The following is a 144179-nucleotide window of genomic DNA, read 5'->3' as shown; positions in this document are numbered from 1 at the left end:
AATATTTTGTCGATGAAGAAAATTAAATTATGTCACTTCTGAAATGAGTTTGTCGATAACGTAACTTATTCTGACGGTAAAGAAACGCGAATTCGATCACTACTCTGTTACGGGCTGTATTTTTGTGTTTATTGTTTTAAACAGAATCGTGCTTACATGGTATACAATGTTGCACCTTCTTTTTCATTTTTCCATATTTCTAATTTACTTTGGGCAACATTGACATGGACTCCGACATATCAAAACATTATAGAACACTTTTGTTTTCGTTCCTCCTTCAAAACCTCTATCATAATGTAATGATACTTTCAAAGAATCTTAATCATATGATGCAATTGTGACCTCCTATTCTGTTTAATTTCCCTACAAATACACGGCCTTTGTTTCATTTAATGATACCTTCTGCATCCGCAACTCGTCCTTTAATTATCCCTTGTTACCAATTATTGAAACTTTCTCATACTCTTAAATATATGATGCTATTGTGACCTCAATTTTTTTCTTTGTTATACAACTATTTATTTTGTTTTCCGGGGGTATGGGTGCCTTATCGTTGCAAGGGCTTTGTCATTGCTGTATTAGTATAAACCCATTTTGTTTTTTAAGTCTACCTTTACTTCTGGAAAAAAATAATTTCTGACCTCCACCTTCACTGTTTATTGATATTGTGATTTTTTTATTTTCCTTCATGACCATAATTATTATTGTGGTTTCCCTTACCAAAGCATGGTCTGTGTCATTCGTCGATATCAAAAATGACATTTCTTTTTACAAAATAGTCCAATCAATGCAAACTCAAGGTGTCAATGTTCAGGGTCGAAAGTCAGTATTGTTCACCAGTGAATCTTAGGTTATAAAGTCCGTGTCGAGAGTAAGTATCGTTCACCTGTGAACTCTAGGTTTCAATAGTCCGTGTCGAGAGTCAGTATCGTTCACCTGCGAACTCTAGGTTTTGATAGTCTGTGACGAGACTAAGTATCGTTCACCTGTGAACTCTCGGTTTAGTTTAAACATATTTATTTAAAGTGGATTAGGAAACAAGTTTTGCAACTTATATTAATCCCTTTCCACTTTGCGGGTGCGAGTGCTGCATTGTAGCGGCATTAGCCTACTCTTTTTCGAAATCTACAAGGGTGTCTTTAACGTGCAAGAGATTTGTCTCTCTCTTAACACGGTCAGCCATTTATCGTCCCCTTCCGACGGACTATCATCGTTTCAATAGTCGGTGTCGAAAGTGAGTATTGTTCCCCTGTTACAGTTTCATGTTTTTGCAATACAAATGATTTTGCCATCGTTTTCAGTATAATTTAATCTGTGTACTGTACGTTACCTATTGCATATGTAATATCGATAGCCGATAATAGGTAGTATACATAGTTTGAAAACTATTTTGTTTATCAATCGATACTAATATTCAAATCAATTCAGGATAGTACTGTCTCCTTGTCACATTCCGTCTTTGTTCTCTAGCGTCATGTTGCGAAAGTCTATTGACTAAAGTTTAAATTGTCAATTAAATTTATATTAAGTGTAACTACTACTAATAAATTAATCATTTAAACAAATTTTAAATACATTTATTATATAAATATATTAAGCTATCTGATAAACAAATATACCTTTGTTCCGCAATATCAATAAACTATCAAATCATACAACTGACAATTTCAAATAAGCCATAAATCGCGTGCAGATGACTTCCGTTTCGCGCGCAGGTGATTTTACCACTTCACCTTAAACCTTATCAAATTTAATACGTTTAAAAATCATACGCTTGGTTTAATTAATTTAAAACGATGGATTATAAATAATTACAGTTTTGTTCAAAGTAAAAATTCAATTCATTGCAAGATATATCAGGTTAAATGATCAACCCGTATTTGTAACATGGTTTCACACTATTGTAAAGTAAAATGTCAAATATCTAAACTTTGAGGTGGTGATCCGGAAAAATAGGCACAACCTGGACATGTGTTGGACCCAGTTGATCTGTATAACTTGTGTAAATCATTCTTTTAATTAGTTGATGGAGACAAGGCAGAATTTTGCATTGTTTATTCAAAATGAAAGGGACAACAGTTACTGCTCATGTTAAAAACACTCATATTCTATCAATTTTCATACAATATCACAATTTACATTTTACTTTGAGAAATATTTCACTTATTACAAGGAATGGGAAATCCATTTCTATAGATAAAACAAGGGTGTTTCAAATCCAATTGAATAGAAAAAAAAATGCATAGAAACTCTACAACACACTAATATCGTGTATGCTTCGTAGTTATTAAGTGTAGTCATAGAATGATAAATCTTCCAACTCGAAAGGTTTCTTGATTAACCTTAAACAGATACGCAACAGCTGCAATCACTCAGACAAATTTAACAAAACTTTGCCACAATCATTATTATGGTATCTAGTTTAAAAAAAAATATAGCCGATGACCCATAGCCAACCAACATGGGTGACATGGCAAACAATAGTACATACGGGTAAAATGCAGTATACATCTTAAACTAAGCTTAAGCATTTTGGGCAAATCTGACAAGGTAAAAATGTTCATCCGGTTAAGATTCTCTATTTGCTCTGAATGATCAGACAAATCAGACTACCCGCTGTTTGGGTTGTTGCCCCTGTGTTGGTTATTTTAAAGAAATTTGCATGTTTTTGTTATTATCTCAAATATAATAATCGATAGAGATAAACTGTAAACCGCAATAATATTCAGAAAAGTACGATCTACAAATCAACCCTTTGTTTGAATATTCACACAATAAAATCTTAAATTTGAATTGAATTGACTTATTGCCCTTTTTAGTCGATCTTTTACAATTTTTCTGAAATTTTTGTATTCTTTTACAAAAATCTTCTCAACTTGATCTACTGGGCCAAATAGAATTAATTTTTGCCACAATTTTCAATAAAGTATTTTGTATGCTACAGGTGAGCGACACGGGCTCTTGAGAGGTCGGTTGTTGATTGATACAGGTGAGCGACAAGGGCTCTTGAGAGGTCGCTTGTTGATTGATACAGGTGAGCGACACGGACTCTTAAGAGGTCGGTTGTTGATTGATCCAGGTGAGCGACACGGGCTCTTGAGAGGTCGGTTGTTGATTGATACAGGGGAGCGACACGGGCTCTTGAGAGGTTGGTTGTTGATTGATACAGGTGAGCGACACGGGCTCTTGAGAGGTTTGTTGTTGATTGATACAGGTGAGCGACACGAGGTCTTGAGAGGTCCGTTGTTGATTGATACAGGTGAGCGACACGGGCTCTTGAGAGGTCGGTTGTTGATTGATACAGGTAAGCGACACGGGCTCTTGATAGGTTGGTTGTTGATTGATACAGGTGAGCGACACGGGCTCTTAAGAGGTCGGTTGTTGATTGATACAGGTGAGCGACACGGGATCATGAGAGGTCGGTTGTTGATTGATACAGGTGAGCGACACGGGCTCTTGAGAGGTTGGTTTTTGATTGATCCAGGTGAGCGACACTAGGTCTTGAGAGGTCGGTTGTTGATTGGACCAGGTGAGCGACACGGGCTCTTGAGAGGTTTGTTGTTGATTGATACTGGTGAGCGACACGGGCTCTTGAGAGGTTGGTTGTTGATTGACAAAGTATGGGAAGAAGCAATGATATACTGTTGATGCGGGGTTTTCTTATTGCAACTATATTTATCCTTGAACTTTTGCTTTATTTCGCTCTTACGTTTTATTTAGATGTACTGGCAATCAATATAAACTTAAATTCTAATTAATCACAAAATAACTTCATAAATTATTCTCTTTAAGAAATATGAACTATCATTTATCACTAAAATGCATCTAGATATCTCCTGCTTATCTAAGATAAGTAAATCCGACAGTTTAACCCATACGGCGCATATTGCGTCAAACGCCTTAGCGAATACAGCAATGTGTGATATTGTAAGTTTCTTATTAGCTGTCAAAATAATACAATGCTGATATCTTTTATCTCTTATATTGGGATAGAAATCAATCACATTGAACAATTATATCGGACAAAACTTGATGACGTATTTCATTCGGTTATCAATTCATATTGGGAAAAAAATGTATCTTGTATAAGAAAAATGTCTAATTCTAAAAACACAGGTAATATTGGGATAAACAGCATACCGATGGACAGTACAGATGGACAATTACGGCCCGGAAGTCTAGTTTCATATAATTTCCTTCTACTTAAATGGGCATGCCTTTTTATCATTTTTTTGTTTTACATGAAAACGTGTGATATTTAGTTTGATATGTGATGAAAGACGAGGGTCGTGTTCAATATCGTAGCGGCTACGTAGCTGCTAACAAGATCTATGTAGCAGCTAGGCTAGATACACGTTCAATAGTCATAAATCTACGTAGCCCTGTGTAGCCGCTACGATATTAAACGCAACCCTGGAATGTACTAATGTTTTAATTTGTTGTTTGTACATGAATGCTAGCTACTTGAATGCCCACTTGAATTTTTTTTTTACTTATTTCAGTTTTCACTTAATTATTGATTCGGATATTGATATTACAAGAATATATATTACATAATTCAAAGTTCCTTGAATTTTTATATTAATGTTCTTCGACGGCCTAGAATGATGCGGTATTATAACTGAATACTCTAAAATGTATATAAAATGAATAAAATAAATGATGAGTATTTGTAACGGGACATCAAACCAACGACTTAAAAAGTCACAAGTACTTTACCAATGGTTCCTTTATGGTAGAATTATTAAAGGATAATTTAGTATGGTAGAGACTCTTTTCTCGAATTGCTTCTCGAGTCCCTTGACAAAATGAATTCATAACACTCCGGTATTCAAATTTCTAATCATCTGGTCAAATTGAAATCTGTTACTATAATATTGAGACATGCATAGAAACTGCTATATGTTGCAGTTATGCGTTTAGAAGAATAGTTAAAAGGACATGATGATTGTTTTGCTGGAAGTTCTTGCATTTGCCATCAAAACAGATGCCTGCATTTTTGTATGACAATCTGAATGGCCGGTCTCGTATTCTACAAAAAGTATCAAAAGAACTGACAGCAAACTATATGTATATAGTCCCGGCGTTTGTTTGGCATTGTACATCTTACTACATAAGTAGTGGTAAATAAAATGTTTGTGATAGTAATAGATTAACAACCAGTTGTACTTTCCCTATAATGTTTCTCATGTTTTATGGCCACCTGTTTGGATAAAGATCATCTTAATTGCTACATGTTAACTGTCAGTTTTATTAATATTTTAATCTTCTAATTAAATGATGATTTCTTTCATGACTCATGCATCTCTTCTACCAATTAATTGTTTTAATTGTTCAATTATTAAAACATCAACATTCTATTGATAAAAGATTCAACTATGGTTTAATTGATATACTATAATAGTATATATGAAGGAGTCGGAGATGCGTTGTGAACGCTGAAGTGCGACGTTCCGTGCCGCAGTGAGATGGTCTGCGCCGAAGGGAGATGGTCTGCGCCGAAGTGCGGTGTTCCTTTCGGCTGATGTGCAATGGTCTATGAGATGCATGATGGCTAGTTAAAAATTCACAAACTTCCAACCATTAGCATTATTAGAGCATGCATTTTTTATAATATAAAAAAGAAGATGTGGTATGATTGCCAAAAAGACAACTCTCCACAATATTGAATGACTGAATGAATAAATAATTCATAATTTGAGACCAAGTTACACAGAAATTAACAACTATAGTTCATACGTTTCTTTATAAATATCATAAGTTCAATATTTTCTCCAGTTGCAGTAAAATTCAATGATACATCAATGATCTATCTTTTTTAGAGCAACGTATATATTTTTTCGTGTGTTTTGTATGACTTGCCAATAGGTATTTGCTGCACAAAGATATACGACATGTTTTCAGTCATTGCAATTGGTACCGGTTTTAAAGAGATAGTCCCTGAATGTTGCTTCTATTTCTGAACAATTGTATGAACGATTTTTGTTGTTGTTAAAGCTATTTACTGAAAATGCAATGACTTTTTATCATGACTGTGAAAATAAAGCGATATATTGAAAAAGCAATGACTTTTTATCATAGATTTAGGAAGATGAGGTGTGAGTGCATGACTGTTCTGAATTAAACTGGATATACTATCAACATTTTACATTTAAAACATTTTTTTTTACTTCTAACAAACAAATTGACTCAGATTCGAATATACAGACACGAAAAACAATGAAAATGTGATGTTTGTAATTCATTCAGCGTAACCACCATCTCACTTCAGCACAAAACCATCGCCCTTCAGGATAAAACCATCGCACGACAACGTGACATTCGTGATTCGGAGTACTATCGCGGTTCAGAGTCCTACCCGCTTTAAAAGTGGTGCATAGGGATTAGGTATCCGTTCGTTCGTCTCTCTGTCGAGCTTTTGTATCCGCTACTGCTCGTATCTCGCTCAGTAGAATTTTGTTAAACTGTTACATAATTTTTCTCACATAATTAACTTATGCACCTTTTGTATGAGATCATAATGGCTTTGTAAAAACTCCTTGAATTTGACGTAATGCTGCAAAAACTGCATAGTGAGCTACAGCCTCAATTATAGATTTTGTCATTTATAATGAGATATATAATGTATGAGCCACGCCCATACCCGAGATAAGTTTATATTTTAACATGGTTTTATAAAAAAACATAGTACAGAAATGCTATTTCAATTTAATAGCTTAACATAAATGTGTGCATGACTATTAATTCATAAATGCAAATTGATCTGCGAAAAGAAACCGACAGCTTTTATCTTATTGAAAATTAACAGTTCAGTAATGTTGACACGAAACACACAAAATGGCAGTAGGGCGCTGGTTTGATGTAAAACAGTTATTAGAAGGTGGGTGTTTTACTCGACAATAACAAAACTTATCATATCATACAATTTTAGAAGTGTAAATAGATTGATAGTACCAATGAAGCTACCCAATGGTGTATCTATTCATTTATCTATCTGGATTTTTCTGCTGTATTTTAATTGTTTCGAATATTAATACAAATTATCTTGAGAAAGGAAATGCTAAGTGTTAACAGGCTTTCTGAACATTGCGTACAAGTATACAGAACAAATAATTATGTTCAAATTGTATTAAAGATAGTTTTAATGTTTCGATTTTCATTCATATGAATACCACAAACAAACAGATTCATTTCAAAATGCCACATAGCGACTATATGTTAATATTTTACCTTATAACTAAGGTACAGACAACCGGTCAGATTTCAACAACCACTAACTTATTGCCTTTCTATTATATTTCAATATATTCAACAAATGATAAAGATGGTTACTATATATGGATGTATGTACATTGTATGTGCCTGTCCCAAGTCAGGAGCCTGTCATTCAGTGGTTGCGGTTTGTTTACGTGTTACATTCTTGTGTTTCGTTCATTTTTTTTGTATACAAATTAAACCGTTAGTTTTCTCGTTGAATTATTTAACATTGACATTTCGGGGCCTTTTATAGCTGAATATGCAGTATGGGCTTTGTTCATTGTTGAAGGCCGTACGGTGACCAATAATTGCTAATTTCTGTGTCATTTGGTCTCTTATGGAGAGTTGTCCCATTGGTAATCATACCACATCTTCTTTTTTTATAGTTAAAATTTGAAAGTTTGAAAAAATAAACGAATTATTCAGAAACAAGCAATCTTAATTTTCATTTAAAAATCTCAACTTAAAGCTTTCGGAAATCCTTCAATTCTACTTTATTATATTATTTTACGTAATTATAAGTGCACGTAACCTTTGGCAGCAGTGTTGGCAAAGAATAAAAACCTCGTGCCAACAGGATGCATGGCTTTATATATTGTAGGAGGAATGATAGTGGATGGATATATCATTCTAATCTAATCTATAATTATACAGTGATTATCAATTCAACAATTTGAAAAATTAGTTTTGACGATGATTTGTGAACATTGCATCCGATGAGCACATCTGCACCAAGATAGCGTTGTAATCATTTCATTTCTGAATAAAAACTGTTCGCACACCCTTATTTGATATCAAATAAAACTACGTGTTTAACAAATTGCATTCGTCCGAAGCGCTTTCCTGAATATGACAAAAATAGTTACACGAAAAGAATAGCCAACATCATTTAATTCAAATTTGACTTACTAACAGCCCACCAGCAACGGTATCGACCTAGTTCTAATAAATGAAAATAACCCTCATCGGGGCCTTTTATAGCTGACTATGCGGTATGGGCGTTGCTCATTGTTTTGTGGATAGTTGTCTCATTGGCAATCATACCACATCTTCTTTTTTTTATACTTTATAAATTTCATGCGTGTGAATCCTTCTTGTTTATGTACTAAAGATATCACATAGAGCATTTGATATGGTAGAATAAAAAAAAGATTGTTGCATACATACAAATATAACAGTGACATTTTTCTTTTTGATACTGACTAGTGCTTGAGATTAAAACATTGGGCGCCAAGGATGTAAAGCATGGAAGTGGAGAAGTTGAGCCTACAGCTTAATATATATTTGTACAGCGCTATAGGTAACAAGTCCAGCACTGAATATGCAAACCCCATCGCTGCAGATGTAAAGTCTGGCGCTTTGTAAATGTTAAAAATCAAACCCTAGTGATACAATGTCGAATGTGACAATATTCGGCAGACATTTATAGTTGATGATGATTTTATATGGGAACCAACCGTGGCTGTGATCTTCTTGTCGACTTGTTCCTTAATTCATATGAGGTTGACTTTATAGAAAAAAGAAAAGAATTTAGCAGTATCCATTAACTTTACTTTCTGCTACAAAGATAATGTTCTCCCGATTAATAACTCAAAATTTGGTGACTATGCAGGACGGTCTATCCCACCGAACGTGAGATAAAGGATACAACCGATACAGTTTAACTTTGCCTCATATCTTGACCCACATCTAGAAATTAACAATGAGGGCCGGTTGAAAACAAAACTTTAAAACAAAAGTGATTTAACAGTTTCTCAATTGTGAACTTTCCGTTTCTATGTAGCAATATTCCAGCAGTGCCTACATTCGGAACATATATCTCCCAGTTGAAACGATATTACAGAGCTTGTTTTTCCTGTCATGATTTGTGGTGAAGTTGAAGTCATTCCTTCGTATTTTTTACGGTCGCCATCACGAATAGGTTCACCGAAATTGAATATCCGTATCACAGATAATAGCGGATATGTGCGCCATGGTTACATGTTAAAGACCGTGCTTTGACCTATAAATTATTGTTTACTTTTACAAATTGTAACTTGGATGGAGAGTTGTCTCATTGGCACTCATACCCCATCTTCTGATGTCGATGTTTCACATGTCGATACTGCAGTTCCGTACTCCTTTCAAGGAAGCATACTTATATGGCAAGTACTCATGGCAAGGATTATATTGACCAATTCTAAACGAGTAACATTTCTGACTTATTACTCTGGTCGAAAAGCTGTGTGTCAAAGCAAAGTTTGCGACTGTAAAAAGATAGAAAAGTTTCTTCCATAGAAATATTTAAAACAGCTGTATTAGAAAAATTAATAAAAACCATTATAAATAAAATAAAAAAGGTCACAAGAATACGTTTTATTCCTGGACTTCATACTTAGGGGCAGACCCAAACAAAACACACGAGACCAAAAATAATTACACCCAGTCTCATATCTATACCGCCCAGACCTAATTATAAATAAGAAAAATATAAACAAAACGTTATCTTATCATTCTTTTCGATTAATGTATTGGCACTGCAGAAATATGAATTACTGAAGGATGCACTACACGCACCCTACAATATGCTTATACGTGTTGAAAAATCACTTAATTCAAATATTTTAGATTGCATATTTCAGTAATAAAGATTTTGTGAAATTTACACTCTCAAATTTATGGTATTTCTCTATCAAGCTTAAAAAAGAATGATGCTTCTGTTTTGGGAAGTTTGTGTTTATGAGGGGCATTTGAATGCTAAACTGTTGTGAGTTTGTGAAGGTTAATTTCTGTTTATGAGTGTTGTTTTAATGCTTGACCGAATGGCGATTTCATAGTGGTTATTTTTAGTTGCCGAGTGTTGTTTGAATGCTGCTTCCTGGTGAATACACAGTAATTCCTTTTATTTGTTACATGTATATGTAGAAAGTGCAGTTGTAAAATAAACATTTTATCTGATACAAAAATCACGTGAAAGAGATTGTCTATTAAGTCCTTTTGATTTTTTCTATATACAATACATTTATTCTAAAAACCAGATTTTGGCATTATACGGGTTATGTTCTACTCACGTATGTCATGATTTTCATATGAAGATAGACATATTGATTTAATCAGTTAACTGAATTGGTGCCCTGAGCTGGCATGTCAGTAACTGCTAGTAGTCATTTGTGTATATGTGTATCATGGTCAGCATGTCAGAAACTGCTAGTAGTCGTTTGTGTATATGTATCATTGTTAGTTTGCTTAGTTTTTTTCTATTTTTACATTTGAATTGTACTTCGTATAACCTGAGTTTTACTTTGTGTTTTGTTGTGTTTGTTTGTTCTATATTGGCTAGAGGTATAGGGGGAGGGTTGATAGCTCACAAAACATGTTTATTGCTGCCGCATTTTTGTACCTGTACCCAGTCATCATGCCTCTGACCTATGTATTTATTTTAATCTTTTTTATTTATATATGTTACGGAGTTAAATGTGACGTCATTAGTACACATTTGTGTTTAGGGAGCCAATATTATTATATGAGTTGTAGACTGTGAAATTATTTCAAATCTTACTATCATACAAATATGAACTAAATGCAAAAGTTTAAGTGTTGAACGCACGCGCAAGTTGTGATTTCAAACACTACCATATCTTATCATCACTTTTTATAATAACACTTAAATTGCAACATCGTTTCTTGTGGATTTGAAGGAAATAAACCAATTATTTAAAAAAATATCCAAACTTTGAAATGCGTTCTTTTATCAGACCAATCGGAAACGGGCAGCATTCAAGGGTTCAACCTTCTTGTTAGTGCTTTCGTCGGCATGGCGTTTGGGAGCTGCACATTAACACATTAAAGTTCTTTCGTTGACACAAAAAATTGACATGTAATTTTACCACCCAATGACACAAGCTTATCTATTTGAAGTGCTTGACACCTTGAGCTGAAAAAATGTATGCTGAATTGCTTTTGACATTTCTAATACCTGTTTGATTAAGTCAATGCCTATTTAATAATTTCTAGATAAACTTTCGACCGCCAGGTTCTATTTATCTTCAGATTACGTAAAAGATAACTTTACTTATAATTCAACAATCATAAATTTAACAGAAAATCGTACAGAGATAAGTGGGAAGATCAATGTTAACAAACTTTTAATAGTAGAATCTATTTATCGCAGCAAGTCTTCCATCCAAAATAGAATATTTGAAATAAAATAAGAATTTGAAAAAATTGTTTATCTGTATTCAAACGATGTGTGATTAAGTATGTTTCTTCTTTTACTGGAATTTTCAGCTCTATTTTTGTTTTCAACAGTTTTTCTTAATTGAAAAAAAAAGAAGAACGTGAGTGAACTTAATATACATACGAAACAAATACGGGTTTGCCTTAGTTTCCGTGAAGTTCGAATGTCTATAGCTTATTTAGATTTACACAAAGAATGTCTTCCTTTTTATGAATGACTTACTTGATACACTATTTATGAATGGCATAATTCGATTAACTTTAATACAATGCAGAAACATTTCTTAATTGACTCGTATCTTTTATCTACATATTTTTTTCTTCGGAAAAGAACACTGAATGAAAAAATAATAATCTAGATAAAAGAGCCTGTATTGCATATCTTAAAACGTATTCATAACGTTGTACTTTAAATGTAAAATGTTATATTTCATGGACGTATCAAATATTATCAGAGTGTATAAACGATTCTTTGTTAAATCTGACTTCATACGCACTCTGTCTTCTATTCTAGTGACTATAGGTCAAGCTATTTGTCAGTCAACTTCCATAAAGGGGCCTACCTTTACCGCGGTGGGTGTAGGCCAATCTTTAACTTAAAGCTTACTCGCTTGGATAATTTTAATATAAATGAATCTGCGTTTTATCTGCAATTGACAATGGTTCGAGTGTTTGGAATAGGATGTTTAAACGTAAAGAGAAAAGTATTTGACTAATAAGCTATCTATTGGCTGCGTTAAGATCCACCCTCTTTTCTATTGAAGATGAGATCATTAATTGAGTGTTCTTATCATTATCATGAGGATTAAGAATCAATAGATTTAAAATTGAAATTAAGTGTAATTACGATGGAGACAAATAACGTTGATGATATTTCTACAACAAATTGTGAACAGTTGGAAGTATTACTTATTTAATGCGAAATGAAATAGTTTTGAAGTGGAATTTGGGGAAAAAATACTGTGAATTCGTTAGTTTAGTACCACCATGTAGAATAGGAAATTTAGCTATTTATTTCATAGATATAAAATTCAGTGTGTTTTTGCTATGTGAGACGATGGAATATGTTGCAAATTACTTACTAACTACTACCAGTAAAAGAAAACAAGCCGCATTGTGTTTAAAATAGTTACATTTATTTGAAATCCTGTCAACTGAGAAAAAGGGAGGACAAGAAATGCACTATAGTCACTTAAAAGTTATATTTGACCTCATAATCAATTTCTGACAAATATTACAAAAGTAAAGATGTTATCATGGAGTAAATATGAAGCTCTACAGCATTATTTTATATACATATAGAGATTTATATTTTGAAATATGACCGTCTAATTTATTTCATATCAGTTTTAAATGGTGTAGTTTTGAATAGAATTATTTAAAGTTTAAATCAGATTTGATCAATTTTTCTGATATGGTGGGAATTGAAGCATTTTTAAAATGTTTGATAGTATCTGTGTTGCCGTGTGTAATATCAGGATGCATATATCTGCTGAACGGGTGGACACCAGTTTCCGTATATGATAGAACTGCACTTGCAGAAATAGTGGTTTCCGGTACCGTCTTACAAACATTCAAAGATATTAGAACAAAATCAGAAACATATGAATCAAAAATAAAAATAAAGCAAGTATACAAGGGTAAAAACCTGTTAGAAACAGCAACTAGTATAGATGATTTAAGTACATTTATGATAGGGAATTTTGGGGACAAGAAAATGTGCTATTCTGATGTCTCCACAGGTGAAAGTTACATTTTCTTCCTGACCGTCTACAAAAATCGTCTTTCGGCAAAGTATGATGATTTCTTTGGTGCCGTTGTGGAAGATACTTGGTACACTGAAGACGAAGTTTATAAGCAAATAGGTAAGACTCATAAGAATGATGATAGGTATACGAACAACTTACCCCCTCCCCCCCCGAACAACAACAACAAATAATCTAAATGTATAACAAAATTTATTATTTTTTTTAGTTTAACCGTTTTACTTGTGTGTGTTCTTCAATTTCGATATGACTTTATCGTCATTCTCACCCAAAATGTATACACTTATTGTTATTTTAAAATATTACACTGATGCATTCAAAAATTAATGGAAAAATGTGTATTTTATGAACTTCTGAATAAAAGCATTATTATTAATAAAAACGTAAACGCGTATGTATAAAAACTGCCACATTAAGATTTTTTTAATATTATATATGATGATCATGTCTACAACTATGGGTGTATTCCTTCAAAATTGAATAAGAAGGGTATTCTAAAACAAAATTCTATCAGAAGTAAAATTATGACTTTATAGTGTATTTAAATTTTAATACAGATAACTTCATTTTGGTCTTCGGTGATGTTTTCGATGTAAATTATCCAAATGCAAGTAAAATTTGTAATATTATCAAAACTGCATGTCCACAACAACAATGTAAAATATCTGGATATTTATGAAACCAGTGAAATATTTTTAAACAAATCACTGAGTCACTTTCAGATTCAAATTCCAAAAATTTTCTACAACTTTTTGATTCTAAGCCTGTGAATGAAACAAGTACGGGGGAAATAGACCTTGCCTCTTTAGCTCTGAATCCTGACTGTCCTTGATATGGAAAGTGGCGGGTGAATGAAGATTCATAAGGCTTCCAATTGTCTATGAAAACTAAGGCCGTACGGTGACCTATAATTGTTAATGTTTGTGTCATTTTGGTCTTTTGTGGATAGTTTTCTCATAGGCTATCATACCACATCTTCTTTTTTTATAGTTGCAAGTATAAACACATAACAAATATAAAAAGCCTGCAATTATTCAGAATACACATCTCTATACTTTTAGGGTTCATTTATTGCTCTTATATTACATTACCCTTGACTGTCTAGGTTTACAGCGATTAAAAAAGGGAAAAATAATGTTTAAAGTCACCAGTAAAAAATGAATTGAAATAAGAGTAGAAAACTGATAAGGTATTATTTTTATAATATATCTCGAAAATATGAGATACATATAAATAACTGTAAAATTGTGATTTGTGTGTGCAACAATTTAATTTTTTTTTTATAAGTTCAAGAAATAACAAAAAAATGTCAGAAAGAAACCAGTTTACAGTTCAAACAGGACTTTCGGATATATTGTGTTTATTTCTTTTGTTATCATCAAGATCTGTCTGACATGCTAGTTTAATTCAATAAAACATCTATAAAAATTATGTGGACGTTGATTGGTGTTGAAATATCTTTTTATATAATTGGGTATGCATCGATCGCTAAACTGTAAACGTAAAGTTTATCACATCAATGAAGATCCATAACCTTCCGGCTATTATCGGCAATGTCAAGGTCTTTCAATTATTCAATATAATTAAAAATGAGTTTTAGTCCAAAGAAGCATTTTAAAATATGAAGGGATGCTTTTTGTATATTTAAAAAATCAACAAAAATGTATCTTTAAATTAAAAAGGGAACTCATTTAGACACATATCTTGTAAAACCTTCAATAATCTTTGATTAAGCTTATTTATTAATTGATGTTTGCCTTGTGTCCAGTAGCAAATATTACGTGCAGAATAATTGGACGTGAATACATATTAAAACTGTTAACACAGTAATGCTCTCTAAATATTAGCAATCGGAATGTAGAGTTAGTTAATCTGGATTCCACTTGAATAAAAAAATAAAAAAATGTGCATTATGTTATCCACTTTGCGACATGCGATATTTCAAAGTTTTAAAATGCAAAAAAAGTTGATCTCAATGACAAGCATATATATCATTTTTAGAAAATCATTTAAATTTTATCATTTTATATTTCATGGTTTTCGTGTGCTTTCAATTAATGTAATTTTCTCAAGTTTAAAAAAAATGTTTTATGGCAAAAAAAAAAGAGTTAACTGACAGCAAGATATATCATTTAAATTGAAGAAACATCGTTTAGATTTTTGTTACTGCGTGGTTTTTTGTATGTTTTGAATTTCTATTTTGCTCTTTTTCCAAGTTTAAATGTAGTTAATAAACCTTTTAATAGAACAAAAATTGTAGGTAAGAAGCAAATTAAAAATTAATCTGTGACTAGAAATTAGTTTTTTTTTTATATATTGTGTATTAATTTATATTTAGTGAAATTAACTAAATTTAATGATATAAATGTAATTTAAAGCTAGAACAAAGCTTCGTATCCCTCTTTTATTTGGTTGAAAGCATTTCATAAATATTCAGAATAGGATTATATTAACAAAAACGCCAAACAGGCTTTGCAAAATGGGTCTGTCAAGAACAGGGCCAGTAATTTTAACAGCTAGAGTAACATGGGGACATAAGAAAGGCAATAAACCCTAATCTTGCAAGTGTCTTTTATAGTTCAGTGTGAAACTTCCCTACTTAAAAACTGAATTATTGGGAGTACACACCATTCCAAACGGACGTGTATATATTCGTTTAGAAGGGACTGGAATTGGTCAGAACGCAGCATATACGTAGCCAAACAATTTGTATTAACTTCATTACGAAATTAACAATGTACGTATAAGCGCCGACATCCAATTCATGTCATATCAAACTTCATATTTCCTTGATTTAAGAACAAGTTAGGACCAAATTGAAACAAAAAAGGGGTGACTAAATATCTATGTTATTATTTCAATTCCTTAATATACCAAAACCCACAAACGACAATCGCCGGGGAAACTCTTCATAGTAATATGCACATTTTGGAAATGTTTTATATTTTCGTACGTATAAATTAATGATATGAATTTTAAGGAGAAAAAGATTTGTTTATCGAGATGTTAAAATATGCTAAAGAAATTTTGTAGATATTTTTCTTTTTCACAGTAAAGATGATATTACGCCCAAAGTTCTGAATCACAGAAAAAAAATGTAAACAAGCGATCTGATCATATAGCAAAAATCATATCTATAATCAGTTAAATAAGTCCAAAGTATTTCATTCAGTAATTGTAAGAATGAGAAATAGTATACTGAAGAGCATAAACAAAACATGAATGAACATTTCAACACGTTTTAAAACATCAATTGGTTAAATACTAGGCCTGCCATTAAGGTTAAAGGCTATAATTAGTTGTTGACACTGGTCAGATTTTATCACTGGGGTGTAATGTATACTTTTGTAGTCCCATTTAAGAGTGCACATGAATTGCTTCTCGACCATTTATTTTTATTTTTTGGCTTGTGTTGTGGTTCTTGGACCTGAATTTGCAATCTTGATAGAACAAAATAGTATCCGTTGATAACCTGTACATTTTCATCGTTATAAATGAGACCGTTAGTTTTTTCGTTTGAATTGTTTCCAATAATTCGTGATGGGGTTTTTATAGATAAAGACGACTTTACAATATGAAATTTTTCATTGATGAGAGCCATCTGGTGGCCTATTATTGCTTACCACCACTTCGTTTTAACTCTAGTGGATTTCTGTATTTTTGGGAATCACAACATCTCTTCGATTCATATAGTTTACAGTTTCGTCTAGGCAACCTTATTATGTATTTATACGAATTTTCTTTTTTTATCGTCCTGATTTTCAAAAAGTACAAGATTTAGTACTATAGTATAATATCCATATTAAATTTGAAAATAAAAGCTAGGTGAATGCATACAAAATTATACTTTGAATTTCCTTCCTTTTGCTTCTTTCTTTTTTATTTTGATTATTTTACTTCTAAAATGTATTAATTTTACAGTTAGTTTAATATGAACAAAGTTATACGCTACATTTTGCTCTATCTGTACGATGGAAATTTAGAATCGTGAACGGGGAAGCATGGGTTGACTCTTTATTGATACAAGTAATACTTGTTAAAATTCTGAAAGAAGTATTGAAAAAGAAGAAAATAACATAAACGAATTGTATTATTTTTAATAAAAATACGTATAAACGGAGGACAATTATTTATTGTTATTTTATAATAGCATTTGAAACTTAGGTACATGTAAATATTTACTTAGATTTTTGGGCGTAATGATATGATACAAAAAATTCCATGCAATAATTAATGGAATTTTATTAGCAAAAAGAGCTATTTTCATGTACATTTGATAAATCATACAAAGAAATGTTACTCGACATGACTGAAAAAGTCTTTATTGCATTACAAATTACGCCTGGGTGTAAATTCTTGGTTTTTTTTTAATCATTAACAAATATGAAAGTGTCGTCCTTCTTTTCTAATTTGTACTTTTCTCTATTTGGGCATCTGACAGTTAGGGGCGAAGCGATGTAATGTATCGAAAGCTTGTTCATAAAGCGACATTTATTATGCATTTTTCTAAAGACAGTCTTTAAAAAATGTTCTATGGCGCAAAAATTGTCAAAACAATGAACATTTGGTCAGTAATGTCTCAAAATACAGTAACTGTCTTCATCCGCAATGTACCAGTGCTGCAGACCATTTTTTTTTTTTTTTTATCGTAAAAAGTATAATTGTTCGAAATTTGTTTTAGCATGTTAAATAAACCACGAACGAAATGCAAATATGATATAAAGAAATAAACGACATCCACTGAATATCAGGCTCCTGAATTGGGAAAGACACAGATATATTGTGTCGGGGTTGATAATGTAAGCGGGGGTACAACTCTATCCATAATCTGGGACAGTGGTGTAGCAGTACAACATATGCAGGAACTTAAAAAATCAAGCTTGAATGTTGTGTTCATACCTGTCAACACTGTTTAGGGTTCGTTCTCTGCAGTCGTATCAAGATGCGCCCTGCATTTTTTTAAAATTTGTATTCATTATAATTTAGTCTTTTTCAAATCCAATGTAACAATTGGCTACCAAATATGTAAAGCTTAAACATTAATTATATGTTATTCTTTCAATCTGTTAAGTTATACAAAAGGTTGAATAAACATATTAAGCTAATATTGATACTCGAAAAGAACACGAGATAACCCAAAATGGACTCCCTTGGAAAACACTTTTATCTTCTATTTTTTTGTCTGCATTTCTGAGGAATTCTAAAACATAAAAATAAGATACCCAAGGGTGGAACGCGCGACAATTTAAGACGATTTCTTCGTGATTTAAAATTCCACGGAACAATTTATGTTTGATATAATAACATATGATTTTATAAAAGCGGTAGTTACTGAACGATTTTTATTTGAAATAAATTGGAAATAAATCGCCTGGGTGTAATTAATTGCTGGTATTGGACGTCCTTTTTTGTTCGATAAAGTGTCTAACTATGAAAACTTTTATAAAAAAATTCTTCGGGAAAATAGTATTTTGAATAATGCACAACAAAGGACCGCAGTTAATAACCATGTTCTGCGGTTAATACCAATAGTCCGCAGTTAATAACTATCCTAGAGTTACGGAGTAATTATAGGGCGGTGTTAAATCGACTATACATCTCCACTTTAACAATCCTTACCCGTCTATTCCATCACAGTTTCACGCCGTGTTTTGTCTTCATTTGACTTTAATAGGCTGTATCAACTATAAAAGTTTCCAATTTGTCAAAATGAATGCTCAAGTATCCCCAACAATGCATTTCGATGGAGATTAATTTACTCCCTTTCATTCCACAGTGATGAGTGTCAAGACTTCAAACCCCCTTTCTGTTTTTGTTTACAAAATATAATTGATCAATTCAGTGTTATTTCAGAAGATGGATTCAATTATATTTTGAAATTATATTAGAGTACAATTCGTTGATATCAATTTTTCAGTAACTGGTAGTTGTGTCTGACATAAATGTATAGGCAAACTATAATTTGATACACTTCTTTACGCAGACGACAATCGTAGCCGTTTCATCTCCGAACCTGTTTACCACATTTATTGTTCATTCTTTTTACTGTAACAAGGGTCTAGTTAAGGGAGCTCGCTTCTCAGTTTCAAAGTAATTAACTTTTCAAAACACTAGTTTATATTGATAAGGAATGAATAAAGAAATCCAAAAAGCTAAAAAAATATATAGGTCACCGTGCTTGTTTTCGAGATATGAGCCATTGAAATTTTGGCGGGAAAGTACTCTCTTGACTTTTCATAACTTTATCATTGACAAGTTAAAGTTCTCAAAAACTGTTGAAAAGTAATTAAAATTTAATAAGACTTTCACAGATGGCTTATCATTATACATGTTAAAGAATTTCAAAAAGAAAAATGTGGGTCACCAGGCAATTTTTTTTCAAGACAGTTAAATGGATAAAACCAGAGGATTCCGAAAATCTGACAAAAATATCCTTCTATGTCATGCTATTTCTCCACGATAGTCATGTCAAGATTTGATTAGATCAAACACCGATAACTTTTGGTATTAACGTTGACATGACAATCCCCATAGTAACGACCGAAGAAATTTTTTATAGAGTTGCTCTGAATTAACAATTCGTCTGAATAGGATGGGACTATGCTTGATATATGTAACAAGTATATTTGTTATTTGAAAATATGGAAAATTATATGTATCCTGATTAAATTAACTTTTACATGGGTCAGGTATTATCAGTAGTACCAATTGGAATACCGTAAACCAAGTAACATTTTTTATTCAGCATACAGACATCCATTTTTAGGGAATGATGATGTAAAAAAATGAAAAATATAACAATTTATACCAAAATAAGACTAAACATTTGAACAAAAAGACACCTTGGTCCAAAGTACGGTAGAATTTTGTAAATAATATCTTATTTAATTATGAAATAAATCTTTTACATATACAAGACTCTTTGAAAGTTCAGGAGATCACATTTTTGAAATTCACACCAATATGTGAATCATAACAGATTGATTCTGGAACATCCCGAGTACACAAAATATTCTTTGATCTCCATGACAGGACAGCAGTAAATCCTACTGTCGTCTGCGGAGTAATGCTCCCTTATTGATTTAAGTTCTGTAAATATTTAAACAATATCATAACTATAATTCGAGACAAGTTGTCATTTGTAAACAAATATTTATGTAAAGATTGGATTATTAAACAATCCTTCTGTAATATTTGACGTTCGATCACTTCCGAGATCTCGATACAGAGGTATTTCACAATTCTACAGGACTTACTATGGTAACATTATGTAAATGGTTGAATTAATTAACATTGGAAGGTGCTTTTTTTTTAACCAAATCAATAGTTTTGGGGTTACCTTCTAAAAATACCAGCAAGAATACCGGCGTTATGTTCTCAAGTAGTCAATGGACACATAAACGTCGCAACAAACTTTATAATCCTTACGTATCATTAAGCATTACAGCCTGTGAGCAGGCCTACTGCTCGACATTATCTGGCGATGAAGTATTAGATTTGGTCAGGATGCCAGGCTACAAGCATGTAAAGTAAATAGGAATTGTATTCCCACCTTTAGTTGGTTTAATATCATTATTCGGAAGAAGTCTATAGAATTGTATTTTAAAAAGGGTATCATGTGGACCAACATGTATACGAAGAAAGAACTGTTCGTGTACATGTATGACCATCCATTATAGCTCTATTAAACTATCATAAATATATATTTTAATAATATAAAGCTAACAATTTTGACAAATGTTATTGATTAGAAGAGTGATGTTATTATAAAGTTTCTTAATAAAGGCCTAGGAGAAGTCTGATCGAAATCAATAAGACAGCAAACTCAATCAAAACAAATATGTTTACGGTGGGTTAAAAAGGAAAAGAAAATTAGTTCTATACGTTGGCAGATCCAGAAATTTTCATAAGTAGGGGACCCACTATCTGCCCGCTCTAGTCATGCTTCATTGGTTCCCAATAAAAGCAACCGCAAATATTTCCCCCAAAAAGGCCCACTGCAGCCCTTAAATCCGCCTCTGACAGAAACGGTTATGTTTTAGGACTTTTCATTATAGACTTAATTTCATATAAATTATATTTTGCGATAGTCTAACAATATTGAAGTAAAATTGTCTATTTACATATACCCATTAAAAGTCCACTTCCCATAATGCATTTGTTGCAAGTACTGTATAGATTCGGGGGCTCTTGTCATATCTAATATGTTTTACCATTGTTCGTTTTCCGGATCTAACTCGGCGTCATGTTTAACTGTCGTATTATTGACTCTTTCAGTGTATGATTAATCATCTTCAGTTTTATTTATCTTTCCTTCGGATTAAACCGTAACATAGATTAAAAGGTGATGAAATATGGTAAATATTAATCAAAAATCAAAACCGTCATTTAATTTTATAAAGTACTTAACTCTTGCGAAGTGATTCACAATCAATAAACGTTCATGTATTAATTAGAATTCACGACAGACGCGTGTCGAATTACTGTTAAGCAAACTATTGCTACGGTCTTCTTTGATGTATTCATCCGCCAACTGCAAGAGTCTTCTTACATTTTTCACGCTTTCATTTATGTGTAAATAAATATAGCCAAACAATTTATCTAAATCTTATATAATTCAAATCTAATATCAAATTAAAAATGATCAAAGAAAACACTTCGAGTTATCTTCAGAAAAATGTAGACATGCTTAACAATTTATTTCTAATTTGCATAAATTTAAACAAGCGAGAATTTGAAGTGAAAATTGATAAATAAAACCGGCAGACCAGACAAAAACTTTGAATGATGTGAGACGGTCATTGATAGAAATCAATCATAGCACAGTAATGATACAAATATTTCATACGTTTTTATAAGATTTAAATCGAGGCTATTTAACTATATAAACTTCCTTAATGAAACAGCTTGACAGTGTAATAGGGGAATTCATGATAAAAAGAAAATCCATTCAGAGCAATAACTGAAAATATTTAGTCAAGTTAAAACCATCCTTCTCCGAAAAGTCATTCGCGTTTCTTAGTAAGATTTAGAAAATGGGATAGCTGTAAAACTGGAAAATATGTAGCGGTTTTCTTTAAAGGAAAGTGTTCATGATAATCCTGAAACGTGTTAAGTAAACCATAAAAAGACTATGACACCGATGGAAAACCAAGTCGTTACCTCCAAACTGTAGAAATACAAATTTTTTTATACGACGGCAAAAATTAAAAATTGCTTGGTCGTATATTGGTATCACGTCGTCGTCGTCAACGCCTTACGAAGACGGGTGAATTTCGGATAATAACTTTAGTATAAGTAAATAGAAATCGATTGAATTTTAACACAAGGTAAATAACCACTAATATAACAGGAAGTTTGGGATTGATTTTGGTGTTTTGGTCCCAACAGTTTAGGAATAAGGGGCCAAAAGGGTCTTTAATTTAACTTTCAAATTGTTTGATTTCATCAAAAAATGACTTTTTGGGGCTCTTTGATTTCCCGAATCTAACCATGTATTTCTTTATATCTTAAAATTGGTCTACAATTCTTGGGGTTCTTTGATATACTGAATCTGAACCTGTACTTAAATTTTTGATTATGGGTCCAGTTTTCAAGTTGATCCAAATCGGGGTCCAAAATTAAACTTTATTTGATTTCAACAAACATTGAATATATGGGATTCTTTGATATGCTGAATCTAACAATATATTACATTTTTGATAGTTGGGCCCCGTTATCAAATATGTCAACATTGAGGTCTAAAGGGTCCAAAATTCAACTTTATTTGATTTCATCAAAAATTGAATTATTAGGGTTCTCTGATATGCTGAATCTAACCATGTATTTAGATTTTGGATATTTGACAATAAAAGGTAAATGTCCAATTTTTAAATTCTTATACCACATTCATTCTGAGTCAGAAAGCTATGCTGCTGTGTCAACTATTTAATCACAATTCAAATTCAGAGCTGTATCAAGCTTGAATGTTGTGTCCATACTTGCCCCAACTATTCATGGTTCGACCTCTGTGCTCGTATCAAGCTCCGCCCTGTATAGCATTTAATTTCTATATTTATATTACTAGTATCTGTAATCTTAAATCTTGATCGCAAACATCCAATACTAACATGCTTACAAGTTTCAAACCGTGAAAAGGTAGAAATGCATTTGGAACAGCAATATCAACAGGATATCACCAGACAAATGTATGAGATGGACGGTGTTTTTGCCGTTGTTCATCATATTGAAATGTCTGGAAAATGAAGAACGAAGTTTTCTAGCTATCGGATCTTAACATCATTTTGTACGTAACTGCACGATACTCATTGGATCTTAACATCATCTTGTACGTTACTGCACGATACTCATTGGATCTTAACATCATATTCTACGCAACTGCACAATACTCATTGGTAACTATGTCATGTCTTAAAAGGCATATGTATTTAACAAAACAACTGTGGTTTGATTTATTTCACCATAGTTAAAAATCCGCATATTTAGATACTTTTGACTGATCTCTAAGCTTTGCTTCAGGTAATGTACCAAAATATAATATCATAACGCGGACATATTTTTGGTTTTTCGTAATGCCTAATTTACTACGTTTAATCCCTTCCCAGACTAGCTTAACACTAAATATTAATAATAGTTTAGTTCATGTAATATTACTCTTAATAATCTATCAGACGAATTTAATAAGATGGTGGTGTGAATTGGCGACAAAATTATGATTGAGAGAATGAAAGCGCTGCAAGCCAACGTATTACGTTAAAGGCCCACCCGTCAGTTGGTATCGTTATGAACGCATCATCGATCTTTTCGAATGGAGGCGAGAAAAGTCATAAGGATATATGATTTTCTTTTTATATAGGCTTACACAGCATGAATAAAACTCTTAAGTATACTTAAATATAATGGATTGTTTAGTGTTATTTTTTATGCGGTGATAAGAGTTAAATTGGAAAATGTATTAGCGTTTTGAAAAGATTTCTTTTGAGTTAAATGACAATCTTATCAATTCAATAAAAATGTTGAAGATCTTCCGACAGTTTTCTCAATTGGTAAATATTTGAATGAGGACAAAAATTAATACAGTCCTATTTAACGGTATTCAAACAATTTCAAAGGTTATCGATAAAATTGTTCTTTTTAGAAGTTTGTTTATCTACCGATAGCTTTTCTTGTTGAAATTACTTTTTAAAACACTTTATGTAACAGAAAAGTGGAATTAAGTGCACACTTAAAAGACTGTCATACTGCACTCCGAACAATAACTCTGAACTGCATTAATTTCCTTTAAATAATAAGTTAACCAAAAACCATCATCGGAGTATATCAATGTTCACTTATTGAACAGAAATTAAAGTTAACATTTTCTTTGTTTCTTAAATAAAGAGTTTAGATATACAACCGTGTCTTTATTTCCCTTTGACGTGTTAGCTTCGAATTCACGCCGTACGGTTAACCGTGAAATGATGTGAATCCGAAACACGTACTGACACGATACCCAAATTAAAGTATAACTATAGTCATTTGGCCCGACTATGGACTCTTGTAAATAGTTGTCTTATTGGCTATCATACCACAACATATACACGATAAAGTTCGTTTCGTTTTAGTTATTTAAGGTAAAATTCACTACTTGTAAAAAAATAAGTAAAATTCCAGCATCTTTTTTCAAACTTGCCTTCGCGTGAAAACAACTATTAGAAACTGAATCTTGTTGTACTATAATGTTGATTTCCCACGATAAAGATGTCATGAGTTTTCTTCAACTGACAAAAATGCACAATAACAATAGGATGAGTGTAGAATTTCTACATATTGAAACAAAACCCAGTACCGAACAGACCTCCAGTGACGAGTTTGTCAGGTTTAGTGTTCATCGTCTATATATAAATGTCGTTTACCTATTGACTCAGGTTTATATTCAGTATTATTAAACTATCATATTAATGAGAGGGGCGTCATTAAGGGTTCTTATGTCAAAGCTATCATACAAAATAAATAACCGTATCATTTAGTAAGTACTAAATCAATCAACCTCAACTTCTTCTTTGAGGGGCAACGAAGTTTCTTGGTCTTGTTCTAAACATAATCATGATATCAACTGTCCCCACATCAAATATAGGTGCTAGAACATGAGTAGGTGGAAGGTCGAGATGGTATGTTATAGGGACTCACTGTTTTGTCTCCAACTTTTCATGCCACTTATCCACCTAAGTTAGAAATCACGTGACTTTGGTGACGCAGGAGAACCGCCATTTTGTATTGTATTAGCCTGATTGTTTTAACTTCCATGATACTTTTAAAATCCATTTTAATTGAATTAGAATCATTAAAAAAGGGACGTATCAAATAGAAGATATATTCTGGTTGCATGTTCACTTTTGTTGTTTACTCTCCCCAAATCGCCTTTCTGTATTGTAGATTTAATTTGTAGTTATTTATACAAAATTTAAAAAATGCCAACTTTTATCTACAAACTTTGAACCTAACCACATTGAATCGCTACTCTTTGTCCTCTCAGCTTGATTGATTCAAATCCTTCACAAAACATAGACATCACAGGCAAAATTGTGAGTTTGAGAAAAAGCTTTCTTCCAAAATAATGTTAAGGTTTTGGAAAATTTCCTCGAAGATCCATGGTCAAGGAATCATGATAGCTTCACTAGCCAACGAAACAGTTTTTGAACTTTCAGAACTCGTATAAATTAGGTCTTATGACTCGCGAACGTACATTAATATTAATAATATTTTCCCGTTACAAAAGTCGCATTTTATAATATTCAAATTTATATGAAATAAATGATAATATGACATGGATGTTTGATAGCAGTTTTGCTCTTTGTCAGAAATTAAATAAGCATCTCAAATTTGTATCGCTATTAACATTTATAAATCGTTATCGGAGTCAAGAAGAGTTCTTTATCTCTTGAGGAATCTTAATTCTTTCTACCCGAGCAATATTTTACATCGTAAAAAATATTTTTAAAGAAATTTTTCTTTAAAAGGTATTAATTTTCACTGCACTTTTTCCGCAAGTGTTCTATAATTGTAATTTATTAGAAGGATAATTTCACTTGCAAGTTGAACTTTATGTGAAATAAAATGTATGAAAACGATGAAATTTCGGAATAATTGCTGCAATTTAACATGTAAATAAATCAGGACGAGACGGTTGTTTGCACAAATGTAATTTAAATGATAAACAGAAATTTAGGTTTTTAATGATTTAGCCGTTTTGTCAATATTTAATGAAATAAAACAGGATGGCGGTGACGAATTGAAAATAAGAAAAAAATAAATTAGTCAAATGTAGTTTAGGGTGAAGAATAAACAACATATAGAGGAAATGCCAAATCTAAGTTAATGTTTTATGTAATTGGTTGATTGTAAAAGTGAAATATATAATCGAATCCATATTCAAGGTTATAGAAGGAGGAGGCGTACTGCACTTCAATAGTTCAAAAAGTAAAATCACAAAAATACTGAACTCCGAGAAAAATTCAAATCGAAACTGCCTAATCAAATGGCAAAATCAAATGATAAAACATTTCAAACGAATGGACAACAACTGTTATATTCCTGACTTGGTACATGCATTTCCTTATGTGGAAAATGGTGGACAGAGACTCTGTCTGGTTTTATAGCTAGCTTAACCTCTTACTTGTACGACAGACGCATTCAATTCCATTATATTGACAATTATGTGTGAATAAAACTAACAGACATCAAAGGTAAAAATGTCAAAAAATTGGGGTAAAGCAGTCAGCATTGTGTATAATTTTAATCACTATAAAAACTAAAAAATATGTAACAAAGAAACACAAAAAGGTATATAGACAAAGCACAATAGTGAAAATGACAGACAAGAATACAAGAATATACCATATGCACAGTAACACAATGACGGGATGAACATACGTACAGAGCCACGTGATATGCAACAAGAAACACAAAAAAGGCATAAACGCAAAAAGTCTGTACAGAAATATGACTTTTATGTCTTTTACTTTACGATGATTAACAATTGTTCAGTCTCATGTACGATCTTTTTCATGTAAGGGAGCTACCATTTGATTTTTAAGGGGGGGGGGGGGGGGGGGGGGGGGGAGGGGGCTTGGATGAAAAATTTGTCCTGCTTTTTTTTAGCTGTAATCTCTGTCCTGCCTTTTTATTTTTCACTCTGTTTGGTCCTGCCTTTTTTTTCTTTTTTTTTTTAGTTTAACCTGACTTTTTTTTTACCTAAATCGTCGTCCTGACTATTTTTTATTTGCAAGTGTCTCATCCTGCCTTTTTTTTTTACTCAAAACTCCTGTCCTGCCTATTTTTTTCAAATTTCATCCTAAAGCGTGGGTATCATAATAAAGCAATAGCTCATAGAACAACTTGTTAATTTAGAATTATTCAGTTACAAAAAATACATTCAATATGTCGCTCTCAATGATAGCAAATTTATCAAACTCGTCTGAGAATAAAACAAATGACGTTTCCTTTCGGTTTTTTGAATTACAGGAGTTAAATTTGAGATTTTTTAAATGTTTAAAGATACAACCTTATAATCGCAAGTGATATAAATGCAAAAGACAAAACATATTCATATTTCTAGGTAAAATTCAAGTATTAACTGCACGTTGATATGATATGGTTTTCTAAGTTATATGATACGCCAAAAGATAAATGAGAAATGAATGTTATACATACATAAAAGTTAAATATACTATGTTTGTATGTGGGTAGATGTCAAGAAATTATACCTCATTCCTATCAAAATCCGTATAAATAGTGTTGACTGATGAAATTAATCCCTCGGTACATTGTAGCGACAGAAAAGTACATTAGTTAAAACCTTATGTTTCTTATATTAAATTTTACACGAAAAAAACCATGAAAACAATGGCTCCCTTGAAAAAGTTTAACTAAGGTTTTTCACCCTACAATGTGATATACCAACCCATGTCAATTTACGCATACTTTACCCTTCTATCCGATGTACCAATCCATGTCAATTTACGCATGCCTAATCCTACTATCCGATGTACCAACCCATGTCAATTGACGAAGGACTTACCCTACTATCCGATGTACCAATCCATGTCAATTGACGAAGGACTTACCCTACTATCCGATGTACCAATCCATGTCAATTGACGAAGGATTAATCCTACATTGTAATAACAGTCCATGTCAATTGACGAGGGCCTCATCCTACAATGTGATTACCATTCCATGTCACCATACGAAGACCTGATCCTTAAACTATACCAATCCGTGTCAATTGACGAATGCCTAATCATACATTGTGATTACAATTCCATGTCAACTGACGAATGCTTATCCTTAAATTTGATATACCAGTCCGTGTCAATTGACGAAGGCCTAATCTCAAATTGTAATGTACCAATCAGTGTCAATTGTCAAAGTCCCAATCATACAATGGGACATATCAATTCTTGTTAAGTGACGTAGGCATAAGCTTTATATATATATGTACTATCCCTTTCAATAGTATGATATATGAATGCCTAATCTTACTAAGAGACGTACCAATCCGTATCAATTGACGAGGGCCAAACCCTACAATCTGATGTAACAACCAGAATCAATTGACGAAGGCCTAGTCCTACAATATGACGTACCAATTCTTGTCAAATGACAGAGGCAGACTCCTACAATGAAACAATGTGTGTCAATTGAAGAAGCACTAATTAAGCATACGATGTGATGTGCTTATCTAATCCGTGTCAATAAACAGATACAAGAACAAACAAAATTCTTAAAGACAATGAATGTCCTGACATACTTAGTATTTTTTGCAAAAGTAATAAAAAGTAGACACTTAATTTCTATTCTCAACTTTACTTGAACTTACACTTAGTAATGAATTAATTAGAAACAGTAGGCATTTAAACTCTTATAGAGAAATGTATTATTTGATAATTCACCATGACATGATGGATCTCATATATTTTTATCAGATTAAGATTGTACCTAAATAATATAAACTGACACCCGTATTAAAGCACCCCATTGACATTCGGTATGGAAGGCGATTGTGGTTAGGTAAATAAGAAGTATGGTGGCTATTATACTTATACATAGTCATGATAGTCGCATTTCGTGAAATAACTATTATTTTACACAATGCACCTTACATAACTTAAAGTTTTTTCATTTTTACAAATAATGGTGTACATTTTTCACTTCTTTTTTTACATGAACTTTATTTAAGTGATTATTTTAACTGCATATTATTTGAAAAAAGTAAAAATACAAAAATACAGAACTCCGAGGAAAATTCAAAACGGAAAGTTCCTAATCAAATGGCAAAATCAAAAGCTTAAACAAATCTAACAAATAGATAACAACTGTAATATTCCTGACTTGGTGCAGGTATTCTTATGTAGAAAATGGTGGATCAAATCTGATTTTATAGCTACCAAAACCTCTAACTTATATGACAGTAGCATCAAATACCATTCTATTGAAAACGATGTGTAAACTTAACAAACAGACATAATAGGTTAAATTGTCAAAATAGCAGCCAACATTGTTATATTATCTTATACCATAGTAAATAAAAAAAATAGGGCGATATTAGACGATGGCCAAATGACACAAATATTCACAACAGACCAAAGGGCGATAATTTTATTAATATAAAGTCAGCATAATTATTTTGTTACTCCTTTTTAAATATCAAAAAATGCATCGGTTGATTTAAAAGAAAATATCTTCTCAGCTGGCATCGCAATCATTCGATACATATGTAACTACCCTTGCATGAACCTAGCATGACACTCAGACCAATGCAAAGTTTATTCTTTTAAATAGTGTACTGTTATGATACGAACTACAATATTAAAGTGCATTACATTTCGACATTTTTAGTTCATTAAACTTAGAAATACAATAGATTTGGAAACACAGTTATGTACATCTTTAAAAAGTTTATAAAATTGTGTTGAGAAAGTTCGATAGACCTAGATAGATAAAAATTAATTTAAAGTAGAGCTTTTCGCTTCAGATATATATATATAAAACTGATGAAATCGTGAAAATACTGCGGTAAACATTACACATATTTTGTGTTAGTCAACATTAAAAAAATCAAATGAACTAAATTGTTTTTTCATGCTTCATGCCAATCTGTTCAGTCATTTCTGATTTATTTCTACAGTTTTTATACGACCGCAAATTTTGAAAAAATTTTCGTCGTATATTGCTATCACGTTGGCGTCGTCGTCGTCGTCGTCGTCGTCGTCGTCCGAATACTTTTAGTTTTCGCACTCTAACTTTAGTAAAAGTGAATATAAATCTATAAAATTTTATCACAAGGTTTATGACCACAAACGGAAGGTTGGTATTGATTTTGGGGGTTTTGGTCCCAACATTTTAGGAATTAGGGGCCAAAAAGGCCCCAAATAAGCATTTTCTTGGTTTTCGCACTATAACTTTAGTTTAAGTTAATAGAAATCTATGAAATTTTGACACAATGTTTATGACCACAAAAGAAAGCTTGGGATTGATTTTGGGAGTTTTGGTTTCAACAGTGTAGGAATTAGGGGCCACAAAAGGGCCCAAATAAGCATTATTCTTGGTTTTCCCACAATTACTTTAGTTTAAGTAAAAAGATAATAATGAAATTTAAACACAATGTTTATGACCACAAAAGGAAGGTTGATATTGATTTTGGGAGTTTAGGTCACAACAGTTTAGGAATTAGGGGCCAAAAAGGGACCCAAATAAGCATTTTTCTTGGTTTTCGCACCATAACTTTAGTATAAGTAAATAGAAATCTATGAAATTTAAACACAAGGTTTATGACCATAAAAGGAAGGTTGGTAATGATTTTGGGAGTTTTGGTCCCAACAGTTTAGGAATAAGGGGCCCAAAGGGTCCAAAATTAAACTTTGTTTGATTTCATCAAAATTGAATAATTGGGGTTCTTTGATATGCCGAATCTAACTGTGTATGTAGATTTTTAACTTTCGTCCCTTTTTCAAATTTGGTCTACATTAAGGTCCAAAGGGTCCAAAATTAAACTTCGTTTGATTTTGACAAAATATTAATCGTTTGGGTTCTTTGATATGCTGAATCTAAAAATGTACTTAGATTCTTGATTTTCGGCCCAGTTTTCAAGTTGGTCCAAATCGGGGTCCAAAATTAAACTTTGTTTGATTTCATCAAAAATTGAATAAATGGGGTTCTTTGATATGCCAAATCTAACTGTGTATGTAGATTCCTCATTTTTGGTCTTGTTTTCAAATTGGTCTACATTAAAGTCTAAAGGGTAAAAAATTAAACTTAGTTTGATTTTAACAAAAATTGAAATCTTGGGGTTCTTTGATATGCCGAATCCAAACATGTACTTAGATTTTTGATTATGGGCCCAGTTTTCAAGTTGGTCCAAATCAGGATCTAAAATTATTATATTAAGTTTTGTGCAATAGCAAGTCTTTTCAATTGCACAGTATTGCGCAATGGCAAGAAATATCTTATTGCAAAATATTGTGAAATAGCAATTTTGTTTTTAATTAGAGTTATCTTTCTTTGTCCAGAATAGTAAACAAGAAATATCTAATTGTAAGAATTTTTTTATTTGGAGTTATCTTTCTTTGTCCAGAATCAACTTAAATCTTTGTTACATATACAATATACAATGTATATTCACTTTTTACTACCAACTGGTAATTGAAATAATCTTTACCATTCAGTGATAACAAGCAGTTTTTTTACATCTTAATATTTTATGCTGTATTTAAATGAGTAGTTATTGTCGCAAACTCCATTAGAAATTTTAATTGAGATTAGTTTTGGAATAAGGGAAAGGGGGATGTGATTAAAAAAAATGGGTTCAATTTTCTCATTTGAAATTTCATTTTTGAGAGGATTAAAATTCAACAGCATAGTGAATTGCTCGAAGAGAAAACAAAAATTTTAAGTTCATTAGAACACATTCATTCTGTGTCAGAAACCTATGCTGTGTCAACTATTTAATCACAATCCAAATTTAGAGCTGAATCCAGCTTGAATGTTGTGTCCATACTTGCCCCAACTGTTCAGGGTTCAACCTCTGCGGTCGTATAAAGCTACGCCCTGCGGAGCATCTGGTTTCTTATGTTGTACTGTTGTACCACTGTCCCATAGTAATTGAGGTTGAACTCGGCTTTGATACAAACATGTTTAAACCCCGTCACATTATTTATTGCATGTTCGAAATCAGGCTCTGTAATATAGTTGCTGGCATATGATATGAGATCTGCTCATGGGTGATGGTCGTACTGTGACCAGTACCCATATTTTTTTTAATTTATTATGTCTGTTTAGTTCAAGCATCATTGTAAATATAACATAATTTGATGAGACTGTCGTACAAAGTGAGAGGTTTAGCGCTATAAAACCAGGTTAAATCCACCATTTTCTTCATTCGAAAATGCCTGTACCAAGTCAGGAATATGACATTTGTTGTCCATTCGTTTTTGATGTGTTTTTGGCATTTGATTTTGCCATGAGACTTTCAGATTGATTTTCCTCAGAGTTTAGTATTTTTGTGATTTTACTTTTTTAGTATTTTGTTGCATCCACATCAGTCAAACTTAGATAGTAATCTTATTGGCAATGATATCACATCGCCTTATTTTATATTTACAAAATTTATTTACTTCCAGGATGGAATGAATGGTCAGAGTGGTCATCCTGCAGTAAATCCTGTAACACTGGTCAACAAGAGCGAAAGCGTGCATGTTCTAAGAAAGAGAGCTCTTGTGATGGCACAAATGTGGATACAAGGCAGTGCAATACTTTTCCATGTTCAGGTATTGAATCATTTTAAGACTCACAGGACACAATACTTTCAAGTTCATTGGAATTTTCAAAATAAAGAAACGTAAAATACATAAATCTATAATTAAACTAAAATCTGAAGAGAAAAAAAAACTGTCGACTGATTAAACAAACATTGGTTATCAAATGTTATCGCATACATTTGTACTTTTTTTTATTTCGTGAGTAATGAACTAATTTATATATTGACAGTAATGGCTTCCTTTTTCAGAAAATAAAGTTTGGTTCCATAAAACACCAAGCCCCGTTGTCAGTGAAATAAACAAAAATGAGTACAATCAGTTTTAACATTTCACTTTCAAATTAAAGTGGTTTACTGTTTATATATGCAATACCCTGATTTATAAATAACCAATGTGAAGAGATACTCGATGTAATAGTAGCGCAGCGTTTCTTTAAAAAAATAAAAATGCTGAACAGATATTGGCTGCACTCATAGCATACAGTGACGATCCAGATAATTTGGAGAAGATATATAAATGTCGAGACAAATAAACACGCTCTGTATTATTGCATATATATTCAAAATTTATACAGTTTTAATAATACTCTATCATTTATTTTACAGGGATTACAGATTTTTTGGAGATATTTGGAGTTTATAAACTACCTCTAGGAGTAACAATTGACTCAGAGCGGCATACCGCTTACAACATTACAACAATAGCTAATCTATACTCACCTCTTTCATCAGTCTTTCATTTAGATTTTCCAAAAGACTTTTCCATTTTGTTTTATTTAAAAATTAATAAAGGATTATCAGGATATTTATTGACGCTTAGTGACATCATGGGTAATCAAAAACTTGCTATCAGATATGGCGACCAAACACTTTTCCAGTATTCCGATCAAAATGATCTTCCGGGTGAGAAATCACCATTATTCGACATTCCAATAGCTGATGGAAAATGGCACCAAGTAGCTTTTAGTGTAAAAAGGAGACATATTACTTTATATTTCGACTGTGATAGTGTGTTCGAACAAAATCTCAGCAGATCAAAGCATTCTAAATTAGGAAATAACCTCATGTTTGCGATAGGACCATATTTTGCCAGGCATGGCACACCGTTTGAGGTAATATCACTTAAAGTAATAAAAATATAATGTATGTTATAAGCAATTTGTTTTGTTTTTGGCAATCAATTTAATTCGACCGGTTTTTTCTTCAATTTCGTCACTGCAATGATGAGAAGATCTTTATGTAATATTATATTTAAATACATTTCTTACCTACTTAAGAAACAATCTTCTATCAAATTTTAAACATGATGATTGTTGGGTTTTTTTAACGCCCAAAGAATCATATTTAATACTTATTTAGAGCGAGACACAATCAATCGTATGGCGCAAAATTTGAAATTGCAACTAGAAAATGAGTTAAAATGGATATGTGCAGGAATTGTGCCTTGTGACATACAACCGACACGGACCAATCGCAGAGTTTTTGTAGATAATTTTCTAAGTTAACATACATGGAGTGGTACTTTTCCTACACAAGTCTTCATTCCACACGGACTTATCTTGCATTTTTACAACATCTCTGTATTAAAGAATTATTAGAAAGTTGGTCCGGAACTTAACAGTCTTGTTTTTAATAGTTGTCTTATGGAAGCCATATTTGCAGATCTGTCTTGACAGTCACTTCATTTGCGACAACTGATTGAATTCGAACTATAACCACTAAGCACATAATTTTTCGATAGTGGTTATAAAAGTCGATATATAACATCTTGTTGAATATCCATTTGTCCGTCGCAAGCTGAAACTGTTTGAATGTATGTTTCGTTTTGTTTCAGGGTAATTTGGAGCAAGCACTTATCATTCCAGATCCAGAAGCAGCAAAGCAGCAATGTCACAACCAAAACAAATCAAAAGACGATGTCTTTAATCAGGTATAATACAATGAAAAGAATTTACATTTATATATTCAAAACTTGGTAAAAAAAACCTTTTTTTGGTTATTTACTGGCACAGGATTGATAATCTTACTGATGTACCTACGGGTATCACCAGATCAGTTGTTAGTGTAACGCTACTCACATGATTTATAAACAACTTTTTGTAAATTCGCCGCATATTTAGAATGCCAAGAAACTAAGGTTTATAAATTTAACTTTTCTATTATACCTTGTTTTTACATGATATTTTTGGTTTTTAGCCTTATACAAGCCTTTGCTTTCGTAAGTCAAGTGATGTCATTTCTGATCGGTTCCATTAAAGCTTGTATACAAATGCTGAACAATTTTTTAAATGTTTGCCAGACGAATCGATGTTTACCAAAATTGTTGGAGACAAGTTCCTTATATCTTTGAAGTCCCAATTCCTGTTTTAATTGTTTAATTTATTCAATAATCATCTGTATATGTTCGTATACTCTTTCAGGAAAAGGCAATAAAGGATCAGGCAAACAAAGACGGAGACGACGATAACAAGACCAGGAGAAAAAGAAAAAGGAAGGATAAGGCTCTAAAAGACAAAACAAAAATTAAAGGTTATTTTTCAGATTTATACTCTTTCAAATTGTATGTATTTTTGAATATCTTGTTATTTGTTATCAAGGTAAAAATTAACTTTATTTTATAAATGCTGATTAAGCTTATTAGATTCTGACTTCAGTCTTTTTTCTCACTTTTACTGTTGAAAAGTACAGCGTATCAAAGATGTAATATTTTTGTACAAGTGGTATAATTAAAGTAATTGCATTCAATCATTGTTCTGACATGTACAATTTCTTTTTCATTAACAGTTTTACCTGCTGACTGGTCGTCATGGTCGCCATGCACAGTAACATGTGGAACTGGCACCCAGTCAAGATCACGTTACTGCAGAAACAACGAAATCGAGGTGGAAGAATGTCTTCCCGATCATTCCCAAGTTGTTCAGAATAGACTTTGCTACCTTGATAAATGTAAAGGTAAATATTCATTTATATCATGTCGCCTACAGTCTTTAAATGATTTAAGAACGCAACGGAAATACAAAAGAAACAATAAATCGCAATGTAAAGAGTTTGAACTTGCAAATAATTAATTTAGCATGTTCGGGGCTACAGCAAGATACTTAGTTGTAATATTCTGTTTTATTAAACTCAATGATTTATCCATTAAAATGTTACAAATTAAAGTCTACATGACTCTACGGCTCTCTAAACATGTGCATCTTGAAACAAAGATTAAATTGATTGGTAGGTGTAATCTTCTAGTTAAAAATTACTTGTAAGATGCAATTCATGAGACAATTTCATACATCTCTCCCATATTGTAATTTTGTTTTATTTCAGAAGAATGTTTCCAGTCTTGTTTAAATGGAGGGAGCTGTAATACTAATGGTTCATGTGATTGTGTGACGGGATATATTGGAAAGAGCTGTGAAAAGGGTTTGTATATAATTGTTTTGTTTGTTTGTAAAGGATTAAAGAATCAGTGAAAATGCCATATTACCTTATTATATTTTCCTTATAATCAGCATTTATGTGTCTAATATATGAATTAATTATAACTTGTTCTATATTTGGAAACCTGTCGACTCAGTATTGAAGTCACATTGTGTTTTACTTAACTGAAATGAGATGACATACATAAAAATATATATTGCAGTTGAGTGTAAAGAAATCTGTAGGAATGGAGGAAAGTGTCTATCACCAGGGGTCTGCTTCTGTCCTTCCGGATACTATGGACAATACTGTGAAAATGGTTTGTATTTGTGTTTTTTTATAAAAATTTGTCTTTATAGATATAATCAGCATGATCTTTTATTTGAGAACATCCTAAAGGTGGAGCATGTAAAGAGGAATGGCCACGTTGCCCTTTTTCGACTAGCAATAAGAAACAATGCTTGTTCGTTATATCAAAATACACTATCGTATCCAGTTGAAAAAAAATGGTAAGATATTAAAAAAAAACTCCTAGGAAAACTCAAAACGGATGTCCGTAATCAAACGGCAATCTCAAAAGCTCAAACACCTCAAACGAATGGATAACAACTGTTATATTCCTGACTTGGTGCAAACTAAATCCCATGCTGCAAGTTTAGTAAGTGGAACACTACCTTCCATCAGAAACACTTACATCTCTTTCATTCTTATCGACTAACTTGACAGACATTTTCCATTTGGAAAACGTTGATGTTCATTTGATCTTAACATTGAATAATGAGAATGAAATATTTTTAAAGAATACTCAACTATCATGAGAGAAAAAAATCCCCTTCCCTCCAGCAATCGTTTTTTCGCAGTTGATTATTATACCTGATTAAGACAGAGCACCTGCGACTCCCTCAGGTTTTGGTGGGGGTTCGTGTTGCGCAATAATTCGTTTTCTGTTTTGTTTTTGTGTGTGTACGATGTAATGACATTGTCAATTCGTTTTCGACTTGTAAGTTTGAAAATCTCTTTGGTATCTTTTCATTTTTGCAATTCAGTGCAATTGACATTATTAGTTCCCTCTTGTTTTTGTTCATGTTATAAACTAATATATAACATATCTTATTTACAGCAATTTGTGATCCGCCTTGTTTAAATGGTGGCGAATGCGGAAAACCTGGAATCTGCAGTTGTCCTTCCGGTTTCTCCGAACCTTTTTGTACTCGTAAGTAAAACGTGGCAATTTACAAGAAACAAAAATAAATCATCATGTTAAATGTAAATTAATAAAATCAACATCAGTATACCGGTTTTCAAAAGTAAAAAATCAATTGAGGGAAAACGGTTTACTACTATTTTCTTGGTACTGGATAATTTTGAAATAAAAAAGTGGGTTGAAAATGGTTTTTGTGGCTAAGCAAACATCCCGCTAATATGACAATGTTAAAACATTTATCGCTAAAATGACATCAATACGTGACGTAAATACATCACAAACACACGCAAAAACACTCATCATGGAGAAACGCACAAACAAATTATAGAATAGTCGAACATGAGACCTGCAGAACAACAACGAACATGTGACACTTCATACACTTAAAATTACATTTGATTTATTTGCAATAAATATTTATACGTAAACTTTTAATTTAATGCCTATTTCATATATATTACAGCATCATGTGATATCACATGCCATAATGGAGGAAAGTGTATCCGTCACAACACGTGTAAATGTAAACGAGGATATACTGGAAATTATTGTTCCCAACGTAAGTGAAACAGTTTTGATGGCAAATACTCATTTTTGTTTTTAATTTATTTCGTTTTCTATGGAGAAAAAAATTAACACTTGACAATCACGTCCACTTTTTTTCAAATATAAAGGGAGTCAGTCTATCGGGTGTAAGTACAAGTCCATCAAGACCTGATGGAAAGTAGACAAAAGAAAAAAGAAAAATACCTATATTTACTCCAATAGGAGTAAGAACATCTTGTTAACAGCAAAGCTCTATGACAAAAAATCATAATATGATAGGCAATCCCAGGAATATGGTATCAAAATGGCTACTACTCCATATGCAGCCGCTGATGAAAAATTTCGACTCAGAAATGCAAAGTCTACCATTCGAAAACTTTATATATTTTCGTAAAATTTATTTAGAAAAAGACCATCATGGTCAACTCGTAGTCGAAAGTCAAGATATGAAGGAGTCTTCACTTTCTGGGTAACCTTCATTTCAAATTATATAAGATAGATGGGTTGCAATCAAAAGGAAACTTGTTTTATGTTCGGAGTCTTATGATGAAAAAGACACTTATGGACAAAATGAGTAACGTTAAATGCTGTCGAGGCTTATCGGAGTATTATTATTAAAAAAATTCGTTGTTATTGTTTGCTACATTTACGTTTTCAAATAATCATTTAGTGACGATTTTGTGTTTATAGCTGTGTGCAGAAAAGGATGTGAAAATGGAGGGAAATGTGTTTCTAAGAATAAATGCTCTTGTCCTCAGGGATTTCGTGGAAGACGATGTCATAAAGGTATGTATACTAAACATGCTAAATATAATAGAATATAATGCAATTATAGAAAACGTCTACATGGTGACGAAAGTTGACAAAGTATGTACATAAATTATATCATTCAAGACTTTCAAACATAACTTCTGTGAATCAAAACAAATATTCCATTTTTTTTTAAATTAACAGCTATGTTTGAAAACTTACAGTTTGATTTTTAACCACACTTTCCTATTCCCTAATCAAATTATTAAACTATTTGCCCAAAATATGCCAAATGAATATCGAGATTGGAAATTTAAAACAAAGTAAAGTGTAATATGAACTTAATATGAATCTCGTTCCTGAATATGAATAGGAATATGACAGTGCTTATCCATTCTTTTGATTTGTTTGAGCTTTTAATTTTGCCATAAGTTAATACTTAAGGGACTTTGAATTTTCCTCGGATTTCGGTAATTTTTTTATTTAACTTTTTGCAAACATAACACATGTTTTGTGGAAATCGACAATTTAGATAGAATTATATGATTATATATTTTCAGCTATATGTAGACCGAAATGCAAGCATGGATCCTGTATTTTACCTAATACATGTAAATGTAATCGAGGATACTTTGGTAAAAAATGTGAAGATTGTAAGTCATTTTCTTTAATAATGTTTTCATTCAATGAGAGTAAAAAAAAATGATTGAACTTGAAAATATGTATATATAAACTTATAACTTGTACAGACATGTACAGACCATATAACTTGGCGTGAATTATAATCCTAGTACCTTTGATAACTATTGACACAATCGTCACCCCCAAATTTTTTGTGGGGTTCCTGTTACTTCGTCTTCAGTTTTTTATGTTGTGTTTTGTGTACTATTATTTGTCTGTTTGTCGTCTTTTTAGCCATGGCATTGGCAGTTTATTTTCGACTTTCGAGTTTGAATGTCCCTCTGATATCTTTTACTTCTCTTTTTTTTTGACACAACACGATGGCCTCTTAATTTAGTTTGTAATTTACCATATAACGCTCAGTGTAAAATATTGACAAATATAATGCCTACCCATGTTAAAATGAGCACAGAGCATGACATGAAGGAATTATTTCTTAAATAAAGTTATGTATGCTATACAAGTCAACAAAAAAGCCCGATACAAGGCAATGTACTCTCCATATGAAATGAAATAAGACACACGCGATGCAAATACTAGTACTTGTTTTTCTTTTGTGCACTTTTTGTTATATAAAAAATCGTATTTTCACCAAAAAAAAAAGAAATCGATATTAAACCTTTAAACATAAAAATGGTCTGCATAACATTTTAGTGACATTGCAGATATTTAAATACTTAATTCTCATCTCTGAAATTAAGTGCCGACTTATGTCATCATTTTCCGCAAAATAAAATTCACCACAGTGTTCAATAACACGATGTTTTTTCACTTTCCAATAATTCTGCATAAATTGCTTTACTTATTAACGTTGTTATTGGATACTATAACAGTTTTTCCTATTTGTTATTTATTATGATAATTTAGAGTTCAAACTTGTGTTTCATTACTTCTGTTAACTTATATCCTATCTATTCTCATATCAGTTTGCACATGTTAAGGTCGAATGGTTTAAATAAAAATGATTAATAAAAAAAAAATAAGGTAAGACAGTTTTTTTGGGTTTTTTTTTTTTAAATTTTAGCTCAATTTACTTTGAAATGTTTAATAAACATCAACTGACTCTTTATACTTATTTACAGTTAAATGTAAGAGAACCTGTAAAAATGGAGGATCCTGCATTGGTCCTAATAAATGCAAATGTCAACAAGGATATTCAGGAAAATGGTGTCATATTGGTAAGTAGAATATTAATCATTCAGATAAAATGTGTCTCATTTGTAGACGAAACGCGCGTCTGGCGTATAAACAAATTTTAGTCCTGGTATCTATGATGAGTGTATTTAATACCACTGGTTCGATGCCACTCCTGGTGAAGATTTATTTCCCCGAGGGTATCACAAGCCCAGTAGTCAGCACTTTTGTGCTGACATGAATTGTCATTGATATGGTTATATTTATAAATTTACTGTTTACAAAATTTAGAATATTTTGAAATACTAAGGCTTTTCTACCTCAGGCATAGATTACCTTAGCTGTATTTGGCAACACTTTTAGGAATGTTGGTCTTCAAAGCTCTTCAACTTCTTACTTTTCTGGCCTTTTTATTATTTTTTTTGGATTTGAGCGTCACTGATGAGTCTTTTGTAGACGAAACGCGCGTCTGTCGTATAAACAAATTTTAGTCCTGGTATCTATGATGAGTGTATTTCCTTCTGAACGCGTTTTTATTGAACTACGTGGTTATTTATTTTGCTGATTCATACAAAGCTTAACAGTTCTTGATATGATACATTTTGAAACATAAATTTTCCTTTTTTTGTAAAAAAAAATGACATGTAAAATTGGAAAAGGCGTTTTTAAATTGACACCCTACAGAGATAGTACGCTTCTTATTTAGTACGCCAGACGTTCAACACAGATAATATTAAGAACTTGACGACACTGAAAGATGCTCTTGTTCGTTTTTATTACAATTTTTTTTATGAAAAAATATTCTACATGCAATTGCAACAGGTGTTAATTGAAATTACTAACTTTACATATATAAAGATTCTAAGCTACAACTGCCAAAATATTTCTTTAGTTTGGGGTATTATTTTGAATAATCTCATCATAGATACCAGAATCGAACAATATTGTGGCTGAACATTTATATTTTTCAGTAATGTTCATTTTTCTGACAATAATTCCGTTTTCTATTTTTCCAAATCGGACGGTATTATGATTGGAAATTTTAAAGCCATTAACTTAATCGGTTTTCCTATCGGTTTGAAAAAGGAAAATAAAGATTTATGGGAATATATAAATTTCTTCATGCATCTGTATTATTTGTCTTTCTTGATATGCAATATGTTTTATGTAATTTTTATCTCTACTCATCAGACATATCATGTAATAAACAATAACATAGTATTTAATCTTGGTTTTATAATTGTAGGTCGTTGTGAACAACCTTGCATGAATGGAGGCAAATGTAGAAAGGACAAATGTCGTTGTCCGAAGGGTTATAGAGGAAGCAGATGTGAAATAAGGTAAAATGTATTTTCTGTAGAAGTCGTGGGCAAAAGTGAGCGTGTTAACGATGCTGAAGGCCATATAGTGTCAACATTCAAATATTTATTAATTTCCGTTCATTAATATCCTGTTCATAAATTCCTTCAATGTTATTGTTTACTTGCTTTAGCTTTAAAACAAAGCGGCCGTAGAATATGGACCGTTGACCTGAAATACATGCATCATTATCATCATGTTCACTTCTTTGATATATTGTGTAATTGTCTGTTTTATTTGAATCATAGCTTGTTAAAGCCTATAGATGTTGCCTCTTGTAAAACATGGTTTGATATGTCCTTGATTTGCTGTCTTATGATAAAAAAAAATCCTATGACGTATCAGCTGAAATGTCCTATTGCATTCTGAAGTTTTAGCCTCAAGTTAGTTGTTTTCTGGTAACGAATAATAAAAACTTCATTTATTTATACCATTTAAGCTCATTTAAAATTCAATTTGTAATAATCTTTATGCATGTGTCCATCATAATGTGTACATATCTGTGTTAAGAAAGGAAGAGTTAAGACTGAATTAAATAATGTCTTGTCTTGTCTTGTCTTGTCTTGTCTTGTCTTATCATAAATACCAATACTTCAACAGCACAAGCTTCGGGATTATAAGATTGCGTTACCCATTTGTCTTCTTTATAATTCAGCACTCCATCAACATACTGATGATAACGTGCCGGGCATATGTCTGCATTACATAACTACACAAAGTTTATTTCTTAAAATGAATCTAAGATATATTTATTTTAATTACAAAAATAATAAGAAACATTATAATCGTACAGCATTAAACATCGTTCTGTCATATAAATTATAAGCCTTGTATCTTTGATGACTTTTTATTACCTTTTTTTCTTCTTTCTGGAACATGCACGTATTACATGTTAGGTGTATGCATTCCTAAGATAAGACAAAGTATTAGCAGAATTTCTTATGTATATTTTTTTTTATAGATACATACATTAACATATTGCAATCCTTTTGCACTTGAAAGAGGGACGAAAGATACCACAGGGACAGTCAAACTCATAAATCTAAAACAAACTGACAACGCCATGGCTAAAAATGAAAAAGACAAACAGAAAAACAACAGTACACATGACACAACATAGAAAACTAAAGAATAAACAACACGAACCCCACCAAAAACTAGGGGTGATCTCAGGTGCTCCGGAAGGGTAAGCAGATCCTGCTCCACATGTGGCACACGTCGTGTTTCTTATGTGATTACAAATCCGGTATATAGTCTAATTCGGTAGGTCACATTCATGAAAGGGAAGGGGATTGTAGTTACGACGTAAGGAACATATCCGAAATCATTTGTGAAACGGTTATTCCATAACGGTCAAGCAACTCGTGATGGCGTCCGTAAAATTTACGAAGGGATGATTTCAACTTCGAAATTACATTCCATTCTTCCTACAATATTATTCAAAATGCCAATCGTTCTTTTTCCAACAAAAACTTAATCATTTTGCCAAACAAAAAGCACAATATTCGTACTGCTGTTTCTTTAAATTTTAAAATCTATATCATCATTGCTTTCTTTCAGAAATTGCAAATATGAGAAACATAATATGCCATATGAACAGACATATAAAACGCTTGTTCGTGAAGAATATACAACGGAATGTGGAACATGGAGATGGAAAACTTGTGTAAAAACCAGGTAATTCAAAATGTTTGATTAGAGTGAATACACAATAACAAGTTCTATTCAACTATTAACTAATATCAACATAGTTTTAATTGAATTTATATTCTGCAACAGAAGATGAGGTTACTACGTATTAACTGTCTATTCATTTCTTTAATATATTTTTGCTTTTTTTGCTTTGTTCGTTCCATTCCTTTATTATTTTGGTAGCTTGTTTTGGTTTTCCGATGATTAAATTCATTAGCGACGACATTTTTTTGGGTTGATCATAGCAAATCATTGATTTTATTGTATCTAAAATAAAAGAATGAATATATTGTATCTTTAACACCTCCTGAAGCAATATTACAAACTGTTATTAGATATTGCTTACATATTGTTATTGTGCATTCTTTATGACTAATTCATACAAATAATTTAGAGACATTTCATTGAACAAAACATCGTGATCATATCTTTCAGAATCGAGAAGCGTTTATATAAAATTATGAGATTAGCTCAGTTTTTCTGGTATATATTAACTTTCATCCTGGTATATATGATGAGTTTATTTCTTGTCAGTTGTAAAAAGTAAAATAACAAAAAAATCCAAACAGCAACGAAAATGCAAATAGGAAAGTTCCTTAGGGTGCTATAAACAGTTTCGTATAAAAAAAACTAGAGGTTATTCCCCGACTAAAAATAGACATGGAGAGAAGTCTCTTTTTATCAACATAATTGGTGAAAAAGTATCATGTTTTTGGTATTTGATTGTAAAAATAAGTTAATTAGCTTCAATTAAAATAGGTTGAATGATTAAAATAATTTAAAAAAATTAGATTAAATACATGTTTTGAGGGGAGACAAACTGTAAACATCCTGTTTTTTTGTCAGTGAAAAGTGCAAAATTTATTTGCACCCACTGTAGCTCTTTCCGAAGCAGGCGAACGTACCCTGAAGCATAAATTTTTAGAAAGACCAGGTAAAAACCTATGAAATTCATACAGTTTTGATTATGAAAAAATGTGCATGTATCATGTCTTCATGAGTGTGCACATGGCCTGATTTCATGTTTTTTATGCATAGATTAGGCAATGTTTTTCACAATTTCTCTTGATAAAACCTTTTTTATACTATTAAGAGTACACTTTTTTTTATTCCATTATAAACTATAGAGCATCCTGATTCCAGTGATATCTAGTTTTATACAAGTATCTTTATTAATCAGTCCACCACTAAGGGTCGCTTATACATGGTCCCTCAAAATATGATGTTGTAGAAAAAATTTGTAGATTGCACCCTTATCAAATGACAAAATTTTAATCTCAAGTACACCAAACGATAAGAAACCAACTGACATATTCCTAGCTATCTAAAGCTTTGAATTGTGTGACAGTCGCATAAAAGTTTCCAATATATTGAAAACAACGTTAGAACAAACAAACAGACCAAATACGTAAAAATGTCAAAAATATGGGTAGACGATTCATTATACTATACTTTTTCAGTTAATGCCCATTAGTTAGACACATGTCATTTATTTATACTAGTTAAATCAATTTATTTGGTCCTTGTAGGTTGAGATACGAATTGGTGACTAAAACTATGTACCGGACAGCATACAGATGCGTATAAGTTGTAATATGAATTCTTATGGTTGCCAAACGTTCCAACAAAGAAAGTAGTCATCATCTGCCCTCCATGAAGATGATCCACGGTATAAACTGTACTGTAACGAAGAAACAAGAGCCGCTTCCGTGATTTCACAGTTTATTCGTTTGTGAATACATGTATCACACACAGATAATATAAACTGGACACTGGGCATCAATCATTATTCATTTTTGTATTTGAATATTTAACATAGTATTCTACATCATTGTATAGGACCTGTCTTGTACATGATATGTAAAGAAGCAAACAAAAGAAGGGCATCACTTACTTGCTAGAAATTGATTTTATTTGATATATGATAAAAAAAAAAAACGCATATTTTCATCTAGATACATTTTTGTCAATGTCCGTTATTTACGAATTCTTTCTTTTATGGAGAAAGGGAGATAACTTAATTTCCTTTTTTACAGGTGAAGTATAATACTCAAACATTTTGCATATATGATATATAATATGACATTGTTTTTGTTATTTTTTTTAATAAAAGACATTAAAATATGTTCTTGCATGCAGTTGTTTTCGATAAGAGTATCGTATTTTATAACTTGCATTATCTCTGTATAAATTACTGCCGATAAAATTTACAAGACTAAATTTATTAACAAGCGTTTACTTGCAAAAGACACTAGAGTAGTACATTTTTTCTACTTCACTTTGGTACATGCTTACTCAACAAATCAGTTATTTGAAACCAATTTTACAACCTTTATAGCTAAATTTTAAATGCAGATTTAAAATTCTAAATCGATTGAAGAGTATTAAACATCGGTAAACTACTGTTGTCTTGCTTTAACCTAATGGTACACCAGTGTCTTGACGGTGTTTTTTTGTGTATTTGTTTGATACTGTTCTTTGTATTTTAATCGTTTTTTATTTGTTTATGTCTGTTATAGTAAGTTTTCTGATTTACTACTGTCCCTCTTTATCTTCTCTCTCTTTCTACATCCTCAGGTATAGGTTATAAAAATTCCGTCTTTCTTAACTTTGGTATCAAAATAATTTGCTGATGAAAGTTTCCCAAAACTTTATGAAGTTTGGATCCTATGCTCACTAATTTCATACTTCAATAAGCCTTTTAACCTTTGTATCTATGATGAGTATATTCCTTATCGTGGAATCCAAAACTGAAATGAAATCAACTTATTTTTACACGATAAAAATGCGATCTCCTGTAGTTAAACATAAACGGTATCAAACTTCTACACTTGATGCCTATTTTCCCAAAAGATGTTCCTCTACATAATCTCTTAATCGATATTTGTACAACAAAAATGACTTCAACAATATTATGACTACGTTGAACACCCAGCTGTGTTAATCATATGTGGTTCCTTACAAATTGCAAAGTTCTAATTCAAGCACTATACCGTCATAATTTTTAGTAATAATTAACAAAGATTTTGATATTAAACATACTAAACAATTAAATATCGACTTTTTTTAATATAAATTAGGCCGTTAGTTTCTCGATTGAATTGTTTTACATTGTCATATCGGGGCCTTTTATAGCTGACTATGCGGTATGGGCTTTGCTCATTGTTGAAGGCCGTACGGTGACATATGGTTGTTAATTTCTGTGTCATATTGGTCTCTTGTGGACAGTTGTCTCATTTGTAATCATACCACATCTTCTTTTTTTATATTTGTCTTCTTATTAAACAGTATTAGTTCTACCAAAATATGATTGGTAAATTCACAATATTTATGTAAGGTGATGCGCATTCTTACTTAATGAAGCAGTTCACTGATACCAACAACAAATACCCCGATGACGCTATCTACTTCCAAATGCTGGACCTTTTGAACGAAAATGCATTAGTAGAGTTTGCTATGCTTATAGTTTAACCAACAATGGTATTAAGATGGTTACTAATTGCTCATCCCTACAGATACAAACATTTTAGCGATTTACATCTAATATGTTAATGTGAACTGTGCTTCTTTTCTAAATATTTTATTCAAAATTAACTAAAACTCCGATCTGTGACAAACATGAGGTTTTCAGTTGTCCTATTGTCATTTTACCATTTCGTAGTGGTTACATTCACTCTCCCCCGTAGTACCGTGCTTGCATAATTAATTTGATATGTTATTGACATGTATGTTCAAATTTTGCAGAACTAATGAAAAAGGTATGTTCTTTTAGCAACCAATCCCTGAACATGAAGAACAACCTACATTTTCAATTAAAAATTTGTAAGAGTTCCGCGAAAGCCAGTGTCTCGCCTACTTTTGCTTTTAATCCCAGACTCAACAAAAATGATCAATAAAAATATTCCTCTCGATACTATCGTTTGATTGTAATATGCTTCTGTCCAAGTTTGGTGAAAATCCAGGATTTATGAATTTAAGAAATGTTTTAAAACCTTGAACTGCAGATTGTATGTAATGTTAACTAGTTCATTTATAAGTAACATGCGGAAAAAATAATCAACAAATTCTTTAATCAGAATTTCAGAATATAAATCATGCCTACACTAAAACTCATAACCCTAAACGATTTTGAAATATGAAATGATAATTTTTTGTTTTCATCTCTCGAATTTGTATTTTTTTTTTAAATAATACACTACGAAAATCTGCTTCAAATCAAAATATGTTCAGAAGGATTTCAAAACGATAAAACGGTTATCATAAACTTTATATTTCGCAATAAACCATGTCAGTAGGCTTCTGAAATTCAAAGCAATAAAATTTATAAAGATGATTATGGTGAAAATTGCAGCGATAGCAGGTATAGATGATTACTGCTTCATTTGTGAAACTCATCTTCTTTTCTATATATCACAACTGATTCTCCAAAATTGTTTGCAACGAGTAAGTTTTTTCTCTCACTATCGTAAAAAACGGCGTACGGATTATTGACACCATCTTGTTTTGTGAGCACCAATCGGTGATGTCTTCCGGTCGGACTGATCATATGGATACTCTCTGAAGCTTTGCTTCCTTCGTGACTTATAATACTGGAGCTAGGAGACTGAACGCCAACTTCGTAAACAAATCCTTCGTCGTCGACTGTTGTTCCTAATGGGTGTTCAATACTTAATGTCGTAAAAGTTTTGACTAAACGTCTGCGTATGTTACAACTTATAATCTGATTGGATCCGCATGAATTACAATATACATTACCGTCGTGGCCAATGTAAAGACAACCGTCACCACGAACTTCTGGTATAACTGCAAACACGTCGCCATTCATATCCATAGCCTTAATTCCTGTTTTCCCGCAATTAAGAATAAGGTGCTCTGGAGTAAACACTAAACCAAAACAAGTGATAACAATTTCTCGGAAGATTTGTCGCTTGAAAATATCAACCATTATAACTTTTCCATTATCATATAGAGAGACTGCAGCTGTGTCATCGGGAGCAATTGCCAGACAATATGGTTTGCCTGGAAGTCTAAATTCGTTTTGTTTTATGCCATCGATTTCAGAACTCAGTATCCGGTTATTGTTGCCATCTATCATGACAACGTGTTCATTGCTGAGAACTTTTAAATCTTTGATAACAGATGTTTTGTCACCCTTGAGAATTTCAATTGTACGAAAATACTTAAATTTTACCGAATCCATCTTGGCTTTCATATCGATATCATCGGAAATAAAATCAATTGGATCGGATTCAGTAAGAGTTTCTCCTGTTGTTGAATCTTCTGGTTGTGTGTTATTTTTTTTAATTTTCTATTATAAAAGAAAGAATGTGTTGTTAAAATAGTATGCAATTTTAGATGTTTATATGGTAAGACATTGTGAGGGTATGTTTGTTGTTTGTTCGTATGTTCCTTGTTTTTGGTCGGTGGGTTTTCATTAAGCTTTCAAGTTAAAATAACAATATCACTATATTAGTGAATAATAGATTTTTAAGTATTCATCAAAGATAATTAAGTGCATCAAACTCACGATTCATCTAAAAATGTTCGCTACTGATGCGCGAATTAAAGAGGCTATAAAAAGGTCAGATAAAGTATGAAGTTGAAGAGCATTGATGATCAAAAATTCCGAACAGCTCTGTCAAATACAGCTAAGATAATCTATTCCTAGGGTAGAATATTTTAGTATTTCGAACAATGCAAAGATTTTGTTTCTATTTTTTTTTTTATTTGATCATACCAATGACAATTAATATCAGCACAAAAGTGCTGACAAAAGGGTTGTTGATACCTTCAGGATGGAATCAACCACATTGTTGTAAAACTATCATTAAAGAAACCAGGCTTACAAATGTGACATAAGACATGCGTTATACACACGTAAGACTCAGCAATGACGCTAGATTCAAGTTATTAAAAAGGTCAAATGAAGTGCAAAATGAAGAGCAATAATGTCCTTAAATTTCGATAGGGTTCTCCAAGCTAAATTATATTAAAATAACAAACCCATGCATTGCTATGATATGATTGCACAAATATCAATTATTGTAAACATAATTTAATAAAAAAAAAAAAAGAAAAAGAAAAGGTAAATGATAAATAACTAAGAAAATACAAAAACAAGTCCATCAATTTGATATGCATAACAAGTGGTAGAGCACAATTTTAAACGCTTAAAGGAGTTGATAACATTTTTTGAAATTTCTCTCTGATTAATACTTTAAACATGCTAAATCACTTGTCTTGTCGTTGTTTATAGTAGGGAAGCATTTAGAGCTTGAATAATAAAATCCTGCCGGTTTGATATAAAAATAATAATGAGTACTAAGTACCTGTTTCTGCTGATGTTCCTTGATTTGCATTTTCTCCATCTTTTGTGTTAATTGTCCAGTAGTTATCTTTGCTTGGAATGCTCTCATGCTGATGACGTGGTGATACCGCGTTAGTTTCAGTGAATCATGGTGTTTATGACAGTTACTACACAAACCCACCTGGCATTCTGTACACCAAGCTGTCGCCACTATCTTTTTCTTCTGGTCTGCGCATGGTTGGCATTTATGTCGTTTAATGACATTCCTAATTATTTGTTTTCCAGCCATTTTCCTCAAATCTGAAATTTATATCAACCGGTTGGAAATTGGTCAACTATTCAGAAAATGAAATGATCTCAAACCACTCAGCTAAAAACGAACTCAAATAGTGCACACAGAAAGTCGTAGATATTTTTGCTGATTTCTGGTATCATTTGTTTATATTCAGACTTTTCTACATATAAGGTGTAGGAGGTTTCGCTTTTGATTGGAAGACTATGACTGATTTGTTGTTGTTTGGTCGAGTGGAGAATATGCTATGTATATCAGTAAGGACGCGGTCTATAAAGTGCAAAGATCATGACGCTATCTCTACATGGAGTATCCAATTTAACATCCTAATTATTATCGCACGTGTAGGGATACACGCCGAAAAAGTGTTTGTCTTTCAATATAAATAATATCTCTGAATAGGAGTGTTTCATATTCTTACATTTTGAACATTAAGGAGAAAGCCCTTAATTTGGAAACAGAATGCAAACGTTATAAAATTAACTATACAAAAAGAACAATCCTACCCATAAGAAAAAAATTCATAAGGGTTCCACGGAACCCAGTGTCTCGCCTACTTTTTCTGTAACTCCCAGGCTCAACAAAAATGAGGAAAACAATCAATAAAAATATTCCTCTTGATACTATCTTTTGATTGTAAGAAGCTTCTGTCCAAGTTTGGTAAAAATTTTAGGATAGTTGATGAATCGAATAAATGTTTTAAAAACTTTAACTGTAGACTGTATGTAATGTTAACTGGAAGTCCACTTATAAGTAAAATACAGATACACAGGTACAAAATATAAACAAAATTTCCTTTCTAGATACTAGCTTTTGATCATAAACAAGCTTCTGTCTAAGTTTGGTACACATTTAAAATAGTATAAGAAAGTTATCAAATTTTTAAAAAATCTAACCAGAGTGAATGTGTTGTTTCTTGGCAGAAAACCTTAGTCTATTTAAAAGTAAAATACGGATAAAATGGATTTATTTTTTTACAAAATTTACTTCTGAATACTATCTTGTGATCATAAACAAGCTTCTATCCAAGTTTGGTGCAAACCCAGGATAGTTATAGAAAGTTATCAAAATTTTAAAAACTTAAGGGTGAATGTAGTGTTTCCCCACAGAAAAACTAAGTCCATTTATAAGTAAAAAAACAGAAAAAAATGGAATTTTATTTTTGCAAACTTTACTTCTGGATACTATCTTATGATCATAAACAATCTTCTGTCCAAGTTTGGTAGAAATCCAGTATAGTTTAAGAAAGTTATTCAAATTTTAAAAACTTTAACCACAGAGTGAATGTAATGTTTCCCCGCAGAAAAACTAAGTCTATTTATAAATAAAATACAGAAAAAATGGAATTTTATTTTTACAAAATTTACTTCTGGATACTATCTAATGATCATAAACAAGCTTCTGTCCAAGTATGGTAGAAATCCAATATAGTTTAAGAAAGTTATTAAATTTTCAAAAACTTTAACCACAGAGTGAATATTTGTTGACGCCGCCGACGACGCCGACGCCGACGGAATGTAGGATCGCTTAGTCTCGCTTTTTCGACTAAAGTCGAAGGCTCGACAAAAAGCACGCAAACTATTAAAATTAGAAATGGAAAAAGTATAACATCTATAATACTAAAATTACGAGGTCCAATTTGTCAGCCGTCATCACGTAAAAACGACGAATCAAAGAATTCAACTTTATATATAACTCATATAGTACAAAGGTGTAGATTAAAAATTACACCACTCCAGTCCCTTTTGTTTTCCACGTAATTAATATTGCCAATAATTAAGAAGTTCCGGGTCGAGTCCGATACCGATACCAATAGTATATTCACCTGATACCTATTACCTTATATCTGTACGTTCCGCATCTGACAGGCGCACCACCAAATGGTGAATTCAGGATTAATATGCTATATACACGGGTCATAATCACGGGGTTGACACTAATAAATTGTCAAATTGTTACCTATTGTAGTATTTTAACCAGTAAGACTTTCTAAGATAACAATACGTATACTAAAAATCTGGACTAGAAATAAGGCGTACAGGTGCAGTTTTCAATTTGTAAGCGGGCATGACGTAAAACAGCTAATCAAAGAATTCAACTTTATTTATAGCTGTTGTTTAAACAATACTCAATTCCAGGACCTTTTGTTTTCCAAATAATTAATATTACCAATAGTTGATAAGTTCCAGTTCGACGGGTTCAAACAGAAAGATTTCAAAGCAGAGAAAACTGTGTATCTTATAATCAGATAATCGGCATGCCTTTATCAGATGACAATACTTATACTAAAATAAGACTTTCGCATAGTTGTATATACTTTAATTCAGTCACGGACCCGCGATATCACGGGTGTGTTCTAGTAATGTTTATGATCACAGATCACAGTCACATAATTTTTTTTTCCTGATAATGTGTGATTGTATTTGGGGTTGTCAATGTCGTTTAATATTCCTTAGTAAATACAAATTAGTATATTTACCAGCCGGGGTTCATTATTCAGCATTTCAAAAAAGTAAAAATGATATTGATATAAGAAGATGTGGTGTGAGTGCCAATGAGACAACTCTCCATCCAAGTAACAATTTAAAAAGTAAACCATTATAGGTTAAAGTACGGTCTTCAACACGGAGCCTTGGCTCACATTTCTTTACTTACCAAAATATTCTCTTTTCAAATTTATAGTCTTTTTTTTTAAATTACAGATCTACGATATCATTTTAAGCAATATTAAAAAGAACAATCTAAGATAGCAGCTCTTAATTGTGTTATTACAAGTTATATAAACATGATTTATAATATTTTTAACATTCAAGAAATAATCAAGATTTTAAAACTATTCCAACTTACCATGAATACTTTTAACTTTGTATAACAGATTAAATTTAGAAAAAATTCCAAATGCATATAAAGAGTTAACAATGGACTATATAGAACTAATGAAATGGTTAATGATTAAGAAAGGAACGCAGTTCAGATTACAGTTAGAATAGATATTCAACGATCATTATGCATACTAGCTTAATCTGTACATGCTATATTTTTGCATTAATTTTTTGTGTTGTCGAAAAACTCTTTTCTATATTCCTTTTTCTGTCTTGTTTTTCCTTTATAATGGTATCCTCACTTTTGATTCTCATAAATTGTATCCCTGCATGTGCCTTTATTTAATGTCTATAAAAATGTCTGTCTGTCTGTTCCTCGATTTTAGATGTAAACTTTCTTTTGTCATTGTCATTCTCTTAGAAATCAATACATTTTACTTACAAGATGTTTATATCATTTTGTAGTTGCATATGATACATTTACTTTGAGTAGTGTGATATCCTTTTAAACCGAGCAAATCCAAAGACTTTAATATCTGTTCTTAATCGTCCACATTATTTTCAGCTTTTGAGTGCAAGTTTGCCTAAAATAGTGGAAGTTTTAGGAGCTTGCAAAGAAAACTCCTTAATTATTCTTGATCTTAGATTTAAATTCGTCAGATGTAGAAGTAGAATCAGGTTTAAAATGTCAGACTAAAGATAAAAGTTAGAAGAACCCCATGCTTAAGACAACTAATGTTTGGATTGGCGGATGTTTAATACGCAAAGACCTCCTGTCGGACAGGGAAATGGTTTATGCATTTTGAAAATCTGTGCAGCAAGTCTTTGAACGGTCATAAGATGGCCTGTTGCAAAATTTACTATCATATCCGATTATGCTCAGCACATTATTAATTTCCAGTAACATTCGAAGTTACCGCCCGTCATTACACTGTAGACGAATTTATCTTTTTGATTTATTATCAATCAAGCAATTTCCGTACAAAATTATTAGAAAAACATTTCCAAAAATAGAATTTCTTTCCTTGTTCAGTCCTTACATATTTTTATTTGCAAAGGTAAGAAAATAATAAGGGATCGAGAATATCAGGATTATAATTCAATACGCCAAACGCGCGTTTCGTCTACATAATACTCATCAGTGACTATCAAAAAATAGTTAGAAAGTCAAACAAGTGCGAAGTTAAAGAGCATTGAGGAACAAAAATTCCAAAAAGTTGTGCCAAATACGGCTACGGTAATCTATTCCTGGAATAAGAATATCCGTTTTTCGAAATATTCAAAGTTTTGTAATAAAAATGACCATATAATTGATTCCATGTCAACACCGAAGTGCTAAATACTGGGTTGGTGATACCATCGGGCACGAAACGTCCACCAGCAGAGACATCGACCCAGTGGTGTAAATAGTTATCAAAGGTACCAGGATTATAATTTACCGATATGTAAAACGTAGAACTCAATGCAATTTATGTATTTGCATACAGTACTATGTTACGTTTGCGAATTCTTATCCATGTCCATATGTTTTACAGGTGTGTAGATGGTACAACTTTGTTTTGATGAGAGAACCACCAGTATTGGTAGCTTTACAACATAAAGTAAACAAAACACAGTTGTGTCATCTTCTGACCATTTTGATTTTTTGAAATCAAACTGTTCAACTGGGCAGAAGTTTTAACCAACTGTTTAAAGAAAACCAGCCAAGTCATCATCGACCAAGTGCAAAGTGATGAAATAAATGATGATTTTAAATCCGATGAGCCTTGTATAATGCAACGCTCTCTACACGAAAAGAACCATTTGATGAACTCTATGAAGGGTCCGAATGTGGCTTTTCGCACCCGTCATATAATTGTTTTTTCGCCCCTTTGCTGCAGTTCTTTTTGTAAGTTGTAGAGAGGAAGGAGTATGCGAGTACCTACATTGTAACTTTATTTCTGATCAAGACCTTATAAAAATTCAATGGACACCTTCACCGTGTTTCAGTACTATAAAATGTTGGAACTAATTCAATGACGTACTCGCAGGTTTAACTGCATGTCGATCATATTTTGGACAGTATACAATAACTTGAAAAAGTTAAAGCGATTTTAAGTGACCTTGTGTTACGGTGTTGCGATGCAACTCTATGGTAAGTATGAATGATCTTGCCTTTAATGGACATTGGGTTAATTGTTCATACTATTACAGAACCCATATGCGTAAAAAATGCATTTATATAACTTAAAATATGTCAATAAAACCATCTCATAGATCTTAAACTGAGCAGATCAAGATCAATAATTTTACAAAGTTTGAAGGGAATCAATCAATGAATCAATCAGTTTGTTTAAACAAACAGATGGACAGACGGCTGATATTAAAATCTAAAGAAACATATTTCCTTAACCAGTTGCTTCGCAGGGCGCAGCATTATACGACCGCAGATGTAGAACCCTGAACAGATGGGACAAGTATGGACACAACTTTTAAGTTTGATACAGCTTTAAATGTGGATTGTGATTAAATAGTTGACACAACATAGGTTTATGTCACATTATGATTTGGACCCTTTGGACCTTAATGTAGACCAATTTGAAAACTGGACCAAAAATTAAGAATCTACATACACAGTTAGATTTGGAATATCAAAGAACCCCATTTATTCAATTTTTGATGAAATCAAACAAAGTTTAATTTTGGACCCGATTTGGACCAACTTGAAAACTGGGCCAATAATTAAAAATCTAAGTACATTTTTAGATTCAGCATATTAAAAGCACCCCAAGGATTCAATTTTTGTCAAAATCAAACAAAGTTTAAGTTTGGACCCTTTGGACCTTAATGTAAACCATTTGAAAACGGGACCAAAAATTAAGAATCTACATACACAGTTAGATTTGGCATATCAAAGAACCCCAATTATTCATTTTTTTTATGAAATCAAACAAAGTTTAATTTTGGACCTTTTGGGCCCCAAATTCCTAAACTGTTGGGACCAAAACTCCCAAGTGAAAAAATCAATACCAACCTTCTTTTTATGGTCATAAACCTTGTGTTTAAATTTCATAGATTTCTATTCACTTATACTAAAGTTATAATGTGAAGACCAAGAAAAATGTTTATTTGGGCCCCTTTTTGGCCCCAAATCCTAAACTGTTGGGATCTCAACTCCCCAAATCAATACCAACCTTACTTTTGTGGTCATAAACCCTGTGTTTAAATTTCATAGATTTCTATTTACCTAAACTAAAGTTATTGTGCAAAAACCAAGAATAATGCTTATTTGGGCCCTTTTTTGGCCCCTAATTCCTTAACTATTTAAACCAAAACTCCCAAAATCAATCCCAACCTTCCTTTTGTGGTCATAAACCTTGTGTCAAAATTTCATAGATTTCTATTTACTTGGAACTAAAGTTACTGTGCGAAAACCAAGAAAATGCTTATTTGGGCCCTTTTTGGGCCCTAATTCCTAAACTGTTGAAACCAAAACTCCCAAAATCAATCCCAACCTTCCTTTTGTGGTCATAAACCTTGTGTTACAATTTCATAGATTTCTATTCACTTTTACTAAAGTAAGAGTGCAAAAACTAAAAGTATTCGGACGACGACGACGACGCATACGACGACGCCAACGTGATAGCAATATACGACGATTTTTTTTTTCAAATTTTGCGGTCGTATACAAATCATTGGATTTCAATGATTTCTTAACACTAAAATATTGCTGATATAAACCCTAGCTGTAAATGCCACTGCTCAGGTTTGGTACCATTAAAACTTTTAATCCCGCTTCACATGTTTGCACCTGTGCTAAGTCAGGAATCTGATGCACAGTGGTTCTCGTCCGTTTATGTAGTGCATACGTGTTTCTCGTTTTTATGTAGATTAGACCTTTGGTTTTCCCGTTTGAATGGTTTTACACTAGAAATATTTGGGGTCCTTTATAGTTTGCTGTTCGGTGGGCAAAGGCTTTGTGTTCAAGGCCGTACCTTAACCTATACAGTCCATGATCTAAGCCCAAGAATTTGCATCAAAATGATGTTGAATAAAAAGTGAACTTATCTCCTGCACCACTTAGAAAACACCATATTTTTAAAATTAAACTGTCACATCAATTATATTTTGTTAGTTCACAGATACCACATGGTTTCTCACTCAATTTATAGGTGAACATTGTTGCAAGAAGGGATAAAAATGAAATACACAATACCAATCAAGAATAGTATCTTTTTTTTTTCATTATATATATATATACAAATGTATGTGATTTCGATTTTTTTAACCAAAAAAAATATTCTTTCAAAAATTACAAGATAAGAATAATTCAAAAACCATCTACAAAAATACTTTTTAGTTTTCAAATAAACCTTTAAAATTATAATTAACAATCTCAAAAAATATTTCCCCCAAATATATTTTTTTTTAATTTAAAAAAAGGGGGAGGCTTTTCAACCCATATGTGTCTGTGCATTTTCCTAAAACTTTCAAAATGTTACAATTTTGTGTTTAAACATCTGTTTGTTAAGTAATATTATCAGTCGCCTTATCAGTATGAAATGACAGATTTATAGCACTACTTAACCATTTTATAATTGAGAGAAGATATGAAATTTTTACTTTCTTGTGCATGGATTTAGGACTGTATAATGGTTTACTTTTATAAACTGGTACTTGGATGGAGTTTTTCATTGACACTCATACCACATTTTCCTGTATCTACTGATTTGTAAAATCATTCCAAGGCATTAATAATATAAATATTTTTTTCGTGATAATCCTTCTAAAAATTTATTCTATAGACTTACAATGCAATTTTCAAAATAATATTTTAATTGGACATTGGTCCTGTAAAAATAGTTGTTGGCACTGATTTCCCAACATGTCCGTGATATTTGATGATATAAACCCTTCATAAAAATTTCATTAAAATCTGGCAAGAATTGTACATACGGGATTCCCTTAATACTGGGCTGTACAGAGGGACATTTGTAACTTCTGTTTAATCCTGATCCTTGGGGAAACGGTGATGTTATAAAGTCTTCTTGTAAGTTTTAAACAAATCTTGCAAGCCAAATTTGTTTTCATTATTTCAACCAGATGCTCCGCAGGGCGTAGCTTTATACGACCGCAGAGGTTGAACCCTGAACGGTTGGGGCAAGTATGGACACAACATTCAAACTGGATTCAGCTCTAAATTTGGATTGTGATTTAATAGTTGACACAGCATAGGTTTCTGACACAGAATGAATGTGTTCTAATGAACTTAAACTTTTGTTTTCTCTTAGAGCAATTCACTATGCTGTTGAATATTAATCCTCTCAAAAAAATGTTTGAAGAAATTTTCTTTTTATTTATGAAATTTCAAATGAGAAAAATTGAACCCAATTTTTAATCACATCCCTCTTTCCCTTATTCCAAAACTAATCTCAATTAAAATATTCTAATGGAGTTTGCAACAATAACTACTCATTTAAATACATCATAAAATATTAAGATGTAAAAAAAACTGCTTGTTATCACTGAATGGTAAAGATTATTTAAATTTATCAGTTGGTAGTAAAAAGTGAATATACATTGAATATTGTATATAACAAAGATTTAAGTTGATGCTGGACAAAGAAAGATAACTCTAATTAAAAAAAATTCTTGCAATAAGATATTTCTTGCTTCCTATTCTGGACAAAGAAAGATAACTCTAATTAAAAAAAATTTTGCTATTTCACAATATTGTGAAATTAGATATTTCTTGCCATTGCACAATACTGTGCAATTGAAAAGACTTGCTATTGCACAATACTTAATATAATAATTTAAGATCCTGATTTGGACCAACTTGAAAACTGGGCCCATAATCAAAAATCTAAGTACATGTTTAAATTCAGCATATCAAAGAGGCCCAAGAATTTAATTTTTGTCAAAATCAAACTTAGTTTAATTTTGGACCCTTTGGACCTTAATGTAGGCCAATTTGAAAACTGGGCCAATAATCAAGAATCTAAGTACATTTTAGATTCAACATATCAAAGAACCCAACTGATTCATTTTTTGTCAAAATCAAACTAAGTTTAATTTTGGACCCTTTGGACCTTAATGTAGACCAATTTGAAAACATGACCAAAAGTTAAGAATCTACATACACAGTAAGATTCGGCATATCAAAGAACCCCAATTATTCAATTTTTATGAAATCAAACAAAGTTTAATTTTGGACCCTTTGGGCCCCTTTTTCCTAAACTGTTGGGACCAAAACTCCAAAAATCAATACAATCCTTCCTTTGATGGTCATAAACCTTGTGTTTAAATTTCATAGATTTCTATTTACTTATACTAACGTTATGTTGCGAAAACCAAGAAAAATGCTTATTTGGGTCCCTTTTTGGCCCCTTATTCCAAAACTGTTGGGACCTTAACTCCCAAAATCAATACCAATCTTCCTTTTGTGGTCATAAACATTGTGTTTAAATTTCATTGATTTCTATTTACTTAACCTAAAGTTATTGTGCAAAAACCAAGAATAATGCTTATTTGGGCCCTTTTTTGGCCCCTAATTCCTAAACTGTTGAAACCAAAACTCCCAAAATCAATCCCAACCTTTCTTTTGTGGTCATAAACCTTGTGTCAAAATTTCATAGATTTCTATTAACTTAAACTTAAGTTATAGTACGAAAACCAAGAAAATGCTTATTTGAGCCCTTTTTGGCCCCTAATTTCTAAAATGTTGGGACCAAAACTCCCAAAATCAATACCAGCCTTCCTTTTATGGTCATAAACCTTGTGTAAAATTTCAAAGATTTCTATTCACTTTTACTAAAGTTAGAGTGCGAAAACTAAAAGTATTTGGACGACGACGACGACGACGAAGCAGACGACGACGCCAACGTGATAGCAATATACGACGAATTTTTTTTCAAAATTTGCGGTCGTATAAAAAGGAATCTAATTGATAATATTCGGAGAGATTTTAAAATTAATGCCAAATATAAACACATTGCTTTTCCTATTAAGCTATAAAAGTTCACTACGTACTTTGACATTGACCCTAGACCAGACTAACATATAACAGACGTGTAATTAATTATTCATCCTAAATATCAATGAAATATTCAAAATTCAAATGTTAACCCAAAATAATCAATAAACCTCTTAATTAGTGCATGAATAAAATATATTCCGAAATTATGCAAATACATGTAACTTGTTGCAGAGATAGGTTCATCTCATTGATGTTGTTGTAGATAAAAACAGTTCATCTAAATCTCACCTATTATGTCTGTTTGTTTTGTTCACCCATCCTTGTCAATATAATGGAATTTGATGCGACTGCCATACAAGTAAAAGGTAAATAAGCTAGCTATAAAACCAGGTTTAATCCACAATTGTCCACACGAAAATGCCTGTACCAAGTCAGGAATATAACAGTTGTTATCCAATTGTTTGATGTATTTGAGCTTTTGATTTGTCATTTGATTAGGAACTTTCCATTTTGAATTTTCCTCGGAGTTCAGTATTTTTGTGATTTTACTTTTTGTAGCAGAAGAGGCATCAACAATTAATCACTATGACTAAACAAATGACTTCAAACAGGATAAAAGAGATAATGTATCATATTTATGTTTATTTTACTCCTTTATACTCCATACTAGGAGAACAGTCTTCACATTCCTTACAGGTCAACAAACAAATTATAATTATTAACAAATTAAAATACATTATTCATACCACAATCACACGAATCATTAATAGCTGAACCATGCTGTTTTATCACTTTAACTTAAGCAGATTTTCTATAGGAATCAAATGAAGAGTCTTACTATATTAACCCATATTGTTTAGTCTATGAATCATGTCATGAGTCGTGCTGACAAAGACTTGAACTTCTTTGAACAATCTGCAAAGGTTCGAATGCAAAAAAATGTACTTATTGCCAACAAAATTTACTGGAATGGTTACCAGTATATATTCTGTCATTAGAACAGTGAACTGATTTATAAACAGGCCAATTAAAAACATGGATTCTAATCATATGAAATTCAATAATCTGACATGTCTGAAGGGAAAAATGGAATATATTGATCAATATATATGCATGATATGTATCAGAGTTTACTCTCAATAATCATGAAAATTAATACTTTTTGAAAATAATTTCCTGTGAAAGTTATTTTTTTTGGTTTTTAAATTTTTTAAATTTACATGGCATTAAACCCCGAATTTTAGACTATTTGAACATTCTTTCAACTGCATCAATAAAGACAACATTTGCATAGATGAATTTGTACAAATACAACAATCAACATTTTAAATAATTTACCAACAAAAATATTACAAAACAAGTCAAGTGTTTTTTAAACAACATCCACCAATCTATTTTCCCATTTCTTAAATATTAACGCTACATGCTCCTTAAATTAAAAACAAAAATTCAAATAATAGAAGAATTCTTGGACATTAAAAATGAATGCATTCAAAGGAAAGAAATAACATTTCTACAAATTTGTAGACAAACATTTCACACATTTTAAATTTTCATTGGACAATACTTAAAATTCATATCAAATGATTTTGGCTTTTTTCCACCCAATTATTTAAAATTCATAAAAATTTTACAATCTAAATACAAAAAAACAAATAATTTCTTATAATTATAGCACTTACAATGATGGGAAACAAAATTAAACAAAACACCTAGAAGCTCAAATTTGCTTAATGCAAAACCCATTAAAAGATAAATGGTTATAAAAGTAATAAAGCAAAATTCAAATTACCAAGTAAAAGACCAATTAATTTCCTATGTCTAACATGGAACAAATAAGCTTTATTCTTTTCCAACTTTGTTACAGAACTTAAAGAATTGAAATATAATATTCTCAAAATGAACATATGCAACACCATTAATTTTTTTTATTACAGTTTTCAAATTTATGTGAAAACTTTGAAGTCTGATATCACCATTTTAAATATATTCACAATTTCGTCACAAGTCTATCACATATCATTAAGTTTTATAATGTGGGCCTAATTAAACGAGGTATAAGTATTTGATTGCCTACGACAATAGGTCCATGTCCTCCAAAGGCCGATGACATGGATGGCTGCATTAACTGATGTAAACCTCCCAACTGTGAATGAGCTAATTGTGAATGAGCTAGCTGTTGATGAGCCAACTGTGAATGAAATAACGGATGATGTCCAGGTAAAAATGATGAGGCTCCAAGAGGTATTCCTCCTGACAAGAATGGGGACTGAACAGCACCCGTAAGATGAGCAGGTGTGGCTCCTGCACCAGGCGTCAATGTTAGCATTGATGGATGGGCTGAATGATGGGCCCCAGGCATGGCAAACATAGGTGCACCTGCTTGTATAGGTACACCTGCAAAGTTATTGGCTGATACAGATGGTATAATAAATTGTCTTCCATCACTCCCTACTACAATTTGATGAGTGAGAGGACTACTTGTCTGATTAGGTTGAGCCAATATATAAGTTGGCTGTCCCATGCTAAGAGCGGGTGACATGATAGGCATTAATTGAACATCTTCATCTAATTCTTCACCTTGCAGACTTGCAGGTTTTTCTTCTTCCTCCTCTGAAGATGAAGAAGAATCACTTGGATTCTCTCCCTTTAACTGTCTCATTTGTCTTTTCAAGGATCTCATAGCATGCTTCTGAGCTTGTTTTTGTAATTTCTGAAATCTTTCAGCTTGATCAGCTGGAATATCCATGGACATTGCTTCAACTTCCTTTTTCTCTTCCTCCTCTGTTGGTGGAGGTGGACGTTGAGGTGATGGTGACCTCGGAGGTGGAAGTGGTGGTGGTGACCTTGATTTGGCAATATCCTGTGAATATGGTGGATGACCATGATAGTGTCCACCGTAATGTGGTGGGGGCATGTTTGGGTAATGCGGCATTGGCATTCTCATTCGAGGATCATATGGCATACCAGGATACATGCTGTGATGATGGTTTGGTCCCATCATACCCGGAGGTGGTGGAGGTGCCATAAAGTTCTGCATGACTGGTGGTGGAATATTCTGAACTGTTTGATCTCCTGGCGGAGGAGGAGGGGGTGCTATAAGACTGACATTGTCAGCTTTCTCTACCTTTATATCTTTTGTAGGTATAAGAGGTAGTGGAATACTCATGGGATCAGGATTCTCTTGTTTCTCCTCAGTTTTAATTTCACTACTTTCTGTTGTTGATTTGTCATCAGCGCCTAGATCTGGCAGGGGAATACTAAGGGGATCTATATTTTTCATCTCCTCCCGTTTTTGTTTCAATGTTTTCTTTCTTCTTTGTTTTCTATTCATAACTTTGGAACTTCCTTGACTAGCATGACTAGAATGAGAGGAATGCGATAAAGAACGTTTACTACGTTTACTATGTCTTGAAGGAGACCTTGAATATGACCTTGATCTACTCCTTGACGTAGAATATCTTGATGACCTACTTCTACTACGTGAGTAAGAACTGTACCGGGATCTTGATCTTGAATAATAGCTTCTTGAAGAGCGAGATCTTGAACGACTATAACCCGAAGAGTAACTACTGTATGAGCTTGAACGGTATCTTCTTGACCTAGAACGTGACCTACTATATGAACTAGATCTTGAACGAGAGTCATATGATGAAGTACTATATGAACGACTACGTGAGCGACTTGAACTGTGAGAGTATGAACTACGACGTGATCGGCGAGATCTTGAACGTGATCGTGTCCAACTTCTTTCACTTGAGTTATATTTTTTACTTTTGGATTTTTTCTTAACTTCTAAACTAGTCTCTGTTTTGACCACAGTTTTTGCGGTAGGTGAAGTCTTTTCTGTTTTTTCTTTCTTCACAGTAGTATCTGTTGCCTTTTTTGTTAACTTTTTCTGTTTTGTTGTTGCATCCATTTTATTTTCACTATCACTGTCACTAGTATCCCATTTAGATTTGGGGTTTTCCTCCATTTTCGGTTCATAAATATGTTCAAGTTTACTCCACGTGTCTTCCTGTTTCGCTGTTGCGGATTTCTCTGATTCTTTTGAAAGACTTGGGGTAAGTTTTTGTTTCTTTGAAGAGCTAGGAGTAGCTTCACTATGACTAGATTCACTGGTTTGTCTTTTTCTTGATGATAAAGATCCAGACTCCTTTGTTTCAACTTTAACAGAGTTTATAGCACTAGGAGTTACTTTCGTTTCATTTACTGTAGTTTTTACAATTTGTTTACTTTCAGTTTCTGTAGTAGGTTTCATATTCAGTTTTTTCACTGGGTTTTTGTCATCAGTGGTGTTTTCTTTCTTAATCTTGATATCGGTTCCATCAACTTCATCAATTAAATGATCTAAAACATTAGAGGACTTTTTCGCTTTGCTTTTCTTTGGGGTTTTCTCACTACTCTTTTTATTTTCAATTTTATCCTCTGGCAGTTTAATCTTTTTCTTTGACTTTTTAGATTTCTTCCTCTTTTTATGCTTAATTGCTTTTTTACCATCAGATTCATTACCAGATTCTGCAATAGCATCAGCGGTCCTTTTTCTATAGGTACGCTTTTTTGATGAACTGTCTTTATTTTCCTTATTTTCTTCCTTATCATCCTTATCATGTTTATGCTTATGTTTTTTCTTTTTCTTTTTCTTTTCACTTTCCTCAGTCTTGTCAGCTTTTATTTCCTTATGATGTTTTTTATGTTTCCTTTTCTTTTTCTTTTTTGTTTTGCTTTTAGAATGAGAACTAGCAACATCATTTACAATTTTATCCTGGGAATCATTTACTTCTGTACTTTTAGATATTTCTACTGCCTCGACATCAACAGAATTCACCGACTTATCATTCATTTCCTCTTTTTTATCTTCCTCTGTTAATATTTTCAGTCGCTCTGACATAACACTTTGCTTAGAAAACAATGCAGTAAAGTCAAACATAAGAGGGTTACAACTAAAGGTTATAGATGGCTGTGTTGTGGTGTGTTGTATCATTTCTGATGGCCAATCTAACTCCATTGTCCCATCTTTATTTTTCACTCTTGTGAACGCACTCAGAATTTTCTTCGGTTTTTCTATTTTTACATCTGATTCTGCTTCTTGTTTGTCATCTTCCTCTTGAGCCGTATTAAACGCAGTATTTAATAATTTAGTTCCAATTTTCTTGAATGAAAATGAAACAACTCCACTTTTGCTCTCATCATCTCTGTAATGTAAAAATAACATTTTATATTTTGGGGATAACAAGATCCAAGATTAGAAACCATAATAAAATAACTTCTAATATAGAATAACATTTTGCCTCAAAGCACCCCAAAATATTGTTACGCTCATTAAAATTGGTAAAAAAAGACAAAAAGATTTTTTATTTTAATTGGATTATGAATTAAGACATATGTTTATTCCTAAAATCCATGCTTGTTTCAATTTTCAAGCTTTAATTCCCTCTAGTTAGGCTTTTTTGTCATGGTGAACTTGAAACAACAAGATATAGTGTGTTCATGAATAACGCCATGTGCATATACTTTTTTCAACAGAAAATTAAATTGCAATTTAAAACTTTTTGTCAAAGCTCCACATTCAGAAAAATAAAAGTTCATGAAAAACATAACCAAATTTTGGCTTTATAGTTACCTACACTTGTTTATCATTGAAGATAGTGTGTTGAATTTTAGGCCACTTTTTTGTTTGGTTTGTTTTCTGTCATTTTAATGCTAGTTTTATTGATATGACTCCATGGCTTTGTTCTGTGAATCATGTTTTGGCAAGATCAACAATTTGCAAATAATTCTGCTCAATCTGATGATAGGAGCCACCTTAAACTTGCAATGAAGGCCTCGTTGTGGATTTGAGATAAGAGCTGTTCCTATGATATATTTTTAGCCAAACACATTAACATGAATGTACCAAGATAGTTATTAGTGTATACTGTGAAAGTACTTTTACTCGTGGGGTACCAATTTTTGTGGTTTTCATGGATGACATTATCCACGAAATTAAGTGTCCAACGAAATAAAACAACCATTGTCCAAATCAAGATATGGAAAGATCCCCATCGGTAGGGTTGACTATTAATATGATCTAGAGAATATATTGGATAAAGCAATTGGTGGTTGTTTATCTGTTGATCACTTTATCATGGGTGAATTAGTGTTATCACTACTATTTACACGAGTCAATGTTTACTTTGCAATTTCCTCCAATCCAGACTATTTGTAACATTCAATTCTAAAGACCTTAACTTTTCATTTTTTTTCTTTTTTTAGAAAACTTAAATCCACGAATTTAAAAACTTGCGAACATGTAAATATTGCTCAATCCACGAAAATTGATACCCACAGATCTAAAGTACTTTCACAGTATGCTACCTTATCTACTTACTTGTCATTATTTACTGCAACACCTTCTTTTGAATTTTGTTTTCCGTCTTTGCTCTCCTGAAATCATATTTAAAATAAAAAATTTAAACTGAATCTTGTATTTATCTTTAATACTTTATGTTACAACTTAACATTAGTGAAAGTTGGAATAAACAACCTTCAAAAATAAATTAGAATATTCAAAATTTCCACAAAAGAAAGCAATAGGGAGCTTATATTATTTAAGGCTTGCAAGTCAAATCTTGTTCATCAGAATAGTTTGATTATTCTATTAAATTACAACAATTTTCTCTAAATAAAAGCTATTTTAAATTGTATATTATCAGTAGCTCAATCTTTTGTTTTGTGGTGTTTATATTGATCAAACATAGTGTTTTGTGGTGTTTATATTGATCAAACAGTGTTTTGTGGTATTCATATTGATCAAACATAGTGTTTTGTGGTGTTTATATTGATCAAACATAGTGTTTTGTGGTGTTTATATTGATCAAACATAGTGTTTTGTGGTGTTTATATTGATCAAACATAGTGTTTTGTGGTGTTTATATTGATCAAACATAGTGTTTTGTGGTGTTTATATTGATCAAACATAGTGTTTTGTGGTGTTTATATTGATCAAACATAGTGTTTTGTGGTATTTATATTGATCAAACATAGTATTTTTGTGGTGTTTATATTGATCAAACATAGTGTTTTGTGGGTTTAATGTTGCTAAATCTGGAGTGTTTTGTAGGTTTATGTCGTTCTGTCTAAGTTTTTGGTGGAGCTTCTGTTACTCTCATCATAGTTTTTTGCGGTGTTCTTGTTGCTCAATTTTGTTTTTTAGCAGTGTTCTTGTCATTCTATCTTATTTTTTTGTGAGGATTATGTTGCACAATTAGTTTTCTGCTGTGTTCAAGTTGCTCAATTCTGTTTTTGCAGTGTTCTCATTGCTAAATATTAGTTTTTTGTGGGGTTTATGTCATGTATGTTGCTCATTCATAGTTTTTATTTATTGTTGTCTAATTTTAGTCTTTTTATTCTGTTTCTATATTAAAGCCATATCAGTTTCTGGCCTTAAAATTGAACTTTTATGATTGCACAATTAATGTCTAGATTTTTTGTGTTTAAAACTCAAAGGTTTGACTGATAATGGTTTACTTTTAAAACTTGTGACTTGGAAGGAGAGTTGTCTGATTGACACTCATACACCATCTTCTTATATGTATCAAAATGTCATGTGAAGAAAAGTTATATATTTACATCTGACTTCTGTGGTGGTAAAGGAATGTCAACATCTGGTAGGGAAACATCTTCCTGTCCATGCTGGTTGTTTATCTTCTCATGTCCATTTTTTTCATTCACTTTTTTCGGTGGACCAACATCCAGTCTCTGTAATTTTCCTTTCTTTTTTGCCTGCAATTTGAAAAAAAGATATAATTGCCTTTTTCTATAGTACCTAAATTTTAAACAATATAAATATGTCATGTATGTCATGAGTGTTTTTTTAGCATTGACTTTCGAATTAAACGGAGAAAAGCTTTCATTTGTTCTTGAAGTTCATGCCAAAAAAACATATAGTGTTGTATATAAAAATTATAATAGATTTGAAATAATCATGACAATGCTTACCACATCTTTTTATATTTATTAACCCTGAAAGTTTTTTAACACATTAAGAGCTCTGGATGTGTGTCAAGATGATGTATAAATTTGTTCAGAGACCAACTATCAACAAAGAAGAAAGATACTATTTGAAAATTCCTTCCATGCAAGGATTCTTATTGAAATTTCTTGAGAGAACACAGTACTATTTCTTTATTATTTTTTATTGTAAGCATCTTTTCACAACAAAAATTCAAACATACAAATGAAGATAAAATACCTCAATTGTTTTCTCTCCTGCCACATTGTCTCCTTTAGGACCAGATTTTGACCCTAGTGCTTTAGCTGAAAAACATTACAGTAAGAATTAGATGTCTTGTAATGAGGACAATGTCAGATTAATGTTAATATACCAGTAAAACTGATGACTACACTACAAAGATACTGGATACATTTGACAAAGCTAGACAAACCAAATGCCAGAGATAGGAGGATATTGAATAACTAAACACCAGAAATTGTTAAATCCATGTAATCAATCAGAAATGGATCGCTTCCATAGGAATTCAGTGCAATAGTTTTTCACTGTCATTTTTGTTGCTTTAAGGATGTTGATTGTATTTTTGGTCATCAGAGAGTCATGATCAACACACAGCATTGCGAAGAAAAAAAAATGAAAAAGACTTTTCTTACCTGTACATGCTAGTATGTAAATATTCAGAGAAATTATAACATAATTTCAATTAAATGGGTACGAAATGTTAATTTAGCAATAAGGATAGACATGTCTACTTCTTTAATTTAATTAATATATAATCATTCACTCTACTACATAATTTGATCATATAAACTTGTTTTCAGATGTCCAATAATTTATCTACAATTATATAAATATGTATGTATATATATATATTTTCCAGCACTTGACTCATCTTTGATGAGGGATATATACAATAGTTATTACAGAACAATAAAATCAATTCCATGCAGTATATCATGACTTTCTGAGTAATGAAAATAAGCTTGAAGATTTTCTGGTGTTTAGTTTTATAAGTAGCTTCACACTGTTAAATTGTAGCAATTCTTAGTGCATGTATCAATAACATCCACCAACTAGAATAAAAAGATCGTGCAATATCCCAAATTGTGAAAATACATCAATATTATATGATGCCATTTTCTGTTCACTGATATTTTATTATTTAAATAAGATTTTTTTTAAATCTTTTTTTAATTTCTAAAGAAATAACTAAATTTTTTTTTTCTTTCTTTCTTTTTTTATCAAAAATAAGAACAGAAAACAACATTGAAGTGTAATCTCAATAAATTTAATTCACAGGTCATTCAGCTAGTATCAAGTTCATAAAAGGTCATAAACAATGTAACAGAAAACAAAGCAAGCTATGCCAAATATATTGTCCCACCCCCAAAAAAAGTCTATCAAAAGTAAAATTGAAATAAACACACATTTGAAAATTTGTTAGGAGGATTTTAACAGCTTTTACATTATTTCCCATTCAGGAACATCAAATTTGTCCCAGAAAATGTTTTAATATCTGTATTTTTTTTTACTTTTCAAAAATTGTTCCAGACGTTGACTATAGAAAATTGAATCAATTTTGATTTGGACATGTTGACTCCCTTCCTGAACAATTTACAGCTGAATGTACCTGTCTGCTAGAGGAGAACATCACTACATACACAAAGCAGAACTTTTTTACCTGTTGGAACAAAAACACCATATAATTACCAGGCATATGTGGATATAACAAAAAATATATATATAATATATCAATAGTGTTTACCTGTATCATAAGGTCAAAGAACAGAAAATAAAAACCTTGATTCAAAATTATATAACAAAAGGTTCCAACAAAAAATATGAATTTTATTCAGCTTTCAATTATTTATCTCTATAGAAAATTTCTTCCGTTTCAATTCAATATTGTATACATGTACACTGCATACGGCATCATATATCTTTAAATCTTTTAATGTTTATAAATTCAAATTTAATGAATGAAAAAACAAACTTTTACTTAGAAGTTTTGATATTTATACATTTGAGGACAGAAGCATGTATTAAAATGTCAACAAAACAGAAACAGTAAAAAAATCTTTCTACTGTCTGAAAAGTGCTAGTATAAAAAAAGAATTGTTATGAAGGTCAAATGAAGGATGTATATAATATACGATGATAGTATGGACAAATGTAAATATTATATTGCTTTATAAAAAAAAAGCTTTAAAAAAATAATTATAATGAAACTCCATGCAAGACAAAGGAGTGAAAGCTAAAGAAAGTTCCACCTATAATTCATCACTTACTAATGGCGACAAAGTTTGTCCTATAATTATAGAGTATACCATTTCAACCATATTAAGAACATCTACAAAATCATTAATTGTTCTTCGTCAAGCATGCACATAAATTGTTTTTATATTCTCCATTCCATGCTCTAGTAGTCAACTTGCTAAAGCTTATTAGTGAGATTGGAAGCCGTCTAATATCCTTCACTAGTAATGAGCTACTTCCTCTATACACTTTTATATTTCTATATATACAGTCTTCTTTTTACATTCATTCCATGCCGAAACAGAAGAGATCCAGGATGTTGTTAAACATTTACTTTTGGAAGTCTAACTGGTTGTCAGGAATAATTTTCATAAAGTTTTTCATGGTCAAAATTGATAAATGAAATGACAACATGACATTTTTCAAAGTAATTTTATCAATTATTTGCCCAATTTTTTGGGGAACATCATCCCCCCCCCCTTTTTCGTTTTAAATTTCATTGAATAATGAACTATCCAAATAAATTTTGTTGAAGAAACTGTATAACCAATGAAGTTCAAGTATTAGTTTCTTACAATAAGCCTAGTGCATAACTGAAATATAAAAGAATAAGAAGTAGCTCAAGTCCAGTTATAACTGCTCGTGAAATATATGATCACACTTCTACAAATTTACCTGATTTCAAGTTTATATATAACCTTTGTTAACATTTAAAAGACTTATAATTCAATTTTATTTTATATACATGATGTATCTTCATGCAGATTTTAGCGCTCAGAATTACCATTACAAATCATGCATACATTCACATGATGATTACAACAACAAAATTATTATCAAATATGTAAACAAATAGGAATTTTATTCTTACAACAGAGAAAAAGCTTTGAAAATATTAATCACATCTCAGTGAAATATGTTTACCCTTGTTATTCAATAGAGGACTGCATGTCAGAATTCTTCAATGGTAAGTTAGAATGAGTTTTTTTAAACCCTAACAAATCATAATCAAATGAAAAATATTGATCTTATTCATTCAAATGGTACAATCAATAGGTAATATAATCCTTCCAATATCTTTTCCAACAAGATTAATTAAACTTCAAATGCAATTATTGTTAATAACAGACATATGATTTTCCTTCAAGTCAAGACAGAAAACTAAAACTAATACAAGAATCTAGCACAAAGTATGAATGAATACACAATAAAATTGACTTTTGACCCAAGGTTAAAAACTCCTCTCTTTTAACATTTCACTAGTTCAAAGTTCATTCAACAACAGAACATGCAGCCTACACCAAACTAAAATACAATTTAAAGGTTAGGATTAGTTATTAAGTGAGAAATAGTAAACCTGTGTGATGTGTTGTTACCCTAGGAACCAAATGCTTCTATGGTATACAATGGTGTCAGAAAAATCTCTGATTATATGGTCAATTAAAAAAAATGTTATAGATTTTTGGAGTATGATGCAATAACCACATGTACTTACTCTTAAAAAAGTGACTAAGATACTTAATACAAAAAATGTAAGCATATATTAGTGAAACCTATTTCTGTACTGGTGTTTTGTAATTTAAGACAGAGTTATCCTTCTTTGCCCATATACAATAGAATTGTCCATATGAAAATCAGAATTTGTCTCTATTCATTTTGTCTTGAAAATCAAACAAGAATGGAAACTACACGTATAAAGAATACTTAATCGATTGTAAAACAATTCAATGAAATTTTCATCGTATAACAAAAAGGTTATGTTCTGCAGAAAAGAGATGGAAAAAGGTTGTGAAGGTAAAAACTAGAATCGTGAAGAATTGCTTCATAATAAAAATACTTATATAGATTGTTATCGCCTAATTATAAGGAATAAATGTTAATAAAATAGCACAATATAAATAAGATACAATAACAAAAACTAGCTAAACAATTTTCATGTTTTTATACTCACATTTGTTTTATTTTTGTATCAAAGACCTAATCAAATCTAACAAACGTTTTGACAAAGAAAAAATTGTTTGAACACCCATTCACACATAAGTGTAGAAAGTGTAGTAAAAATTCATGGGTTTGATGCAATATATGTAAAGGGAATTCTAAATTAAATACAAGCACAGAAGCATCAACAGTGGTACATAGATACCTCCCCGTATTTTATCCTCATGCTGAAAAATCAAATAAAAGCAACACAAAAAAGATCTGTTATAACCAACCATTCTTATTATATTATTTAACTGAGTAACACCATTTAAAGTCAGAAAAATAACATATCTCTCTCCTTAAGCAAGATTAATCTCTCTAAAGCCAATCTTTTAAAAATAACTACTTTTATGATTGAGCTGCACTAGTTGTAACTTAAAAATGTTGGCGTAAATGGAATGAAAGATCAATGCATCATTTAACATAACATTCTAATAATAAAATTTGTATAGGTTATTTTAAATATTTGCATGCAGGGACGATAGTATTAGTTACAGACTAACTAAATAGCTATAACGCTTACATAAAATATACAACAATAATTTATGCTATTGAGAAATTTATGAAAAAATAATATATGGTAAAAAGTGCTAGGTATGAGTTGCTTTGTAATCTTTATTCTCCTGTTCATGTTTAAATAAAAGTCAGAATCTTTCTGTGAGCAAGTTATTGAGATATCAAAATATTATTGAAAAGTGACAGAACTTTAAAGACTTCTCCTTTGATAAGCACCAATCTTACAATATTGAAATATTACTTTGTGCATCAATCAACTGTTTCTATAACTTTACTTCGTAAACAGGTTGTAACAAGCATTATGTGTATAAAACTATATTCAAAGCAAGAGTGCCCAAGCTCAACTTACTTTTTTATAAGTCTGTAGTCTATAAGATGGCTAAGATAGATTACTCATTTTTGTAGTCAAAATTTATGTCTAGACTTGTTTATGTTTGAACCAAACAACGAAGTCATTTTCATTCAAGTTCCTAAATTTCATTTGAAATTATTCAAACTGCATTAACGTAAGTTGGTCTTGAGATAGTGCAAAGGATTTACAACACAAATTAAAGGGTAGCTAATCTGTTATAACATAAATATGTAAAAGAATACATAATGGGGTAGATTAGTCAAAGAAAACAGCAAGGTTAACACAACGTCCAAAACCGGCGCACGCCACTAATACAACTAGCGGCAGAGCAGACAGATATAGGTGTTAGAAGAGAAACACAAACGTACAAAGGTCAAAGGTCGTGACCCTCTAACCTGCTGTTGAATCATGGAGGAATCAGGCCTGAGAGTAGACAGCAAACATATGTTACAAAGGTCAAAGGTCGTGACCCTTTAACTTGTGCATTATATATTTTGAATATGACAAAAACTATAATGAAGGGAAAAAGCACTTGGAACTCTTGTTCCAGATAAAAATGATAAAATAATTAAATAAGTGCATCTTGTTTTCCCTCTAGATGGAAAGTCATGCATTACCTTTTATTTCATTAACTTCAATATTCTAAATGAATATGGAAAGCAGAAATGCTCAAAAGGGTAGATAATTATAAAATACTCATAAAATAGCAAAAATAACCAACACAATAAAGTATTACATTTATGAACAAGTAGTGGCATTTACATACTAAGTATACAATATGACGCACAAAAATGTATGCAGATACATGTATAATATATAAGACTGAAACAAATCAAAGTCTGAATTTACAAACTCATAAATATTATTATTACTTTAAATAAATTTTAATAATCATCAACAAGTTGAGTTCTTTATAGTCATTTTGTATTTCTGGGAGCAAGTCAAAATCACTAAACTTGAATGACACATGCTAGCTTTATCTGATCACCCAAAACCCATGCAATTTATTACACGGAAAATCATATCGATAAATCAATTTGGATAAAAAATTTCATTGTAAAATTGACAGAATAAAGATTTTTGGTTCTTTTCTCTCTATAAATTTCTTGCATTTGTATGTTAATTCAAAGCCATTCTGATCGAAATCACCCTCTCCAGTAGGCTTTTTAGAACTATTTAAATGATTTTTAGTAAAAAAAAAAAATTATAACCACGCTGTATAGTAAAACAACGCTGAAAGAGCTGTCTCTACAAACCAAAGGCACGCAAGATGGATAATACTTAAATACTTTAAATTATCTCTGACTGTTAAGACATCCAGCTTTCCCTTGGACTTCTACACAAAATTCAAATATTACCAATTCTGATTAAGTATTGTTATTTGTGGATATAAATGTTTATGGTTTGTGCAAAAAATTAGCAGTTCAAGGGATTTTTAAAAATAGGTATAAATTTAATAAATTTCACTTTAAAATTCTGTATGTTTAAAAAATTACATTTGTGATTCAAGGGACCAACCAATTCCATGAAAATATGTAAACCCACAAACCATGGTACTTTCACAGTTTAAAAATATTTTTCATTTTTAACAGATTTACTCCTATTATCATTTTCAAACTCACGAGAACAAAAACAAAATGCTTCTAGTTAGTATTTACAAGAAGGGCTGATTAAATTTCAATTTTTTTAAAAGCAATTTGTACAACGAAACCTCCAAATTAACAAAAAACATAATGAAAAGTATCTAAAATGGCTGGCAATAGAAATGTGTTTTGCGACTGAAGCCATTACGGGTTGATTGGATGTCTATACAGATACAGAGCATAGTACAACTGTTTGATGTTTATAATACAAAGAAGGCAATAAAATGCAGAAATACATTACCTGATGGTATCTTGGACCTTTAATACAAGGGCAGAAATCCTAATTAGTATTTATAGCATTAAATTGATTATTTATTTTAATTAAAGTTACATGTACAATATAAAAAAAAATGCATTTAAATACCTTTAAATAAGAAAGAAAAGATTCTGACAGAATAGAAATTCAAAAATTAATCAGGGATGATAAAAATCATTTGCAGTTAAAAAAAAAATTTGAAACATCTTTAAAATTTATAAGAAATTGCATCCCTCATTGCAGCCCCCCCCCCTTTTTCCACCTCACACATAGAGAAGCTAAATAATTGATAAAATCATCCCTGGTTAATACAGAATTGCAATTAAAATTTGTTTTCCACATTAATATACATATAAGATTCACCGAAACAGGAAACAATTCACACTTCAACAGTTTATATTTATCTAACTAATTACTTTTAGTATTTTAATTTAAAAAAGTTTTATAAATATTATTGCTGATTTCAATGGAAGTATTGAATTTTACACGGGACTGATTATTTACCTTTTATCTTTGTAAATGGCATTTATCCGACTGAAAACAAATCAGATATTGTCATTAGTGATTCAATGCAAACTATCTGTGCTGCATTAACCTGTAAAATATCAACTGTCTCTCAGTACATATTAAATTAGGAAAGTCACCATATTTGAGAATAAATGCAAAAGGTATTTGTCATTTTGTCTACTGATTACTGATAATTACTAAAATACAAGATTAAGTAATTTTGAAAAAAATACAAATTTATATTTTATTTTTAACTTGGGTTTTCAATTTGAATGTTTTTGTTTATTCTAAATACACAAACTTTAAGACAAATCAGAGTTATATTATGAATGTAGAAAGGTCAAGGCAATAATCTTTTTCTTAAATAATCTAGAACTAGTTTAAGGAACCAGTTAAGGTTCATTTTATTTTTGTAATATCTTTTTTAAAGAGTAAATTTAAACCCAAAGGTTTCATGAAGACTTAAAATTTACAATGCATAAAATTCCTTTGTTGTTCAAGTTCAATAAAAGTTGAGATCTCATTTTCCCCCCTTTTTTTTGTAAGCTTAAGTATTTTTATCTATAAAAAAATTCACAGTTCATATGGGAAGATAAAGCCTATGAATGGATCTATGCATGAAAAATAAACTGTCTACGCGATTCTAGATATTTATTTTTCTCCCTGAGGATATATAGTTATAAAAAATAGCAATCAAAATATTGTCAAAGATCCTCCTTATAAAGATTGAACAATTTAATGGGATAAATTTAGAAGCTTGATTATTGTACAAATGTAATTTACAATCCCACCATGTGAAAGAATCACTTCAATAAAACAATTCAATCCAGTATAATCTTTTAATTCTTACTGCCAAACTTAAATTTCTTTATTCAAAATATGTGTTATATGTACTACTGCAATCCAAAAGGACAAATAAATAATTATCTTTTGTTTTCAAGAGAGATAGAGCTTCCCAGTAACTTGTTTCCCAAATTTAACTCTAAAATTATAATTTGAAGTAGGTTATCTCCCTTGTGGGGAATTAATAAAAGGAGTCCACAATTATCTCCCTTGACTAGAATAAATAAAAGGAGTCCACAATTAGTGTTTTCTAACCCTCGATGATTAAACATTCTTGTAATTAAACATTCTTGTAACTAAACTCAATTATGAAGCTAAATAAGGTTTGTAAAATACACATAATTTTTTCTTGGCTTCAACGTAGATTTCCACTGCAGCAAACCAGCATTTTATAAGTATACTTAGCTTCCAGACAAAGGAAATAAAAAACTGCCTTACTTTATTTATTTTTTTAAAGAAATACTATTGTGTTATAGATACCCAACAAAACTCAATAAGACAGGTGTTCATTAAATTAATTTTTCTTGTAACAAAAACAAATACCTTTTTTTTGATAAATCAGATTTGTACATGTATGATGTAGATTAAAAAAAAAAATGGTCAAGATTGATATTTAAAAATTTCAAATTTTGAAAAAAAAGGTGCGTCTTTATCCTGTAACGAACAGAAGCTTTTTTTAAGTCATGTTGTTAATATTATATTTTTTTATGCAAATTAAAAATTTTAAAACATGCTTGAACATTATTGATTTAGAAATATTCAAACACATTTCAACAAAGAATTGAATAATGGCACAAATACATTTTACCAATTTGTTAATTTTTCAGCATATTTATTTCTCATTTATTTAATATGCTTACAGCTGCTATAACCAACATAAAGAAAAACAGAGAAAATCAGCAGCTTCCTGCATTCCTTAGAATCAATTTGTTTTTATGAAACTTTACATTATCTTAGTTATTAAAGTACTATTTATATTACTGTATATTCTGTATAAGGAAGATTTACACAACATAAGCATGCAACAACAGGTCAACAAATCTACCAAAACTAGGTTAAACACCATGAGAAATATAGACATGGTTGCTACATTGAAAGACTGTTCACCAAGTTTCATACTGCTCTGAAATCAAAGTAAAATTACAAAATTACTGTAGGACTTAAAACCATGCTGTTATAATTCTAAAAAGGTACCATAAACTTATTTGATGTACATGTGTTTGAGCTTTTGATTTTGGACTTGCCTTTTTGAATTTTCCTCTGAGTTGTTTTTTTGTGATTTTACTGTTTACACATATGTACATTGTACATTAAAAGAATAGAAACAAACAAAAGCCAAAGATTCGTTAAAAGTAAAATGATAAAAGGAAGTCTAAATGCCTAAAAGCCAAAGCCAATACCCTCTAATCTTCAGATAAAACAAGCACAGAATTTTCATCTCCTCTGTAACAGTATCAATAACTTGGTGAACAGTCTTTTTACAGTGCATGATAGTGAATTAAGATGAAAAAAGCATTTGTGAATGGTAAACTGTCATATATAACTAGTAAAGAACTCAACTTGCAAATAACAATAACATGTAACTCAGTGATGTAAATGCCACTATAATCAATTGTTTGTTACAATTGGTGTAAGTCTTCAATCCTATTATATAACTCAAAAAATGTCAACACAAACACATTTCACATTTTCTGTCATATGTTAGATTTCACTTATTAATCCAACATTCTTTATTTGATGTCTGCTTGTCACCATAACAAACAAAATGTCTAGACGATTCCTGTTTAATTTCTCAGAGTTAGCCAAAATGTGCTTGTTTTGACATTGGACAGTTTAAATATGATTGTGAGGTCTTACGTTCGGGTCACCACCAGCGGTCAATATCTGCAATACAAACCTGACCAGACAAGGCTTTCATCTCCATATTCTGGTCTCTGGCAATTAATTAAAAAAAGGAAAAATGTCTTTACCTGATATTTTATCTTTGTCCTCAGTGCTGCCACTACCATCTCCAGCTGAACTGGTTCCAACACTGGTACCCCCACCAGTCATTGTATTTGGTCTGGTTACCATTGACTTCATTATATTGTTAACATCAAGTTGCTTGAACTCAAGCTGAGAATCCTGAAAAGATGAAGCAATCATGTTCCTTTATTTACAATTTCATTTATCATGTTCTTCAAAACAAATATTCTATACCATATAAAGAGTTGTTGTTATAAATGTGTGTCAATGGAATGAGTTATATCTTTGTATGAACAAGTTGAATGTTTATATTTGAGAATTTCTCCAATTTAAAAACCAGTGTCAGTCAGGGATAACACTTATACAAGTAAGTTTCACATACTTGAACATGTTGAAGCTGCAAGTAATATTTATTTTGCAAAGGTCAATTTAATTTGTCAGGTCCTAGTTTCTATTTCAAGGTTTGATTTATCTCCCTTTATGCTTTTAAAAAAATATTACTTACCTTAAGTAATTTTTTTTTTAAAGCCCTGACATTCTCATGTTTTGTTATGTAAAAAAATATCTTAGACAATTTTTTTTAAGTTACTAAACAAAGAAATCTACTGACACAAACCTTCAGTAACTCCAAATAATTGCTTCCTTGCAACTTGTATTTTGATAATATTTTCATGAATGAAATAAACAAAACTATAATAGACAGACAATCAAACACTTTAGTAGATCAATTATAAAGTCAAATTGAGCAGATATTTCAAGAAAGAAGCAAATATGATGAAGACAAACTTTTTACTAAACATCTGGAATTTTTTGAGTACATGTAGGAAGCAAGAAACAGACACACATATATATATATATGCATGCAGAAATGACCTACATAAAAGCTGAACAGATGGTGTAATTAGCTTGTACACTCATCAATAATTCATACACAAATGACCTTCACTAATTGACAGTTGAGGTCGAAGAATGGTAATTTGTATAAATGTATAATGACTATGTATAAAAGGTGTCTTATCACTGTTGGTTTATAGAAATATTTTTGCATTATCTCCTCTTCTTAAAACATTTCATTCTGTAGATTTTTTTTGATTTTTTGTGAAAATCTAATGGGACCCCATGAACATGATAAATTAACACTACAAAAGAAAATGTGTTTTGATTGCAAATATTAAACAGAATGAAAAGTGAATATCTACTTAGGGCTTTGTTATGTGTTTTATTCTCATCAAGACAGCATTAATGCAAATGGGTCTCATCAAGACAGCATTAATGCAAATGGGTCTGTACTCACACCACATCTTCCTATATCTGTAATAGCGGACTATACAATATGGGTTTAAATGTTTTCTCATTGTTGAAGGCTAAATGGTGAACTATTACTGCTTAATTTCAAGTCATTTGGGCTAATATCTTTTTATTTATATATAAAGGAATGAAAACCAGATGTATATACACACATTTTCACATTTCTAAGTACATGTATGTGTACTTAAAATTCAATTATGGATACACTGTTTTGTCATTAGCTTCTTCAGCTATAATGTCTTTGAACAATCTAATATCCTTCAATGTCTTATTTCTATTGCCAATGAAACTGTAGTTAAATATACTCCATCCCAGACTAACAACAGCATCCCACAGAGCTAAATTAACCTTCTACATACAATCTAAATCAATATATTGTCAAAATTCAATTACAGCCCTAGTATCACATCCTGGCCTTTTATTAAAATCACTTATTTTCCTGTCATTTTATCTTACTTGATTTCAGATATATTACTTATTGATTGATATTGATCATCAAAAAAGGTAAAAGCTTGTCTATTATTCATGGAAAAGCAATCTATTCTCTACATTGTGTAAGGTCACACCTTAATCCAGCCTATTATTTCTTTTTTGATAGGGTCACTTACAACATGTACAATAGAACTGGATTTTAATTTTGCCAAAAAAAACCCATCAAAACATTCTTAAATTACAGGGTTACAGAGAACAAGTTGTTTTTTAATAATAAGATACCCAATGTTATTTGACCATGACATATTGTAAAGAAAACAGGCCTATTGTTAAAAACTGTGTGTTAAAATGTCATATGTGTTTTCTTGTCTCTATACATGTAGGTTGCTATCTCATTGAAGATGAAGATGGATGGCTCTTCAATGTCCATTTTAGGCAATTACTCCAGTAGCAAATATTAGACAAAAACATGTTGATAGATATGAATGTGATCTCTCTACTTGACTGAAACACTGCCATATTTTTTTATGTGCTAGATTCAAGATATTAAAGGGATCTCCTTACCCTACACAGTCTGCACAATGAACCATCAAATCTACAGGCCCAGAGCTAAATTTTTGAAAATTTTGAGTTAGATTCTGTTGGCCTGTAGGTATGATTTTTACTTGCCCAAGAGCAATTATACAAGCCTGGGCTGCCACTCAGCGTGAAGACAGCTGAGGATACATAGAAACAGTCCAACTCGGCTGACAGTATGTGCTATATTGAAAAGCAGAAAATACCAATTTTCAAGTGTTTGGTTTGACCAAGCCAGTAAACAAATTTGAAATTGAAGGTACACTACCACAAGACAACTGATACGATCACTGTCTCATTGGTATAATTTCAGTCAGATATATATCCACAGCTCTTCAGTTTTCCAATTAACACTAAATCCAACATGTAATTCAAAGCACAACAAGAGTGATTCTTATTGGTGCATTATTTCCTAAAGAGCACTATATATATATAGCTAACAGTTAATATCACTGTATATGACTGTGTGCAGTACAAGTACATGTCAAGATTCTGTATCACTTACCTAAAGAAAACAGAAATAGACAATACAAAGCCATGCTTCTCATTTCAAACTACTTTCTGACATGTAACAGATTAAAGTCATATTAACATGACTAACAAAAGCTGTTTACAAAGTTTTGTATTTATACAATCAAACCTAACTGTCAGTGATGCATGTTATCATCATCAAACAATTATAGATTTTCTGCAGAAATTATCATCCTAAATATGTGCATTGTGAACAATACTATAAAAAGGAACCTCCTTTAGTCTTGTGTAATTAAATTGTACATATGAATAAATCCAATAATTGATGACGAATACATTTTCAAATCATGAAAAATATGTAAAGAGCCCATAGAGACAGTCAGTTTTAAATGCATGATCTCATGAGAGACAATTTCTGTCAAGTCATTACATTTTTTTTATGATTGAATTGAAACCTCTCCCTTGTAATTTAAAATATCAAAGCAGGATTTTCTCTCCTATTTCACTTAACACCTGTTTGTATTCTTAAACATGTTAAAAGGAGTATAGTTTTGCAGATTCAGCAGTAGTATCAATAAATTTTAAAGATAATTGACACAAGCCTTAGCCATTTGGTTAAAATTGCTAATTAACCATAAGACACTTTTCTAAGGTTAAAACCTAGCATTGAAACAAATCTGTTTTGCAGGTCAATTTTAAAGTCATCTTTTTAACTGACAAGCTATCTGTTGTTTTGGTTATAAACATTCCCTGTGTAAAAATCACTATTGAGATACATGTATAACTTAGTCTTACTAGAAACTACCATTAAAACTTTGCTCTCTTACTGAGAATGACTAGCATTCTTGCTTTTGATTGAAATAAACCTTTTTCACAGTATAATTACAGAAATATATTTCAACCAGCAAGTCATCTTTTATTTTGGTAATAAATACTTGAGATCAATAGAATCTCATTTGAGAAACAATTTATATAGAATCTACCATAAAAACTTAGCTTTCTAATTATTTCAACAAATTTACATTATATATATTATGTATGTTGATAGGTCTGTATAGTATCATCCATTTGTCATGTTTGTAATGAAATAAATAATACAGGAAAACATTACCAGTCAACTTCCTGACAATTTACAAATTCAATAATATCCCAACAATAAATACAATACTGGTACATGTTTTAATCCAGTTTTATTGAATGAGAGTCAATTACTTGCCCTAAACAAACTTGTACATTGTATACAAATTAACACCATCTGTTACAGTTTAACACAAGAATGAACAAATGTAGCAATGATTATTAAAATATGTGTGGATCTTTTACTTGTTTGTTTTATGTATATGTCTGAATGTTTAAATTTTCAAATTAGAAAATATTTGGACTTATGTAATGCAAAGGTTGTTTGAGGTTGTTTGTTCATTGGAATTAAACCTATGTATGTACTACAATGTATCATCTAATCTTAAATGCGAGAAATCTGATTCTGACAGGCAATTGTAAACATTACAAACAGGAAGTTTTCATCATATTGTTAAGCATGCATGTGGCAGCACAAACACATTATTACATGGGAAAAGTTAAGATACTTTTAACAAATAAATATCCATAGAACTATTAGTTTATATATTTAAGACAACTGTACATATAAAAAAGAAGATGTGGTATGATTGCCAACGAGACAACTATCCACAAAAGACCAAAATGACACACACAATTACAACTATAGGTCACTGTACGGCCTTCAACAATGAGCAAAGCCCATACCGCAAAAAAATATATGAATAGTTTGTGCAACAAATTACTAACATTTGAATTTAAAATTGCAAATATTTACATACACATATCATAATGGTAAAAAAATGTACAAATACTGTGCTGTGAAATTTTCACATGCATAGAGTATTTTTTATAGCTTCAATTTAACATGCATGATTTATACCTTACTGCTGTAATGCTTCTTTCCAACCAACTGAGCAAATCATGTAAATCTGGTTTAATATTCAGTTGCCTCTCAGATTCTTGTCAAATCCTATTTTTAGAACCAATGTTGACTAAAAATGTCTCCTCAGATAACTGTACCAATCTTGTAAAAAATTCAGACTGTTCTTATTTTACAGACTGAAATACACTGAAAAAGAGAGACACAATCTATGAGATAAATTTCTGTAGGAACTATCCTGTAATCCAATACACAAATCTAAAAGTCTGTTATAAAAACACTGTCTTAAATCCCAGTAATATAATGTCTTCTTTCACAGTTATGTCTTATAATCAACATGATCAGGTTAATATCTTTCATATACTTGTACAAAAATCAATGACTACTTCTAGTAAACACTGCCTTAATTGGTCATAAATTTTTAATTAATTAAAGGCTATGATATTCATGCATGACAACATTTGTATCTTCTAATGCTATTTGTTCTCAACAGGAAATTATATATATGGGGAAAAATACAGTATAATCTACCAAGGATTTTCGATTGAATTTTTGGAATGTTGTTAGTTCTTTTACTTCATTGCCTCCGGTTGATTTGGCCGGAAAATCTGAATCCAGAGAGGAAACAAAATTTTACAGTTCAGTTAAATTAATCAATAAATTATTCTTTCATAAATTGTTTATGTGTGCTACTAAAATTTGAATTCAGGAGACAAAGCTAAAAGTAAGAGATACCAATCTTGTTAAATTAAATTGTAAAAATAAAATTTAATGTTATGTGATTCTCAATAACTTCTTATAGTTATACATGTTATGTGTTGACCCACTTTTGAGAGTTTCATTCGTTTTGTCCTGTTTATCTGACAGCCACTGATATTTCATTCCACAGTGAACAGTATTTATATTTTTTCTAAACAATGGTTACAGGCTTTCAAGAAATTTAAAAAAAAAAAAGGGGGGGGGGGTTAAAACATTTAAAACAAATAATGTATGGATGACTGCAAGATTGCTAGACAGGGGTTATAAATAATTTTGAAAATTGAACCAAGTGTGGAGGATTTGTATAAATAATTTCAACCTATAAAAGTTTCAGATCACTACACTTTTACTCCTTATATATTCTGGTAAATCCATTATCGTGTTTCTCATGTTTTAAAGATTCAAATCTTCAGCCATAGGATAACATTACAGCTGCTGTCTTAACAGTCTTTCTTAGATTTTCCAAATCAATGCTTGGCTAGCATGTTCTATTATTTATATCAACTGTAAGCTTGGATGTGGTAGATAAAACTATCTTTTTATACTGATACTTATTGATTTAGTAGAAAAAATATCAAACCATATAAACAATGATGAAAGACCACTAACTAGAAAACATTAGTTAATGACATTAAGCTTCTTTGAACAAACATTTAACAAACATCAAAGTTCTTTTACGCTGAGTTTAAGCATCTAATAACATATAATTTAACTCTAAGCTGAGCTGAACCAACAAATCATACCATTTCCCCCTATCTGTAAAAATTTAAGAAGTCCATCTTTTTGTTTAAGAGAAACCTTAAATTATTCTCTACTTAATTCTTGATCAAATATATATATATAAAAGAAGGTGATACATTGACACTGACCATTTAAGACAAAATTCTCTTAAATTTGCAATGAACTCCCAGTCACCAAGTTACTTTAGAAGACTATATATATATTATAACATGTATAATGGGGCACAGATAAAAGATAAACTACAAGCATCCATATGCATGGTTAGTGTCAGTTGCTTTTTACATTCCAACTACGTACTTCCCAGCAAACATAGGAAATTAAGACAGTTTATAAAAGGAAAAGCATAAAGTTTTGGTAACCAAAATAAAATGTATACCTGTGGTGAGCTTAACCAACTAAAAAACACAAAGATACCTTTATTGCTATTTTCAAACAAGCTCTTACGTATATTAAAAGCTTACACATATATATCTCGTCATTATTTGAAGTATATAAAACATCTGAAAAAAGCTAAGTCACCTTACCTACAAATGTACACATATATTATGCAACAAGGAACTAATAGTATAAACATACCTACATGTACATATATATCTAATTCTTTTTTATTTTTGCCTTAAGGTGTTATATACTATCTTTTAAAATTTTAAGATAAATTGATATGTTTCTTAAGGAGAAAAGGTATTTTACTTTAATTTATGATTTGTACATGTAGTCAAATTGGTAATTTGTAGAGCCAAGATAAGATGCTTGCAACAATTCATTCAAAAATGGACTGGCACATTAGGGCACAAATCATGATATTCAATATCATTATACCATTGTATACTGTTACTTATATACATTTACTAGGAATGTACAAGTGCTTGACTATCATAAATTACATTATTGTGAAGAAATAATTGTAAATCCAGTGTTGACATGGTTGAAAACCTATAATATTATCTTATTTATCATATTTATCTTTTTAAATAGTGCATTGATATTGCTCCCTACTGAGAATTAAAATACATTTTGTAAAATTGCACACCTGATCATAAACATGTAACATGTATCTTTTAAATTATAACACATTGTTATCTTCCAAGACTACATTGTAATCTTCCAAGACTGTAAGCAAAAGAACTTACCACTGATCTGATGATTGCTTTAATATATTTTACTGTAACATGTTTAATATCAATTATGAAAATGAACTACAATGTTCTTCCTGCCAAGTCAAACTATTAAGGATTAAGTTTTTTTATACCATTATCTGACCATTTCATGTTTGTTGTATTAACCATGTTAACATGATAAAACTGTTTCCCTATAGATAATTTTTAAAACATACCACAACTTCCTCCTAAATAAGATGTATTGTACATGTAGTACATTGTAGCTAACATAAATGTACAAAACAAATGGTGAAAATTACTTTTAAAAATTAATGACTATATATCAAAAGAACTATTTTTAAAACAGTACAATGAACATGTACTTCAAACTTTATATGTTTAACAACATCACATGGTCTTACTACACATTGTTCTTTAAAACAGGATACATTTCCCCCCTTCTAAAATATATTATATTGTAAATGATTCTTGTCTTAGTTTTTTGTGAGATACATGTACATTGCTAGTCTGCTACATTTTTTTGTGCCACTTTACAGTTTACTTGTGTCGTTTTCATTTTTTTCTGTAAAATATAGTAGTACATTGTATATATACACATGTATTTACATGTAAAACATACATACTGGTTATACATGTTATACAAACTTATTTAGTTATAAACACTTACCACACTTCTTGAATATTTCCCAAAGATATGATTTAGTAAAAGTATATGTTGATCAAGATTCTGTATTTTCTTCAATTTAGTTTCTGAAAAAAAGAAACAAAAATAAGTTTATAGATACATCTTCGCTAGCCAAGGGTTACGATCCACTCCCGCTCTCTTCACCCTTGGCGGATTGAGATAATATTTCGGAGACACAAGGTAAGGATTTTTATTGGTTGCAGTAGAAACTCCCTGCATCCAATCAAAAAGCGCCTATAACATGATCACATGTAAATGTAGAAAGTGTTTGTAAACAATTGCCATGTGTTTTAGTGTAACAAGTCTTTACATCACTAAACATACGACTATATTTAGTGACAACTTGAATGTTTTTAATCAACTAATAGAAATTTCTGTGTATGTTTCATGCACAAATGCATGAATGTTGACGTATATTTTCTTTTCCGGCTTTACCAAGTGGGTAGAATCTAGACGCTACCGTGTTTTTACCTCCAAATTGAAGAGTTCAAGTGCTACCATTGGTCAAGAATAATGTATTCGGAATGGGCGTGAAGTTAATCTTCCGATAGGTGGCGCAACATTGATATCACAAATGTTGGCTCAATCTGCCAAGGGTGAAGAGAGTGGGAGTGGATCGTTACCCTTGGCTAGCGAAGATGAGTCTGATATAAATTCACTCTTTTGTTGATACCTTAACTACAAAAATGTACATAGATATCTGATACACATTCATGTAGGTGAACAACAATCCTGGCATCCAAAATTTACATTGTTGATAATAAAATTGATATTAAAATTAACAAAGTACAGTACATGGATTCATTTATTTTAGTAGTTTTTGCCATAGTCTGCATATAAACTTGTAGAAAATTTAGGCTTTGTTGATTTTTCCTTTTTTTTTGGTTTGAGGTTTACTGATAGACAATACCCACAAATTATCAGATTCCTACAAATAAAGATGAATCCACAGTACATAATGTGTATATCTATACAAAATATCACACATCTAAGTACATGTATATAAATCATTACCATGTGCATAAATAAATACATGTACATGTACAAGAATCTCCTCTATTCAAGCTATATATCTTTAATTTTATATAACCATGATATCTCTTCTATTCTAGTTTCAGTTTCTTTTTCCTGGAACTAACCTACCTTCATTTAAACATGAGGTAATACAAAGTTTAACATCCTTTTTAAAACCAACCTCCTCACAAACACGACTAACACCATTCTTATAATTATCACAATAAGGATAACACAAACAGATAAGTTAGCTAAATACAACCTTGTTATCACAGAAGGTTTACCTGTTTATATGTATAGGTAATCTGCCGTATTAAAATGTCCACCATTATTTTTTTTAAAGGACAACAAAGACTCAATAATGTCAATGTTTAAACATGATAGGTCATGCTCCAGTGAATCTATATATCCTGGTCAATAGGCCAGCTGATATACCTGTGTTCTACTATGTAACTAAAGTAAACAATGGCAAAATGAATTGTCTCTTTATTTACACTTAACTTTTTTTGTATTTTCTTCAATCATTACATAATATCAAAAATTTTATATATATTCTTCAAACGCTGCAATGGAATGTAGTTTATACAAGGATATAAAACTGTGTCACTCACCTCCTGTCCTAGGTTTAAGTGTATATATGTATCAATGGATGCTCACCAACATTAAAGACTAGATTTCAAAACTCACAACGAAAAAGTTAGGGCAAAAAAAGGAAACAATATTTAAGCTTGATACATGTCTGAATTAGACCAGATGCTCTGCAGGGCGCAGCTTTATACAACCGTAGAAGACAAACCCTGAACAGCTGGGGCAAGTATGGACACAACATTCAAGCTTGATACAGCTCTGAATTTGGATTGTGATTAAATAGTTGACACAACATAGGTTTCTGACACAGAATGAATGTGGTCTAAGAACTTAAACTTAAAAATTTTAAATTAGACATTTACTTATTATGGTCTAAAATCCAAAATCTAAATACATGGTTAGATTCAGCATACCATGGAACCCCAAAAATTCAATTTTTGATGAAATCAAATAATGTTCATTTTTAGATATTGTGCAATTGAAAACTTCTTGCTACATGTACATGTGTATTGCACAATACTTGATATAATAATTTCGGACCCCGATTTGGACCAACTTGAAAACTGGGCCCATAATCAAAAAATCTAAGTACATGTTTAGATTCAGCATATCAACATGATCAAAGAACCCTAAGATTTCAATTTTTGTTAAAATCAAGCTAAGTTTAATTTTGGACCCTTTGACCTTAAAGTAGACCAATTTGAAAACAGGACCAAAAATTAAGAATCTGAATACACGGTTAGATTTGGCATATCGAAGAACCCCAATTGCAATAATTCATTTTTTTATGAAATCAAACACAGTTTAACTTTTGACCCTTTTGGCCCCTAATTCATTTGGACCAAATTAAAACTCCCAAAATCAGTCCCAACCTTCCTTTTGTGATTATAGACCTTATGTTAAAATTTCATAAGATTTCTGTTTACTTATACTTAAGTTATTGTGCGAAAACCAAGAAAAATACTTATTTGGGCCCTTTTTGGCCCCTAATTCCTAAACTGTTGGGACCAAAATCACCCACAATCATTCCCAACGTGATACCAATATATGACAAAAAAAATTTTTTTTACCATTCCTCAATTTATTTTAACCCCTCCTTCATGCTTCTACCTTTTTCCTTTCCAAAATAAATATTAATACAGGAATTCTAATTTCTTTAATCTTGAGGGAATTATATGGGGATTTAGAAGCTGACAACTTGATACATGTACATGTATACGACCACTTTTTTTTTTCTAGTCATATACAAACTGTACCTTACAGACATGTAGTTGTTGCAAGGAACCTCAAAATGTATATACATGTACATGTACATGAGTCATGATATACAAATGTAAATATGTATATACCAAATAAAGTGATCCTATTACTGATACTCATAGTATTTCACTTTACAATATAAATGGGGATGTGTCGATGGGACAAAGTTGACGAAAATTTCAGGCATACATGTACAATCCATTTGTAAAGAGGCATAAAACTCTAGAATGGTAAAAGTGATGCCAGCAAATTTCAAACTTGGTCTGTGTTTTTTTTAAAGGTAATATAAGCAATGAAGCATTGTGTATCAGTTAAAAGGCAAACTAAAGTTAAGAGAAAGGAAATATTTTTCTTTTTGAAAAGGATCATCACTTTAGAACAGTAAAAGTGACACCACCAAAATTCAAACTTGATTTGTGTTTTGAAGTAATAAGCATTGGGTACAAGTTTCGTATTATTTGGTTGAGGCAAACCATAGTTGGGGAATGGAACCCATTTATACATTGTTATAGGACATACTGTAGACAGACAAAGATCATCATTTCTCAAATTTAAGTTAGAAGAAATAATATTGCTCAGCTGTCCCAAATATTGATGACATCGTCTAATAATTTCCCATGAAAAAGGGGGGTTGTGTCCATGGACAAAGAAATTTTGTCATTTTTCACACAAGAAAAATAAAACGGATCCACATAGATCTTACTCAATTTCAAGAAACTTCGTGAATAATGATCTTCAATCATGAAAACCTGATACAGTAAAGAAAAAATTGCAAAAACGTCGTACAAAAATAAGTTTCAACAGACATGTCAAAAACATATATAATAGACTCGTCAATTGGAAACACGAGGATATCAGGTTCATCAGTTGTCATGCATTCCTGTTTTTAATTTCTAAATGGATGATTTTTTCCTGAAAGAACAAAGTTCCAAATGATTTGTTTATATTTAGTTCTTTAACTTGACTTCTTCCACGTTTGAATAAGTCCATTTCCCATTTTTCTATGAATTGATGCATCTTACAGAATGATGACAAATACGGGAAACAAACTTATTGGGTAATGGGTTTTAAACACAGGTTTTGTTCCACAAAATTATTTGCGCAACCCACATCATGGTCAGTTATGACATGTAGGTTGATTTGTCTATTTTTAGATACTAATTGGAATTTGTTATCAATTCTGTTAGTGTTAATTAATGCATTTCATTTTATAAAAATAGAATTTTTATTTATTTTTCAGAGAAAAAGTATTTGTAAGGATCAGCGAAAATAAAAAAAGCATGAAAAGTCAATTTAATTTTTATTCTACAGATCGTCAAAATATGGTTGGGGGATCCATAAACCAACAAATTAAAAAAACCCTGGCCCAAGGTGTAAATGGATATGTTAGATGTCCAAAGTGTATTCTCATGTTTGCATTGCCATCAAAGTTTTTGCAACTACGAAGGATCTTTCAAATTAAAATAAAAGTTATAATTTGGAAGTAATGCCTAGGTCACACATTCACGGATCACCTCCCTGGATTGACTGCAAATTAAATCTCAAAGATGATCCCTGAAATTTAGTTTCCGTATAGTGGCAGATCCAGAACTTTTCCTAAGGGGGTCCTGCTGACTGACCTAAGAGGGGGCCTGCTCCAGTCATGCTTCAATGATTACCTATATGATCAACCAAATTTTTCCCAAGAAAGGTGGGGGCCCGGGCCCCCCTGGATCGCCTATGCTGTAGTCTGATACAGATCCCATATGTACATGTATGCATAACAGTTTGACTACAGGTTTTGACGTTACAACACAGCTTATTAAGGACAAGGGTCATTTGGTGACAAGAGTGATACATGTTCATGTTCTTATGGTGATGGCAGTTTGACTATAGGTTTTGACTTTACAATGCAGATAATTCAGGACAACTGTGGGTCATTTTGTGACAAGAGTGATACAGGTTCATACGATGAGACTAGGTTTAATACAAAATGATACAGTTAAATACGCAATGACATGCGTCGGGCATTTTTACTGCCGATAAACAGCTGTTTAATACAGTATAAGTAAGGGTTAGGACCAATGAGAAAGGTCTGAAACAGAATAGTATGATCCGCCACATTTTTTAAAAGCTGTTTATCCTTTCTATACTTTAGCCTTTGATTTATCATTTCTTTATGCAGTGAATTGTAGATTTTTGTTTTGTTTTATTAAACTTCGTATTCCTTGCACAAACGACATGTAGCTTATATATAATTCCTGATAATTTGAGACTATTCAAAGTTCTTGAATGAAACTCAAATTTCTGTACAAAATTCAGTAGTGAGGCCTAAATTAAAATATTGTTTGTTTGCCCTTTTCCGACCCTATGTTTTGAAACAGGGTAGGTAGGTAGATAAATTATTTTATTTTTTTCCCAAAAAATATTTTGAGCGGGAAATACAAATATAAGATTTTTGGTAGGAACAAAAAAATAAAATAAAATAAAATCTTGCTGGTAAATGCAAATAAAAGATTTTCAGGCGGAACGAATCTATAGGGTCGGTCGGTAAAGGGCAAACAAACAATATTTTAATTTAAGCCTGAGGGGCTCATACTGGCCATGGAAAGTTAGTCAGTCCCTTGTCATCTTACTACCTACTCTGCTATATGACACATCTATGTCTGCCATCAATCAGCTTTACCACTCCCCTGGCATTTTTTGTCATATCAATATCTTTTTCCAGCAGATTCATAAGTTTTTTTACAAGAAGCAGTTGTTGATCATTCATGTTGGATAATGTTATGTATACCTGACAGCAACACACAGAATATGTTGGAATCTATATTGTACAATGAAGGGAGTATTATAACAGAATCCTTAGACCTTATGTTATTTGGTCGTGGAAAGTAATATTCCACATTGTGTAGTGTTGTAACCTTGTTAACAGTAACAGACTATTAGAAAGCTGGCTTATCCAAAGCTATTCATATTGCAAAGTAATGAAATTATGCCGTTCCATGACAAACTTGTAACAAATTGTATTGTTTCCTTAACAAATATGTGGTGTACATGTAACTAGTATCATACTAGTAAGTATGTAGTTTTTGGTAACTATCTGTAGTAATCATTTAGGCCTAAGAATAAGTATGGGTTAAAACAGTTTTGAAAGGGGCTATACAAATTTGAACATTCTTATAAATTTGTACATGTACATGTTATCCTGTTTAGTTAGGTTTACTACAGTTATTTGATCCGTGGTTAAATTTTGAGCATGTTAAAAAATTGTCAAGGATATGTATACAAGTATGCCGTACAATTAATACTACGACAGCTAAACGTTCTTCAATGTAAACTCCAACAAGAAGGAGGTCTTTGTCTGGACCATGACAGTAAAATGGCTGATGGGAATACCTTACAGAGGTTGGCCGTGTCGAGTTCAATATTGTAGCAGCTACGTAGCTGCTATGGATATCAATGTAGCAACTAGTCCGAGATTACTCTGACGTCAGACGGCTGTTTTACCAGACAAGCTGGGGCCGTGGGACGTCAGAGCTTGTCCAATATCAAAAAGTGGATATTTGCCCACCAAAAATAAATGCGCTGCTTTGACGCTTCTGGAGCTGACTGGGGGCCTTGGAATTAGATAAATCGGGCTTCAATCTCTTCATTTTTCATTTATCTCTTCATTTATGTAAGTTTCACCTACCTGCCAACCTTTATGTTTTTATATTTTAACAGTTTTCACAAAGACCCGTCTATCTAAACAGTTTGCCTTTCATTTTCAAAGATTATCACGTGACCAAGAGAAAACAGTGCAAATGACCAAAATGTAACACCTCGTTCATTTATGATGCAAGTTACCTAAATGTCCGAGAGCTTCCAATTGTTATCGTGGTCGGAACCTAATGCTAATTACTGATCTAAAAAAACGTGGTTGCTTCTAAGTGTTAACTATTGATCTCCTATAAAAGAGGTACATTGTAAAAAAAAATATAAATATTTGCATATTTGAGTCTCGAGGCCACAAACTCTCTCGTAACTTGACGTCCATTTGAAAGTGAAATTCAAACTGTTTAAATCGACGGGTCTCTGTGAAAACTGTTAAAATATAGAAACATAATGGTTGGCAGGTAGGTGAAACTTACATAAATGAAGAGATTGAAGCCCGATTTATCTAATTCCAAGGCCCTCAGTCGGCTCGAGAAGCGTCAAAGCAGCGCATCTATTTTGGGAGGGCAAATATCCACTTTTTGATATGGGACAAGCTCTGACGTCCCACAGCCCCAGCTTGTATGGAAAAACAGCCGTCGGACGTCAGAGTAATCTCGAACTATGTAGCAACTTGTTTTTAGCTACACATTCAATAGTCAAAATCTAGGAATCACTACATAGCAGCTACGATATTGAAAGTAGGTATGGTCCAGATGAATCGGACTTAAATAGGTATGGTCCAGATTAAAGGTAGGCTGTATCCACGGAACGGTAGCTGATAGGTCCTCGTCATATTTTTGACAATTTGATGACCTAAAATGATGTTTTAAAACAAAGAATAGAAATCATAAGGACTAAAGAGCTAAAGTTCTGTGGCTAACTGGATGAATCATGAATTAATTCGTCGATGGGTTACAAGTTACAAGTCCCTGACTTTCTGTGAATAGTTCTGAGCTTTTCAACTTTATCATGTGATGAAAACAACATTCGTTATTTAAGGAACATGTATTTTTGTATGATTGCAATAAACAGTTCATTGAACTTAGCATTGCGAAGTGGTCTGGCCTTTGATATCAAAGAGTCTGTGCTGCCGACCTTAACGACGTAATACTATTTTGGTCGCTAGTGCACAGTTTCTGGACTGGGAAGTTTCTTGTAAAAATAAAGTAATGCTTACAATATTCTCCTAAATTCTTTCAAGCAAAAACATGAAGTAAGAATTTTATGTAGAAGAAGAATCCGATTTTCCTGATTTCAGGTTGCAACAGGACACCTTTCTTGTCGCCATTTTTGCTGACGTCTTTATTTTGATTGGTTATTCTCGTTTGGCTCGGTCATTATCGGAGATTTCCGTAAAGCTATTGCTATATGAGGTGCAATTTGGGCAAATCAAATTCATTTGTATCTTTCATAAAATTACAGCATAAAAATGCATTTTAAAGTGATATGATTCGAGACGCATTGAATGGTTCAGCATAAAAAACTATTTACATTTTGCAAGTTATTGGTAAAGCCAGTTACAGGTAGTTCGTATTCCAAGTAAAAAGCGTTCACATGACGTTGTGACATTTGATTCGATAGGCGGAGACATCTGTCAACAGTCTGATTGGTTGAAAATAAATATACATGACCCTCGTGATTCATTACGCCTTGACCTATTTATAGTTATAAATGCATTTGTCTGATATTGCCTGCAAGAAGTCTGTAACAAATCTGACACAACGGTAAGTTTCTGATTTTTGTGTATAAAACAGACGACGTATATAAATCTATTAGTTGTTAAAGTATGGCAATTTAAAAGTAGCCAATCGTTTAAGTTGATTCCATATACTTATATGATTGGATATAGCCGCCATTGTGAGATGTTTTACTGACACCATCTTTGTATCGATATGAATAATAATGATGGGCGTGTCTTGGCATTCATTGCTTGAAAGCTTAAAATAGAAATTGACAACCGACGTGGATTTAAAAATGCATAAAAGAAATCGATATTAAGACTAAGACACGAATTGATACAAATATTACACGTCAATCAATTTATAAACAAATTTATATTATAACAGAAGAAATGTTTGATTGCATAATTTATTATTCATATTTAAAAACAAATAAGTCAGGATAGATGTTTTTGAAGATAGTGCACGTGATAATTTGCATAAGAGTAGATAAACGCCCTTACTATGACGTAAATAAAGCAGTGACGTCATGAGGTAGAAAAGTAAGTTTATTTAGAAAAAGCTTCAAACTTTTAAGAACCTTTTAAGAAAATTGACAGAGCAAACTATCACGTGTTGTGTGTTTACTTCAATATTTTTTGACAGCAAAAATGACAAAACAAAATATTTTCCTTGGTAATCATATTTTATGGGGCGTTTTTTTTTGTTGCTTTCTCTATATATATATTAAAGTTATTAACATGTAATACATTTTATTGACGATTTTGTTTTATGTTACCATTATACATTAAGTTCAGTCTGCATTGAGTAAAATAAATACTTAAGGGGGTTCGCGGGTCTAAATCTTTTATATAGGATTTCTCTATATTTTTCTATAAATGAACTTTATCTTAAAGTTAATAGGAAAATAAAATAAAAAAGTGGGGTCACCGTTCATTTGCGCTCACAATCTGCCTTCGAAAGAAGCATACATTTTTGTAAAAGTGTTTTTTTTCTGTTGAAGTAATAAGAGAAATAAAGTTAATATCGAAATAAAAAAAGAAATTTATTACAGAAATCGCTCAAATTTTACAATAACTTAGTTTAAGTACAGCTTATATGGAAATTATATTAAAAAATATAGGTCACCGATGAGTTGAAAAAGATATTTCAATTTTAAAGCCAAAAAATGGCATTTTTCCATCAAAGGGAGATAATTTGGAACTTTTTTCAATGATGTATACATTTTAAAAGTCATCTGGGGCCAAAACGAATTGATTGTTTTGAATGATTTTTGTACCATATGATGAAGTAACAACTACAAAAGGTAACAAATAAAATTTGTAATGAAAAACAAATGTTAATTTTTTTCTGAAATTTTTATACCCTCGAGCCTCCTTAAAAGTGGCATAAACAAGCTGTTAAATCCATGATAACAGATTTGATACACATTTTCATATTTGATCTAATGTATACTAAAACGTATATGTATTCAAATTACAAAAACAAAGAAAGAAACAAACAATTAATAGGTCATTAGCTACGACATGTACAATGATGTACGAGATATAAAAAAATGTAATCATTACTGTACAAGATATAGTGAAATAATTATTTGCTTTTTAGCAGCCAATTTGGTTAAATTTTGCCAAAATAAGCAAATAAGTATCGCTGATGAATAATTCACTTGCAAGTGAATAATTCGACCTGGTGAATCCTTATTTATCGACCTTGAATTTAACCCATTACACCTGGAGATGGGTTACGTTTTCATTCAGCAATAGGCTACTTGCCAATTCCCGTAATTGAAACTGTAATTAGAGATCCCTTTTTTAGTTTTTTTTTACGAGAGACATTTATTTTATTTACAATGGAGAACCAGCAGAAAGAGCAAATTTACCTGTGCGTAATTTGAGTAATCTTTTAGGTTTTTAAATCTTATAATTTCATTAATTTGTTGTTCAGGTAAATACTTTTGACATCAGCAATTATTTTTAATTAAAATAAGTGAAACCGACAATACTTCACTTTCAATTCATCATGCTTTGCATTGGAAAATGCCAATTTTTTTCGGTATGGAACCGGCTGACGATTGGCAAAGGGATGAAATTTGCTTAAATGTGTGTTATAACAGAATCAAATCGGTAATTGGCAAATGGACGATTGAAAGATGTATAATGTCATTATTAACAAGGATTAAGCATATGACTGTATGACTCGATGATCGGATCCACCAAAGAATCAATTTTCTACACCTTAAAATGACGATAAGCTCATACTTTTAAATCTACAATTTGTAATCAAACATACCTAGAAAAATTGCACGTGGAAGCTATCTGTTTATATTAATGTTTGTATCTAGCTATATGGCAGTCTGCAGTCTTCGGGAGTCCTATCGAGGAATAATTAGATGTTCTCTCGACAACAATACACATGGAGTTTTGAAACATTTTGACGAGTTCATACATTGTAAATTGTTAAAAATTTATACTTAAATAAATTTGATATATATACGTTTTAGTGTTATAAATCAAATGGGAGAATATGAGTCAAAATAGGTGAACGTGACAACTAATGCACCCTTAACAATACATGAACTCGTTTAAATGTATAAGTATATCGTGTCTTGTTAAGACTAAATGCAATCTTACCACTGACGATGACTGCCGACGATCTTACGACCTGATATTGATATAGTTGATAAAGACAACATCATACACGTGCACTTATGTAGGTCTGTTTGATTTTACGTTTACATTTATGTTGGCGTTTGTTTTTGTAGCAGTTCAGTGTTTCTGTAATTTTGTTGTTTTCCTCGGTTTTGATTTGTGAGCTGGATTTGTTTTCGCTTCACCGATTTATGACTATTGAACAGTTGAATGCTACTGTTGCCTTAATTTATATTTTAAAATGTAAATCCTGGTTTTGACCTGTATACATGCATATTTTTTGGGACGAACCATTCGTCGAAATATTTTTTCCTGGTGGCTGTCTTGTTTCAGTTTCCTTCCTTTTGATATCCGAACTACACGACTAGCATGTATACGTAACAGGGTCAAGTGAAACTCAGAAAGATTGTATGATTACAGGTTTAAATGTGTTGGAATATTGACTTAATAGCCAACAACACATTTACGGTAATTTTTGTAGCTTGTTATGTAAAAATTATTTGACAGCTAATTATCGAAGTATTATGGCAATATTTTTCTATAAAAGAGGTGCAATAGATACCAAACTCATATAATGAAAATAAACTGACAACGCCATCACGGCCATGGTTAAAAAAGAAAAAGACAAATAGACAAAAAGTCGTACACACGACACAACATAGACAACCAAAGACTAAGCAACAAGAACCCCAACAAAAACTTGGGATGATCTCGGGTGCTCCGGAAGGGTAAGCAGATCCTGCTCCACATATGGCACCCGTCGTGTTGCTAATGTTATTACGAACCCGGTAAATAGTCTTACTCGGTAGGTCACATTCGTGAAAAGGGAATGGGAGTGTAGTTACGACATAAGGAACATATGTATCCGCTATATCATCTGTGAAATTGATATTCAATAACGATCAACTAACTCGTGATGTCTTCCGTAAAATTTACGAAAGGATGATTTCAACTTCACCTTTTGGAACTTAAGGTTTAATAGCTTCCCGGTGAGCAGCACACCTCTATCAGGGAAATTATGATAGGAAATACAAGTCAGGGAATATCTTATCAATTGGGAGATATATACTCTGTATGCAGGCGCTGCTTGAATGTTGCTGCATTACAATGGAAAGATCACAATTGGGAAGCTGACAGCATCGTTATTGTCGTAATGTTTTGTTTTCAACCGACCTTCATTGTCAATTTCTAGGTGTAAATCACGATAAAATGAAGACTAGTAACTATATCTGTTGTATTCAGTATCTCTAGTTCGATGGGATAGTTCAGCATAGTCACCAAATTTTTGAATTATTTAGTCGGAAAACATCATCTATATATAGTGATTAGTATAGTTAAAGTTTATTGCTAACTATTTTGTTTCTCATAAAGAAGTTTCTGTATAAAGTCAGCCTCATAAGAATAAAGGAACAAGTCGACAAGAAGAGGGAAACAATCGGTTCCCAAAGAAATGCCGATAGTTAGTTAAAAACACGTCCTCCAATCGTAACAAATATGTTGTCAATGAAGAAATAGAGCACCTTGATATTATCAGTCACGAAGAATTTAATGTTTGAATCAGAGTGATTCTTTATATAGAAGAATTTATCCCTTCCTTAGACTAGATACGTTTTCTTCGTTGGCCATTCTTTTTTTTTTTATAAAAAATTATGATTGAAATAAAAAAAGGACATGGATAAAGTCTTTTTCTTTTGTCTTAAAATTATAATAGACAGAGAAAATATAACAGATGCAGAAACAATCAGAATCAGAATTATGAGAGGGTGTCCATTGACATAAAAAAAAATCAGACATCTTCTTATAGCAGTTATTGCCATAAAAGACGATTTTTTCTTTTGTCTGAAACTGGTCTTTACAGCTAAAAAGCCATTTGAAGATTTGCGACTCCTTTGCATCTTTCGTCCGTCTGTCGTTTCCCGGTGTTAACTTTTTCAAAGATCTTATATTTTTAAGACCTGCACCAGTTTCAAGCAAACTTGAGCTGAATGGTCCTTCAATGGACTACTTGAGATATCTAGTATGAAGCTTTTCTCAAAAAAGATGACCGCCATGGAAAAAAAATAAAACACATGAGGGAAATGTAGATTTTCGATTATACATCAAAAACTAAAACAATTAGAGCAAATCTTACCTGAGTTAAATTGATTAACAAATAAAGGTCTATCTTCTGTTGAATTTTGGAATTTCAAAAACATCTGACAAATTGTTCTGTTTGCCCTTTTCATCCTCAAGAAGTTGCGTGCATTCTTCCAGCACTTTATCCAGCAAACAATTTAGTTGTTTCAGAGGCATATTTCCATGGTTTTATAATCTCGTTAAGTTCCCTGTCCTCTAGTTGTCTTGCAATATCTCCCTATAATCTTAATCTCATGCCACATTTTTGTTGTTCCTCAACTTAGTTTGAATATCTTGTTTCCTTATGTCATACAACTTTTGTGTGTTAGTTGGTTTAATTTTAATACTAATAGAGGCTTAATCTAGTGCTTTAAAGCTGTCAAAACCATTTCATACTACGTAATTCACCCTTCTCCATTTGGTGAAGTTCTAAAGTTTTTGCTCCAATGGTTCCCACGTATCAGTAATATAGTATATATCAATAGTTCGGAATTTTTAACGCCATGCCGACTATATTATGGATGTCTAATGATATTTGGATGGCGCTCTATTATCTTAAGGAGGCTCGCGGGTATAAGATTTTCAGAAAAAAAATAAACATTAATTTTTCAATACAAATTTTATTTATAACCTTTAATAGTTGTAACTTTATCATTTGGTACAAAAATCGTTCCAAAAAATCAATTTGTGTTGACCCCAGGTGACTTTTAAAATGTAGATATCATGTAAAAAGCTCCAAATGATCTCCCTTTGGTTCAAAAATGCCATTTTTTGGCATTAAAATTGAAATATCTTTTTTAACTTATCGGTGACCTATATGTTTTATTGTTGCTTTCAAATAAGCTGTACATAAACTAAATAATTGTAAAATTTGAGCGATTTCTGTAATTTAGTTTTTTTTTTTATTTCGATATTACCGTTTTTTCTCCTATTAGTTCAACAGAAAAAAAAGGACATCAACAAAAATGTATGCTTCTTTCGAAGCCAGATTGTGAGCGTAAATGAACGGTGACCCCATTTTTTTATTTCATTTTTCTATTAAGTATAAGATAAAGTTCATTTATAGAAAAATAAAGAGAAATCCTATATTAAATAAAAAAAATCATTTAGACCCGCGAGCCCCCTTAATATGATAGTTCACTCATTTGTGTTTCTGTCACGCGCTCTACTGTTTTATATATCCTTTCTTTGTATTCTCAAGGTTCGGATCGATATATCATCGTCCTGGTGCTACCATGTGTTTATCTCTACCATCTAGTTATGTGTGCATCAGAATGCTTTCTTACCAATTATTACCATTTGAGCTTGGAACGTCAATGCTATTTGAGAGTTTGAAGTGTAAAGAGTGTGACCTGATATTTTGAACATGTTGTATATGATATACATTATGTTCATTAGCAGTTGACCATGTAATGCCCCTTTTTTGTTTGAATAAGACACATTCCCTTAATTTAAATTAATGTTTATCCTTTTTGTATGAATGTTTATTTTAAAAACGGTGTGTGTATTCTTCATCTCTCTGTCATAGGATCCTTGTTCATGTTTTCTATTTTTTCGCTGTTACGTCCATATACTAATTTACGTTAGTCTTCACCTCTCAGTTCACAAATACTTCATAATGTGTGAATACTGTTGCTGGGTGTGGTGTTGATCTATATCTCATTAACATACTTATACCTGAATTGCATCGTCGCTGTGATTTCTTTCATATGAGCGTTTTTCCCGTTTGCGTTACTAAAGTTCTACTTTGCAATATTCCCTCGGATGATCTGGTGTTATCTTGAGGTGATAAAATCACGTTTCAGTTTAATGTTGGAAATAAATTTGAGCTAACTGTCAAATGATTTGTCATTGTCTGTTTCCAATCTTTCAAGAATACCATGGGTTGAAAATACATTTCTCAGTTTTCGAATTGTTGTTCGAGTTGGTATGGTTTTTTGTTTGTTTAAAATTCTGGTAACTTGTTCTTTTATCTTTGATCAATTTTTATTCTGTGACCACTAAATTAAAGTGTCCAATTGAATATGGTCTTTCATAGTTTGCGTCTATTGATGTCATGCTTTTTCTGATATTTTAGTTGGTTTGATATAAGGTACCTGTCTGGGGTATTTTTTTTTTGTATCTTCGCTACCTTGTATTGAAAGTTCACCTTATTATTTTGGTCTAATCCTCACTGATGAGTCTTATGTAGACGAAACGCGTTTCTTGCGTATAATCCAAGTACCTTTGATAACTATTATTAGGTTAAACATGTTGTCCAAGTCCAGCCTGCAGTGATGTAAATATGACGAGCGTATTCAAGACTCATTTAAGACCCAATTGCTGTCATGGGTAAAAATTACTATTGGAAGAATGTAAAAAACGTCTTCAAAATCTATATCGCCATCTTGAAGCTTTAATGACATACTTTCACATTCACCTCACCCGGTAGGGTTACATTTCATAATAACAATCCTATTAACTGCCCTTTAATTTTCTTACATGTTGAGAGATTACGTACTTGACAAGGAATGCATAAATCATTTTTTTCATATATAAAGACGGGTTTATAGTATCATTTAAGATGTAGCTTTATTTCATCTGTTTGGAAGATTGGAACCATTACATGATGAATATAGTTATCAAAGATACCAGGAATTTAGTACGCCAGACACGCGTTTCGTCTACATAAGACTCATCAGTGACGCTCATCTCGAAATATTTGTGAAGCCAAACAAGTACAAAGTTGAAGAGCATTAAGGATCCAAAATTCCAAAAAGTTGTTATTCAGAATGACTAAATCCTTCCTATCAACATCATTGACGTTCTTCATCACAAAGAGGTAACATCTAAAATTCCACGCTCTTTTCAAAATCAGTCTGTTCCTATTGTTTTCTACAGTTACATCACAACCATTGCACTTACAGTATTTAACTGTTAGCAAACATAGCAGGACTTTGATTTAGAAGAATACGTAAACAAAACTGTGAAGTTGGACTGTTCCCACTCGCCTTATATTTTCCGCCCGTCTAGCCATGTTATTTCATGTTGTTTCATCTAAACATAATTCAACATGACCATTTTCCAAAAAGTGACACATCAGTTGGAACCAAATAATATTGTCTTTGTATGTTAATGGAGCTACTACGAGAGCATAGGCAAAAATGAGAATTCAATTAATGAGATTGTAGCAAATCGTTAGTCCATCATCATGGCTTGAATGAACATTACATTGCCATGATTGAACAGCAATCTAACATTTTGTGTAAGGACTTAATTTCTTTGAACTGAATATATAAGCTCCACATAGTTCCATTCAAAAAACGGTACGCTGTCGGCTCATCTGAATGTTCTATGTCCGCAGTGAAAAAAGGCCGAAAATCTATTGTGAAGCTGTTTGGTTGCATAGTCATTTAAAAACAAACTCTTAAAAGACTTCAGGATAACTTCAATCCTGATCATTCTCTGAAATTACTTCGATCAAGACCTATGATTTATCGACCCTTTTATCATGTTCCTATCACCAAGTGAAATTGAAAAAAAAGCATATTAAAGAACGAATCCACAGTGCCTTTAAATATGAAAATAGTAGAATACGCTTGAAATGTTTTGCTGTGGGAAAACGTTCAGCATATTTGCAATAGTGATCAAAAAAGTAAATCATGCTACACAAGAAACAAGTGATCAGTTTGCTTTTTTTTTTATTGATGAACATATTGGTTGAATTTAGAACTTAAGTTTTTTCAACACGTTGTCTGCAATTCGCATGACCTCCAAAAGCAATCAGACCGGATGTGGCGACAGGGTAAACGTCTCCTACAATGCGTGCATGACACAAACCCACAAACAGTCAGGCTTTCACAAAGGACTAAGTCACAGAGCACGACTTAGTTTGTATCTGAAGATCTTAGAATGTGAAGAAAAAAATCAATATTGTGAATGACTTATGACACGTACAAATCGATCGGTCAACAAATTCATGGTGGTAATCGTAAAACATTGGTAGTATACAATTCAGTCTATCAGGTTTTTTTACTGGTTCCTAAACAATAAACAGGTTCGCAAAAAATAACTTGAGTTATCAGTATAAATGTATGGATTTGTATGAAATTTTAGCACAAGATACCAAACCACAATAGGAGGATTGAGATTGATTTTTATACGACCGCAAAAACATTTTGCGCGCATATAATGTTATGATGTCGTCTGCGTCGTCGTCGTCCCAATTCACATTTGTTGTCCGAACAATAACTTAAGTTTAAGTGAATGGATCTCTATGAAATTTTATAAAAAGGTTCGATACTTTAGAAGAAAGTTTGGGATTTATTTTGGGGTTGATGGTCCCTACCGTTTTTGAATTAGGGACCCAAAAACAAGCATTTTTCTACTTTCATGATATCAACTTGGGTATAATCATTTCAATTGCTCTGAAAAGGTACCATCAATGTTTAATACCACAGGTAGAAGATTTGAATTGATTTTGGGGGTTATGGTCTTAAATTTGTAGGAATTTGGGGATAAAAAAGAGGACAAAAGTAGCATTTTTTAAATGTAGTTGTGAGTCAATAGTTATCAAAGGTACCAGGATCATAATTTAGTACGCCAGACGCGCGTTTCGTCTACATAAAACTCATCAGTGACGCTCAAATTAAAATATTTATAAAACCAAACAATACAAAGTTGAAGAGCATTGAGGATCCAAAATTCCAAAAAGTTGTGCCAAATACGGCTAAGGTAATCTACGTCTGGGATAAGAAAATCCTTAGTTTTTCGAAAAATTCAAAGTTTTGTAAACAGGAAATTTATAAAAATGACCACATTATTGATATTCATGTCAACACCGAAGTGTTAACTACTGGGCTGGTGATACCCTCATTGAGAATCTGAAATTCCCAAAAGTTTTGCCAATAACTTGTGTTTAAATGCATAAATCTCTCTGAATTATACCACAAGTTTCCATACTACAATTATGGGCTGGGGTGGTGGTGAGGGGAGGAGTTATGGTTCAAATCATCAAGCAATTAGGGATAAAAAAAAAAAAAGGGGGGGGGGGGGAAACAAGTGTCAGAAACTTATGATGCGTCAACTACTTAATCACAATCGAAATTCAGAGCTGTATCAAGCTTGAATGTTGTGTCAATACTTGTCCGAACTGTTCAGGGTTCGACCACTGCGGAGCATCTGGTTAGTGTTATTGTCGTAGATGTTAAGTAATTTACAGGCAAAAATTAGCAAAAACCAGCATTTTTCATGGTTCAGGACAATACATTGTGAAGTAGACCTAAAGATCTCTATGAAATTTCATCACAAGATGTCAGTCTTTAAAGGAGGGTTATGGGTAGTCATGACTCGCACGTTTTGTTATTTCGGGACAATAACTTGATTAAGTTTTAAATTCTTGGCGTTCTTGGATATGGCGAATGTAGTTGTTTATTAAGGATTCGGATTATCGTATGCGTTTGTCTATCTTTATTATATTTAGATTATCCGCCTTATGAATTATATCATATTTTAATTTTCAGAGCGTCCGTCGTATGCCGGACTGGATCGTCACAAAAATCAATCAGGAATAAACGAAAATGAACAAATAGGAACGTTTTTGAGTTCATCAGGTATGGTTATTTATTTGTAGATTTGTTTATTTAAACATACATGGTTTTCTCAAACACAGAGGTCTTTGAAAGTTGGTATGAAACTTGTCACAGAACACCTTTTAAAGTATTAAAACCAAGATTCTTTTCGAAAAGCATACACACCAACGTTCTCAACCATGTGTTTACGAATTATACTAAATGTTTCCCATTGGAATTTAGATACAATTTAAAAGAAATGATTATTTACGGTTACAAAACTATTCAACAGTCTCATTTTCTGTACTAAAGCACATATTAGAAAAAGCTAACATTTCTGAAACCAGTGTGTAATAATAGTTGAAAAGGAAACCCGTTTGACTTAGGCACCCAATCAACAGGATTCAGAATATGGTGAGGTTTACTCAGCAGCTCATTAAACACGTGATATCTGAATTAATGAGAAACACATTCACCAAAATAAATATTTTAGTAGGTTTGGTTTTTGCATAAATAAAACTTATTCAGACATAGATAGATATATCAACAAAAACAAAACCAATAAAACGTTAAACGATCTACGGATTAACACTCTCATCAATTCGTATGTCAATACTGGTGTCATGAAAGGGTAAACATGACCTGACTGTACAATAGTAACCTTCGATCTTTGCCATTGAGACTACCAGTCAACAATGAAGAGTAAGATGTATAATATATATAATACTTTTAAAAACATCCATCGGTTGACACCATTGCATGAACCCGATGTTAATACAAGTACTAGCATTGCAAGTATATCTTCTAATGTACGACTTAAGTGGGAAAAAAAAGATAAAAAAAAGATACCAAATTGACATTCAAACTCATAATTGACAACGCCATGGCAAAAAACGACAAACCAACAAAAGACCAACACCATTGTACAACACACAACATATAATACGTATTACAGACTGAGCAAAATAAACCCCACCAAAAACCGGATTCCTTTCATGTACTACGCAAGAGATAGCAGTGACTCAAATACTCTCAATACTTATTACCAATATACACAGATTTGGAATTTTGTTGGCGTCACTTAAACTGTTCTATAGTTATGCCCTTTACAAAAAATTGCTAAAAAAAAATCCCGTTCTCTTACCATGCTAACTTTTAATTTATTAAGAACCAAATGTGATGAAACTTATACAATATGGGTATAACCACAAAACTTAGATCAAGTACGAATTTGGGTAGCGTCGCATTTACTGTTCTTGATTTATGTCACTTTATAACATTGAAAACAGTTGAAATGTTAAGAGAAAGGTACATCAGAATGAATTGACCTGTAACGGCAAACATTTATTCTCCGTCTTTATACAACCCATCACAATGTCTCCACGAAAGATATGGATCTTAAAATGTAACAGTATATTGAATCACACGTTTGTATTAAACTAATCTTTTTACACTTATTAATTGCAGGTCGTAATAATGAGCGAAATGAATATACGGATAGATTCGGTGTTTTCGTTGAATACCCAAGATAGACATTCATCCGGAAGTACATCTGATTGTACTAAAGACATAGAAAATTTTAATTCTTTAACCGAAAAGTATTGTGCTGTAAATCTTGAAAAAATAGATCTTGGCACAAAAAAATATGTCTCTTATAGAAAATGGATGAAAAATCATAAACATTGTTCTTCGATCTGCTTTAAAAAGAGAGGAGATAAACAGTGTGAGGAATTAAATGTTATTGCTGACAATAGACGTTTAACAAGGAAAAGAAAACATGAACTGAATAATACAGAAAATAACCAAAATCCGCATTTACATAAATTATGTATAGTGAAAACCATGCATGATAAGACAAATTTTCGAACTACTGAAATTTACAATGTAGGAAATTTACATGGAACTGGAGAAGTCAAAAACTCCAAATCAAGTGTAAGGATATATCATGATTTTTTTGAAAATGCCACAGACAATGGAAATTTCGCTCTTGATAGTATAATACCTAGTACGAGTTTGATAAAAGGTAATTTAAAAAAACGACTTCGTGTAAGAACACCGAAAAGACAATACAATGATCAAAAGTTGGACAAAAACGATGATAGTAAAAATGACATATCATGTAGAAGTACTACAAATAGTGGTAAAACACATGACAATACAGCAAATAACGAACCAAAAATTGACGACCCTTTGTTATTACATAAAAAAATAAAGAAAGAACCAGACATCGAATTTGAAACAAGGACTAACGTGGAACAAGTTTTTCAAGATTTGCAAAACCCCGTTAGTGAACAGTCGTTTCGTGACATATGTGATAAAATTGCCAAGACACCGAAGGAAAAGCGTGCTTCTTACATTGAAAAACTTAGGTCAATTTTGGATGAAAGTGATATTAATAATACAGTCGAAAATGAATCTACTGATGTAGATAGGAAATCTGAGTTACAAATTCACGATGATCCGAAAAATGTTGATAGTTTAAATGAAAACAAAATTGTTAAAAGTTGTACAAAATCTACTCTGGAAATTGACAGTACTAAAACGGTAGCAGCATTTCAAATGTTTAATATTGGTGGTAAACAATTTGTAATGCAAGCTAATGCAGACCAGAACGTGGAATCATCAGAGAGCCAATGTCAATCAAAAACTATAGATGCATTAAATGTGAATGCTAGCGCTCCAACCAGTTTATATTCCAACGTTAGCCAGAGGTACCCAGTAAACAATAACAATATCACTTTAGTATCTCTGCCCTCTCAGAATCAGACTAACATAATAAACAGCGCTCAGTCAAAACCCAAAGAGCTACATGGTCATCTTATCACACAATCTGATGGCAAACAGTTCTTCTTACCTTTGTTGGAAGGTAAGACGACTGTTCCTTCGAAACCAGATACTCAAATAAATCTTAATATTGAAAATCCAAAAACAAAGACTTTTCAGACCGGAGGTTCAGTCATATCAACTCCAGGTATGTCAGGTCAATTACAAGTTCCGAATCAAAGTTTGCTAGCTGATGTTGGAAAAGGAAAATCAGGTCGTATTCAGACTAACGTGACAAATATATTACCTCAGTTCGTAAACCAATTGAATCGTGATTTGAAATCTGAAGTGTCTCAACAAGTGTCTAGTGGTTCAAAGCAAAATATATTGATACCAAATGCAGTAAATTCCCAAGGAACTTTACAATTAACTAACACCCTCAATGCTTCTCAAAATGCTGGTAATTTATCATCCCTAGGTAATGTGAACAACTTTGAACCGGTAAATCAACCTAAGCTGTTATTACCAGTGAACATAAACGGAGTTCAGCAAAACGTTTTGTTTGATATGTTACCAGACGGCCGCTTGCAATTATCATCTGCAGTTGATGGACAAAAAAATACAGCACCGGGGAACAATGGACACAATAAGGTTTTAGGACTTTTCTCAAACAGCAATGTAGGTAATCAACAACAACTCTTTCCTTTAAACCAACAGGTAACAACTAACCAAAATGTATCAATCAATCCAAATTCAAATTTTGTGAATCATAATATTCCGATCATCCAACCGCAGACCAGTCTCCATCATGCTTTAAGTAATCACATCAAAACAGAAAAACAGAATGTTTTAATAAGCTCGTCTCATGGTGGTAACCAGAGTGCATTAAATAACCCTGTTCATTCTAGTCTTAACCAGAGTTTTCTAGTGAATCAACAACAAATAAATAATCAAGGTGTTTTTAATAGCCAGACTCAGCCAATTATCATTGGATTGAACGGAGGACAATTACCAATCATGCAACAAGGAATATCTCAAATGCCTATTATCAATACAGCGATTGGACAAAACCCAATATTAAATCCAGGATTAGATATAAGTACAATCTTAGGACAATTTTCTAATCTAACTAATCTACAGTTAGGTCAAAATACTCAAACACAAAATCTTGTAGTATTGGGTCAGTTGGCACAACCCACACAATCCGTTCCAAACATGCAAACAGCACCGTCACCCAAACAACTTCCATCAGCAAGTCAGCTCCTCTTGAACATAGCATCTCATAAGATTGGTCAAGCTAAAACGACTATAACCGGATCGACAGCAAATCCTCCAATTATGTCCATTTTCCCGCAAAATATATCCAGGATGTCAAATAATAACATTCAAATGAAAACGATAACAGATGGTCAATTTGTTAAAACGGGGAATGTGAGCAATGATTCAAAAACTGCAAATATTCAGCACAAAACTGGTAAAACATCATCTCAACATACTAGTACTCAAAGGCCACTTAGGCCTCTTGCTGTATCGTCCGCTGGTAAAGAGGCAGACAGTAAACCTGTCTGTTCATTTCAGACACCCTCAACACAATTTAAATCCTCGCAACACCAATATTCAGCTCACACAATGAGTAATGCGTCGTCAGCACCAAGTTCTGCATGCAATTGGTCTTCCCTGCAGTTCGATAAGACAATGGTGCGGGATTTCAAAAAAGAAATTAAATCCCCTACTACTTATGCTATTAATGTAAGTAAAGACACGGCAATGAATGTAAGTCAGTCAAATAGAATGGCTGAAATCTCAACACAAAACTCAAAAAAGGAGTTGACTAGGTCGTTGCCTGTACCAATTTTCATAAGAACATCTACTGGAAATATAATGCCAACTTCAACTGTTAAACCTTTTATTGAGCAAGGAAATCGACCTCAAAATGTGGCTCCTGTATTTACACCTTCTTCTAGTGAAAAAACAATACGCACTTCCTCAGCAACTCAGTACATAATCCAACCAATGGTTCAACTAAACAATCACCAAAATGGAAACACGTTGGTCAAAACTGTAATACCTGCACAAGGATACGCCAAGTCTCCAGCGTTGACAACTCGTCCTCGGAACTCATCAAGTGCATCTCCGTTGGTTACTCAGACTGTTAAAGATCTTGCACAGACGCATCCTTTACTGCAAAAATCATTACAAAGTGGCAACTGCTCAACGTCCATGGATGTGAAAAGAAGCAAACGAAAACCTCAGGTTGTTGTTCGTGTTGACCCTGATGCTATCGATGTCGACGAAGAAACATCGAGTCCTGAAAAAGATTATTCAATGTTTAATATTCGTACGTGTTCCGTGTCAACAGCAGTAACGGCATCGATTACTCCAAGAATAGACCCTACTATAGTTGAAAGGGGACTAAGAATACCAGACAGTATGTTGGAAGAACTACGGGGGAAAAATATAGCCAATCTTCAAAAGAAATCAGTTGAAACAGCTATCCAGAAGCTGATGCTCAATAAACTGTTCCTTAATAAACATAATTAACAGGGACATAGACGTGTATTTTCTACACGCCTGTATCGTAATGTACTCTTGAACTTTTGTATTTGTTTTACAAGTCTCTTTTTTATGTTTTGTAGCATTGTCGAACGAAAACATTGTGTATCTAAAGTTAGTTTCCTGCTGTTAAGGCTAGTTTGTTATGTTAACCACTCTTAAACGTGAAATAGAGTTTGACCTATACCCGTCATTCCGTCCTTCTTAAAGTCAGCCAGTTGTCCGACGTTTTGTTCGTCATTTTGATATTCTGGGATTTTGAATAGTTATGAATCAGATCTAGTGATAGTGTTTTATATTTGTTGACCGACTTTTGTCATAAGTATATGTTCCTTATTGAACTTCTCTGTACACGTCGTTTTTTTAAATTGAAATTCGTTTAACTAATTTTGTTTTGGTTAGAAAATGTTGCACGAGAGGGCATTCATGTAGTACCAGTACTTTTATTTTTTTCTTTCTTCAGAATTTGGATGCTAGAATATTTGTGTAAGATATTGATATAATTTTCATTGTATTCATAACAGTTATGATCTGGTATATTTCATAACAGGGAAATGATAGATTTTTTTAACTTTAATTCAACGGAAGTGGTTCTTAATTTCTATTTCTTCCTATGTATTATTGAAATAAAGAAAAAAGAAAATATGTCAAGATAGTTGGACACACTACTACTATTCTAAAGGCTTACACTCTTGTGGGTTATTCTCACAGACAACCATATGTTCATTAGTTATCAATGTAGGTGTAAAGTATAATAACTTTATCTACAGCGGTTTAAAATTGACATATGTGATCCTTATTTGTCAAATGAACTTCAAAATAGTTTGGGATTTCCGAATTCCGCTGTTTTTTTTATTCATGGCAAATGCTCATTGTATGTTTTTGAGTTAAATGCACATTTTTGCTACTTTTCTTTTCCTTTTTCATACTTTTAAAATGCTTAAATTGCTTAAGGGTTTCATTTCCTCTCTTTATTTTTGAAATCCAAAACAGTGCTTTTTGAAGTTAATGTTGAATTATCTGATGAGAATATATCCTTGAATTGTATGTTTATGCATGTTGCTTTATGTTTACCAATTGTTGATCTTAATAAACGAAAAGATATTACTATATCTATAATTATTATACAAGATAAGCTTAAAAACCCGATCCAAGTAAGGTTTGACGCGTCATTTAATTGCAAAACGTAGATCGACTTTGATATTGTTCAACTTGCGTGTTTGTCCAAAGCCAGGGGTCGCATGTCAACAATAACCTATTTCCCCCCGAAATTCAGTCCGTCCATACGTCCCCAAATTGGTTTCCGTTTGCACTAATCAATGTTTAGGTTACCGTTCTCTTAACTTAAGTTTTCCTAACCAAATGTTACGAGACTTTTTCCACAATGCCAATTACCCCTTAATACAGATTAAGTTCGAAATTTGATGGCGTCACTTATACAGTTCTTGAAATATGCCCCTTTCTAAACATAAAAATTGTTTGGTTTGTTTCTGTTTTTTAACTTTAGTTTGCCTCAACCAAATGTTATGAAACTGATACTCAATGCTCATTACCACAAAACACATATCAAGATTGAATTTTAGTGTTGTCACTTTTACCCTTTTAGAGTTATGACATTTTACAAGTGGAAAAAATGCTGTATTTTTCGTTTCTGTTCTCTAATTTGTGTCTGCTTCAAATAAATATTATACCTATAAACAATGCTTATTTCCAAAAAAAATCAGATCAAGTTCAAAATTCGGTAGCTTCACTTCTACAGTTCTTAAGTCATATACCATGTATACCTTAATAGCGTTATATGGAAGCGGTGGTATCATCTGTGTTCAATCGAAACATTCCCCATTTATTTCTATTTAACTTTTCATCGTTTATTTATGTGTTAAATCTGTACTTCATGATAAATTTTGTCTCTTGTTACTCGTTTTGGACTCCATATAATTATTGAAAATTTTTATGGTTTTCAATAGACATGATCAACTAGATTTTTGAGTATGATTGATAGCCTAAAATGTAAAGTAACAAAAAAACCGAACTGCAAAGAAAATGCAAATTGAAAAGTCCTTTTTTTAAATCTGAAACACAGCATTAAACAAATTAAAACAAATAACTGTCAAAAACAAAACTTGGTACACGCATTTCCTGATATATAGAAGATGGTTATATAGCTAGTCAAATCTCTTTAATGACAGTCGTATAGATTGTTTCTTAAATTGACATTCAGTATTATACTGATTAAATGACACCAATGCTTGCTGACTTTTCTGTCCTCATACTGGACTTAATTATTTTTGCATAAAAGCATTTGTTTTAAGTCAAAAAGAAAAGAATATCTTAGTCCTTTCAATTTTAACTTTAGTTAAGTAAGATGCTATTCATTCAGTTGGCTTTTTTTAGCACGTTCAACTTATATATTGTTGTCAACTTGAAATACAGGATAAAAAGAGTTCTACGTCACATCTATATCCTGTCCATGAAATTAGAATACTGGAATTAGTTGTCAAATGTACAAGGCGCGCGTTTCGTCTACATAAGACTCACAAGTTACGATGATATCAAAATATTCATAAAGCCAAAGAAGTACATAGTGGAAGAGCATTGAGGATCCAAAATTCCAAAAGGTTGTGTCAAATATCGCTAAGGTAATCTTTGCCTGGGATAAGAAAAGCCTTAGTTTTTCGAAAAATTCAAAGTTTCGTAAACATGAAATTTATTAAAATTACCACATTATTGATATTCATGTCAACACCGAAGTGTTGAGTACTGGCCTGCTGATACCGTCGGGGACGAAACGTCCACCATCAGCGGCATCGACCCAGTGGTGTAAATAGTTATCAAAGGTACCAGGATTATAACTTAGTACGCCATACGCGCATTTCGTCTACATAATACTCATCAGTGACGCTCATATCAAAATATTTATAAAGCCAAACAAGAACAAAGTTGAAGAGCATGATTATGGATATCCTGTTCAGTATTGTCATTACAAGCAAAACTTTGGTGTTTACGTAAATCATTTGAAATGGCTTACAAAACCCTAGCTATTGGCGTTATGGCCACTTGAGAAACAGACGTATACGTTTATAACATTTCAAGAGTTCTACAATCTCTATAAAGAGTTGGGTTGCTTGTTGCAGTGTCTCAACTTCTCCAAGTTTGACATAGACATATAAACTCCAAAGTGTTGATAGTCCTAAATTTCAATCTAACGTTATTGCCGGCTTTAATTGATGGAAATTGATAAGAATTGTATGATTAATGCCGAAGTATGATGGGTAAACAATGTGACCACCACTTGGCCCCATCAATTTGTATTTCAAGCCGTTCCATTCATTGTTGTCAAGCATGCGAATTTTGTCGAAAAAACGAGACAACGATTTTACATTCCGTCGTCGTCGTCGATGAAGACTGATTTACCCCCAATTTATATTATAATGTTATAAACGTATACGTCTGTTTCTCAAATGGCCAAAATGACACTAGGGTATTGTAAGCCGTTTCTAATGATTAAGAACCATAGTGTTGCTTATAACTACACCTGACAATAGGACATCCAAAATCACAGATTCCAGTATTCTAATTTCATGGACAGGAAATATATGTTTATCAAATTATGTCAGTTTGTTTTGCTCTCACATTGTAGTCAATAAAATGGAACTATACGCGAATCAGAGTTTTAGACAGCTATTTAATCAAGTTCAATCCGCCTATTTCTACATAAGGAAATGCCTGTGTACCAAGTCACGTTACAGTTGTTTTCAATTCGTTTAGTATGTTAGAGCTTTTGATTTTGCTATTTGATAAGGGACTTTCCGTTTTGGATTTTCCTTAGAGTTCGGTATTTTTGTTTTGTTTTTATGTTGTAAATCAGTTTACTATAGTTGTTGTGTATAACTTAATAAACATAGGCCCTGTCGAACTGTCCCCAGTATAATAAAAAAAAATATCGTAGACAGACTAAACAATATTACACAAAATTCTACGGCACTTTGTTAGCTGTATATAATACAGAAGATATTGGATTAATTTCATTAAAATTTTGCAAAACTAAGAACCATTGTGTGCCTTGGCAAAATAGCATATCACTATTAAAGTATTGTCAACTTCTTGATTACAATGAATTAAGTTGGAGGTTGCCTATTGACAATTCGTCTTAAAGCAAATGAGAGGGACTCACGAAGAACACCCGTCATCCACGTCTGCATTGGTTTCTGTGTTCGAAACGAAAGCAATATGACGTAGGAAACAGCTGCAATTTTAAGAGACTGACCAGATTCTGTCAAATGATCAATATTTTTCATAGATTTTGGCTGTATTTAGCAAAACTTTTAGGAATTTTGGTCCTCAATGCTCTCCAACTTCGTACTTTATTTGGCCTTTTTAATTTTTTTGGATTCGAGCGTCACTGATGAGTCTTTTGTAGACGAAACGCGCGTCTGGCGTATATACCAAATTTAGTCCTGGTATCTATGATGAGTTTATTTTTTGATACAGTTGTATAATCCATTTTTTTCTAATCTAAAAAAAAATATATATTTACATCCTAGTAATCTGGTGTGAGGGTGCAACTATGGGAATATGAATGCCATCTATGAAAATAAGATCCCTCTAATGTCTTTCTTTAACTGACTTATTCTTTTTGTACACTTCCACATCACATAAAAATGACAGATTTGATTCAAGTGTGCAACCCAGATGTATGGAAGCCACACTCCTTGGTGTAAAAATGTATTGAAGAACTAATTCAAGAAAAGAGGTGAATCTGGTAAATATTTAAGACTTTATCAAAGAAAACATTAATCTTTCAATTACTTACTAAACTTAATAATGATGTCATTCAAGTATTTGTTGTTTTAATAGTTATATGAAATTTCGGAACGACGCTTGCACATTGTAAAATTTTCGATTTTCTATATTATAAATATAACAATGAGGCTAGGTTGAGAAATTAATTTGACGACAAAAGAGATGGTTTTAATATTTTAATAGTATACTTTTTTTATATTCCATTTTTCTTTAGCAAAAAAAAACCGGGTCAAATATAACAGACTTGAAAGTATATACTCCAAACGCACGTTGAGTCTTCGAAAGATTTACTAGTGTCGCTTGATTACAAAACATAAAGATGCCTAATAAAGCACGAAGTTAAAAAGTATTAAGAACCCAAAATGTCGAAGGTTTTGGCTATTATTCGTTTGTTTCTCTGTCTTATATTTTCTCCAATTTACACGTTTATTTATTGTAACCCTGTCGTGAAATGTTGTAATTTTAATATCATAATTAACACTATCATTAAAACGGGAGGTTTGGCATGACACAAAACTAGGTTCAACCCACAATTTTTTCATAAAATGCCCTGTACCAAGTCAGGAAAATGGCCATTGTTACATTATAGTTCGTTTCTCTGTGTGTTACGTTTCGGTGTTGTGTCTCTGTTGTGTCGTAGTTCTCTTATATTTGATACGTTTCCCTAAGTTTTAGTTTGTAACCCGGATTTGTTTTTTTACCTATCGATTTATGAATTAGAACAGCGGTATATACTTCTGCCTTTATTTGACAAACACTCCAAATGTATCCTATTGCTGGTGTAGAAACTTCTTAGTTTTCCAAAAAATACAATATTCTACTAGTGCTTTTGAATTTATAGTTTATATCTCCAAGTTTGTATAAGTCACATATGACCACAAATGAATTCCACTTGTAACCAAAATTCGATCTTTTTTTCCACTTGCAAGTTTAATGAATGCGACGTTTCATCATTTTTCATACATCCCATCTGCAAAACAGTAATGTCAACCCTTCTTGAGTACCTCATATTTCGATGGGATTCGAACTGATCAGTATTTAGTTTTTGTCGAGCCTGTGACGCAGTACCTTGACAAAGGTAAGTTAGCTAACTTCTTAAAAGCTTTATATGTTAGAAGGTAGAAGACCTGGATAATGCATACTGTGTATATAAATGCCTTATTTCACGAAGTTTCCGTCTGTCACATGGTTAATGTCCTTGACCTCATTTTAATGTTTCAGTCACTACTTAATTTTTTTTTAAAGATTTTCGTAGTGTTAATGTCTCTCTTATTTTGAGTAATATTACTATATTTGTTATGTGCGTACTTTGCAAGGTCCTCATGCCCGTTAGACAGTGTTTACTTGAACTCGACCTCATTTCATGGATCAGTGTAGAAGATTCAGTTTGGTGGTCAAGTCCATAATTAGATACTATAAGCAATATGTCTAGTATATTTGGTGCATGATATGATAAGGTGTACATGTCCAACTGGCAGGTGTCATCTGACCTATATCTCATTTCATGGTTCAATGATTATAGTTAAGTTTTTGTGTTTTTTTCTTGTACTATATACAAAAGGTCTACTGTTTTGGCTTATAGAAATATTTGGTGATGTACATGTCAGTCCCGATGGGTTTTTTTTTACCTTGACCTCATTTTTCGTGTTTCATTGCTCAGGGTTTAGGTTTTTGTGTTTGGTATATTTTTCGTAAACGATAAGCAATAGGTCAACTATATTTGTTGTATGGAAAGATTGTAAGCTGTACATGTCTGTCTGGCATTGTTCATCTGACCTCATTTTCATGGTTGTTTGGTCAATGTTTAGTTTTTTTTTGTTAATTCTGTTAACTAGAAACTATAAGCAATAGGTCAACATTGTTAAGTATACTGAATGACTGTAAGGTGTACATGTAATTTTCGTTCGGTTTATTTGACCTTGACCTCATTTTCGTGGATCATGTTAAGTTTATGTGATAGATTTAGTTGAGCTTTATATTCAGGACTACCAACATAATATCTTTGGTTAGTAAAGAAGGTGAGACATTTCAGCAAGTACACACTTGTCTGGTTTAATAGTATGTGTTGTGTGCTTGTCTTTTATTGTTTTGGGGTTGTTTGTTTTGGAGGGGGTCTTTTTTGTACGTTGGCATTATTTTGGGTATTTCTTTTGACTTTTGCCGGTCAGATGCAGTTATTTTCTTAATGTTGTTATAAAACGTTGATATTTTGTACGTGTAGTGCGGCTAGAAAATACATACTATAAGCCTGGTATATTTTATGGTTTACTTTATGAGTGGGTATGTTGAGCTCCTAATCGCTGAGAGTCCAGTAGCCTAGATTAATTGTTTTTAGAACAAAAAGCTTATTATTTCAACTTCTTTGTCATTAAACGATTTATAAAAAAACATACATATACAAGAATTTTGAAAAGAAAAAAATGATATGTGAAGTACATATTTTTTGTATAATAAATTTTGTTTACCTCCCATCTATTTTCTCAAAAAAATTTGCTGATGACACTGGTATCTATGATGAGTTTGTAAAAAAGTTTCAAACCATAAACTTTTTTAACAAATAGGTAACGGTCTTATTTTTTTTGTTAAAATAGTGGCGGCAATAATGCAATACAACTGTATTTTGTTCTCCTCTGACAAACAAATTTAATTTTCAATCAATAATTGGAAGCTGTGAGTTCAATCATTATAATAGAAAATAAAAGACATCATTTAAAAGCAAACTTTAAATGTTGGCATCAGAATCAGGAAAAGAAATCATTCAGCACTATGTAAAATATTAAATAAAAATTAAAAACAAATGATGTAGTATAAAATGAAGACTTCATATTAAAAGATAAACAAAGAACCCTTTCAAGTATTCGTGGATTTTTATAGCCACCGAACTTCGTTCATTCATTTCAACAAACACAATGTATCGAGGCATACATTTATAGTTAACACAGTCTTATTAATATTATCATATAAAACGAATATAAATTTCACTTGGACCGTTCCTATATCGTTTCTACGAATTGTGGTCATTGATTTCACTTCTCGTTGGCATATTTTTTCGCATGTTTTCAACCTGCACTCGTTGTTCTCGAAGCTTTTCTTTGAGTTTACGGATTCTTTCACTAGTCTCGCTTTCAGAAGCGGGTACGTGAACGCCCACTTCCGGTACTAATACCTTCGTTTTAGTAGACTGTCTTTCTGATTGAGCACTTTGGGTTTCGTCATCACTCTCTGTTTCACTGCCATCATCAGGAACTCCTTTGAAAGATGATGCTGCCTTTTCATAATCTTTGATATTATTCGGTTCATTTTTAATAGCAGGTCTTGCAGGATTAGAAACTGTACTAGCCGGTTCTGTCTTTATAGTAATTCCTGGTGACGTAGATATACTAGATCTGACGTCTTTTAAAACAGAAGTAACCACTGGGGGCTGTCCGTTTGTTGCCTGAGAAGTGTTTGTTATAATGAATGTAGGAAATGGCTGTCCAATGTTTGGAGCAGTACTTCTACCAAACGGATATAAAATCGTCTGACCTGATGGACCAACTGTTATTGGTATGTTCGATAATAAAGGAGTTGTTACCGGTCTTAATATCGGATTCGGCAAAATTGTTGGTCTTGTAGCGGACTCTAAGACATTGGCAAGAAGTGGCATTCTTTGAGATCCTTGCATATTCTGCGGTGACGAAACGGAAGTGTTTTGTACTATTTGATTAGTGCTCTGCTTTTGAATCAACACTTTATTCACAATTGGCTGCGTTTGAACATTTTGACCCTGTGCTGACGCAATCAATACAGAGGACGAAGATTGTATAGATCGTGGTTGAGAAATGGTGTTTTCTTGTTTTGTTCCTGCGATATTCATCATAAAAGTTTTTGGAGTGTTAGATGCAGAAACTGTTTGTTTATTAAGAGCAATTGAAGAACCAGGTCGAGTTGCGGCAATGTCCATTACAAAGGCTTTAGGTACAACACTTTCTCCGTTAGTAGGGATCAAGACTACTTTATCACCCACTATAAGCTGAAAAAATTTCTTAGTATTTTCCATTTTTGCAAGTTCTCCTATTGCAGATGTTAATTTTGTGTTTGTTGAGGTTTTCTGTTGTGTGGTCTTTGGTATTTGTAAACCAGTCCCTGAAGATGAAATCGCTTTACTTTTAATAACCTGTGTTTTCTCAGTGTGCTTGTCTGCAAACTGATTAGCCGTTTGTATTATGTAAGACATTGTATCTGACGATACTGTCGAGTGTTTATTGTTTGGTAACATTGTCACGTGAACTTTATTACTGTCATGATCAATGGTACTATTGTGTTCCTCAAGTTTGTTTTGTGATGTTGAGTTATCTGAGTCCTTGTTATTCGATATCTGTTTGTGAGGATCTTCTTTTTTATATTTAATAGTTCCAGTAAGGAAGTCCTTTTCAAACTGTTGATTTGGTTTCCGCATTCGCCCTGTTAAACTACACGGAACTCTGTTATCAGCTAATGGGCTGTGTTCTCGACTGCTTTGTTCATTTCTAATTATTTGATCAAGCTTTGGTGGTTTCTTCAAATTACTTTTCCCGTCTGATGTTTTATGAATTGAAGTACGGCTTTCACTTGAAGCTATTTCATAAGGCTTCAGTTGTGGTGGTAAACCATCCGGGCTACTTGGAGATGACATATATTTAGATGAATGAATATGTAATAGCTGTCCACCATATGGTTCCAAATGCGGTGGTGAAGGATCGGCCACGGTAGTTTTCTTTTTACTCTTAGGCCTAGGTTTGGATTTTCTATTCTTTTTAGAATTTTCTAAGTCAATTTGTTCTTGAGTGCGAAGCTTCTTTTTAGTTCTAGCGGTCTGTGGGCGACTACGTTTTTTAACTTCAGATTCAGATACAGTATGAGAAATTTTCGCTTTCCAATCTACTAGCACTGAGGTGTCGTTTATATTCACTTTTAATGTTGGTGGCAAAATGCTAACCATCTTGATGTCTTCTGTACCGGATTTTTCTACTACTTCTGGAATACATTTCTCGGCGACCGACATTACAAGGTCGTGGTCAATCTGACAAGTAACTGCATCTTGCTTTATAGTCCTTCTAGATATTGACTTCTGGAATTCACGTATTTCTGTCGCCTTGAACAAAAAATCGGATGACATTAAAGAATTAGGTTTTCGTTTCCTAGATGGCCGCCTATCAACCTGATTCGCTCGATTTGTAATATTCTCTTCGGTGTTTGTTGACTGTTGTTCATTTTCGACAGCGGGTTCTTGCTTTACGATAGCATTGTTACAAGCTTCTGTTAGAGTGTTTCGAATATCTTTTTCAATGAAGTTTTTGACTCGCACTGAACATTTTTTAACAGGAATAGGACTACTGCTAAGAAAGTTTTGAAGATATATATCATCATCATGTGTTTGTGAACGTTTGTCTTGTATGTTGGCGTCGTCGTTTTCGGGTATTATTTTTTCTTGGTCATCTGCCAAAGAAAAAACTGCACCAATCACGAAACCCGCAGACGAATCATCTGTTCCATTAAAGCAAGCCATTCAGCTGAAACAGGAAATAAACTAATTGAGTAAGTTGAATAGGGGTATGTACATGTTATTATTATCATGGAAAGAAATATACAAATACAATTTACTTCCAAATCGTTGGTTTTAAGGGTAGTAATTGTGTAAAAAAAAGTAGGAAACCTTTCAACATAGCTCAAGTCCTATTTGTGCGCATAAAATATGGATTTTGTTTTAAAATTGGGTTGTATGAGCAAGCCATATATTTACGTTGCTGCAGTGAAAAAGACAAACAGAAATGCAGTAAGTTGCCTTTTGAGCCCGATAAAGATAGTGGAGAAAAAGCATGTATGAAGATACGTTTTTAAATATAATTCCCCATACCACGGAAGTAAAAAGAAACAAATATGTACAAGTATAATAACCGCGAAAGCAATATATATATCAACGCAACATATTTGTCATTTCGGGACCTTAACAGCTATTCTATGAAAAGCATGCAAAGAAAATCTTTGATCAACTTGCTTGTTATGTTTGCTTGGATGTTTGTGAACAATTATTGCAGGCGGAGTTTAAGTCTGTTTTAAATATACTGGGATTTGATTGGATAATAAAAATTTACATGAAATGAACTTAATGTATATTGTCCATCAAATTCCAGTTTATAAATAGACTGAAACAGACTTCCTACCTGTTATTTACAAGCTTCATAACAAAAATAGCAAGCAAGTTGATCAAATGATTGCTTTGCTTTCTTTTATAGAAGAGCTGTATAAAGTCTTCTCACTTTTACTCCAGTGAAAGAATTTCGATAATTTGCAAGACCGATAGGTGCAATTGCATGAGTATTGTTTACAAAATTATTTCTATTACTCTGTCCTAAATAAGATGTGAAAATATTCAATCTGTGCGGAAAGAATAATAACCTTTAAGAATGAGAAAATCATTGGATGCGGAAATCTAGGTGTCCTTTGTAGCATTCAATGACAAAAAAAGTTCCACACATGGGAAACTTTTTACTGCTGACGAAGAAAGATTGTCGCAGTGACGCATGTCGTAATAAAATGCTCCACAGGGCGCAGCTTCATACGACCGCAGAGGTTGATCCCTGAACAGTTTGGACAAGTACGGACACAACATTCATACAGCTCTGAATTTGGATTGCGATCAAATATTTTAAACAGCACAAATCTACCTATTGTGGTCCGATATCCAAAATCTAAATACATGGTTAGATTCAGCTTCAAATATAAAAAAAAGATCTGGTATGATTGCCAATGAGACAACTATCCACAAAAGACCAAAATGACACAAACATTAACAACTATAGGTCACCGTACGGGCTTCAACAATGAGCAAAAACCCACACCGCATAGTCAGCTATAAAAGGCCCCGATAAGACAATGTAGAACAATTCAAACGAGAAAACAAACGGCCTTATTTATGTACAAAAATGAACGAAAAACAAATATGTAACACATAAACAAACGACAACCACTGAATTACTGGCTTCTGGCTTGGACAGGCGCATACATAAATAATGTGGCGGGGTTGAACATGTTAGTATTCAATTTTATAGAAAAGAGATAAGATATATTTTATTTCCAATAATGGACCCATTACGGACATAATCAGTGCATTGATTTTTTATCACACAATTGCAATGAAATCAAACATAAATCAATTTTGGACCCTTTGGACCTCAATGTGGACCAATTTGAAAAGGGGCCAAAAATCAAAAAAAAAAAGGTAATACACGGTAAGATTCAGCATATCAAAGACCCCAATAGAATGAATTTTTGTTGAAATCAAATAAAGTTTTATTTTGGACCCCGATTTGAACCAACTTAAAAATTAGGCCCATAATCAAAAATCTAAATACGTGTATCGATTCAGCATATCAAAGAACCCCAAGAATTATGTTTTTGTTAAAATCAAACTTATTTTAATTTTGGACCCTTTTGGCCTTAATGTAAACCAATTTGAATACGGGACCAAAAATGAAAAATCTAAATACACGGTTACATTCGGCATATCGGAATCTCCAATATTTCAATTTTTATGAAATCCAAAAAAAATTAGTTTTGGACCCTATTGGACCTCAATGTGGACCAATTTAAAAACGGACTCAAACCCCAAAAACGTTATACACGGTTAGTTTCAGCATATTTAAGGTAAGAATCCCAATAATTCAAGAATAAATCCCGATTGACATTGGTCAAGAAATAAGCAGTTTATACAAAGCATAAGAAAAGTATTGTTTGTGTGTCCTTGTTGGCCCCGAATTCATTAACAGCTAGGGCCATCAACCCCACAATCAATCCCAACCTTCCTTTTCATGTATGGAACCTTGTGGTACAATTTCAAAAAGCTACATACACTTACACACAAGTTATTGTCTGGAAACTAGAAAAATGCTTATTTGGACCCCTTTAAGGCCCTTAATTCCTTAACTGATTGGACAATAACCAACAAAATCAATCCCAACCTTCATTTTGTTGTTTCAAACCTTGTGTTAAAATTTCATAGAGATCAATTCACTTAAACTAGTTATTGTTCGAAAATGTAGTGTTTTCGGACGACGCGGACGACGACGTTGACGTGATACTAATATACGACCGTAAAATGTGTGTTTGCGGTCTTATAAAAAGGCATCCCATATATATGATGATATAATCGATGGGTATTCAGTGTCCAGTAGCAAATCAGGACGACAACATGCTAATATGATATGAATACAAAATATGCTTCCTATAGACCGACACTTTGGGCCGACCACGCTTCATGTGCTTTACTCATATACAACCAAATAATGTGTGCTTAGCGGAGAGGCAGCAAATACCAATTTCTAAGTCTTTGGTATGACCCGGCTGGGTTTCGAACCTTCGACCTCAGCACTCGAATTGAGCCCGTTTCGACTAGAGCAAAAAAGCGATGTCATTATGTGTGTGTGTGTGTGTTTATGACCACGGTCGGGACGATGGGCCGAGTTAAGGGGCATAATGACGCCATTTGAGACTTTTGAAAACAAGAATGTGTCCAAAATACACGGATGCCCCATCCACATTATCATTTTCTATGTTAAATGGACCGTAAAAATGTGGAAAAATCGTTATTTAGCATTGAAATTAGAAAGATCATATCAAGTTTTTGGTCGAGGTAGTTTTTGATTAAGTTGAAGTCCAATCTACTTGAAACTTAGTATACATGTTCCCTAAGATATGATCTTTCTAATGTCAATGCTAAATAACAATTTATACACATCGTTTATTAATGATAGTGCGGATGGGGATATTTTATCGGAATAACGAACGGACGAACAAACAGACGGACGAACAGACCAGAAAACATAATGCCAATAAATAGGGCAATGGGGGTTTGTTTAAATTTGTATTGCCACAAACATCGTTAATGTTAAATGACAATTAATAAAATTATCATAATGCAAAACAAAGAGAATTCCAAACATAAAGAGGGCAAAGACGACATAGACGCTGCTAATTAAAATTTAGTTCTTTCCACATAAAAAGAGCCAGTGTCGCTAATCTTCAGCAAAGGACACCCTCTAACATTGTAGTCTAGAATATGCGTCATTGTTAAAATCTCATGTTTGTTGACCCTTTGGTATCTTTTCTCTTTTAAGTTTCTAATTTCTATAGAGTTTGCTCAAAACACATAACAGTAAAATTTTATTTATTTGTAATAAATCCCACAAAAGGACAATTGGAAATTCGTCATGATGACATCTAAATATATCTTACTTTGCTGATCAATTTTGCCTTAAGACCCCCTTTTAAAGTTCCTGTTAATGCATCACTGTTTTCAAGATAATAGGGGAAAAAACGCCAAACGCAAACTCGTTAAGTGCAATGACAGATAGATTTCGACATTCCGAACAGTTGTGCCCTCGTCAATTTTTTTGTATACATAGAGAGTTGTCTCATTGGCACTCACACCACATCTTCCTATATCTATATATAGGTTTTCGTAATAAAAGACAAAAAATATGCGTTTACTGAATTTTCTATGTTTATATGTTGCATGATGTGCTTACTGTTTTATAATGTGTGTTATGTCTTGTGCTTATCATATATATATATGTATGTCGGGTAAAAGCTCTACAGAGCTTATGTTTCAGTGTTATGTGTATAACCGACTTTAAATAAATATGTTATGCGTTATGCATATCCTTGTGTAATGTTCGGTGGCAGGCGGCATCATTGGACATACTTTTTAAACAAGTTACCCAATTGATGATTGTGGTGTATTTGGTATACGAGCAGATTGACCATTCTGTTAATGTCTATTTATGTCCCCACCATAACGGAATATAAGTTTTACCTTTATCCCGTCTGTACGTCAGTCCGTATGTCTCGAAATTGGTGTCCGTTCTCCAACTTTTCTTTATCATAATAACCCTTCTTATTTCAGTGGGAATGATTTTTTAAAAGTTACCGAACGACGGCGACAGACACCGGACGTCAAGTGATAGGAAAGGGTAACATTGGCCCGTGATTCGTATTAGGTGATAATATACGGTTTTACCTCCATTAGCGGATTGGTAGACATATCTGGTTAACCTAGGAGGAGTAAACCATTGGGTCGTAAATTCTGTATAACCTTAATGCATGAACGACTGTGCAAAATTTGAAATAAAAATAGTTTTCTCAGAACTAAAAGATGAAGTTTAATCATGGTTAAAATCTACGTTACATATGACTGCACGTTACAGCTAGTCCGTGACAACATTAAAACAATACACAAACAAACGATTAAGATTGCCCTTACATAAAAACAAATCTTACATATTGATTCCATGGTAGTAATAGTATCGAATGTTTCTTTTTGAGATTTTAGAGTTGTGAAAAAGCGTAGAACATGTGCAAACTTAGAATGTGTAGAAGAACAGCTTCAAAGAAAATTTTCTTCAGTCGACGCGTTTCACCGCTTTGAAATTACAAAAAAATAAGCATTAAATTCTGAAAACAATAACACATAAACCCCAACCCTTAAACTATATACGGGCACTCAGCAGCTGAACTATCGGCCTCGAGCGTGCTACTCAAATATCGGCCTCGGGCGTGTGGCTTATGCAAAGTATGTCACGACATAACCGAGCAAAAGAAAAATGGTCATACCCGTGGTCATCTATTACACAGATAGTGTATAATTATTGAGTCCGCAGAGTTTCAAACACATGTAATGACATCATTTTGATCATGTATAATCATTGGTTAAAATTGGTTCAACTGAACATAATCATTTATTCATCAATTGGTTTGAGTATCTATATTTAGTCAAATGGGCATGGGTTTTTTTTTCTTTACAGTTCCCGTATTTTTTTTATAATAAACAAAGAGTTGGGTTTGTTTTTGTTTGGTTATCACCTTGGCATGTGTTTTAATCTTTGGGAAAATACGTTAACCCTTGTTCCTATACTCTATATTATTTCCCTCATAAATGTAAGGCTCTGCAACTAAGGAAAAATTATTTTATCAAGGTCGAAATATCATGTCAGCAATCACATACTGCGTGTTTTCCCAAAATCTTACTAACTTGCGGTTTGTCCTTTCTTCCCTTTTCTGAAATTAACTGTTACCAGAGCTTCGCAATAAATACCCTACGTGCATGGAACAAGAACTTGTTAAGCAAAAAATATATATAGCGTATCTACCCTAACATATTTTATGGACATTTTAGGTTTTAGCGCCGTTAATGTCCATTTTTTTTTATTCAGCACGTTTAAGTTTTGAACATGTTCCTATTATATACAAACAAACTATTTCTAAAAATTAAAAATATCAGTATTTTTATTTCACAAAGCAGACAGGAAATAAATGTATTTCCGTTGGTATCTTATTCATTTTGACATATAAAGCACATATCTTCGCCAAGATTTCTGAATTGAGAAAATTCGTAACGAAACTTTTGAACTGTATTTGTATTTGTAAAACGTCGTTGTCATTGCTTGCGAGTTGTTTTGTTTTTGCTTTTTTTTTATTTGTAATACTTGTTATTGTTTGACAACGATGTTTCAGGACTGTCAATTTTTAATGAATACTTCGTAGCCTCAACCATATATTGAATAAACATGTAGATTCTTACCCTTTCTTACTAAATTATAAATATAATGGGATATTCAGCCGTGTTGGATTTTTTTTACCAAAAAACCCAACTCTTATGTCTTTGATTCTTGAAGGATGCTTAGTACTCAGTTTCTATCAAACCTGTAATATAAAAACAAAATGCTGGACATAAGTACATATGAAGGCAAGTTACGTCAAGCAACCCTGGCCTACGAAATATAAAAATAGATGTTTGTTTAAAGTATGAAGCAAAATCAAAGTTTGTGTAGAACTTTGCGGAAGTATATGTGTGTAGTGTATATAAGTTTTTAGCAATGTGTTCCTGTCATTTGTTTTTATATTATAAATATGTCAGATGAAACAATGAATTACAACGACTTTATTCCAAAATTGAAAAACCATCTCATCGTCATGATCGTTAAACATTCAAATATTTTTTATCTCATCATGTAAACACGAACAAAATCACTGTCCTGAAAGCTTACTGAGAACATCAAATGACCTAACTTTTGTTTATGAAATTTTAATGGGCATTGGAGACGAAATGCATCGCATGAAATTGTCAATCACTCAAAAAATTAAGACTTTCACAATTCCTACACCCGACTGTGAAAAGTTTGCTTAAAAATCAATAAGAGGTATCTCCACAATAGCATTTATAAGAACGATCTCACTGGTATCTTACATGCACGATCGGGTATCTTATTATAATGTACACGTTTAAGATAGTTATAATGATAGACTTGCTTTACAAAAAAGTTACAGACACAGATTCAACGATCAATGTTGGAAATTCTCTATATTGAATGGAATAAAATTCATTCTTTTGATTCTGCAGTTAAAACATACAAACACAATAATTCTTAGATATGGTGCTCGTTTTGTCGAATATTAAAACGTATACAAACATGACAAAAGAAATAAAACAATACTGTTTGCCTGTTACATCAGTACAATTTCGTTGCTACAGTAACAAGCCTTGATATATGGTCCTGTTGTGAAGCGGATAGACTGAATTGTAATCCATATGAAATACAGTTTGGTACATGTTTATACAACAACAAAAATTGCGGACAGTATAAACATAACCTTCCAGTGAATATACTTTGTGTCATATTAAATTACAGGGAAAAGTCAACGCAACTTTAAATAAACAATGTACGGACTGGCTCTGTGGACAATTATTTTCGTTGATAGAAAAATCATTATTATATTTGTTTCAATTTACATCTCATGCATATGTCATTTAAACGTGAAATACTGAAAAATTAGGGAAACATTTAAATATCTATCGCCAATATTGAAATAATTAAGAGTTTACATACATTCATTTAATTCTATTCATTGTTAAGTTCTCATTTGTATAAATTTATTCAGTGACAAATAAAGTATGCCTTTTCTCTAAAAGAAAAAAAAACAATAACCTTTTTCTCCTGCAGATTGTTAATTGTTTTATAGAAGATGATATGCGATACTTTTTTTTATTGTGTCTTGTTATATTGTTTTTTGTTTCACCTTAAACAATATACTATACCATAATTATAACCAACAATATACATAATCATTCGACGTGTTTAATTATAAAAATAAATTCATGTCTTTAGACGGCCATAGAATAAACGTTACAGAAACGATATCATAAACATATTTAATACATAATTCATTATTACTATTTTAGCTTGTTTACGCTTTCATAAAAAGAAAAAAGGTTTGACTCCATATATCGATCTGAAGGTAATGATTAACATTTTTCAACAGAAACATACTCCTAACCTCTAAATATCGTGTAAAATGAGGAAAATAATTTTCAAAAATAACTTGGACATCGATCCGGAAATATTAACTAATGTACACCGTGTCGTTTTCTTTTTTAAACAGAACAATTCTATAAATACTTCCTAATAAAAAATACCAGTTTAATAACTAACAAATACAATCCTACTAGTAGCTTTTTGGATAATATTTGTTTAAATTTGGTTAAACAATGGTTTTCTAAAAACAATTAATCATATTTAACATTAATGTATTGCTAACAAGCCACACTATTGCCAATCGTCATTATCGTCAGAAGTTTGTTGACCTTTATATTCCCGAGTACAAAATGGCGGACTTTTGTTTACAACATTACCTGAACACGTTGAGAACATTACTTATTAACTGTGCACGCTCACATATCTAATACCAGGACATAAGCAATATAAGTGTATAAATATGAAAATAAAAACAATAAATATATATTAATCTAATATAATGACAATGAATTCGGCAAGACATAATTTTGAAGGAAATGTTAAATAAAAAAAAGAAGAATATTCTCCGTTGATTTATAACATACGACTTGATTCTTTTTTCACACGGTCATTTGTAAAATGCAAATACTTTACGTTGTGGTGAAAGTCTCCTCGTATGTCATGTATATTGTGTTCGTCCACTGCAATATATAGACTATAAGATCTGCTGTTCCTTCATATTCGTACTTTTTTTAGTATTTCAATGCAAAATGGCGGATTTGTAGTTTCCGGTTTATTCTAATCTCAGGAAGTGCCGTATTGCTAGTTTTGTAAATTGCTTGCATAAATAATTTTACTTACTCAGTGTTTAATATATATATTCTAATTAAAAACGAATGTTGTTTTTTTCAGTGGTCAAATGAATAATGAATCAATTATCTGAATTGAAGGATAATATTAACGAAACTTCTACAAGGATTTTCCGATCCATTGTATTGTATTTATGTTCGCATTTATTTATCTGTTTCTGAATAAAAATATTGTTTACACTAAGGATTTTATGGTAGTTTATATATAAATCCCTACGAGTATGTTGTTACGGATAAATTGATGAAGTATATTATTTTTAAATGGCAATTCATGAAATGAAGACCAATAATTGATTAAAAGAAATAAAACAACCAAGCAAATGAAAAGAAACACGATAATTCTGAATTTTACAATTTCGTTTACGCTGTGTGTCTTAAATGACTTCTAAGTAAAGTTTTAATATAAATAAGTAATATCATGGTATCTTTACCTGTTCAAGTTGTTTGCAGCATACACAGTTAGGTTGGAATAAACATTTGAAGTCGTAAATTCGAATGTAAAATTATTATATCTACGATTGTACTTATATCGACATTATTCTACAAATACATCTTGCTACTAATCATGTATTCTGTAAATAAGATGCATGAGTATTAAAACACATTCAAAGGACCGTAACAACAACATGGTCTACCAAACTTTTCACAGAAGAACCTTCCCAAGCTCCCCAAGGACCGTTAATGAGCCCACGTATCTATTGCACCCTGATGTCGCACCTGTCTACTAGTAATAAACGTTTCGCGACACTCACAGGTCACATAAATCGTGAATTCGCTAGAGGAAGGGATTATGGCCGCATCTGAATCGAACGGCGTGCTGCATTTGTAAAGCTTTACTCGTTACTTACTAGATCTTACTAGCATACATATATAATAACTAACCCATTATGTGGGATTATCTAAATCAACAACGTGAACATGGTTTAACAAAGAAGTACATTTTAAACAAATGAAGTTTCAAGAACGTCACTTTTAGTTTGTTGAGTTTCCGATCTCTTGTAAATGTATGCCTTGATTTAACGTAATTTTAGTGCAGTGGTTCTCATGATATAAATATCAGGACATTAATGTAGTCCTGGGGATTTAAGGCACACACACATCATTTGTCAGTTGTCAATGCAATTCTAGTCTCAGTTTTTCAGTTCTTTTTAAAACGTGTGCACAATTTACTATATAATAAGGGCACATTTGTTTTTTTCAATTATGCTACCATTTGTTCGTTTGTCATTTTTGTCCGTCAGTCCTGTGTCAGGTTAAAGTGTTGGCGTGAAATATTTTAAGATAAAGTTGTAGTCACATCACATTTTAGCCAAGTACAGATGTTCAGTAGGATGTGGGTTTTGACCCACGCAATGTTCGCTGTTCACTTACTGCGCATTGAAATTTTATAGTGCGAGCGGAGCATGGTCTTATGGACCAATAATCTTAATTTAAATTGTTATAGTTTTCTTAACACTGCGTTTCAATTAGTGAAATTAGATTCGAAAACAAGTAAAAAGTATGAAAATAAATATCAACATGCGTAAAGACGGAATGACATTTAAACAAAATGAAATATGAAATGATCATACGAAAAAAAAACAATGGAGAGAGTCTTGTCGTCCTCGTTACATAGTTATTTTTAGCTATATTTCACTCGAATGATTAATTTTGCCTGAACACTTACTGAAAAAACTAGAAAGATTATATTATTTGTTAAATATAAGACATAAAAAGATATGGTGCAGTAATGAGATATAATGATACGAAAAAAAATACAATGGAGAGAGTCCTGTCGTCCTCGTTACAAAGTTTTGTTTAAGCTATATTTCACTCGAATGGTTACCATTGCCTACACATTAGATAGAAATATTATATTTGAGACACAAACAGGTGTTGTGGTGGTAATGATATTACTGAAGAAAGGGCAGACAAAGGGAGGGGGATATGTTTATTTTTAATCGGTTATTTGTTTTTTGAAAACTAAAAGGACAGATTATTTATTTTTTGCACTGTTAAAGCAAGATTATTTCATTCATTAAAACAAGGGACTGACTTTTTTTTATCACAACAATATTTATAATTTTTGAAAACATACACTTATTAAATTCATTTTTTATTCTTATATAAAATAAAATAATACATGTATAGGCAAATCATTATGAACCATTTAATTAGAATGAATCATCGTCCTCTGTAGAAATGAATCTTCTGAATTCCAAACTTACATGCATTGCATTCATACACGGTATTGAAGTTTGCACGTAACTTGCCTCTTTTAAAGGTATTGGCAAACATTTTTATGCCGAGGACAGCGAGCTAAAAAACGTATCGAAGGGTTTGGGAGCCGCATAAGGCCCCAAGAAGCTATAAAACAAATGATGCAAAATCATGCTTTATGGGCGTTTCCCAGACCCTTCTTAATTTGAAAACCCATGTTCTCTTTTAATATTTTTTTGGCAATATTTTGGTCTCAAAGCCAAATGTATATATTCAGTGTATGACAATATTAGTTTTTAGGGACAACATCAAAAGACCAATATGTAGGATAAATTCACATATATAGTTAAGTATGTGACAGCTGGGTTTTTTTGTTGTTGTTATTTTGTTGCATTTTTTTTTGGGAGGGGGGGGGGTCGGCTTGAATAAGTTTATCTTTTATACCCTTTTTTCAAATTAAGTTAAGAGGGGGTTGAATATAATTGATTTCCTACATGATGCTACGGTCCTGTAATAACAGTGGGGTAAGTGTTTCTGAGACAATATACCTCAAGTTAAATGAAACCCATTTTCAGACATTTCAAGTATTTTTTAATAATATTTTTAATATAAAATATTTGGGAAGTTTTCCCGAATTTTATTTTTAAAAAAGAAGAATTTTATGAAGAATCTGGTGCCATCTGACACTTTTGAATAGAATTTATAAAATATCTGAAAAGACCTGCCAAGTTGTTTATTTTCAAACCATTGTAAGTCAGATTATTTATTTTCAAATTACCACAGAAGAACAAACCATTTATTTTTGTGATTATTAAGGCTGAGTTATTTCATTTTCAAAATCCTCCTCCTCCGACCGCCCCCCCCCCCCCCCCCCCCCCCCAATGAAAAAAATACAAAGAGAAAAAAATTGATGTTTTTATATCTAAAAAACACAAAAAATATACATTTATAGAGACGAATTTAAAAAAAAAATTTGCTTTGGTAGGACAGAATAAAGTGTTTTCACTTAGAATTAAAACAAATCTAAGAAAAACTAAATCAATGTTGATAGAAAAAGGTGTAAATAATGTGTTGCTGGACTTTGCTGATGAAATAAGCGATAAATGTAAGTACCATTAATCACATAAGCACATTTCGACGATTCATGTTTTATTCAGTATTATAATGCTTGAAAACTTCAAAAAGTCAAAAGTTTTTAGAGCAGTAAACAGTAAAGACAGTCTAAATGGAGGCATTATTAATATAATGATAAGGAGATGTGGTATGATTTCCAATGAGACAACTATCCACAAAGTTGAAATATAGTGGATGTAAGTAATTATAAGCAAACTGATCTACCGTAAAACCTTTAACAACGAAAAAACTCATATCATATAGTTGGCTATAAAATACTCGACATGAAAAATGTAAAACTACTCAAACGAAAAAATCAACGACATAATTCAAAACCGGACAATTTGCTAAAAACAAATATCAGTCGACATCACGAACCAGCAAAAACCACTGAAAAACTACAGGCTCCTGACTTGAAAAATTTACATACCTTCTGAATGTGGGGCGATAAACATATTTGTGAGCAGTCAACCCTCAATCTAATCTGGGACAACAGTGTATCAGCACAACATAAGAACAAACTATAAAAGTTAGTACGTAGCACAAGGCTAAACTCAAAAGATAGGTATGATGCATAAAAACTAAACATGCATACAAGCAATAGAAACAAAACACCCATGATGCAGGGTTTTTCGCTGCGCTGAAGACCCATTGGATGGCCTTTGGCTGTTTTCTGCTCTTTGGTCGGATTATTGTATCTTTGAAATATTCACCATTTCCATTCTTAATTTTATTTATATCAGTGCAACATTATTTGTTTTATATTGATGTGTCTGGTTGTACCTTTTTTGATTGATTTTATTGTGTTTGTGAATATCTAGCGGTGACTACATGTGTGTGGTAGTAAGCGTTCAGTTGACGACCATGTGGCAAGCTCTTTATGTCTTTTCATGCATTGAATTTTCTTGAATTGTGATGTCTCCGTGGTATTCCCCTATACTTTTCATATATCCAGTTATTATGTACATACATATATTGTCATCATTTCTTTATATACTAGTATATAGACACATACTAGTAGTCAACCAGAGCTATAAAAAACAACAGGCAACCGATGGCCTCAGCTCGCCTGGCCTTTCAAATACTGTAACTTCATAAGTATCACAATAATAAGAAGTCGCATTATGATATAATCTGATGTAAATGTATGAAATCGTAAACATTGATCTCGCATTGGAGTCCACTCTTAAAAAATCACAAAGATAAATGCACGCAGTAATTTCTGAATTCAAAGTAGTCAGACGAGTAACAGGTTATAAACTGAGTCGGACTCTGACTTGGATTGGTATATACACATGTACCAAATCAAGTGTTTAAACAAGTTTGTTTATGTATGCTGTATAAAAATTATTGTGTAATGACAACACGTAAATTATCATAGTATTCGAGATAACAAGATTTTGCTTAACAAATAATGATATATATGCTAAGACAAAAGTTTTAAAAATTACTAGTCTTTACACATGTCATATGAGTAACCTGTATTTCAAATACATCCCGAAGAATAAATGACCTCCTTTTATCAATATTTACCAAAACTGTTCTGAAGTTAAGTCGAAGTAATGTCAGAATCTTTTTACAACTTGAAGTACAATGCGCCAGCAGAGATAGGAAACAACAAAATGGCGGACATCTATTTATTAAATTATCTCCCCTGACCACTAGGGTGTAATTATATGGTACTTTTGCTTAGATTAAACTACTTTAAAATCTCATTCAACTGTAGGGGATAATTTGAAAAATGTAATAATTCGTCTTTTATCAGTTGAGTATCATGAAACATTATCGACATGGAATAATATTTTCATTTTAAGAAAAGACAAATTGTTTATAGTCCATTACGATAAGTTTCGTTTTCAGATCTATTTAAAGTGACAAACAGTTGACCTACTTCATAAGTACAACAAAGACAACGAAGACAATGAAAGTGTGAAAAGCGAGTTTGAAAAAATATCAGCCTGTTGCAATTTATAGATTAAATATGTTATTAGAAAACTTGACGCACTGAATGTTTTACTTCCGGTTTTTTTTCAGCTTCGAAAGTTCAAAAACTATAACACACTTTAAAAAAGTTATTCAGTATAAATATAATGTAGAGTTAAAAGTGGGAGATTAATTAACAGTTTAGTTTGTTTACTTCGGGATATTTCTTTTTGTAATGATAAACACAAAATATGTACATTTTACGATTCATACGTAGTCATGATAGTATATATAATAAATAAGATCGGTCGCCCCGCATTTTCTCAAGCTACAGTTTATGAAGAAATGACACATTTTGTATGGACTATACAGGAAACTAAAATTTCTCGCTACATTGAAGACCTGTTGGTGACCTTCTGCTGTTGTTTTTTATTTGGTCGGGTTGTTGTCTCTTTGACACATTCCCCATTTCCATTCTCAATTTTAGGAAAGAACATCATTATGTAATGAGATGCTATACTAAATGATAGAATTGTAAAATAAAATACGAGAAGATAGCGTTTAGAAAATGCTTTGAGAATATCAAAAGAAAAGGTTGACTGTGCGTTTTTCTGCTAGAAAAAATAATAGCAAAATTCCATGTAGATTCCTTCAGAAAATGCACCATTTCAGAGTTACCTCCCCTTAAAATGAAAATTTAGAAACATTAAGACCCAAGCAAAAACTACTCTACACGTGTAAAAATATTAGTATATAGAAGTTATAATCTTATATTTTGTCTCTTGTAAATGCATATTCACATTTATATTTGTCTGCATTCCTGCATAAAATTTTGCTAATTTAATTGAAAATTTTGACCTTAGATTCTCTGATTTTTAGAATCCAAGATGGCTAAAGATTCCCATACCACCTCAATGCGCCAGGCTATCATCAGGACTTTTGGAATTCTGTTTATGACCCGCTCCATCGGGAATCAAGCTTGTAAAATCAATTTGAAAGTAAAAATCTTTGTTACATGAATATCCCTGTATGTTCCACCTGAAAGCATACACGTTTTCGGTATGCTCACATCTTTTTTTCTTTTCAAAATTTCAGTTTTCAGTTGCTTGTTACATTGTCTTCAACAAGTCCAAGCTCCTTGTGAAGAATAAGACTAATTATCAATTCAATCATATTAATAAATAAAACATAATTTTAATAACTGTTTTTGTTTACATTAACCAAGAATTTATCTTGAATAAATTTTACCCTTTTAAGTATATATATGTCTCGCAACTTCTTAGCCAAAACGTTTGCTTAGTTTTAGGGCGAACATGAACTGCTTTTTAATAAATCTCACTATTCTGATGGAATTTACTGTTCTATTGAAAGATGCATGATTATAATTAACTCTGTCAATACATTTGTTAATTGCCAAATATATATTTATTGAAAATGTATCGAAAAAAAAACAAAGAAGCATGTAACATAATTGTGCTTTGTTACAAATTTCATACCTTTTTCTTAAAAAAATAACACAAACTTACATATATGAAAAAAGATATAAAGGAGCACCTGCTGAACGTTTGTGTTGATAAAAGAGTCAAAAGTTTTATATTTCTTGTCAAATCGATAGTCTTTAAGAGCCTGATAATTCTTGTCCAAATCGGCAGTCTTCAAAATCTCAACACTTACAAATTTAAAGTTTAGGAGTAATAATTTGAATTAAGAGGTTACTCTTTCAAAATATAGACATTTAATACTGAATTAATATCCATATTTTTGTATTTGTTTCTGAAAAAGTACCATTGAATCCATTAAATCGTCCAGAAGCATATTTTTAATAAAATCGGACATACTAGATATGTCCAGTTAACCCTCATACATAGTAAATTCATAATTCATAAATGTATAAATTGATTGAGTTACTGATGTTGATCTGCATTACATTAAGAATTAAGAAAACAATCAATATACCCACTCCTTGTTTCATGTTAGACAAACACAGTCACACACACCCTGACTACATCATAGAAGTAAAATCGTGCAACTTTAACCTTTTTTCCCTCTTAATATGATACCTAAAAGCACAGTAAATAGCGCCGTATAAAAATGGAATGCAGAATATCATGCCTTAGTGTTTAGTATTGGACTTATTTATTTATCTAAAACTGTGCATGTGACTGAGAGAAATAATATTACTACCTGTCTAGATTACCTTTTTCTAATCTATTTATAGATTCCCCGGAAGTAATATTTCGTCCGTCATTACCATTGTGAGCTGGTTTCTTTTGAACATTTGAAGACACAAGCATTAAATTTTAGCCTAATTGGTTTGTTTTAATATTGATATGAATGATATTTAATTTCCTTTAAAAATTATTAGCAAATGCAATAGACAGCCTGATCTATATGCAGTTCTAGATCTGTCAATGGAACGATATACCTGATACATGGCCATGCTATATAGTCTATTTTATCATACGCATAACTTTCACTAACACAGTTTGAATTCAGCAATCGATTGCAATCTCACATCATTTAAAGAAATCAAACGATTGTGAAGACTATATACCACATGTTCTAAATATAGAACATGTAGAATGTAAACAGTAACAAGTGTACAAAGTTAAATATAACCCAAATGTGACACAAAATAGATACACACGATACATTTTGTATTTATATAGTTGACTTTCAGTGTGAAAGAATAAAGTTGGTCATAGATATATATGCAAAAGGCAACAGTAGTATACCGCTGTTCAAAACTCGTGAATCTATGGACAAAAAACAAAATTGGGGTATCAAACTAAAACTGAGGGAAACGCATTAATTATTATAAGAGGAGAACAACGACACAACATTAATTTAAAAATGTATCACATACAGAAATGGAATAAGCATTAGACAAAATCCGATAAGAATAACAAATATAACATCAAAACCAAATTATTTTTTCATATAAAATACGTGAGCGTTATATTATACATTGTTATTACTCGATTTATTTCACTTGACTGGGCGGAGTTTAACCGGTTCGCTCATTATAAACCAGTCCATCTATAGATAGGTGTTTTAGGATAAACTCATCAATGAAGTGTCTAGTCATTCTTTTGTAAATTGCTTTGATGACACTGATTGGTGATTAGAAATCGGTATTTATTATAACGGCAATCATCCTTATCACACACATTCTCAAACAGACTGTCCACATGCAAATTAAAACGTTAGCTCCGCCCGATCAGTTGAAATAACATTGGTAATATAGATGTAATACCACGTATTGTTACGATGTCAATAATTTAATACTCATAATATTCTTACTAATTATTTATAAATGTGATATTTTTAAGAAAAATATTATTAAACTTTTTTGAACATTGAAAGATTTAATTCATAATTGAAGAAACCGGAAGGTTTACTCACCGAATTTATTGCATTTTGGTCAGTCAAATTTACAATATGAAATTCATTATGATATGTGTACATAAAAACAAATGAAGCAAATCTAATTAGAAACATTTATAAAGGGTCTTTTGAAATAGAAAGATGTAGCTGTAAGAATTTTATATAGAATATATGACTGAGAGGTGAGACAAGGTCACGCATTATTACAAAATAAAACCAATTAGATCATTTCAAGACATTACAGTTTGTCTAATATCAATATATTAATGTTTTTATTTTGCTTAAAATGTTTTCTTATGGCTTCAAAGTGCTGTTATTTGAAAAGATAAACAAGAAAACAAGAACATATTTGACAAGGCAAATCATCCTAAAATGTAGGAGTGGTCCCATGGGGTCATCTCGACTGCTGCTTTTATTAGAGAATGTTTAACTATCTTGAAAATTCCCGAGATCTCCACATCCTTTCCAAACGTTTTCTTGTTTGACAATTTGTTGGGTGATTCTCTAGGGTCATTAAAAAACTCTTCCATTTGAGAATGTTCAAACATTTTCAAACAGCTGAGATCATAAACCATAATACTAGAATATGTTCTCTGGATTTGTTTTTTTTTTCTCAATCGATTTATGAGTTTCGAACAGTGGTATAATACTGTTGCCTTTATTTATTTTGTGCCATGACACAATCAATTGGAGACTATATTTGAATGACTCCATAGGGGTTATGTTCATATTGAGATCCCTACCCTTAACTGTTATATATGTTTTTGTCTATCGTATCAGGTAACTAACATAAATGATATATAGGATGCTCAGGAGTCATCCCAATCATTTATTCAAGATTATGTGTTTGTTGTATGAATTGGCTGAAGTATTTACAGATTCGTATTGAGGTAAATATGTATATAGAAAACAGTAGTTTATCGATGTCAAATCCAATAAATGAAATATTCAAAAAGACCGGGTATGTTTACAGGGTAGAAGAGTCTCCTGCAAGTTCTTAAATTATGGAATGTATAGCTGATGGAGTAGATTTCAATGTAAACCAATTCAAAAGTTCAATGACTAAATGTGTTAGACAGTGATGTTAATGTATTTTTGCAGACAACATAACAAGAAATCTATTGATCATGTTGATATGTATGTTATTTTGCATGCATGTTATTGTATTGATTGTTTAGTTTTTCTTTGTTATAAATGTAAATTATAGGTATAGTAAAGATGTGTATATTCAGGGTCAATGTTTTACTTTTGATTATGCTTTATTCAATCGATGATAGGTTTCAAAAATCTAATATACACATACAACGTTTCTTTTTCAATGCCTTCAATTTTCATAAACACAACTTACTGAATCAGTCCCCGACTTTAAATAACCGTTTCATTATGCGTCACTTTTAAAGAAGATGCCACAGCATGCAACAAAAAGACTGCATATATTATATCTAAATACGAATATATCGACAGATTTGTACAAGGTTCTCTTGATTCCAGAATCTCTTTGCTTCTTTTGTATATTGGTAATTCATTAGACTTCATACTTTAAAAAAATATTAGAATCGTAGTAACACGAACGCCATTTCGTAAAAATGCTGCAAAAGATATAACAAATCAGAGACTTTAAATATCAGTTCCGATGGGAAAACATTTATGACTGTACAAAATTATGATTGTTAGCACTGACGGTAGTAAAACAAATTGGGTTTTTTCCCACTTTCCTAAGGCATCCGTCGTTAAAAAATGAAAACAACGCGTTAAAAAGTTCATACGCTACAATCTTTTCGTAATTTACTTCCATTAGGACCAACACCAAAATCCGAATATATAAAATCCAATGATGTGTAAAAACCGTAACAATTAAAGAGATTTGTGACCAAAAAGGACATTAAAAAATAGCAAATTCCATGTAAGGTCAACTTTTCCCGAATGAGTTGAAACCTTAGTTTGAACTGTCCCTGTCGGAATGGAAAATTACATCGCGTAAGGTCAACATGAATGTTATATTTGTTTTGGATGAGGAGGGAAAAGCCAGACAGGGGAAAAATCTATATAAGACTGACAGTTTGATACTTCTTTTGACATACAAATCATTCTGTTCAACATTTTTTATGTAGCAAAACTTTACATTCGTTAATAATGGGTTTTTATCATCAAAAGAAAAAATAACAAAAATTCCGGGGAAAATTCAAAACGGAAAGTCCGTAACCAAATGGCAAAATCAAACGATCAAATACATCCCACAAAAGGTTGACAACTTCCATATTCCTGGCTTGCCGTTGATACAGGCATTTTCTTATGTAAAAAATATTTAAATTAAACCTGGTTTTATAGCTAGCTAAACCTCTTAATTGTATGACAGTCGCATGGAATTTCAATTATGTTGTATTAACAGCGATATTTAAACAAAATAAACATACACAATAGGTAAGCTATTGAATACCGAATTAGTTAGGAAATATATAACCCATATGCAAGTGAAGTTGGTATATTAGCACTAAGGTGGGGACAATCGAAAATTTCAAAATAAAAATAATCTCGTTTATCATAGATTCTGGTTCTGAGATGACCGCGTAGGTGTCAAATTCGAGGTATAAATCTAAAAATGAAGTGGAGTAAGTCGTGTCTGTTGTTTCTTTAATTTCTAGTACTTGGGGATATATTAATGATATCCAATCAGAAAAGGTTGGATTGTTAATGGAAAGTGTTTGAAGCAACTCCTAGTCATATGAAAATTAGAGGGGATCGATAAGGAGAAGCGCATAATTTCTTCGTTCCCATAGGAATGCCGATGAAAAATTCTTCCTCCAAATTAAATAGATAAGATGTCAGTAAGAAACCAAAGCATACTGATCACATGTTCCGAGGTTGAGCATGTTTGTTCATTATCAAAATATACCTACCGTATCAACAAATATACCGTATGGTATCCAAAAGTAATACATAAATTTATAGAGTATGCTACAATTGTTATGTTAAAAAACATTATGAATTAGTTCTTTTTGACGATTTTTCAATTTCACATACGAATGGTGGTCTCCAACTGTAACCTTTTTGTTGTTTACTTTTGCAGAGTGTGTTTTAAAAATATGGAAAAGATAGCTGATAGCTCATGCATTACCGATTTCGACGGTGTCAAATCAACAATCATCATGTACAGACAATGGTTGCTAAAGATAAAAGATGAGATTCCTATCATTAAAGTATCACTGTTAGTATATCATATAGTACAAAAAGACACAACGTTTTAACTAATATGTCGAAAGACCATGTCGTAGAGGAAGTCCTTCAGGATATCAAAAAGAAATTGAATACGAGTCGTGGTCATACCATTTAAATTCATAGTTTTGGGAACTTTACTGTAATGGTAAACGGCGAATTATGTTAGACCACAATTACTGCCATATATTTGTCTGTAGTAACGATAGCTTTATTAATGAAATCTAAAGATACGACACGCATTGGAATGAGGACTTAAAACAGAAATGACTGATGTGTTCGATGAAATCACAACAAACGATAATGCTTCTAGTACGAAGACCGACAGAGTTTGGAACTCTCTTTTGGCATACAAGCAAATATATTAAGTTCGGCCTGTAGATTAAAACAATAAACATAGAACCTCAAGATCTTTAATATTGGTTTAATTTCTGTTTACGATAATTTCTTCTTGAACGTTACATAAATGTGTCATCAATGCAGACTCAAAGGTGTAAAAACATTTAAAACGAACGTCAAGGGAAACAAATTATTGCCAAACCACGTATAACTAGAAATAAGTAGAAACTTGAGTACAATTTACAAGGTAAGCTAATATGATGTCAACCTGATATTTTAGAGATCCACAAAAGCTGGTTCTGAATCAGTCAGAAACCATCAAGAAAAATTCCTAATCGCCCCATTGGACACCATGACAGAGTAAGGTAGAAATTATTCAACATACTAGTACACAATTTGAAGCAACGTTATTAATTGATGCAAAAGAAATGAATATCATGTCAACCTGAATTTGTGAACACCTTAAAACATAAGCGTCAAACTTGAATATTAAGCCAGAGTAAACTAGACTTATGACCATCCACGAAACTTCATTCGGAATTTCCATAGAAAGAAACAAATAAACGTCAATTTAGAATTAAAGAAAATAAACGACAGTCAAGTAAAGAACAATTCACAACGAAAGTTTAATATCAAAAGCAAAACATAGCAAAAAAAAATGCGAACAATGAACTTTGAGCCACATAGAGATAAGCACTGAAACCGCTAATGAAACACAAGCAGCATTTTATAACAGTTAAAATAAAATACATTAGAGAAATGTCATGCAACAATCATATTTATTGTTGGGAAAAATAAAGACTAAAATTTATCGAATGTAAACACTGCTGAATACTAATTAGATAATTATAGTTGCCTTTAAAAATAACGACGCATTTGGAGCCAAACAAATTGCATGCCCAAGAACAACATTACGTGAAGCATTATCAGCATCAGACAACATATCACATAAAAAGTGATAGTCATCATAGTTATCAAAGGTACCAGGATTATAATTTAGTAATTCAGAAATACTGATTGATCCATCCAAACGGTTCAGGCGGAAACCCAGTTGAAACTGAACAAAAGAATCGAACCTCTTTGTTAGAGACGGCGACAAATACTCACTGTATTGTTTACTATAGTAACAACAAATTTTAAAATTTATAGAAACAAATAAAATGAAAATTTTCTTCTCAAATACGAAATGTTTAATTCTAAAAACACCATTTGCATAAGTTTTCAATTTATCTATTACATAGTGAAGCAGAACAGTTAGATATCAAGGCGACGACATGGGTATCTATCAAGTTGGATGTAGAAAATGCATTACCTCCGATTTAGAATAAAAAATACACGAACGGAGAACATATCAATCTATTAGTTCAGTAATTTTCGTGTCTGCCCTAACATAATGTGACACAAGAATAAAATCCAAGAAATGGGTAACAATTGTATCGAAAAAGGAAAAGCGAGTGCACCTTTTTATGTTATAGCGTGTTTGAGTTGAATATTTTATCTTGAAATCGTACAAAGCAAGAATATTTGATAAGTCATCTCGCTTCAGATTCTATCATTTTTATATATCAAAGCTACATGTCGACTTTACAACATGAAAAAAATCACAGTACTAAAAAAATGAAATATATGGGTCAAGAGTAGGTGTGTTCGAATAGCTATTTGTTTTTCTAAAACTACTTGACGATGGTCTTTCAAGTTGGCTGATGAACATGCATATCTTGGAGAGAAAAAAATTGTGGATGTTAATTAGTGTTTATAGTCTTCAACCACTCAAAAAATCTAGTCTGCCCTTCCACGAAATATTCGATTAGAATTTTTTTAAATGTTTATGATTTTTCGAAAATTCAACCTGACAACCGAGGAGACAATAGCTTTAAGTCGAATGAATGCAGACAAGATCATTAACTGATGCTCATTAGCTAGTAGATACATTTGTCTTTTAAAATACAACTTACATATAAGGATCGTTATGAAGCTATGTAGATACATTTATCGGTTTTCAAGAGCAAAATTGGCAGTGCGTCGTCCGTACAATGGCTTCCATTTCTACGATTTTGAAAATGAACTTGCGTAATGAGGAGAAAATTTTGACGAAGTAGAATCCTAACTGGGTTGTAAATCGATACCTGTCAACACATTGTCATTTAATAAAATAAGAAGACCAGGTTAACTCATTGCAAGACACGGACCAAATAAAAAATTATTATGAATGAGTAAAAACTTGTGTCTGGTAAAGACATATAGTGATACATATACGTTTATATTTGAAGGAGAGTTGTTGAAACAACACAATAATGTGCACCAGAATCAAACCTCACAAAAACAGACTGACAAGTCGTATCAACATAAAAAGTTAGATTAGACATTGGTTAAAAACTAAAACAAATGTTTTAAAAGATGTAATGGAAACTTTACATCGCTAGGTTTTTCATCAAAGTGCAACCCATTTGTTTTTTGCACATTTCTGGTTAAAATACGCCCACTAGAATATACCAGGAAATACGAGCAACATCAATCACCCCATTCTCTGTTAGATATACTGTTGAGAAAACCTTAAAATGACCTTCATTAATATAAGTTAGAATCCCCCTGTCCCGGCTTTCTACTTATTTAGTTGCTGTTTGTTTGTTATAATTGCGTATATTATCAGTAT

The 144179-nt window shown here is 32.0% G+C and overlaps 5 protein-coding genes and 1 long non-coding RNA gene across 9 annotated transcripts; 3 read left to right on the top strand and 3 right to left on the bottom strand.

Annotated features, from left to right (window-relative positions):
* The first annotated feature begins 12145 nt into the window (after nucleotides 1–12145).
* On the top strand, nucleotides 12146–45886 carry LOC134708505 (protein kinase C-binding protein NELL2-like). The gene is made up of 16 exons (XM_063569107.1): nucleotides 12146–13337; nucleotides 32897–33043; nucleotides 33640–34145; nucleotides 34868–34963; nucleotides 35454–35562; nucleotides 35818–35985; nucleotides 36352–36447; nucleotides 36668–36763; nucleotides 37565–37657; nucleotides 38112–38207; nucleotides 38885–38980; nucleotides 39505–39597; nucleotides 40708–40803; nucleotides 42006–42099; nucleotides 43679–43795; nucleotides 45340–45886. The coding sequence occupies exons 1-16, from the start codon at nucleotides 12887–12889 to the stop codon at nucleotides 45395–45397; spliced, it is 2412 nt and encodes an 803-aa protein (XP_063425177.1). The 5' UTR covers nucleotides 12146–12886; the 3' UTR covers nucleotides 45398–45886.
* A 2028-nt stretch (nucleotides 45887–47914) lies between these two features.
* LOC134705577 (uncharacterized) lies at nucleotides 47915–50412 on the bottom strand. Its single transcript, XM_063564299.1, has 2 exons — nucleotides 50140–50412; nucleotides 47915–49118 (listed from the first exon to the last, which is right to left on the bottom strand). Exons 1-2 carry the CDS (start codon nucleotides 50404–50406, stop codon nucleotides 48189–48191), a joined length of 1197 nt encoding a protein of 398 aa, XP_063420369.1. The 5' UTR covers nucleotides 50407–50412; the 3' UTR covers nucleotides 47915–48188.
* Nucleotides 50413–60816: 10404 nt separating this feature from the next.
* Nucleotides 60817–94400, bottom strand: LOC134708504 (serine/arginine repetitive matrix protein 2-like). Of its 4 annotated transcripts, none has more exons than XM_063569102.1 (8): nucleotides 94244–94400; nucleotides 86512–86594; nucleotides 83227–83415; nucleotides 78506–78659; nucleotides 68423–68487; nucleotides 67801–67953; nucleotides 66560–66615; nucleotides 60817–65384 (listed from the first exon to the last, which is right to left on the bottom strand). In XM_063569102.1, exons 4-8 carry the CDS (start codon nucleotides 78615–78617, stop codon nucleotides 62219–62221), a joined length of 3552 nt encoding a protein of 1183 aa, XP_063425172.1. In that variant the 5' UTR covers nucleotides 78618–78659; nucleotides 83227–83415; nucleotides 86512–86594; nucleotides 94244–94400; the 3' UTR covers nucleotides 60817–62218. The 4 variants fall into 4 exon arrangements, with proteins under 4 accessions (XP_063425172.1, XP_063425173.1, XP_063425174.1 ...); XM_063569103.1 differs by lacking the exon at nucleotides 94244–94400 and adding an exon at nucleotides 87673–87689; XM_063569104.1 differs by lacking the exons at nucleotides 83227–83415; nucleotides 86512–86594; nucleotides 94244–94400 and adding exons at nucleotides 69813–69863; nucleotides 75171–75187; nucleotides 75690–75719.
* Nucleotides 94401–94682: 282 nt separating this feature from the next.
* Nucleotides 94683–111859, top strand: LOC134708502 (protein PF3D7_1417600-like). The gene is made up of 3 exons (XM_063569101.1): nucleotides 94683–94790; nucleotides 105010–105099; nucleotides 106525–111859. The coding sequence occupies exon 3, from the start codon at nucleotides 106534–106536 to the stop codon at nucleotides 110359–110361; it is 3828 nt and encodes a 1275-aa protein (XP_063425171.1). The 5' UTR covers nucleotides 94683–94790; nucleotides 105010–105099; nucleotides 106525–106533; the 3' UTR covers nucleotides 110362–111859.
* Nucleotides 111860–117884: 6025 nt separating this feature from the next.
* On the bottom strand, nucleotides 117885–129237 carry LOC134708501 (uncharacterized). The gene is made up of 3 exons (XM_063569100.1): nucleotides 129138–129237; nucleotides 126773–126894; nucleotides 117885–120707 (listed from the first exon to the last, which is right to left on the bottom strand). The coding sequence occupies exon 3, from the start codon at nucleotides 120701–120703 to the stop codon at nucleotides 118181–118183; it is 2523 nt and encodes an 840-aa protein (XP_063425170.1). The 5' UTR covers nucleotides 120704–120707; nucleotides 126773–126894; nucleotides 129138–129237; the 3' UTR covers nucleotides 117885–118180.
* Nucleotides 129238–138831: 9594 nt separating this feature from the next.
* LOC134705576 (uncharacterized) lies at nucleotides 138832–141595 on the top strand. Its single transcript, XR_010105595.1, has 2 exons — nucleotides 138832–138864; nucleotides 141042–141595. It is a non-coding gene; the product is annotated as an uncharacterized LOC134705576 (long non-coding RNA).
* Nucleotides 141596–144179: the final 2584 nt, after the last annotated feature.

This window comes from Mytilus trossulus, chromosome 2, assembly GCF_036588685.1.
Source record: "Mytilus trossulus isolate FHL-02 chromosome 2, PNRI_Mtr1.1.1.hap1, whole genome shotgun sequence".
NCBI lineage: Eukaryota > Metazoa > Mollusca > Bivalvia > Mytilida > Mytilidae > Mytilus > Mytilus trossulus.
This window is presented reverse-complemented; position numbering and strand designations above follow the sequence as displayed.

Bases quoted from the DNA above. Each gene is read 5' to 3' on its own strand.
- LOC134708505 (XM_063569107.1), top strand. From the start codon at position 12,887: ATGGTGGGAATTGAAGCATTTTTAAAATGTTTGATAGTATCTGTGTTG. The intron at 13,338-32,896 runs GTAAGACTCATA...ATTTACTTCCAG, and splicing joins CGAAGTTTATAAGCAAATAG to GATGGAATGAATGGTCAGAG. The intron at 33,044-33,639 runs GTATTGAATCAT...TTTATTTTACAG, and splicing joins CAATACTTTTCCATGTTCAG to GGATTACAGATTTTTTGGAG.
- LOC134708502 (XM_063569101.1), top strand. From the start codon at position 106,534: ATGAGCGAAATGAATATACGGATAGATTCGGTGTTTTCGTTGAATACC.
- LOC134708501 (XM_063569100.1), bottom strand. From the start codon at position 120,703: ATGGCTTGCTTTAATGGAACAGATGATTCGTCTGCGGGTTTCGTGATT.
- LOC134708504 (XM_063569102.1), bottom strand. From the start codon at position 78,617: ATGAAGTCAATGGTAACCAGACCAAATACAATGACTGGTGGGGGTACC. The intron at 68,488-78,505 runs GTAAAGACATTT...AATGTTTTTCAG, and splicing joins GGACAAAGATAAAATATCAG to CTAAAGCACTAGGGTCAAAA. The intron at 66,616-67,800 runs GTAAATATATAA...ATATGATTTCAG, and splicing joins TACCACCACAGAAGTCAGAT to GAGAGCAAAGACGGAAAACA.
- LOC134705577 (XM_063564299.1), bottom strand. From the start codon at position 50,406: ATGGCTGGAAAACAAATAATTAGGAATGTCATTAAACGACATAAATGC. The intron at 49,119-50,139 runs GTACTTAGTACT...CTTTTATAATAG, and splicing joins AGGAACATCAGCAGAAACAG to AAAATTAAAAAAAATAACAC.